Consider the following 103,810-nt stretch of genomic DNA (forward strand, 5'->3'; position numbering starts at 1 on the left):
TCATTAAAGATCTGTAGTTTTTTAATGTTTTTTGGCAAAACATATATAAGCAATATGATGATGATGACATCATAAACGTTGCTCAAAAGCATGCATGTGTATCATATTTGATACATATATTTTAATGTTTTTAAAAAAAAAAATTAAATTGTAAATGTAAAAAGAAAAAAAAAGTACACTATAAATCAGAGAGCAGAAGACATAGAGGGTTGTGTACAAGTCTTTTCAGGAAAGTTGACCGTGTTCATAATTTAGAGGCCTTAGAATTGCATGTATCATAGTAGGCTAGGCTTTATATGGTTAAATAGATTCAGTAAGAAACAATAATGCATAACCAGCTAAACTCTCGATTTTAAGTCTATTTTACGAGTTCTTAAAAAAAGTGCACACAAAAACTCAGGATCAACATATGAACACGCCCTTAAGCTATTATGTGCAGAGATATTTAGATGGCTTTGGATGACCTCTCCACCTTTCACCTGTCACAACCTCCAATCTATAAAGGTTAACCCTTCACACCCTTGTAAGAGAGTCAAAGCGCAAGACAGAAGTGTTATCATGGAAGCGTTAGATGCTGGATATAGTCTCACAAACTATGAATTCCAGAAAACAGAACATGCCTGACAAAAAACAAAAAATAAAAACTCTCACACAGCTCGCTGCTATGTTTGGATGACCTCCGAGCATTAAGGCTGGCTTAGCAAAACTCAGACTCAGAGGCCCAGTCTGGAATCAATTGGTTCAGAGAATATGTGGTTTAAGAATTGGCCAACAATGCTGAAAATATGAGCTTTGAGTTTGTAATTAAAGGATGCAACACAGTAAATACAAAAACAAAGCGTCCATATTACAAAACAAGATGGGTGCAAACAAATTGGTTTTTTAGGAATTTACCTCATAAATCGCTTGCTATCCGTGCCTGTTTGAACCATGGTTCGTGCTGGAAACGCGTCTTCTTTTTAATCCAAAATAGGCTACGTTTGATTTACTTGATTCGTGTATAATTGGGGAGTTCTTTCTGAAAGGGGGTTAAAGCTTCACATCAAAGTTTGTTTTTTTTTTTTAGCAAGGCCGATCGATCGCGTGCTTCACTACAGCCGCGTGAGCATGCATGCGCGCGCTTTTCTGAAGGACTACAGACAACAACCTCGTCTAAATCACAAAACGTGCTTACTTGGGTAAAGTTGATTTTATATTCGCACATTCGGACATCCGTATTCAATAGCCTTGTTAATCACACTACATTGGACATTCAGTGGACATTCACAAGTAATTTTGCCATTAAAACAATAGGCTACTTGCCTATTTTGTTCGACTGTGAAAAATGTTGACAATCGTTGGTTGTCAATATCGCTGCTTAAAATTCGCAAACATTAATCTATTGCACATTTATTGGAAAGTCTGAATTTATCAGAAGTCCGAATGTGCGAATATAAAACCAACTTTACCCAAGTAATGTGCTTCCATACTTGGCGGCTATAGTATAGACCTATACACCTGTGTATTTTAGCTTTACTGTGTACATGGTTTAATTCATTAGTAGATGTATTTAGGGCACAGAATACGTAGGCCTATAACAAAGAATTCATTATTGGCTCCATTCATAATTCAGAGGTAGGCGGCTATGCTATAATTAGCCTAGATGTGTAAAACATTTTAAGTTTTTCCGCTGTAACAGAGCATATAAGGATGACACATAGTCTTGTGACCCAATAATTAATATTTCATTATTTCAACTGATACAAACTGAATGCAGTTTTTACCTTAATGATCTATTTCTATGTAATCTGACCAATTATCTGTAGCCTAATATATTGTCTCCAGGTTGACTTGAATAAAACCAATAAATGTATTACTTACCACATGTCATAAAGCACATTTCGTACCTGACAAAAAATATTTTACAGCGTGTTTACCTCTCTGTATTTGCAAAGAAATCACTAGTGAACAGATTCATAGATGTCAGCTATCCAGCTGTGCACCTAAGAGGCTACTGCAGAGAGTTTATTCACTCATTCATTTAATAAACTGAATCAACAAACTTCTCATGGTCAGGATTTTGAAGAGACCATGGCGATGGGGGATGTAGGTGATTTAGGCGCATGAATGTCTCACACGTTGAAAATGAGGCAATGAGTTAATCTAATGAAAATATTGTTGCAGGGCTAATTTCCTATGTGGAGCCAGGGCAGCTGAAAAGAGAATGTGTGAAAAGTCGACTAGTTAAACTGCTGCTGTCTGTGTCAATGTGTGTGTCTTTGCTCATATTACAGGGGAGATGTTTGTCTACTTGCACCAGCCCATTTGTCCTATCTCAAGTATTCTGAAGAGTGGTATGGATCACTCTCTGGTCAGTCAGTTAGACCCGTATTCACCTCAGTTCACTCTCTGTTTGGACACAATTAGCTACACTCTAATTTCTGACATATGAGCTGAGTGGTACAGAGGTTTTGTGTTTCTGATTAGAGGGTGGCCCACGATCCCTAGCCTTACCTGTGACAATGCAGGTCTTTGTTAGATTCAAACAACATGATGTGATATGCAAATAGAAATATGAGATATAGAAATATGAGGTCAGATAAGACGTCACATTTTGCATTATAGCATCCATCCTACAATTTAAAAGGTTTGTTCACCAAAAAATGAAATTCGTCATCAGTTTCTCACCCTCATGTCATTCCAAACCCATACAACTTTTATTAAACTTCTGAACACATATTAAGATATTTTTTAATGAAATCAAAGAGATTTCTGTCCCTCTGTTGAACGTCTACTCACCCAAAATTCTGATGCTTCAAAACATTTCATAAAGAGATCAAAAAAGAAGTCTTCTGAAGAGCTCATGGTTGTTTTATATGATGAACAAATTTAATTTAGGCCTTTATGCACATATAAACATTGATCAGCAAAAATGTACATAGAGCACTCAAATTTGAAAACTGAAGCTCAAACATGCATAAGAACAAACTTCCTTGGTTTTTCAGGCTTCTACAAGAACCAATGAGGTTTGTCCCTGTGCGTCAAGAAAGTACGGCTGAGCTTCCCTTTACCATATTTGAGTGCTCAATGTATATTTAATTTACTCTCTTTATGGACATTTGGAAGCATCATAGTTTTAAGTAAATAAACATTCAGTAGAGGGACAAAAATCTCTCAGATTTCATTTAATTATTTTCATTTATATAATATAATTTGTTTGTTTTGAAGATTAACATCATTTAACAGTATTATAGGTTTGAAACAACATAAGAAATTTATGACAGAATTTTCATTTTTGGGTGAACTAACCCTTTAGTATATTTAAGCAATTTATAATATAATATAATATAATATAATATAATATAATATAATATAATATAATATAATATAATATAATATATTATAATATAATATAATACAATATAATATAATATAATATAATATAATATAATATAATAAACTATTGAACATGATATGGCACTACCACATGCACCAATGCATGCAAAATAGTAAAAAGCGAAAGAGAAAGTGACACACCGCTTGGAAACTATATGACTTCATTGTAGTCTACTGGATTTGGAAAGTTCTGTTATAATAATAAAGTCCAAACCTGTTTTGATTAATTATTAATAAATGATCCCTCCTCCTACAGGTTTACTGTAAACACAGTCCCACCTGAACATGATGTGTCACTCGTTCAGACCACTCACACCTACTGTTCACCTTCACTCAGATGCTCTGCTTTTCTTTTTTAACCAGTAAATTATTGGTAGATGAGGAATGAATCACAAATGAATCATTAACCTTTAAACGCATACCTCGGGTCTTTAGTGACCAGGGATGTCATTCACTACCCTCCTCCTCGTTCATTTTTAAAGTTAGACATCAACCTTCTTAGTATTCCACAATCAATTCATTATAAACAATATATGAAAAAAATATGAAAGAATTGCTGTTTTCCAATTCATTTTTGTAAAAATTGTATAGGGTCACTAACGACCCAAGGTGTGTAACAGTGTAAGTATATTTTTTTCTGCAGAACAATAATTGAATCTTTGATGACTGAATGAGTGCAATTCACCTTTATTCCACAAAGTGGCAATGTCTGGTACGCAATGGTGAAGTGACGTTTCACTCATAGTTACCGCAGGCAGAAAACAAAAGAATAGGAAATATCATGAGCAAAACTTTAAATGGCTCAGCGATTTACTGCAGAGCAAGTACTGAAGGCAATCAAATATTAGTGTCACTGTCACTTGATGATGGATCTGGTGAAGAAGCTGTCAGTGATCAAAATATTGATTTTGAAGATGTTAAATATGATAGTTTTGAGAATATGTTTGAGATATGTTTGAGCCAGATGCTGAATGTACTGGGAAATGAGCTCTGACGAGGACCGAGATGATGGTAAAAAACATCTGCTCAAACTGAACCCCTTCCAAGCTCCAAAAGGTAACCAAAATGTGCTTTATTTTATTCTTTTGTAATTATTAATTGTAATATCAGGAGAATTTTATATTATCAAGAAAGGTAGAGATTCATCCATGTTAGATATAAATCTGGGTTGCTAAAAACCAGAATATCTAGCCTAATAATAATCGGTGAAACATTCATGCATTTAAGAGTTAATGTGCCCTTTGAATGTTTTACACTGAACTGATGTACCAGAAGCATTTTACTGAGGGAGATGAATCACTCTTGAAAAATGAATGTGAGAAATCGTGGAAATATGGGAGGAATGAATGTCTCACCTTTCAGTCACCTTAAAGTTGGCATGAAACCGAAATTCACATTATTATTTTCTAAATGCATGTTATTGATCATATTGTGAAAAATTATTTCATGCATATGTTTCATTTCTTTTTTTTGACCTTGTAATTTGTAATAAAAAAAATATGTAATAACTCTGTCTTCCTGTGAAATTTGTCTTCCTGTGATTTTTCTAATCATTTAGTTTGCATAAATCCCGCCCTTAAACAATTGACTGCACGCTCGCATTCAGATCTGCCTCCATCCAATCAAGAACCGATGGATTGAACCCAATTTTTTTTTTTTTTTTAAGTAATCTGTTTCACTCAGATGTACATCACAATACTATTTCCAACTTTAAAACAGCCAGTTGTATTTTTGATAATGTTTGTTTACTCTAAAATACATGTAAAATAGTCTAGACCAGCCTGAACAGTTTCACACATCATCAACCTTTTTGTCTTCAGCAGATGCTTGTTTGTATGCTTGTGTAAGAAAAATGCTACTGGTGGAGCTTGTTCGATTCCTTGAGGAAGCTGGTCATTACGATGCATTTGTGAGACTGACTGAAAGAGACAGGTAAAAATCTTTGTTCTTCCTTGATTCTCTCCCGAGGGATAGTAGTCAGCATTTGCACACCTCTCAGCAGAGTTGAAAGCACTCATAATGGTGCATTCATGGTAGCAGACTATTCTCCTTTGATTTTCAAATGAATTATAAGAATCTAGCATTGAACGGAGCTAGTTCGGCTCTGGGGGAGTTGAGTGCATGCTTTGTGATGTGGTCACGGTGAGAAGCTCCATCCTTACTCTCTTTTAAGGGATGAGTGTTGAGTGGACCCCGCGGTTTGGGTCCCGTGGCCGCCATAGCAGCAAGACGGGATCAGACACATGGATTGTAGGCAGAGCATGGGATGAGTCTGAAGGGAAGTTCTTTCCCTTTCAGGACTCCTCATGCTAGCACTAATACTTTCATGATGGTGTTTAATCTAAAAAAAGAAGGAAAGAATCTGATTAATATGGAATGTCTATGTGATAGGCACAGAGTATGGACTAATGTAAAGAGTGTGTCACACACACACACACACACACACACACACACACACAAAAGTTACATTCCCCTATCTTTTCTAGTCCAGAGCAATGCTTTGGTTCAGTATACTCCTCTAAGGACATCCTGCCCCCTTCACATGCCCCCCAAAGTGAGAGTGGCATGGGTCAGTGGCTGTGGGAGAAGGGTGATTGTGTCTGACATCTCTCTTGATCCGCTCTGATACCTTGTTTAACTCTGAAACATGAAATGTGCAGTTATCTGCTTTTGCCAAAATGACTGTTGGCGTAAACAAACTTTTAATATATATAAAAACATACTTTCAATGAACTTTAATTTTGTAAGTTACCTGTATTTTTTGGAGTTATTATTACTTAATCAAATCAACTCAACTGCAGTTTGATTGATATTACTTGGAATGCACAATAAAAAAACATGATTTGTGAGAATGAATAAAAACGGAGTTATCTCTTTTTGATAATGAACTCTTCAATTGTACGCTCCCCTGCAGACGGTTGCTTGTGAGGTACCCCCTTAGGGTTGATGCAGGGTGCCTCAATGGAATATGTAGGGCAGTTACTTCCCTCTACTTCATTTACCTCCCTCCCCAACCACTGTCTTGAAGTAGGGATATATACTCCCCTTTGGGTGAGTGTTGTATAGGTCTCGCTAGTTTGACCCATGTTAAAGCACTAGCTACAGTGGGTCCTAGAGAAGTGCCTTTATTTATGTCAGGGTTGAACTGCTAGATGGGCAAAATTTTCCCTCTACCTTATTCACTTCCCTCCCCAACTATTGTTGGGTCTTGAAGTAGGTACAACTGACCAAGGATGATCCCTTTAAGACAGGATCATCCTTGGTCAGCACAGAGATGAACCAAATGCCCCTAAACTTGGGGGGATGCCGGATGGACTGAATCGCATAGCCCAGTCTGATGGTCCCAATGAGTCAGCGAGATGGGCTGGGGAGCGCTAGCCAGGCCTACAGCGACCATACAAGTGAGATCAGAGGGACCACAGATGTAACCGCAGTGGGGCAGCAAAGTGGGTCACAGGGACCCAACTCGAAAGTCATGATGTCCAGAAGTGGGGTCTGAGTGTGTGTTGCAACACTTACCTGGCTCCACAGTTGGGCAGGGAGTGCATGAGGAGGCATAATGTCCTCGAACCGCACACGGCTGCTCACTGGCGATAAGAGACGGGGATGAAAGGGAGATGGCAAGGCATAGCATCGCACACTACTGTCCGCACCCTCTTGGGACTCCGAGATAGAGAAAACTGCACTTTTAACATGAATTTTGATACTGCTAGCCATGGGGTCAGTGGCGGAACAGAAATTTTAATTAAAGATTCTTACTCAGCCCTCTTCTGGGGGAAGAGCAGCTCCTTCCCTCTCCAGGTTGCCCAGGGGTTGTGCCGTACGCTTGGAGAATTTAACGGTAGCTGAGACGGGTGGCGTCATCTTCCTGTGGGGCTCGACATCACGGTTGAGCTGGCCGTGCCGGACCTTTTTTGTTGCTGTTGTTTTTGCAGGGGATGGATGCCCTTGACGACGAGCAGACTGAGGGGCAGCCCACGAAAGTCTGGAAGCATGTCAGGTCTTGCTCTTGACAGCCACAGCCTACATCTGGACTGTAGAGAAGCACTGGGCACAGTCCTCGACAGCGTCGCCCAAACAGGCCACCTTGTTTGATGGGAGCATCGAGAAAGCGCACTTTGACGACACCTTGCACCTCTGCAAGGTTTAGCCAGGGGGTGCTTCCGAGGTGGACATCATCTGGCCGAGGGGCTGCGCTGTGACTTTCATCATGGTCAGTCACCGTGCGCATTTCCTACATCAACCCCCAGCTCAGAACTACTCTTGTGCATTGTGAGTGCTTTGGCCTGGTTGAGTTGCAGGTGGCCATTGCATGCAGGCAGAGGCGGCATGTCCAGCAGCACTGTAAGCCTTAGGGCTTTTCACACCACGCTTTACCCTGAGTTGTCATCGTTCTTTAACCCCAGATAGAAGAAAGTTGTACCCTTGTAATTTAGAAGCAGGGTTAACACTGCTTTTTCCCAGGGGTTATGAATCCCTGGGGAAAAAATGTTTCTTCCCAATTGTGACACAAAATTTACTGTGGGACTTGGTTTAGTCCATTGGGTATTGATTGGATTATTGAATTGTTTGCCATTGCTGTGATCTCATGTGAGCAAAGGGTTGTCCTATCATCAGAGAAGTGGGAAGTTATTTTGACTAAAGATTATGAGAGCACAGCCAATTACGTTCCTCATATTAACATGCTTTGAAGAGTCACATGAAAACTGTTTTATTACTTAATCAAATCAACTCAACTGCAGTTTGATTGATATTACTTGGAATGCACAATAAAAAAACATGATTTGTGAGAATGAATAAAAACGGAGTTATCTCTTTTTGATAATGAACTCTTCAATTGCTGTGATCTCATGTGAGCGGGGAGGGAAGAGAAGTTATTTTGACTAAAGATTATGAGAACACAGCCAATTACGTTCCTCATATTAACATGCTTTGAAGAGTCACATGAAAACTGCATGTTGTATAAACAGTAGTTTCAGCTAAAATGAAGGAAAAATGTCAAATAGTATTAAAAATGAGTCAATTGCAGTGAAGAGACTGTTTCATTCTTACCTTTATAGTTAAAAAATTCCATCCAAGAAAAAGTGATAAAGCAGTTGGAAATATATAATACGAAGTTTGTCCAATCAGTGACAGGGTTTAGGAATATACTATACCGTGTGAAACATCATCTTAAGAATCCCCAGTATTAATTGTTAACTTCGGGTAAATTGTGAGCGGTGTGAAGCATGATCCAGGGTTAAATTCAAATATGAAAAGCCCTTTGTGTCCTGGCACCACTGAATTTTCAAATAATTGATTCCTCATTACAGCCACACATGTAAGTGGCAGTCCTTATTGAAATTCTGAGTAAAAAGAGGGTCATCAGTTTTGGAAAGAATGACAGAAATGCATTTCCAGAGGAAGCCACGCAAAGGTCAGTGGGTCGAACAGAATGCCACCCACTTCCCACTTCTTTGAATGTGAGGAGCTGCTGTGTCACTGTAGATCCAGGCTTGGCAGAGTTCCTGTGGTGGATCTACTGATAAGACCTGCTCTGACAGAGACTAGATGAACAACCACACCTACTAACACCTGTGATGGCAGATGAAAGCGAGATAAGACAAGATATACCACCACTTCATCATCAGAGAGAGCCGGCTTGCGATGCTAGTACCAGATCTGGCCTTCAGGCCTCTGTCTGCTGAGGAATCTAAAACTGCGCTGGATTAATTTACGGCCTGTGTGACTTGGAAAGCAAGAGCTCCAATTGCTGTACCAACACGCATGCATGAGCTCAGTGTGTGGCATGTGATGCGTGATCGTGTGACACCAGAGAACACGTGTGACTCATGCTCGCAAAGCTTTGTTCCCATCTCCAGTAATTCAAAACCTATTGTTGTAAAAAGACATTAACTTCATAGAAAACGTCCACTCAGGCTATAATGATGCATGTGTGACAGATGGAATATGCATTAAATGTACACACCATTATCCTTTTTTTGTTTTGTTTAGTCAGAGTATGTTATTAATATTTTAGTTGTATATTGTTTTTTAAAATTATTATTGTTTTTAAAATTTTTTATTTGAAGGGTGTTTCAAACGTAACTTTTAAGCTATTTTTAGTTTCTAGTTTATTAAGTTTTTATCCCATGTGTTCAAAATCATCATGTAAATATTAAAACGAAAAGAAAAGAAAGCATAACAAAAATAGAAGGAAAAGAAACAAATGCATTATGTATATAAAGATGACACTATAAAATCAAGGAGAAAAGGACTTTATTCATTCTACCAACAGACTTTGGCAAATTAGCGATCTTTGCATTTGGAAATGCATTTTTCGGCAATGTCAGGGCTGAAACAAATAAATAGCACATTTTTTTTTTGTACATTGCTGGAATAAAGATACATTGTATTTCCTAATTAAAAGACATACAAGTATGGTGTGAAATTAATGCCTCAGCTACTTAAACATGATTTTCTCCTTTTTAAATAAAGCTTTTCAGTTTCTTAAGTACCTTCAAAAGCATGTTTTAGTTAAATAAATAGAATGATCTCCATTTTTAACATGCACAACTGATTTGTTTGGGAAAAGTATATATACACATGGTTCGAGCTTTCAATGACAGTACCTTACCATCGCACAGACACACACACGCACTCGCACAACCACACAGGCCGAAGAGACCGGAACACACATACACACACTCACTCACTCACACACACTAACATACTTACAAATGCAGATACACTATACATATCACCCCTCAAAGCTTTCCTACATTGTCTTTCAGAGGGCTAACCTATTAAAGTGATAAAAATGCAATGCTGAACATAATGAAAAAGAGGAAATTATGAGTCCGAACATCACATTTCAACATCTGAACAACACAAGATTTTTTTCTCCATTTTTTTTTAACGTAACAATCACAAGGATATGGATTCATGCATTATGAGCTTTGTGTCTTGATCTTCTGCCTCTCCTGGCAGGAAATCATGAGTCGAGGCTTGATGCTTCAGTGACGTCAAACTGTACATCAATACTCTTTTCCACAAGTCAATGAGGATAAAGTGAAATGCTACTTCTGAGAAAGTCATGTACAAACAATCTACAAGTAACTAGAAAAAAAATCTCAGCCTCAGGCACCTGGGCCATCCGGAGCTGGCGCTTCACTGCAGAGCAATAAGGACCGTAAGTCTTCAAGTTCACTTGTCTTTTCTGTTTTTGCCTGTATGTCTATCTGAGATGTCTCGTCTTTAAGCTTTGTTGACGATTCCGTTGTATTTCCTTGATAGGCGGCGTCTGACTAGTAAGCTGCAGCGAGTGACCCACTCTTGCATTTCCTTGGCAGTTTAGGTTTTCATGAAGCAAAGTAGGAGCTCTGCATGGAATAGAGTCGGTCGATGGGGTTCCCCACTCTCGCTTGCATTGAGCCTGCCTCGGACGAGGCCAAGAAGCAGTCACTAAGGCTGGTCAATGAAGTGTCGCTGTCAATGTCGTGGAATATCGAGTCATTTCCTGTGGGAAGAGAAAAGAGAAAACAGGTCAACAATAGGAAAAAGCGTACATACAATAACCTGAATACACCTCTTCTATGATGAGCATGTTTTTAATTTCCATATTAAATTGAATTTTTATTATTATTATTATTATTATGAAATATTTATGGTATATGTGGTGCAACCAACACTGCAGATCCTCATGAGCATGTCAATATGTTTCGTAAAATTACAGATATTTTAGTGTTTCTAATTTCGACTTTCCAAAAACAATGATATATATATATATATATATAGCCTATATTTTTCAAGGCAAATTTGAAATTAGTTGGAAAGTTAATGATCATTGACCCTTATATTAAAAGTCACTTTTCAAATAAACAACATTAAATTTATGACTGTTCAATTATGTATTTGTGGGATCCCACATTCCAGACAATCGGATATTGTTAAACTGAATGGTTTCTCACTAACAACCGAACTAATAGCAAATGTTTACTTCTGAGCTAATCTTCCCGCTCTATCATTTTCCTTGTGGGCACAGTTAGCTGTAATACGCTTTGCAGTACTTAATGACACCATTCCACAAGACAGTGACAGGTTGATGGGCTATGGTTTTTTAATGAGCTGGCAATGTTGTCTGTCCCTGCTGTTCTTCCATAAAACCCAAGCTGGAGTCTGATGAGACCGGGGATTTGGGTCTTGCCATTCAGGAGAATGAATGACAAGACACTTGGGACCTGTTTTTAGGCTGGCTGTGACCGATGTCTCCAGATTTATGTGGTTAATGCTTGAAGTTAATGTCAATAATACTGAGAACAATTGTAGTTGTGCAGAAACTGCCTCACTCTGAGGAATTATCGCTTCTTACGAATGTTCGCTTCTTACCCAAACGTTATACCCAATTTTGACGAATGCGCATGTGACTAGCTCTCAATGGTTTTGCTCATTGTGTTGTTTTGCTAGCAGACGCATGGATGCTTTCCCATGGTACATTGATATAACTGTCCTGAAAACATAATGAAGTAAAAAACAACGCCTCATTAAACTGAATGAAAAATGAAATGACTGAAAAGAAAACTTAATCAGACTTAATCAAAATTTAAGTTTTTTGGCTTTTAGTATGAATATGTTAGCCTTACTGATAAGCTAGTGTGCTCCAAAACAATGACAAAATTTGCATTCAGAAGATATATTCAAAACTTACAGTCTCTCACTTCTGCCAATACGGATCAATGATTTTGATGATATCACTCTGCACTTCAGCTTCTCATCAGATTTTCTGTCCAATCAAATGCTCTCTAGAATTAAAGCGTCTTCCCCACATTACAATTAGACACTGAAGCTATGGCTAAAATCAGTCATGTGTTCACACATTTACTATTTTCTACATAACGAACTGCACATAGTGCACTATACAGTGGATAGGGAATGATTCAGACAGCGTAAATATGTCTGGTTTCACGTTAGGAAATGTATTGAATTCTACACAGAATGCTATATTTTAAAGTGATACGAAGGAGATTAGGAGGAGAAACGGTTAGAGATTAGGAGGAAAATGAGGCTTTACCAAGCTCAATGGCTCTGGCCGAGCTTTGATATAAACAAAACACTATTAGCTTTTTTTTTAGCTGCTTGACATGTCCTGCCTTGTCTTCCTGTTTCAGTGGAAATTACGTCAACACATTGAATAATGCTGAGAGTTTCAGTGGGCCTTTAAAATGGTGCAACCAAAATGCAAAAAAATACTGTAAAAAGTAAAACAGGAAGAGATAACTTAGAGAAGACCCTTGCAGTCCCTCAAAAGCTCATATCAAGGTACATAAGTTTATTAAAATTTTAGATTATTTAATGTTTTTAGGAAAGGTTAGTTTAGGTTGTAAAATGTCATAGCATGCAATTCTACAAAAACAATGACATTTATGAATTAATAATGGATGCTATTTGTTTTTTGACAAATGCGCATGCGGCTAGTTAGCTCTCAATGGTTTCGCTCATTGCGTTGTTTTGCTAGCAGACCCATGCTTTCCCATGGTACTTTGAGCATCAGTCATCATGGTTAACCATTGTTGTTTTTACATGCCACACCACAGATCATCGTTCGGCTCTTTACCAAACATCCAATAGACGGTGTCACACAGCATAACAGACTACACCATTAATCCCTATGAGACCCGGAGCGAATAAACCAAATGGGTAGCTCTGGGAATAGTGGATTGGGCGAGTATGGTTTTAAAACACGCTGAATTCATTTGGAAGGAATACTTCAAAATAGAATGGGGTGCTTGCGTAATCTCATGAGGAAAGAAGGGTGGTGTGGTCGCATTCTGTGAACCTTGTGGTCCAAACACATGCCCCAGCTTCAGGGAGCAAACATGACAGAACTCATGGGTTGATGCTCACCATATGGGTTCATGTGGTCACCGGGCATTTGAGGAGGGGTGAGGCCCTGTTGGAAGGGATCGGTGCTGTAACCGTTCTCCATGGCAACCATCTGTTGCTGGGCTGGAGCCAGTGGTGTGTAGGAGTTCATCATTCCCTCCATCCGATTGGACATCACCTCTGGAGGGGAAAAAAAAAAAAAGATGTTGATCAGCCCTTGCAACATTCTCACGGTAGAGATGACTGACATCATCTCTGCAAACTGGAGACCGTAGTTAGTTTAACAACTGTACATAATGCAAAACATTAATGCTTCATTTAGTAAGAATTGTTCTTTCTGTGGATTGGGTTTCTTCAAAAATCAAGGCTGGGTCTGGTATCTGGCCTCAAAATCAAGTTGAATTTCAAGAAAACCAACAAACAAGAAACACTCTCGTTCTGTACTGGGAGAAGACGCTGTGACACCAGCCCTATAGGGCAGTACTCTATGAGTCACACACAATGCTGAGGGCTAGGAATGACTCTTGTGGCTTCCAGTCTGGAGCCCACCATCTCAGCCCTCTGCTTTTGAGTGGTGAGCTCTCACAAGAAAGATGTCTGCAATTCATTTCTACAGGCTTCCACAAGTTTCCATTACATCTTCTGCTCTGATGCAAAGACATCTGATGTTGAGTTTCACCACACTGACACTTTGCTTACCCATAATCCAGGATTTTTCAAGAAAAAGAGTAAAAAAAAAAAAAGATAGCATGCTTATTTTGTTGGTCCTATCTATAAATTCATTTTTTTTTTTAAATTAAAAACTGCTTTAAAAAAAAGCCCACCAAATCAAACATGGTCCAACCAACATGCAGGAGGAAAAACATAAAACAGGAAATGATGCCAAAGAGAGGAGCCCTGCAGATCCGCATGGCTATCAATAAGGTCAATAAGTTTCTTAAAATGTAAAGATAATTTGACCCTTTTATGACAAAACAAGGGCAGTTCAGAATGTAAAATGTCATGTGTGCAATTTTCCCAAAAAATGTAAACTTGTATAAATTAATAATCCATGATTTTTGTAACATATAATTTTCCCCTTACAAACATTTTTATTTTATTTTTTAAATGGTATACACATTTTCATGACCATCCAAAAGTAAGTCTATAAGCTTTTTTTGTTTTAAATGTAAGACTTTTTTCTTTTCTTTTTGTCTGTGACCCACATACCTAAAGTTGTAAGATGTCAGGACATCTGTTAAATGCCCATGAACCACAACATGACGCAGCAAAGTCTTTTCTAGAAAGTGTTCACACCAATCACTAGCCCCATAGCCGAAGCTATTGGAAAGCTGACACTTATAACCAAGACAGATAGGATTTACGATAACAAATATAACGATGTATTAACCGTGGGGCTCCTTCGGATGACATATTCCAGCCCAATTCCATGATTCATGACATCATGGACTCGCCTTGGTATTTCCCAAAGGGGAGTCTGACTTCACAAGACTTCTCAGTATCTCAGACCACCAGAATGGTTCATCTACACCTAGCTGTCTCTCTCGAGCGTCCCCATCACCCTATCATTTTCTTTCATTTCTCTGAGAAAACATTTCTATTGGTTCATGAGGGTAGGGTTCATGACCAAAGATGGATTACTATCTGACTTGAATTATCCCGTTAAATGGGACACAGCTAAAGGCCAAAGAAGTGCTGAAGCAAACACAGTGAAACTAGTGTCAATGTGATGACTTTACACTTCTGATGTTCGGCGCTGATCTTTTTGCTCTACACAGCAGAGTCAAAGCTCCATAAATGAATGCATCGTGAGAATAGTCCAACATAGGTCTATAAAATAAAAGTATTATTGCTCGTGGTTTATCACTGAAGATGATTCAATGATCGTCTGGATTATGGCTTTGCAGGAGAGCGGGCACAAGAGGGTCTGTTCAGCAATAAAATGTCAATATAAACCCTCAGTTTGCCACAAAATAAAGACAGGAAGACTAGCTCTTATCTCAAAGAACAAAACATGTGTCTCTTTAAGGATGTAAAATGTGAATAAAACATGCTAACAGGTCTCAAGCAATATTATTAGCCACATGCAATCAATAGAAGAGGGAAATGTGCTCTCTTTACTTTATCTCTAGAATAAAACTGCATTACAATGATTTCCACAGTCTCTAAAGAGAAACGCAGAGAGTGAAGAAATAAATATGACTGATGGAGGAATGGACTCCACTGCCTTACAACAAATATTTGTACAGGAATTAAGACTCTTGAGCTGTAGAGGAAACATTTGTCCTCCTCCGTAGTGCTTGGAATAATATTCTTCACATTTCTATTTTCCAGACAGTCTCATCCAAACTCATCTGTTACAGAAGCTCAGTTGGATCGTCTCAACAACATATTAACTGTCGAAAAGACACTTCTTGATGGATTAGATCTTTAACACTCGAAAATGGAAAATTAGCCTTGTTGCATTGCTAAAAAATGGTCATCAAGCTTGACCAGCAGCAGTTTGTCTTAAAAACATAAGGCCGTGAACTACATGAGTGTGAAGATCACAGCTCATCCTTTGTGCCCAGCTGCATGGCAACATGAGACAGCCACTTTACTGAAACTGGGATGCTGGGTCACTTCCAGCAGAGGAGGGAACGGGAAAGTGGAGGCAACTTCAATGCGTTTAGGTTGTAAATGAATTCATCCACCTCCACACTCCTCCCTCACACAAGGGCTGCTCTCGTTTTTCGACCTAATCTACAGCAACCAGGGGTCAGTGTCTTTCGCTCGCCCTGTTTTCGGGAGGGTGGACGCGACCTACACTGTAAGGGATAATGTGGAAGGAGGTCAGTTGGGATACCTCACTTTCTACCCTTAGATATTCTTTCTAACATTGAACTTTAACAGCTAGATGGAGTAAAACTTCCTATAAGAAGCCTGCACGGAATCTGCGCCCACTGAAATCAGTAGAAAACTTTTTTATGATTTAAGTAAAGTAAAAGTTTGCAAGTTCTACAAATGTGTTCTTTTAATAAATGTTTTGGCTAATCTGACTGTAGTATTTTCATATGCGTTTAATTCCACACGATTACAAAAGCGCAACAAAACTTCTGGAGATTGGAGATAAATGCCATTTATATTTGTTGATTTCCAGCGAAATCTTACTTCGGACTGATCTGGTTGCCTTCAGGTTTATATTAGGACATTTTACCTTGGCCCAGCCTTTGGGAGTTCTGCTGCTCCTGTTGCTGCTGCTGTCTCCGCGCCAACTTCTTCATCTGAAAAAATAATGATAAAAGCACAATCAGAAAACTTTGTGACTCCCCAGACCAACTCTGGGCTATCTAAAGAGAGATGCTCCTTGTTGTTCACCTCTGCTTGAACTACGCCAAGCTTGATCTGGCTGCATTATATTATCCAAAGCCTTTTGAAGATAAAATCAGTGCTCTGAGGTGGGTTTCAGACGCTAACGTAAGAGCAGGATGGATGTGAATACATCTCTCTCGAACTCTTGGGGAGTTTTTTGTGGAATGCGTCGAGAGGTTAAGCTTCAGGCAGATAGCGACTGAGATTTGCTGTCTCTAGCCTCACTCGCTCTTTCCCTTTTGGCAGCGGTTGCAAGGAGTTTAGTGCGTTGTTGGAGGATTACTTGCAAATTGTTGTGTTATCTGTTCCTTGGATGTACATTATCAGGTTTGTGTGGGTAATACTGGATGATTAATAAGGTAGTGTACAGGGTCTAGACTCACCTTAGCTCTTTGGTTCTGGAACCACACTTGAACCACGCGCACGCTCAGGCCCGTCTCTGCAGCCAGCGTCTCTCTTACCTGGATTACACAACAAAAATCATTTATGTCTTTAATGAAGAGTCTTTGGACTATGTTTGGAATCCCATCTAGTTTTTTTTTTATTTTTTAAATTGTGACTATCTCAATCAATGTGACTTTATATCTCACTGCATATCTTGCAATTGCGACTTTTTATGTTTGTGAACTTGATTGCAAATTCATATCTCACAATTGCATCTTGATATTTTACAATTGCTACTTTTTTTGTTAATTTAACTATTTATCGCAATGTGACTTGACATCTTACAATTGCAACTTCATTGTTACGTTACTATATATTACAATTGCGACTTCAAATCTCAATTCAACTTCATGTCTCACAATTGCCACATTAATTAAAACTTTATTTCACGCTATTCCTCACAATGTGACTGTTGCAATTACTATGCGACTTTATATATCACAATTGCAATTGTTACTTTTTCTCCTAAGTGTGACTTCAAATCTCACAATTACAATTTTATTTCACGTAATTGTGACTTGATATCTCATAATTTCGACTTCATATCCCACAACTGTGATTTTATTTCTTGAAATTTTGAGATGGTCCTCACTGCAGAACACGAGATTCAGGGGGCGGGGGCGGATCTAGATCCAACTTCTCTCACTTTACATATCCCGAAACCTACCCTAACCTACCCCGTGGATCTAAATCTACCCATCTAGACCCCCTGGATCTGGATCCAACTCCTCCCAATTTACATATCCCTTAACCTACCTGACTCCACCCCCTGGATCTCGTGTGTTCTGTAGTGAGGGACTACTGGAAATTTTACTATTTCTCACAATTACAACTTCATTTCTTGTAATTGTGACTATATCTCAAAATGTGTTACAGAGTGACAATGTATAACAACTGCGACTAAAAAATTTATCACACTTTAGTTAAGGGTCCAATTCTCACTATTTCAACAATTACTGCTTATTAATAGTTAGTAAGGTAGTTGTTAAGTTTAGGTATTGGGTCGGATTAATATGGTCATGCAGATTAAGGTATTAATATGTGCTTTATAAGTACTAGTTGCAGCCAATATCCTAGTAATATGCAAGCTAATAAGCAACTAGTTATTAATAGTGAGAATTGGACCCTAAACTAATGTGTCACGAAAACATTTTAATCACAACTTCTTATCTCACAATTGCAACTTCATATATTATTGAAACTTTATTTCACTTAATTGTGACTATCACAACCGCAACTATATATCTCACAATGGGACCGTTTCTTATTTTAAACTTTATCTTATAAAGTTGGAATTGATTTCCATAGAACGAGAAAGGAAAGTGATATCTAGAGGAACTCACCTTCCGGCAGGGTTTGGAAGACACCTCAAACGATGCCTTGAAGGCGCGTCTCTGCTGCGTGGTGAGGATGGTACGTGGTCGTTTGGGTCTTCTCGGGTCTTTCCCATCATCTCCCTTCCCAGTGCCTCCTGAGCCCTTTTCCGGCTTGATATCCAGCTCCTCATCTTCGCTTTTCTCTGGAAAGAAATCCATCATTCACAACAATCAGTATTTACTTTTAAAACTCTGCAACTTTTTGACAACCTACTGATAAATAGATGTTTTTGTTCTTTTCAATTTTAGGAGATTCAGTCACAGTGCATCCATAATGAAAGGAGACACATGTGGTTTTAATACTTTTGTTATCAATTTATTAGTGCACGAGTGGGCCACATCTACTGCAAGACTGCAACTCTGACTGTGAAGTATGTGAATTTGTCATTGGACTGGACGTTGTGTCATTTAAAATTAATAGCGCACGGCTTTGGCTGTTTTACACTATATAAATCTTTGATAAGAATCCAACACACAGCGGATACAACGTTTTGGGGAAGGTATGAAAGTGGAGTACATATGGGAAATGAGGTCTAATATTCAGGGGAAGTGAAACAGATAGCAAAACCGCAAATTCAAACAGTGAACATGCTCACAGAAGGAACATGGGGCAAAAAAAAAAAAAAAAAAGTCAAATCAAATGTCTATGTGAGCATAATTTAAGCTCAGCCATCCATAAAGTTCAATTCAATATCTCGCCTCATATCACAAAATGTACACCGCCTGTTCATATGAACTAATCAAAGTGTCTCAATTAGTCTAAGGTGATCCTCAGGCGGGTTAATCAAGCCTGCCCTGTGTCGTGGTAATCTCTCTCAGTAGGTCCAGCTAATGTGCCATATTCACAAAATGGCTCCTGGCTTTCCTACTGTAATTATTATAGTCAAACGGGGGATTGGCTTTATTGTTCAGTGGGTGGAGGTTTCATCCAATAAGCCACATCAGCTTGTGTTTAATAGAATAATAATAGTAATTAAAAAAAAGGTGCCAAACTCCATAACGTGGCCCAGTTCAAAAGTTAAAAACCCAAATGGGCACGTTCCCAGCGTGACTGTTTTTCGAGATTAAGGGCTTCTGCAATTTGGCACTAGTGGCTTTTGTGGCATCAGCAGTGAACATCTCTGGCGATTAGGCCTGCAAATGGTTTGGCCTTTTTAAGTAATCAGCGGGAGATACAAACATGATGGGCCGATTCAGTCCTCTCTCGCATCTGTTTCTGATCTCTTTTTCTGCCAGTAGTGTGGTGTGCTGAAAACCAAATGAATTCACTTCTTCTGTTCAGGTCAACTTAAACCCCAAACAAACATACAAAACAACAACAGCAACAAAAAAACATTCAAACATTATGAATGAAGAATAGAAAAGACACAAACGTCCTAGAAAGTTCACGCAGTCTTGCTCAAGCATCTGACAAATTTCTCTGCGTTTGAGAGAGTCTGCTGCGTGCTTGTGCGCTTTTAAATTAAATCCACATGGGGATGTTAAAAGTGAGGCTTGGTGAGATGCATCATTATGGTGAAGTGAGGGAAAGGGCATCCGATAAGGAGTGAGGGGATTCTGGTGAGAAGGGTCTGAAATCCTTCTTGTCACTCAAAGATTCATCTTTTTCTTAACTTGCCAACATCAGACAGCACAGTGTGGCTTCTCTCTGTCTGTCAGAACTGCTCTTCCTCCACTGATTGTTGTTTAAAGGGGCCATACTGTATCTAACACTTTTTGTACATATTTTTCCGTTCAGTTTTTAATGCCAAGTGTTGACTTGAACCCCATTGGCTTTCGTTGTATGAACAAAAACAGTTGAAACACTCTTCAGAATATCATCTTCTGTATTTTGCAGAAGAAAGAAAGGCTTCAGATGAGAATGATATCTCCCCTAATAATATGTTCATGAATACATTGACATCACGGTCTATGGTGTATAGAATAGTCTTTATTTATACCTGAATCTGAGTCATCAGGGCTGACGGACCCGAGCAGGTCTTTCTCCCTCTCATAGTCGCTCTTGCAGAGCAGCTGTCCGTCTTTCAGTACAAACTCATCCCCTTTCCGTAGTTGCCGGTCACACACACAGCAGCAGAAGCAGTTGAGGTGGTACACGCACTCAAGCGCCCGCATCACAAACTCTGTGGGGGCGATCTTCTCCAGACACCCGCTGCATTTGGTCGCAAATAACCTGAGAAAGTGACAAAGAGAAAGAGACAAATGTATAAATACTCAAAAAAACAATTATGTTTATAAAGACATATACATGATTAAAACTTTGTTCTGGGGTCAGTAATCGAGGCTGCATTTATTTGATCAAAAATACAGTAAAAACAGTGATATTGTGAAATATTATTACTATTTAAAATAACGGTTTGCTATTTTAATGATATTCAAATGTAATCAATTCTTGTAATGGCAAAGCTGAATTTTGAGCAGTCGTTACTCCAGTCTTTTCAGCGTCACATGATCCTTCAGAAATCATTCTAATATGCTGATTTGGTGCTCAAGAAACATTTCTTATTATTATGATCAATGTTGAAAACAAAATATTTTTGTAGAAAGTACGATACATTTAGTTTTTCAAGATTATTTGATGAATGAATTAGAGGTAACACTTTACAATAAGGTTTCATTTGTTAACATTAGTTAATGTTAATCTCAGCATTTAATAATAATAATAAGTTTCATTTATATAACGCCTTTTCAGGGCTCAAGGATGCTTTACGTTTTACGAAAAAGGTACACTGTAAAAAATGACCGTGATTTTAACAGTAAAAGACTGTAAAAATGCTGCGGTGAAAAACTGTTGATTGGTTTACAGAAAGTTTCCGTACTATATACGGTGAATAACTGTAATAGATCTAACGGTACATTTAATGTAATTTTACGGTAAAATACCGTTAAATTCACAGTTTTTGGAAGTGAAAAATAACAATTCATTGTAAAATTTACAGTGAAAAACCGTATATTGACATTCCCACAATTCCCTGCGTGACACTTCACATTTGATATATTTTCGTTGAAATAACTCTGTTTCTTCTTAGTTTTTCTCATTTTTTTCTAATCAGTTATGTACATTAGGGTTTTATGTTACATCTAATGTTGTTAAATTAATGTTTATTGCATTTTTAAAATTTCATGCATGTTACCATGATGGTGTTTAGTGTGTGTGTGAATGACACTGTGTGCTCCTTCTATATATTAGTATTGTGCTTCTCAGCTTGTGGAAAAGCTGCTTGTGATGAACTTTGATTCATCATGTGACTCTCATCACCACTGTGTTTGGTGACTGTCAGTGTATTATAAAGGTACAAAACAGATATTAGTACTTCATTAGGTTAGTAAATTAACATTATATCAGTTAATGAAATACGTTATTTTACCGTAAATTTAACAGATTTAAAATGTAAAATTCACATGTAACTCCGTAAGTATGTTTACGGTTTGATGTCATTTTTACAGTATTGTTCTGGTAACCACAGCTGCCGGTATTTTTCCGTAGAAACAACGGGATTTTTTTTACAGTGTATCTTTGTACCTTATTTACCCCTAAATGGTGCATATTAGGGTTGCACTTGATTTTACAGTGTGTGCACTTACATGTACTTACAGTTTACTTACCTAAGAAAGTACTGAGTAATATAAGGTAAGCACATGGGTTAAGGTTAGGTTTAGGGGTAGGTAGTACCTAGTTATTACAATTTCTATCATAAGTACATTGTAAGTACATGGGAAACAGGACTGTAAAATAAAGTGCTACCCATATTAGTACCTTAAAGGTACATATTAGTACTGTAAAAGTACATATTAGTACCTTTTTACCTTTGTACCCTAGGGTACTGCCCCAGTCACAAGCACCACACATTTTTTCTGATAGCATAATACATTTTTAAAATCAAATGTTGTATCTGTTAACATTAGTTAATTATGGAAGCTTGTTTCCTCCACAGAATAAAACAATTTACAAGATTACGACTTTTTATCTCACAATTATGACTTTTTTCCTCACAATTGCAAGTTTATATCTCACAATTATGACTTTTTTCCTCACAATTGCAAGTTTATATCTCACAATTATGACTTTTTTCCTCACAATTGCAAGTTTATATCTCACAATTCTGACTTTTCTTCTTGCAATTGCGTGTTATAAAGTCAGAATTGTGAGATAAAATGTCACAATTACCTTTTTAATGTTTTGTTCAGTGGCGGAAACAAGCTTCCATAGTTAATGCACTGTGAACTAACATGAACATGTTAGATCATGAACATGTTAGATCATGAACATGTTAGATCACATTACTTTACACAAAGATTAATATATGCTGTAAGAATAGTTATTATAGTTATAGTTCATAGTTAGTTCATGTTAACTAATGCATTAACTCATGTTAACAAATGATTCCTTATTGTAAAGTGTTACCGAAATTTCATAAATGTCTTAACTGATCTATTACATGGATTTTTGCTGAATAAAATCATATATATATATATTCATATTTCACTAACCCTAAACATTTGGCAGTACTGTACCTGCACAAACAAACAAATTTTAAAATATTTAGACTACTTTTATGGTGAAAAAATTACCGCATACAGGTTTGAAGTGACATGACGGTGAGTAAATAATGACATTTAACTTTTAGGCGAACTAGCCCTTTAGAGATTTAGAAACACCGTAAGAGTAAAGAGTCAGAACTCATCACAGCACAGTGAATGTCTTTACATATGCTTGTCCATCATAGTTTGGTGATTAAGGGGGCAGGGGGCATGAGGCTGAGCCCCTGAGCGATCTGCTTTGACACTGGCTCATCTGTTAATGCAGCCAGGATAACCCCTCAACGCTTCAGCAGAACCCAATGGGAGGAAATGCGGGATCACCTCTCGACCCAACGCACCAGCAAACCTCAATCAGCGGCGTGGGCCCTCAGCTCCACTGACTTTACCCCACTCACTGCAGTGATTAGACAGGCTCCACCGCCACTCACAATGCTACTGAAACGGGAAGTTATTTCTTAGGGAAGATGGCTTAAAAAGTGTAAGGTTTGCATTTTATTTCATTAGATATCGGTTAATGTTGCTCATGAAATAAAAAGAAAAATTGACATAATGGATTTCTACATTTTTGTAATCAAACAACAACCTATTGATCTGAATACATGAAAACATCATAAATAATACAATAACAAAATACACACACACAAAAAAAAATGACTATGTTACTGTGAATTGGCATCTTCATCTCCAGTCAGATATACTCTAAAATCATACGCCATTCCACAATACATGTCTGTTTACATAACAGACCGCGGCCGCCCCCGCAGCCTTCATTTCCTCCTAAGGGTGTCGATAAAATCATTTTGCTTTCATTACAGGCAGAGATATTGCCATCTCGCTCTCATCTACTGAGGTTCAGCGGGAGCCCACCTCTACAGGAAGCGGGTGTGTGACAGTGTCCAGCCCATAAAAGCTGATTTATTAGCCTTGGTTCTTTTGTTTGATCTGGCTGGTTAGGACAGCTGCCCCGGCGCTTGTGCGTATCTCTACGTTTCATCTGTGGCATTGTTCATTGGGAGGGAGAGACAGGGAGAATGCCCATCATCATATTCTGCTGATGGTGGACAGGGTTGGTTGACAGTGATGAATATGTGTTAATATGAGTTCAGATGAAAATGTGTAAATATGGTGGGTTTTGTGATGGTAATTTCATTGTGAGATGGTGATGGGGGACTGATAATGACAGCCCGCTGGACACACGACCAGCTGCATCGCTGTTTGTTGGAGTTTGTATAGCTGGGTATTTTTTTGTCGCGACTGTTGTTGTGCACGTCAGAGTTTCTATGGGCGTCCTTTGAGCTGTCATGAGAATAATCCGACGTAGCTTACAGTGGAAATGCCTTGTCATTTATGGAGCTGCATCTTTATTAATGCTGGAAAATGCTCATTGGTGGATACTGTAGTGTAATGTACTTGCAACTGTTGATCATTTCCATTTCTGTTAAACTTGTATTTTATAGATATGAGATTTTCAAACTGGTGTCCATCAAATTTCAATTAAAACATAAAAAACCCCCCCACTTAAATCCCACAGATGCATTTACATTATAGATTTAGATACTATTAATTTTATGGAGTGTCTATTTACACTATTATGGAGTGTCTTTTTTATAGTGCAAATAGCGCCCCTTGTTGGCAAACACTATTTACGCTAGCTCCACCCTCCAATGTCTGGTTGGGTAACTCAAGTTTAAAGAAAGACACACAGAATTCAACATCTTCAGTGGCGTAGCAGAAGAGAGTAAGCTTCACAGATATGGCTTTTAATGCGATCGACGTGGGTTCGAATACGCCTTTTGCCGAGCTTGCATTTATTTTCAATAAAAATGAAAACAATGTACTAAAGGTGGAAATAAACTGTGAACGAGTGTTTAATAATATTAAAAGTATTTATTGGGCAGGGTTAGGGGAAACTCTGGAAATTCTGAGGTGCAAATAGTATCTGCCAATATAAAGTATAGATAGCATCTAATTACTATTTACTCTTATTGCAAAGAACTGATACTTTTACATGGTGTAAATATAATCTGTTGCTATTTTCACCTAGTGTAAATAGCATATCACTAAGACAATGCTGCTATTATCACTTAGTGTAAATAGCATCTATTATAAATAGCATCTGGCTATTAATGTGTGTTGGCAGTGTGTGTGCACAACCACCCTATAATGATAAAAATCCAACCACTCCTTTTTTTTTAATCCCCATAAATCACAAGCAATGTCTCAGAACAAGCCGTTTCCAGATCCCTGGCAGTGTGACATCACATTAGCCACAGGCCCCTCCCACGAATATTGACAGACACTGCCGTTTTAACATAGAAACGCCCTAAGTGAGTTCACAGCAAGTTTACACAGTCCACCATTGCTACACTGATGAGAACGTCTCCCAAGAGTTTTAGGTGTTCTGTAGCTGGATGGATTATTCCACATTGCTCTCTCTATTTACTCCCTAAATCTGAGCTGCTGAAGATGAGGTGGATTAATTTTGTTTTAGAAGAAAATGCTCCCTCGACTCTACCGAAATTCATTTATGACTGCGTGAATCAATTCACAACGGACTGCTTTGTGAACCAATGTCAATACAAAGAGACAATACAAAACAGAGGTTGTGCTAAAAAGTTGTTACTCGAGGATAGATCAGTAAACTGCTCCTGATCCAGCATACAGTCTCCAGAGTGATACTGGATACGTCAGTAATGAAGGTGAGAGCACTTTATTACAGTTCATTGGAGTTGATTTACGGATATTAAGTTTACCAGTTAATTAAGCACAACCCGAAAAAGCATAAGGTCTTTATATATTTGTTTACTGTTAGTTGTGACGAGTGTTTCTGTGTACTTCGCTGTGTATGTTGATGATAATGCACGGGAAAGAGAAAGAGTTTATGGATAATATTTTAATGCACACTTGCACTGTGTTTTATTAAGCTCTTACAGTGATTTTCTAGAGTAAAAACGGACGCTTCATCTTTTGTGTGAAGTACAATAAACCTCATAAAACTTATGCTAAAGTCGCACGGGGTCCGGAACAACAGGCTTGTACTAATTTAGTGGATAAAAACAAGAAGACAATATAAGTTATAACCGTAGTTAAACTAAACTATACCTGTTCTATCTCCATGCAGCATATTTTCGCAGTTTCTGACATTATAGTGTGTCCTGACAGACTCCTGACACAGGAGAATCAGCTCTTGAAGCTCCGCCCTCTTTGGCCAAGCACAGCTGCTCATTTGCATTTAAAGGGCACACACTGAAATGGTGCGTTTTTGCTCAACCACAAAAAGTGGCAATTTTAACATGCTATAAAAAATTATCTGTGGGGTATTTTGAGCTAAAACTTCACATACACACTCTTGGGATATCAGAGACTTATTTTACATCTTGTAAAATGGGGCATAATAGGTCCCCTTTAATTTTAACTAACTTAAGTTAGTATCTTTTTTCCAGATTTTGGAAATTACATTACAAAATACAGTTATATAATTTTGCCGTTTACAAATTATTTAAAATTTAACACCATATTCTCTGAATTATGTTTTGCTTTCCACCATAAATGGGTCTTTATACATCAACATATACAGTTTCCTTGATATTTTAGCTTCCTCACAAGGGGGCCATCATATTTGGGGGTCTATGGCATCAAAAAGTTTTAAAAATATATAACAATATGGAGCAGGCTGTACATAAGCTTATAATCTTTTATTTATTGTTGGACAATAAGAAGATTAGAAGATTTTGCCAGTGGAAAACTATTAATTCTAACTAAACTGTTGGCATGTCGACAATTCTCTTGTGCTTATGGGATATTCGTCTACCTGGCTCATATTCTCCAATCTGTGCGAAGGAAGCATAGGAATATTTCTAAGGAACACACCTTCATCATTTTGTGTTTAGACACAGTATGATCTGTTGTTGGTTACTCCCTATTGTTCAAGCAATTATGTCCATACAGATTTCATTAATCACATGTAAATAGAATGATTTTTTTCCAACAAATCAAGCATTGAAGATTAGCATGATTGTAATTTTTGGCATGAAGACCACAGCGCTGTGATATGATCTTCTGAAACATCTGTAAAGAACATTACAAAAAGATGAGTGGGTAACAATAACAAGATGATTTTGCACATTCCATCATATTCATGGAATCTTTGCTGTCTAAACACATCCAAACATTCACGACTTTCATATTAAACTATGGCTGACGCAGTATTTTGATTAGATTAACCAGTTACATGCCGGATCTGTCAAACAAGTCAAACAGAATAATGAATCTGTCATGACTCAGTCCAAGTCAAATGCTTATTCAACAATGTGAATGCTCGTCAAAGATTCCAGGGCGAAAAAAGTCGGAAAGCACAGGAAATGAACCCTATTGAGCAGTGGTGACACTTTCTAGTTTCGCCCGCTCACCTCGACGCCGCCCCGCTCTCAGGATCCTTCTCATCCAAATGAAAACATTCTCTTTCATCCGCCTCTTTTCTTCTCACCTCCTTTTCCCCCACCCGTTCTAATCTTGTAAGCCATTATTTTTCTATTTCCCCTCTCTGTCACTTTGCATTATTTTTGCTGCTGTAATTCCCATTTGTTCCTTCTGGAATCTTCCTGTCCTGGCTTTGTCCCGGCATCTAATCCGGACTTTTTGGCTGTTGTCAGCCCCCCTGACCCGTTCCCCATTCTCAGCGGGACCTCTGATGGAATAGCCACGCATGACGCCCCTGCTATAGCAACCACACCTCCGCAGGAAGGCGACGGCTAACTTTTCGGATGGGCAGAGAAAGCCTTTCACAAGCTGGCAGCAGAAGTAAATCCTTCTTGGAGGAACAAGGGGAATTAGCAGGGAGCAGTGGAGTAGGGATTTAACCCTACCCCTTTTTTTTCCTTTTGAAAGGCACAGTCACTTCAACTCCCACTGATCGCCACAATCAAACAGGGCAGAGGCGGGGGGTAACAGAAAGAGAGAGGGGGGGAAAGAGAGCAGCCCAGTGAATGACACAAGCGCTGGATTGTGGAGGAGCCCCTAATCCCACTTTAATACCTTTCCAAGTTCAGCGCCGAAAGAATGCGCTTTAAAACAACACCGCAGTGTGAGCAGGCGAAGGCCAACTGGGTTTGGGGGCGTTGCTTTCAATCCCCCGTAACATTACCTGATTAGCCTGGGCAAGCAACGGAGTATGGCTGCAGAGGAGAAGACCGGACCAGACCGTTAGGATGGACATGAACAACAGAAGCACATACTGGGATGTTGCACATCCTCTGGAGGGGATTTCTGTCCTGCTGTCTGAGATGAAAGCACAAGACAGACTAGAGTGTAGAATCCTTCAGTCGAGACACATCTGGGCCTTTTTAAATGATCTGCCTCTACAAACTCAATAAGGAAAAGTACTACCACCAGACACAAAACACAAGATTGTGTTTGTCTGTAGGGCTACAGATCCAACCTTTCCTACTCTTGGTCTGAAGAGCCATTTACATTATGCATTAGTGGACACAGTTGTGGCCTAATGGTTAGAGAGTCGGACTTGTAACCCGAAGGTCATATATTCGATTCTCAGTACTGGCAGAAAATGTAGGTGGGGGAGTGAATGAACAGTACTCTCTTCCACTTTCATTACCCACAACTGAGGTGCACCTAACCCCCCTAAGCGCTCCCTGGGTGCCGCAGCAAAATGACTGTTCCCAAATCTTTATTAAGCTGCCTTCTAAAATACCTCAATAATACTAATAATTTTGTATAGCACCTTCTAACAAATCAATTTGAAATCAATTGGGAATCAAGTCACCAGTGTAGAGCACTAGTTGCTGCCTATGCAAAGCAAATCAGTTTTCTAACTGGAAGGCATAGTAGGCAATAGAAAGCAAGGTGGCTGACTAGGTTGTGAAACAGAGTTTCAGAGTTGTGGATACTATGATGAGAGTGAATGATGTGTGTATAATGAATTATAAAGGTGAAAGTACAGTGCCAAGACTATGTCAAGTCTATTGAGTTATTAATACAAATTACAACGAAGAAAGACACAAACTAAACAGGATAGGGGAGGGGGAATTTTTGAAGTCCTTTAGACACCCAATTTGTTTGTCTTGAGGATGTACACTCTCCACCAAACACCTGAGCGCACAGATTAGCAGATAAGACCCTCACATTTGGATCAACAGGCACAATTCAGGCAGTGCGGTGCCAATATTGATTCAGACCCTCACAGACCCAGACCCCACAAGTCAAATCTGAGATAATCCACACAGATAACTTCGGGAAAGATCATTATCTGCTTCCGGACTCTCATAGTTCAGTGTAGTCGCTAGATGATCATGCATTAAGACAATTCGGCCAGAAGAAATGTCCACCATTGGAATCTCAGTGCAGCAGGTGCTCTATTACCAGAAATAACAATGAAGTAAAAAATAAGTAATTAATATAAAATAAAATAACATAAATAAGAAGAATAAATATTATTATTTTATATTATATTTGGTTTGATTCTGGCTTGTGTTATGTCCCGACCTCATTCCCAAAAAATACTGCATACTGATCTTTACATTCCCTGTTTTCTGGCATGATATTTTCCCTGCAGGCTTTCTGCGTCTTGCACGGACAGAGCGTTTGACAGCTCATCTGAGGAAGAAATTTCTGTGAGAAAAAAAAAAGAGTCTAGGCCCTCATCTTCCAATTCCTCACAGAGCGGTTGCCGTCGGAGTATGCATATTCTCTTTGAACAGCTTATGAGCAACTTAAAGTGTGACAACATCTTAAGGCTTTCACCACATGTTGCCAATGATTTCCCGACCACTAAAGACCTTTCCCTCAATGCCTCTAACTCGCTGATAAGGATCACATACCCAGAGGAGATTAAAGATGAGTCTAGAGAGGGGAGAGAGGTGTGGGGGAGTGTGCGTCTCGATAATCGTCGTACATTTAGCAACACATGCTTTCATCCCCACCTATCCTCACGTCTGTACTGAACATGCATTGAAACGAGAGAAAAAAAAAAAGAAGCTTGTAACAATTTCAGAATAGATTCTTATGTCACCACATTTCCATCAAAGTCTCTGACTAACAGCTGTAAACAATCACTTTGAAGACAGTGAGTCCCCCCCAGGCTTCTCCAACCAAGCCCCCCAGGCCTGCGATGTGTTCTGGTCGTGTCAATCATGAAAACACAAACGCTGAGGTGTTTGAAAAGGGGCACGGTTGAAAGAGATTTGTCAGACTCTGCGTCAGGGAGCTACCTGGTTACAGGCTATGTGACTTTTATGAGCTTTTTTTTTTTCTTTTTTTTTTTTTTAATGTGACATGGATCCCAGGCTATCTTGTCTCCTGGATACCAACACAGAAAGAGAGACAAAGACAAAGAGTTAAAGAGAACATATTAGGGCAGCTTTACAGTTACAGATTCAATTTGAAAGACTAAAAATCCTCTGGGAAAGATTATTCTGATACTGTATCTTATAATTTTGAAAATTAAAGAATTAAACCCCGTTTCTATAGCAGGAACTTTCCATAGGAACTAGGGAATTTGGGGTGGAACTTGGTGTGTTTCGACCACAGGGACCAGGGTCTAAATGAAGTTCTGGGTAAAAATTCCAGAAAGTCCATGCTCGTGAGGTAGTACTTTTTCAAAGTTCAGGAACTTTCAGGGGTGGGACTTGGGTGCTGAACATGCTGATTGGTTGACTCCATGCAGCATTTTCTTTCAACCACAATTTTTAAAGGTGCCCTAGAACCAGTTTTTACAAGATGTAATATAAGTCTAAGGTGTCCCCTGAATGTGTCTGTGAAGTTTCAGCTCAAAATACCCCATAGATTTTTTAAAATAAATTTTTTAATTGTCTATTTTGGGGCATCATTAACTATGCACCAATTCAGGCTGCGTCCCCTTTAAATCGCGCGCTCCATTTTTATTTGGATGATTACATTTGATTCTGAATGAGTTTGAGGCTATGCTCAGTGGCTTAAGCTAACATTACACACTGTTGGAGAGATTTATAAAGATTGAAGTTGTGTTTATGAATTATACAGACTGCAAGTGTTTAAAAATGAAAATAGCGATGGCTCTTTTGTCTCCGTGAATACAGTAAGAATCGATGGTAACTTTAACCACATTTAACAGTGCATTAGCAACATGCTAACGAAACATTTAGAAAGACAATTCACAAATATCACTAAAAATATCATGTTATCATGGATCATGTCAGTTATTATCGCTCCATATGCCATTTTTCACTATTTTCCTTGCTTGCTTACCTAGTCTGATGATTCAGCTGTGCACAGATCCAGACGTTAATACTGACGGCCCTTGTCTAATGCCTTGAACATGAGCTGGCACATGCAAATATTGGAGGCGTACATATTAATGATCCCGACTGTTACGTAACAGTTGGTGTTATGTTGAGATTCACCTGTTCTTCGGAGGTCTTTTAAACAAATGAGATTTACACAAGAAGGAGGAAACAGTGGAGTTTGAGACTCACTGTATGTCATTTCCATGTACTGAACTCTTGTTATTCAACTATGCCAAGGTAAATTAAATTTTTGATTCTAGGGCATCTTTAAAAGTCTGTTGCGGTGGATGCAATTGTTTGCCATTGAATCAACAATGGAGTTTAAAAAGTACATCCGATGGACAGATGACAAGGTTCAGGCTTTATTAGGCTTATATGCGGATGACGAAATCCAGCGGGAACTGGAAAGTCGTGCGCAGTCTTACGTCACCACCTAATCTTCACGGTACTTTAGACTGCGAAGAAACGCAGACAGCAACAGGACCGGGGGAAAAAAGTTCCTGGGACAAATTGTTTTGGGTAATTTTGGTGGAAACATGGCTTTAGGTGAAGCAATGATATGTAACAATATTATAGACTGTTGTTGTGTCTATGTTGTACATTCTGGGAAATGTAATCTATCTATCTATCCATCCATCTACATACAGTATCAGAACAGATATTTTTCTGCATATTTGCACTGGTTACTGAACTAGGGAGCTGATTAAAACACTAGCTGTGACATTTTCTATGCGTCCAAATGCTGGTTATACTGCACATTTTTGCAGTTTATAATCTAAAAGACCATAAAATTAAAATACATTTATATTACTTAAGTAATATGAGCACTAAAAAATCAGCATGTGAAACAGAGTACAACTCCAAGCCAAAATCATGACTTGGTTGTGAACGACCAACATAGATAAAGTTTCTACTGGTTTAGAGTGCCATAAAATCATTGCTCTTTAATATTCTTTAAGAAAAACTGCAACACTTCTACCATTTTGGGGGGTGAGATTAAATGCAATTGATCATAACTCAAGTCCTTAAACTTTAAACACAGACTAAAAAATGCTGTTTCATTAGACAAATACCATAATCATTAAAGTAAAACTTCTCTTTAATAATCCATGAGGAAATGGGCCTCTATTACTGCTTGGTATCAGCGTTTCTTTTCGTCGTGGAGAGATTACAGTGTGAACTAATGAAGGCAAATAAAGAGTGTCTTCTCCATGCTCCCCTGGGCAAGCTCAAGTCAACGCTAAGAGCTGCTTAATCACCTCCCTCTCTATACTAAATTAGCATAGTAATGGGCTTTAAATTGAGGCTCTTTGTTTTTTAATTAAACTCCCAGCAGGTAAAAGTAAAACACATTAGACGAGAATGTGCACCTTCATTACTGGCCCAGAGGTGTTTTCCTCCATCAAACAATCTTTGGGCTCTCTCTCTCTTGAAGAACACTGAGGGAAGATCTCAGAAGACACGTTTCATCTCTCATTTTGTCCCCTGTTCGTTTAAAATATCTATCAAATTAGAAGCGAACCGTTTTTGAAGCTTGTGGGGTGTTGATGATATGCCTTGTGGCTAACAAATGGCTCGTAAGCCGCGGTATGAGTCACCATATCGGCGAAGAACGTTCTGTGATCGTCAACCTCGTCGTGATGGATAAGCGGATTTGCCTAGACAGGTTCTGCTTTGGTCTATGACACCATTGTCTTATGCATCTAAGAATGCTGGGAGGTTTTTAGCGCGGGTAGGTGGCTGGCTGCAGGGACTGTTATTCATATTTGTTTTGCAACAGCTGATTTATTACCCCTCAGAATTCAACACCTGAATTTCTATGCCGTACAAGTGAGCTCTCATGAATTCCCACAATCATGAATCTGCCATATATGACTATTGAAACAATCAATGAGGTTCACAAAACATCTAATCACCACAATCGATGTAAAAAGTATGCAGATCGATGTCGCTTTACACATGCCAGAAGCAGCCTTACGGCCATTAGCATTTGACTGAAAACTCTTAGTATATAACATATTTCATGTTCAATCTGTGTTTTTGAGTGTGCTTTAGATCCCAAAACCCATTTGATGTTTGAGGACTTAGTGAATTTAGTGCCTCAGGGTTCTGTCCTAGATTTTTGGAAAGTGGTTATGTGACATGTTAAATTTTCTCTTTCTGTTCACAGAAACACATGTTTCGTGCAGCTCCTGTTATACATCTGACAGGAAAATATTCCACGCATGGCTGAAACCCCTTTATTGATCTGACAAACTGAGCGGTATCACACAACATGAGGAGATATATTCAAATATACGACGCATTTTCTACCTGGTTGAGCAGTTAAATTATTCTCAGGCGTGATCATCAAAAATGTCTTTGATTAATGTTATGCTTTCTGCTCCAGTGAACTGAAAGACGAAGAAACTTGAGGGGGTCATTCGCAAAGGTGGGAGGCACGGCTGAGGGAGAGTATCAGTGTCCAAACATGTCTACACACTTACCTCAATGCCTCTCAGCGAAACACTGGGCCAAGTGCAACATTCATAGACTGAGTTAACACACATCAAGCTGTCTTAACATATTTTTGTCAGAAAATTGCTGCTGAAAAGTCCATCTATTACTCCATCTATAAATTCCTGTAGACACAGTAGCTGTTTCAAGACCTTGAGAGCCACCTTGTTGCCAAACAAACAAAAAAACAGCTGACTTCTAAGGTGGCAACAAAAACATCATGGAACACAAAGGACTGATTTGGAATGCTCTATATGCAGAGTATGTATACAATTAGAATGACTCCTAATTAAATCCAATAGTTTAGTGTTATGTCGCTTAGATACTAATAAGCAAAAAAATACAAAGTCGCACATATTTCCATTTTAACTGCATGAACATTAAATACATAATCTTGTCCACCATCTTGGATTTATTTTTATTTTTGTTTTTCCACAAAGCTTGCCACAATGCAAATTGCTTCATATTTCATAAAAAAATGTTGGGGTCGGTAAGATTTTTGAATTTTTTTTTCTTTTATGTTCACCAAGGCTGCAATTATTCAATCAAAAATACAGTACAAACTATAATATTGTGAAATGTTAGTACAATTCAAAATAACCGTTTTCAAATTTTGATATATTTTTAAATGTAATTTATTCCTGTGATGGCAAAGCTGAATTTTCAGTATCATTACTCCAGTCTTCAGTGTCACATGATCCTTCAGAAATCATTTTAATATGATGATTTGGTTCTTTGAAAACAATTCTTATTATTAATTATCAATGTTGAAAACAGTTGTGCTGCTTAACATTTTTGTGGAAACTGTAATACAGTATTTTCAGGATTATTTGATGAATAAAAAGCTCAAAAGAACAGCATTTATTTTAAATAATCTTTTGTAACTTTAAAAATGTCTTTAGTGTCAATTTTGTTCAATGTTTCCACCACGGAATAAAAAAAAAGAAAAAGAAAAGGTGATTACACTTTATTTTACAGTAGCGTATACAGTTTAAAAATGAAATTGTGTCTTTTTATAAGCAATTGCAAGTTTATATGTCAGAGTTTGGACTTTTTTTATTGCAGTTCCGAGTTTATATTCCAGAATTCTGAGTATAAAAGTCAGAATTATAAATTTGGTCAATATAAATATAAATATAAACGAGTTATAAACTTTCAAACAATTCTGAGAAAAAAAATAGCTTTTTTTCTCAGAAATGTGAGATATAATGTCCAGACAAAAAGTTGCAATTACCTTTTTATTTTTTTATTTCATGGCAGAAACAAGCTTCCATAACTGAATGTGTTCTTGTATTCACTTCATATAGGGGTAAAAATCAAAGAGAAGGATGAGTGTGGAAAGATGGCCACACTGATATGAAAAGGACAGCAGGACTGTGAGCGGTGCAGGTTGAGTACACTAAGCCTAGGCATCAGGCAGACAGGTACACAGTGTGTGTTTGGACAGCTGTAGATCTCAAGTGAGCATGCTCAATGCAGAACCACATCTCCTGTGTACAAAGAGACAGGGCTGCCTCACACAAAACATGAAAGAAAAAGGGGATTGAGTGGGCGTAAGCATGACGAACCGTATGCAAGAACTGACCCATCTGAGTCAGATTTACAAACAAACACAAAATGATGAGTCAAAAGAGTTTTGAAACTTGTCACTGGCTTTGTGATAGTGCTGATTACAATATTAGATAATGAATGAACAGCATCATATCCTTTCTAATAGATTAAACAAGCCAAAGGTGGTTAACTAGTCATTTTTGATTGTTTTAGAGGGGAGTTTGAGCAATAATAATTATAATACACATATATAAAAAATTCAACCTGGTCTCATGACGAAAACGTACCCATAGGCCAAAAGCGTGTTCCTTTTTTTTTTTTTTTGCTGGAGCAGATAATAGGGTGAATGCGTTTTTATGACATTGCTTTTTAGACGAATCACCGCGGTTCTCGATTTGACATTTTACATCTCTCCCAGGAGACCAGGTTGAAAAAATTACACCTGCTGGTCTTAAATGGTATAAGCTGAACTTCAAACCTGGCTAAGCTGATGTTTAGCTAATTTAACTGGTTGTCCAGCTGGAAATGTGCTCAAACTCCTGTAAACACCATCAGTATAGAGCTTGGCTAAGCTGGGAGACCATCCTAAACAACTTAAGGGGTTAGTTCACCCAAAAATGCTGTCATTAATTACTCCCTCATGTCGTTCCAAACCCGTAAGTCTTTCGTTCAACTTTAGAACACAAATGAAGATCTGAGAGCTTTCTGTCCCTCAGATAGCCTACGCAACTACCACTTTGATGCTTCAGAATATTCATAAAGATATTGTAAAACTAATCCACATGAATTGAACGGTTTAGTCCAAATTTTCTGAAGAGACTCAATCTATTTACATAATAAACAGATTTAATTTAGGCTTTTATTCACATATAAAAATTTAACTGAACCTGCTTGATGCGCGAAAACAAATCTCGAGATCTCAAAAACCTTATTGGTTCTCGCACGTGTCAAGCAAACAGGCTTGAGCTTCCGTTTACCATAACTGATGTGTGAGTTGATGAATGTTTCTATGTGAAAAAAAGCCTAAATTCAGTTATTTTTATGAACTTTTTGAAGCATCACAATATCAGTCACATAGCTGTCTATGGAGGGCCAGAAAGCGCTCAGATTTCATCAAAAAGATCTTCATTTGTGTTCTGAAGATGAATGAAAATCTTATGGGTTTGACAAGAGGGTGAGTAATTAATGACAGAATTTTCATTTTTGAGTGAATTATCCCTTTGAGATCAGCAAACCAGCTTTAAAGATGCCCTAGAACTTTTTTTTAAAAGATGTAATATAAGTCTAAGGTGTCCCCTGAATGTGTCTGTGAAGGTTCAGCTCAAAATACCCCATAGATTTTTTTAAATAAATTTTTTTAACTGCCTATTTTGGGGCATAATTAGAAATGAGCCGATTCAGGGTGTGTGGCCCTTTAAATCTGATGCTCCACGCCCCAAGAGCTCGCGCTTGCCTTAAACAACATAAAAAAAAGTTCAAACAGCTAATATAACCCTCAAAATGGATCTTTACAAAGTGTTCGTCATGCAGCATGTCTAATCGCATAAGTACAGTGTTTATTTGGATGTTTACATTGATTCTGAATGAGTTTGAGGCTATGCTCCGTGGCTAACGGCTAATGCTACACTGTTGGAGAGATTTATAAAGAATGAAGTTGTGTTTATGAATTGTACAGACTGCAAGTGTTTAAAAATGAAAATAGTGACGGCTCTCTTGTCTCCGTGAATACAGTAAGAAACGATGGTAACTTTAACTACATTTAACAGTACATTAGCAACATGCTAACGAAACATTTAGAAAGACAATTTACAAATATCACTGAAAATATCATGTTATCATGAATCATGTCAGTTATTATTGCTCCATCTGCCATTTTTCGCTATTGTCCTTGCTTGCTTACCTAGTCTGATGATTCAGCTGTGCTCATCCAGACGTGTAATCCCTTTCATAATGTTGGGAACATGGGCTGGCATATGCAAATATTGACTGTTACGTAACAGTCGGTGTTATGTTGAGATTCGACTGTTCTTCTGAGGTCTTTTAAACGAATGAGATTTATATAAGAAGGAGGAAACAATGGAGTTTGAGACTCACTGTATGTCTTTTCCATGTACTGAACTCTTGTTATTTAACTATGCTGAGGTAAATTCAATTTTTGAATCTAGGGCACCTTTAAGAGTTCTCTTTCAGCATAGAAAAGAAGAGATTCATAGATATAAAGATCAGTGAATTTCCCCCTTTTAGCATCTCCCAAATCCTTTGTCACTGTGCTACAGCGTGTTCCCTTGTAAAGGAGGCAGAAGGGCGTGAGTTACGGGCAGTGCTCTGTAGACTGCTCTGCTTCTCATCACAGCGTTCTGCTCTGTAACTCTAGCCTGCAGTAATGCTCATCTCCTCTCTGGCCCCGTTGGAGACCTGACATCTTTACAGCACATGCACTGCAAATGAGAGAGCATCTGAAAGAGAGAGAAAGAGGGGAAGCAAGGACTCTTGATTCAACTCTATTTTTGAAAAAGTATACTGGTAAAAAAAATGCACTCAAATGAGAGGGAAAAAATGGAAGGAACAAAAGAAAAATGACAGAGGAAAGAGATTTTGTAAAGCAAACAGACAAAGGACTCCCTGTAAAGTTTTCTGTACCTATTTAATAATACTAATAACTCAGTGGTTCACCCTTCGAAGCCACTTTAAATGAGGTCTAACAGGCCTTCTTGCTGTGCAGACCACTGCAGACAATCTGCTTACAGTGGGACTAATAACTCTCAGATGGCATAACGTATGCTATGAGCCATAACTTCCCATAGATAGCCTAATGAAAGGAATACTGGTCAGACAAAATCCTTAACATTAGCGTCAGTCCCTGGTGGATGACGTGCCTTTAGATGTAGAGCATGGTCAATGTTAGACTACCATATAATTATGACACTTAGACACTTGACATATGGTGAAATATTATTAAAAATATTACTAATAATATTATTAAATATTATATAATCAAAAGTCAAATAGAAATATAATAATATAATAATGTGTATATATATATATTGGTTTATATTGGTATATATATATATATATATATATATATATATATATATATATATATATATATATATATATTGGTTCATCTTAAAAAAGTAAGTTACCTGGTTGCCTTAACATTTTGAGTTCATTTAAATTAAAATTTTGAGTTAATACAACAAATGCATTTAAATACATCCGACATCTAACAAAATTCTGGCATTGATATATTTTTGAAACATGTGTCATGAGTTCTATCAAAGTACCATTTTATATCATCAATGGTATGGTGCACAGATCTAAAACACCGATCTAGCGTACTGTTCCCATCCGTTCCTGAGACGCACTTGAGAAGGAAAACAAAGAGCGGAATTCTTCAGCGCTGAAGTGGTTAAAAAGCAACATTTGGAGTAGAGGGCTTCATAATTACTATTGACCCTGGAGGGCCTTCTTCTGAGAAATAAAACAAACAGTAATATAAGGTGTTCTGAAGCGAGGGCTCTGCAAATATGCAAAGGCGGGATTCGGTGGAGAACGTCACGCGTTGGCTCCTTTTCAGGGCAGCCTAATCTGTGGGCCTACACAATATTAAGATGGCTTTGGAGCCACTTGTGACCCAGCTGTTCACTAATGAAAAATTCCTTAGCTCCATACAGAACCTGGAGAAGCTTGTCTGCTAACTCACCCCAACCCCCTACTCTTCCATGGAGAACCATGCCCTGTCCATCTTGTGGAGTTTACCCGGAATGAATAAATAGTGGATTACCGAAAGCAGAGTCTGGAAAGATGCTTGTGCGCGAATGTGTGTTCTCCCCTCCCTTCCCTCCGACTCCCTAACTCCTGAAAAAGTGAAAAAGAAGGAGTGTTTACCTTCGTTTTAATTAGCAGGAATGACCCTGTCATTATTTGGATGCTAGCACGCTGAGGTGGGGGGTCTGTTTACGCGACAGAGACTTAGTTTAAGCTGGAAATCAAGAGAATGCGGGGTGACAAGGGCTTAGTCGACGTGGAGATGAACCCGGACTCGTTTGTTTGCACTGTCACTTATTTCTTTATTCCTATAGATTCCTTCTCCTGTTTCAAATGAGGGAAATTCTCCACACCCATTAAGTCAACTGTGACTGTGAAAAAGAATATCACTGTTTATTTCTTTATTATGCCCACTTTTTAATTAAAAACACTTTAAATTGGTAAATTGGTCATGCTGATGGAATCTTATTCACGGTTTTAAAGAAACAGTTCAGCGAAAATGAGAATTTTCACATTTCTTTGAACCCTGTATGATATTCTTTCTTCTGTAAAACACAAAGGAAGACACTTTGAAGAAAGTTTTGTTCGTTTTTTGTCCATACAATAAAAGTACAAAGTTTTTTGACTCCACTGACTTTCATTGTAGGGACAAAAACCCACATCATTTCTCAAAATGTGTGTTCCACAGAAGAAAGAAAGTCATACAGGTTCAGAACCACATGATGGTGAGTAAATTATGACAGAATTTTAATTTTTAGGTGAACTATCCCTTTGAAACATTGAAATCAAGCTTCCTACGGTTTCTTCTGTGATTTAAGATTGCACTTATCCAATGTGACAAGGCAAAATCATTGATAGGCTTATCTTCAGTTTTGTCTTTTACAACTGACGTTCAATAGGAATAAAACAATCTTAATGTAACTGTAATATTACATGTGCTTTTACAATCTTGACATAGTATAGGACTATAAGGAAAAAGAATAAAAAGAGAAAGAATATGTGACCATAAAAGTCAATTTAGTCCCTCTCCCCCATTTTTCACCTATATAATGACACTTCTTAGCAAGATATATTTCAGCGGACTTGACAAGAGCATTCCAAACTTGTGTACCCCCTTCCCTGGCTGTCTTGTCACTGTCTGGCTGAGATGTGGCGAATGCACATTTAATAGACCTGTTTAAAGTCGGTAGCTAGCTGTGAAACGGCAGGCTCTGCAGAGTTATAAAGTCAACAGCTGCTCTCTTGACCCCATGAAAAGCTGCTGAAGAGGCCCATGTCAGTTCACGGGGCAGTGGAAGAGATAGGAGCCGTGGAGGAACGTACGATTAACTGACAGATCGCCACTGGACGATTTTGTAAGGATAATCTCTATGCGTTCTGTAGGTGCACTAGCAAGATTTTCAAGATTTTAATCATTTTGGCATAAGCCCTGCTAAAAAAGCTAATGTTCTTATGAACCCTCTATTAATCAAAGTATCCTGAAATGTTTCTCAAAGGATTAGTTCACTTTAAAATTAAAATGACCCTAAGATTTATTGTGATGAGCAAGGGGGGCGAGAGCCGTGAGGGAACGGCGCGAGGCCGGTGACGCCAGTGATAATGAGCGTCAGCTGCGCGTTGCACCGGTCTCGAGTCTCTCACGGAGGAACTTCGGAAGCATAAAAGTGGAGCGACGACAGCAAAGGACTCGAGACCGGTGCAACGCGCAGCTGACACTCATTATTACTTGCGTCACCGGCCTTGCACCATTCCCTCATGGCTCTCGCCTGCCCTGCTCGTCACATTTATTCACCCTCAAGCCATCCTAGGTGTATATGACTTTCTTCTTTCTGATGAACACAAACAAAAAGTTATATTAACAAATATCCCAATGCATCCGAGCTTTATAATGGCAGGGAATGGGACCAATGAGTATGAAGCTCAAAAAAGTACATCTATCCATCATTAACATACTCTACATGGCTCCAGGGGGTTATTAAAAGCCTTCTGAAGTGAAGCGATGCGTTTGTGTAAGTATTTAACGGGTTATAAAGTAAAATATCTAGCTTCCGCCAGACCGCCTTCCGTATTCAACGTATGAAGAAAGTGTAATGCCTCTCGCAGTTCAAAACACTTACACTATGTCCTACACCTTCCGTATGAAAAAAAGTAACTCCTTTAAGAACCAAATCAGCATATTAGAATGATTTCTGAAGGATCATGTGACACTGAAGACTGGAGTAATGATGCTGAAAATTCAGCTTTACCATCACAGGAATAAATTACATTTTTAAATATATTAAAATTGTAAACTTGTAAAATTGTTATTTTAATTTGTAATAATATTTCAAGGCTGGGAAAAGATGTTGTATTGTGGCCATTTAGGTTTGGGTTGTTAGCAGTATATTATTGTCACATCCATATTGTACATTCATATTGTACTCTGCCATTTACAGCTCCGTAGCTGATACAATGACTTTGTGAATGTTGCTCTGCTTCTACAACTCAACAAAAGAGGCCAAAATGCCTCAAGAACTTAACCTGAGAGTAACACTCTTAAAAGAACCTGGTTAGAGATTGTTTTGTTCAGAGCCTTGTTGCCATGGCATCACTGGCAGGCTCGCTAGCATTAAAGCCACCGGTGATGAATGAGGAAAAGAAGCTCTGTGCGCGAGAAAGAGCCGGGAGGGTATGCTAGTCAGCGCGGGGAGAGCACACATCCTCCATGATGGATATGTTAGCAGTTGTGGGCACATATTAACCAAGGCTGTGTCTGGGCGGCTGATGGCTACAAGTACATGCTAAGACCAGCTGCTACAGGGGAGAAGAGGGCAAAGTTCATGAAAGGATCCTAGTCTTGGTGCATTGCTGGGTTTCGCTATGGGAACACGGTGCTGATGGAAATTCGGTGGTGGAAGGGGGGAAAAAAAAGGCTCTTGGTTATCGGTTTCTGCTGGTAAAGAATGCTACATTTGAGGGGGAAGTGCTGGAGAAAATGAAAAACAAACAAGTTTTTTTTTTTTTTTTTTTGACAGGATGTTTCGGGACCCAAAGGCTGGAGGATTACCAGCCAGATTAGCATAGAGAAACTATATTTGAATTTGTGCTCAGCAGGCCCCTTCAAAAAGCTCAATTCCAGATTAGGAGGTGTTATGCTGAAAAGCGTCTTTCATTGTGGGGCCGAGTTACACTAGCCAAACAAATATGTCTGCAGTGTGTGGGGCTGGCATGAAATGTGTAGATGTCACCATAGCAACGATGGCAAAAGTGAGAGCGCAGCGGAGTGAAGAGCGATGGTGGAATGCGGGAAAAAGACACACAAACACACACAAGAGACCTTCCGAGACCACCAATGAACAAAGGATGTTTTCCTCTCTTGCTTTTGTTGCATTTTGATGATTTTCTTTGCTGTTCTGCTTACTTATGTTAAAAACATATTCTTGAATATATTGTAGAGACGACCCTGGCTAGTTGCCACATGGAGATGATGTCACAAGTGCTATATAACAGTAAATATAAGGTTGAACTGTACAAGGACAAAAAGGTTGAACTATAAAAAATTATAAGGCAATGTATGTGGCATTTATAAAAAGAAATGAGAACAGTGTTTTAATGACAATAGTGTTTTTTTCAGCTTGATAAATGGTTTACTAAATTTACCTGGAAAGATTATAATAGGCAGCTTACCCCATTTACCCCACATAGTGTAACAACCGGGGTTGCCAGATTTGCGTAACAAAACCAGCCCATTTGCTATTCAAAACCAGCCTAATCACAGCCAAAACTAGCACAATCGCGTTCCGGGGAGTAAAAAACGCGTTCCATGGTCGTTTTAACCCACGGAAACTGTGTAAAAGTAGCCCAATTCTGCTGGAAAACAGCAGACTTGGCAACACTTGCAACATTCCTTGTGATTGTGTTCCTTTTTTGTGATAATGGTGGAAATGTATGGATAATGGTTATTTTGTAGCCATGACTGACTTTAAGGGATATGTCTATTATATATATTATAATAATGAATATAATAATATTATAAAATAACTTTCAAACCTAATAATACCGTGAGCAAAAGCATTCAGACTCTGAGATCTCCCAAAAAATATCTGCCTAAAATCTGTTGTTGCTTCAAAATGTGGCTCTATAACATATGAAAATGTAAGAATTAAAAATGTATAGCTACTTCAGTCGTATTTATTATTTTCACAATAATACTTTTGAGTTTTAATGTACAACGCTGCATTACAGACAGTGCATGTTTTTAAAAGTGAGAGAAACGCTTTCAGGGTCTGGATACTTTTGCGAAGGGCTGTATCTGTAAAACAGCAGGTGTGTGTGATAGAAGGCATCCAACAATTGTTTCGACTGGCCAGAATAATGTCCAGAAAGGAGGAGTCAGTCTCTTCTCTGCTCTCTTTGCCCTGAGTCTGGGCCAGTTGGTGAGGCTCCAGGCGTGACGGGGAGCTGGCTGGGTTTGAAAGCCCATCCTCGAGCTGCAGAGGACAGGGTCAGATGTGGAGATGCCCCTGAACTCCTCTGGTATGTGAGGGAGAAAGCAGGAAGAGCACAGTGGTAAAGGATCCACTATGGATGCAGAGCAGGGCAAGAGGCGGCGGCAGGTCTTCACGCTGAAAGATCAGTATGCATTAACCCTGCCATAATATTTTGATGCACCAGATTATGATATAGATACCGTAGCACCTATAGTAAATGTTTATGTAAAGCTCTTTCCTCTCAAACAGAAAAAAAAAACAGTAATGTCACCATACTCCATTCATCTGAAATCAAGCAGAACAATACTTCTGAAGGCCGTCATGCATGACCTTTTGTTTGAAAAGAGCCAGGCCTTCAGATCTTTGTTAAAGAAATTCCACATGGCTGGCACAGGCAAGACGAAATGAAATCCCCTGCTGGCACAGACTGGCGCTGGTGCGTGGGCACCGGGCTATCACATGTCCCATGGGACAAGGCACGTGCCAAACCGACAGACTTCCCCTCCAATCAGCCACTTACCAAAGGCTCTCCATTTCAGCCCACAAAGCCACTCTGAACACACACATACACACACACAAATTCGCATACACAGATGGAGTTGGCCGCAGTTGACTGAATTACAGTTACAAATGCAATTGGAGAAGACTTTCCAGTTTGATTCAGAAAGAATTTCCCTGGTACTAAACTCGTTCCTCATGATCTTATATATGTTCAGATGCAGTTAAAATGCTGTGTGTTAAGGTATGTAAACATACCATACCGGAAATTTACTTTTTTAATGACACCAAAGGTTTTAGAAATTAACATTAATGATATAATTTTGATAATAAAAATCATTTTTATATAAATAAAATACCTTAAACGGCAAACAAGTTGCTTAGCCGAAATAATATGAGATTAAATGATGCACTGATATTGAAATTCAGGCCAATACCAAAAAGCCGATGATTATTTTTAACCATAAAACTTGTTAAATTCCAAGAAATAAGTTGAGATAAAATGTTGAGAATAAACTCGTTAAATTACGAGAAAAAACTTGTTAGATTATGAGAACAAATTAGTTAAATTATGAGAAAAAAACTTGTTCAATTTCGAGAAAAAAAGTTGAGATAAAATGTTAAGAATAAACTCATTAAATTACAAGAAAAAACTTGTTAAATTACAAGAAAAAAGTTGTTAGATTATGAGAACAAATTCGTTAAATTATGAGAAAAAAAGTTGAGATAAAATGTTGAGAATAAACTCATTAAATTACGAGAAAAAACTTGTTAAATTTCAAGAAAAAAGTTGAGATAAAATGTTGAGAATAAACTCATTAAATTATGAGAAAAAACTTGTTAAATTTCAAGAAAAAAGTCGAGATAAAATGTTGAGAATAAACTCATTAAATTACAAGAAAAAAGTCGTTAGATTATGAGAATAAATTCATTAAATTATGAGAAAAAAAGTTGTTCAATTTCGAGAAAAAAAATTGAGATAAAATGTTGAGAATAAAGTCGAGAAAAAAGTTGTTAAATTATAAGAACAAATTCGTAATTTAACGACTTATGTTCTCGAATTCTGAAGTGAAGTGAAGCGATGCGTTTGTGTAAAAAAACAATATCCATATTTAACAAGTTATGAAGTAAAATATCTAGCTTCCACCATGAACGCCTTCCGTATTCAGTGTACGAAGAAAGTGTATAACTCTTGCAGTTCAAAAAGCTTACGCTATGTCCTACGCCCTCCCTATTCAACTTACGGAAAAAGTGTAACTGACGCAATGCCAATTTACACTTTCTTCGTAACTTGAATACGGAAGCCAGTTTGGCGGAAGCTATATATTTTACTTTATAACTTGTTAAATATGGATATTTTTTTACAAAACGCATCGCTTTGCTTCAGAAAGCCTTTATTAACCCCCCGGAGCCGTGTGGAGTATGATGGATGTGAATGGAAGCACTTTCTTCAGCTCATACTTGTTGGTCCCGTTCACTGCCATTATAAAGCTCAGATGCGTCAGGATATTTATTAATATAACTCAGATTGTATTCATCAGAAAGAAGAAAGTCATATACACCTAGGATGGCTTGAGGGTGAGTAAAAGCTTGGGTCCTTTAAATATCCAATATCGACTAATAACTACCGCTACAAACAACAACTCTAATATCAGACAATATGGAATCGATATATTGTGCAACCCTAATTTGAACAAAATAAATGATAACAAAAGAAACATTGTGATTGCCTTTTTTTCACCACTAATAAACTGTTGACCACAATTTAATCAAAGTAAACTTCAATAAAAGATTATTTTAAACCCAGTCAAATTCTTCAGCACCTTGTTCCGATGCGAGATCATTGCGGCATTGCGGCAACAAAACAACAACATACATGATTATCGGTTCAGATGAGTTCATACAAAAACTCCTTTTCATCTTAGAGGTAGAGCAACGAACCCAACACATCGTAATGTCTAGACATTACACCATAAATAATAAAGCAGAAAAACAACAGGCCAAAAAGAACAATAAATTAATTGTATAAAATTTTGCTTGCTTAAACACGTCCAGTGTATCTGATCTGGAGGGATGTTTTATCTCTATCATCGCAATGGGGATTTTTTTTTCACCCGTACCATCTAACGTTACTACTATTCTAGTGTTCTCTCTAGTCGCTGTGTGTTCAACTATGTATTTTGCCTCAAGTGATCTGGCAGTGAAGGTGACAGGAAACCCTCCATCTCCAAAGTGCACTGTTCAACTAAATGTGGGAATTTCTATTTCAGCCTTCATATAATAGTGCTGAGATTCATTACAAATATATTTCTGATCTGAAATAACAATTACAGCTCCAAATGCATCTACGCAGACCTGACAATGTATGGCGGACACATGTTGATCGGTGCACAGCTGAGTTCTGTCCCACCAGCTGTCTGAAGCACAGCTCATGTAAGCTCGCAGGAGGGGCGGCTCCGTCAACTCCCTACACGGTGTGAATCCTCGTGTTGATCAGATATGCCGTCTCTTTATATTGTTACACGCAGACAACACACTCCCTTTAACAAACGCCTGGTCTCCCTTTGGTGGAGGGAATGCGTATTCATGAGCCAATTGGACACCCTTTGACTTTGGGAGTGTGCGTGGTGTATTCATGGGCTGATTTTACACAGTCTTGGCCTGTTTTGTCCATATCGGCGTGGGCCATTGTTTACTCGCGCAGCCTGTCGAAAAGCAGCTGCTTCTATAATGCAGAGGCAGCAGTTTATGCCACATAGTGACTAATGACTGGCAGTGAAAATGATTGGCACACACAAACACACAGCAAGGATTCAGGCATACAATAGTCAATTACATAAGTGTGTCCATGATAAGTAAAAGGAAAAACTATTTGAAATCCTAAAAAATATAATTTTTTTTGTATTCATATTTGTTTAATTTACAGTACTTCAACAGTTAAAATGTCATGCGTTTATCTTTTAAGTAAAAACTAACAACGCATTTTCCTTTCCTTACACTGAATGCACACAATAAACATTATTTTCCAAAAGGCTTTAAAAAAAAAGTAAAGTTAAAAAGTATATTATAAAATATAATAATTAATATAATATTAATTCATAAATATCAGAAAATTACACTGACATTGACACATTCATAAGTATGGAAGCTTGTTTCCACAATAGAACAAAATAATAATAATAATAATAATAAAATAACGTAATTGCAACTTTTTATCTCTCAATTCTAACTTCCTCACAATTTTGAGTTTATATCTTGCAATTCTGACTTTATAACTCACAATTATGAGTTTATATCTCACAATATGTTAATATATACACAAAGTATCTCACAACAGAAAAAAATGTCAGAATTGCAGGATATTAACTCACAATTGCAAGAAGAAAAGTCAGAAAAGCAACTTTTTAATTTTATTTATTTATTTATTTATTTATTTATTTATTTTATTATATTATATTATTATATTATATTTTATTTTATTTTATTTTATTTTATTTTATTTTATTTTATTTTATTTTATTTTATTTTATTTTATTTTATTTTATTTTATTTTATTTTATTTTATTTTATTTTATTTTATTTCCTGGCAGAAACAAGGGGCTACAGGGATCCTTTCTATGACAAATTTTGTGTTTTATGATTTTTTTAGTGCATTAATTGGGGTTTGCATGGGTTTTTTGAAAGAAAAAAAAAGATTAATAAAAAATAAAATCAAATGAAACAAATAAAAACAAAAATAAAAATGAATGAAACAAATTAATCATACAAGACATGTATTCAAACAATTATATATATATATATATATATATATATATATATATATATATATATATATATATATATATATATATATATATATATATATATATATATATATATATATATATATTTATATATATATATATTACTGGTAGTCCCATTTTTGGGTGTAGTATTTCACAGATTACTTTATTTTGCTATCTTCACTTACATAAGTGCATTATAGTGTCCTGCACCCACTAGTAAAAATATATCACAAATGTCTGAATAATTTTTGGTTTGACCGTATATATATATATATATATATATATATATATATATATATATATATATATTATATTTGTATAAATTAACACTAGGATAAAAAAATTATCATCAGTGACTCACAAACAAAAACAGAGAATGCCAAATCAAAATCAAACAAATGAATACAGCAGCATGCATAGTGTTTGATTGAAACTACCGAACACCAGCAAGTCAAGACGTCAGACGTGTGATTGATTCTACTAACACATCCCACCAACCCTGGGCTGGTTTCTGGTGTTCCTCGACCCCACCGTGGCTCTTCGGTACCAAATGACCCGAGGGCTGTCATCAACCTCCAACCCTTGTCGAATGACAGCGCCTCCGGGCCCCGTCCAAACCCCCGACCCCTCTCCCCTTCCTCCAGGTGTCTGTCAGTGGGGTCCCCTGCTCCGTGACAGTGCCGTCACCCGTCCTCTGAAAGCCCTCCCCCTGTGCAGTGTCTCCCCGGCCCTCAGGCCAGCCTTTGATATGACCTGCCTCTGTGTCATTGTGTGAGGGCCGCTTGAATAAGCCTATTATTTCAACTCAATTTAGTGTGAGTAAACTCTGAATGATGAGGCTATCCCTCACACGCTCATTCCTACCCTCCACCCCTCCTCTCTCGCTCTCACAGGCTGACCGTAGCTCTATAATACACACAGACGACAAATCGCCTCTCTTATACTCGTTCTCTATCATTCTCTCCACAGTCTCACTCTCGGATTCAAGCACAAAGTGGAGGACAAGTGCCATTTGTGGACACAAAAGTGTGTAACCAAATGCTTGTTTTGAGGAGACTATAATTACCTGTAAACAATAAAAAATATAGATACACTGAAAAAAAAAATTGTGTAGAAACAGTGAATTTCACAACAAATTGCAAGTAATACATTGAATTAAACATATCATTTTGAAGTAGAAAATCTAAATAGTATTTTATGGTTGCTCCAATAATCTTTGTTTTATTTACAACTTATAAAATTCCTTTTTTTTTGGTAGAAAAACAAAGCAAAGTAAGTATAATTGGTCATTCAAGGGATAATTCACCCCAAAAATAAAACATCTGTCGTTATTAATCACCCTCATGTTGTTTTAAAAAAAATAAAAAAAATCTTTCTTTCTTCTGTGGAACACAAAAGACATTGTCATGAATGTTTCAACAGTTTTTTGTCCGTACAAAAAAAAAAAATCAGTGGGGTTCAAAACAACATTGAACCCTGTTGACTTTCATTGGACAAAAACAACATTTTTCAAAATATCTTCTTTTGTGTTTCACAAAAGAAAGACAGACATGCATGTTTTGAAACAACATGATGACAGCAATTTCATCAATTTTACAGGATAGATTGTTTATAGATGAGAAAGTCCAAAATCTTGATAGTAAAATTCTGTTTCAACCTGTTTAGTTTGCCGCTTGACCCTTCAAAATTTATGTCAGCATAAAAATACAAACCCCTGAACTGTGACAAACATGAGGCACAAATCCTAAAAGCATAAATGTGCTGTCTGATTCATTTTATAAGGAAAAGTTTCCATTTAAAGAGTGTTAAAGAGCCTTTATTTGCAAAAGGCTGCAGTAGTATGTCTTAATTATAGTGAATTAGAGGCTTGCTTTAAGTGGCGGCCGTTTGTACTGTAAGTCTATATGGAGTGTGTGTGTGTGTGTGTGTGTGTGTAGTAACGTGATTACCGGCTATGTGCTTTATCTTGGGCCGAAAGAGGCTGACACAGTGCTAGAAACTAATGTGATAAACGCCAACGCTATCAGGGCTCCACTCACGGATCTTAAAGCTAACTGTTTATGACAAGCTAATAACGTGGCATGCAAAAGTCAGGCCCGTAAATTGGTTAGTTAGGAGCATGATGGATGAGGGCTAGCCTAACCTTATTTCCAATAGTGCCGCTTGATTTCCAGACCTGCGGATAATGAATTTGATTTAATTAGCCTGTCCCTCATCTAATTAAGAAGGTAAAAAATCTGACCCCGATTGTAGTCGCAGCACACTCTGCAAAACCAACACAACACGTACTCTCTCTGGCAAGAGAAAGTTTTGAATGACTGTACTGGCCAGACATATTTCTTTCTGATGATTGGCAGTATCTGAACTCTTGGGCAAAAAAATCTCTCTTTTGCTTGACTGCACTGTTTATTTCATTAGGCACACATAATGGCAGGGACTTTTCTTTGGTGGTTCTCATGCTATGTGGTAAAAGTGAGCTATTTTTTAAGACATTTCTTAAGAAGATCTGACACAATATCCAGTACAGGCTATTTTTTTTCTTTCAAGCTTCCATTCTGATGCTGTGTTTTGCAGATGTATGTAGTTAAGACAACACAGATGATCAAAACTAGCATTAAATCAGGGTTATGCCCTATTAGTATAATAGTAGCCTGTGAAAAGTATCAATACAGTAGTGCCAAATACAAACTCAGCAGCATGAGCAATTAAGTGAAGTCAATTTTTCCTGAAAGTTCAGGATTCAGACCAAAGAAAAGTGACTTAAAATCATTTAAAATTATCACTCTATTAGCTACAATTTTTATTTTCTTATGAACAGGTTCTTTTCAATTAATAATAAAATATATATATATGGGTCATTGACGAAAAAAACAACTAATGGAGATATAATTGATTTTGAAGTTTTATTAAGTGTTAAGTATTAAAAGTGCCCTAGAACTTTTTTTTAAAAAAAAAGATGTAATATAAGTCTAAGGTGTCCCCTGAATGTGTCTGTGAAGTTTCAGCTCAAAATACCCTGTAGATTTTTTTTATTTCATTTTTTTTAACTGCCTATTTTGGGGCATCATTATAAATGAGCCGATTCAGGGCTACTGGCCCTTTAATTCTTGTGATCCACGCCCATGGAGCTCGCGCTTGCCTTGAACAGTGCATAAACAAAGTTTACACAGCTAATATAACCCTCAAAATGGATCTTTACAAAGTGTTTGTCATGCATGCGTTGGATTATGTGAGTATTGTATACTGTTATATTGTTTACATTGATTCTGAATGAGTTTGAGGCTATGCTCCGTGGCTAACGGCTAATGCTACAATGTTGGAGAGATTTATAAAGAATGAAGTTGTGTTTATGAATTATACAGACTGCAAGTGTTTAAAAATGAAAATAGCGACGGTTCTTGTCTCCGTGAATACAGTAAGAAACGATGGTAACTTTAACCACATTTAACAGTACATTAGCAACATGCTAACGAAACATTTAGAAAGACAATTTACAAATATCACTAAAAATATCATGTAATCATGGATCATGTCAGTTATTATTGCTCCATCTGCCATTTTTTGCTATTGTTCTTGCTTGCTTACCTAGTCTGATTATTCACCTGTGCAGATCCAGACGTTACTGGCTGCCCTTGTCTAATGCCTTTCATAATGTTGGGAACATGAGCTGGCATATGCAAATATTGACTGTTACGTAACAATCGGTGTTATGTTGAGATTCGCCTGTTCTTCTGAGGTCTTTTAAACAAATGAGATTTATATAAGAAGGAGGAAACAATGGAGTTTGAGACTCACTGTATGTCATTTCCATGTACTGAACTTATTTGACTATGCCAAGATAAATTAAATTTTTCATTCGAGGGCACCTTTAAGGGTATGAGATTGTGTGGTTTATATAATCAATTAACACTGCTTTTGTCATTTTTTTATAAGATGGACAAAATTTGTCATCAAAAAAGTCATTCGGTTTAACCAAAATTTCAGTTTTACCGAATGACACTTTTGGTTATACTGAATGACGATATTTTCAAACAATAACTAACAGGCTGATATCTAGCCAGCTAGGTAGTTAGATTGCTAGCTAGCTAGCAAAAGGACAATCAAACATATTACATTTTGTACAAATTTTTAAATATTACTTGTTTTATAGCGGTTGTACCAAATTACCTGATGTTTCAGGACATGCATATTAGCAAGTGAAAACATGAATTTTTCAAATAGTTAAGAGAGAGTTAGTAACTTTGCTTCACAACCATGTGGTCATTTGCAGGCACTGAATGATGTCACATCCTGTCACATGATATTGAACACATGACTTGATCCAAAATGCTTCCTTTATTTTGGTTACTCTGAATTCTTTCTCATAACAAAGCAACGACTTCTACACATAATTGTAATACCATTTTTCACTATGTTGATATATGATGTTATAAAATCATGCCAGAATAAAAAATATATACATTTATTACATTTTAAGATATTTTAATCACAAATGAAATGGCTGTATTGGCCTTTGGACAGTTAAACCGAATGACCTTTTGACACTTCAAAATCTTTAAAATACCTTTATATGTAGCAAAATATAATTAAAACCTTTTGGATTCAATAAAAGACCTTACATACTTTGGATGTCATATCTTTGTTTTTTATTATTATTAAGACCTTTGGACAAAAAAAAAAAAAAAAAGACCCGTCACATCATTGATCTTGATCATTGATCTTCATCTGGTCATCTTTTGATCTGAAATAAGTACTTTATTTCAACAAACAACTAGTAGTAGCTAAACGAACAATCAATCAATCTCCAATTCTATGACAAACACTTAAACTGACAACAATTGATGGGTTTCATGACTATGGCAACTGTGGAGACCTGCCGTTTTACCTGGGTGTTTTTTTTTTTCTTCTTCTTCTTCTTCTTCTTCTTGTGAAATTATTTATTTTCGGAGTTCATTGACTTGGAGTCATGCTGAACCCCTAAAATTGTCTTTGCATTCTCCACCATTGTACAAGAATTCATAGTGGAAGTCCAAATAACCCTCATCAAATGTCATGACATTCTGACACTGGAGGACCACAGAAGAAAAAAAACACATGGTGCATTGGTCTTTACCTGAAGTTAGCTCTGCAGCTTTACAAATCTAATTACCTCCAATGCACACTTCAGTTTATCTCTTTGCAGGTCATTATCTAAATTGACGACATATCATTAGAGTACTCGGTTGTGAAGTGCCCCTTTGTGTCAGTGAACGTGTGAATGTTGCATGCGTGTTGATGTGTACTTGTAAGTGTGTTTACGTTTGCTTTATCTTCTAATAGGGCCCAAAGGGAGGGTGTAGTTTGGTAATTAATCCTCTGTAGGCCATACAGGAATGGCTTCGCAACTGTTTTAAAGACTGCAAGCATAGAGCTGAACACGGCCTTTATGCAGTGAACGCAAACGCGGCTATCAGGAGACACAGAATGGCCTCTTGTTGCCTGGCTTGTGAGAAGCATTCATTAAGCAGTATTCTGTGGGAAAGCAGCTCAGACTTTAGTCTGTACACTCATTACATTAGAGAATGTTTAAGAGAAAGACACGATTGATGCTCAGGGGTTTTGAAATAGTAATAATAGAAGATAAAGCAGCTGAATGACTTCTGATTTAGCCATTTCAATCAAATTAGCATAAAATATTGAAATCTTTGCTAATTAAAAAAGTTTTACACATAAAGAAAAAAATATCATTAAAATGAGATGAAGACCCCAGCTGTTTAATTCTACATGAGCTGTGTCCCAATATAGAGGCTGCCTCCTTTGAAGGCTGAATTTGAAGACTGAATGCGTCATAACGGCGTGACAAAGGCTGTCCCAATTCGAAGGCTCCTTCAAATGCGTCCTTCTTTCCCAGTCCATGAAGGGTGGGTCCTTCTCAGACCAGATTATCCCAAGATTCATTGTGCGCTGGTGATGATAGGATTTTTTTTAAAGAAAATGCCGGATTACATTTTTAAATGTAAGTAAATACTTCAACTCAATATTGGGTTTTAACATAGTGGAATATCTAACGATATTTAAAATTAAAGTCGTTTAAATGTTGACATATCTTACTAAGATGCACTTTTATAAATAGTTTACTTTTTATTATGTACATAAATGGACCAAGGTGAACATATTTAGACAGGTTGTAAACCCTTTTTTTGTTTTCAAACAGTTGAATATAACTTTTAAAAAAGTCCAGTAAAAAAAATACTGCCACTCGTCAATGGCAGCTGTCACAGTTGCTAGGCGACAAGAGCAATCCTCCGTAGGCTATACCATTGCATTTACCAAGGCTCGGGCTGATCTTCCAAGGCATGGCCTTGCAGTCTCTGAATTGGGACACACCTTTGGAGTGGGTCGCCTCGTCATGGGTGCCACCATTTTGGCATCACATGATCAGCCATGTCATGCGGTCGACAACTACAAGATACGACCACTACTATTGCTCCTCCTCCTACTCATACTAAATTTAACATAAACCATAAAAACAGAGCTTAAGATTAGGAATAAATGCGGGGCATTAAAGGGTTAGTTCACCCAAAAATGAGAATTCTGTCATTAATTATTCACCTTCATGTCGTTCTACACCCGTAAGACCTTCAATCATCTTCGGAACACAAATTACGATATTTTTGATGAAATTCAATGGCTCAGTGAGGCCTCTTTTGAGAGCAAAGCCATTGAAACTCTCAAGGTCCATAAAGGTACTAAAAACATATTCGAAACGTGAGTTCAGTGGTTCTATCTCAATATTATAAAGCAATAAGAATACTTTTTGTTCGCCAAAAAAAAAAAAAATTCAACAATATCTATTTTGAAATCGGCCCATATAGATATTGTTGAAAAGTCGTTATTTAGTTTTTTTGGCACACAAAAAGAATATCTTAATTTGTATTCCGAAGATGAATGAAAGTCTTACGGGTGTAGAATGACATCAGGGTGAGTAATTAATGACATTATTTTCATTTTTGGGTGAACTAACCCTTTAAATGCTGAGCATTAACACACAATGTTCACAGCTGTTGCACCACAAAACAAGTGGAAAATGTCCAGTAAACTTCATACATCCAAACCAGTAGTCAGTATGAAGTACAAAACCACTGCTACTTTTGGGAACGAATACAACTCAGCTTAACACAAGCAAAAACTTTAGTGCATCATTAAGCTGTGCAAAAAATTACAAATTGTATAATAAGCGAACTTTATAAATGGTACATAAATCAATATATTTTGTACAGTTTACAGTTCAATAATGATAATGTTAATACAGGAGTCCATTGATATATATATATATATATATATATATATATATATATATATATATATATATATATATCTATATATATATATATATATATATATATATATATATATACAGTACAGTCCAAAAGTTTGGAACCACTAAGATTTTTTATGTTTTTAAAAGAAGTTTCGTCTGCTCACCAAGGCTACATTTATTTAATTAAAAATACAGTAAAAACATTAATATTGTGAAATATTATTACAATTTAAAATAACGGTTTTCTATTTGAATATATTTGACAAAGTCATTTATTCCTGTGATGCAAAGCTGAATTTTCAGCATCATTACTCCAGTCTTCAGTGTCACATGATCCTTCAGAAATCATTCTAATATGCTGATCTGCTGCTCAAGAAACATTTAATGTGTACAATTGTACAATATATTTGTGTACAATATTTTTTTTCAGGATTATTTGATGAATAGAAAGTTCAAAAGAACAGTGTTTATCTGAAATCTAATCTTTTGTAACATTATAAATGTCTTTACTGCCACTTTTGATTGATTTAACGCATCCTTGCTGAATAAAAGTATTCATTTCTTTAATTTCTTTTCAAAAAAATAAAAATAAAAATTCTTACTGACCCCAAACTTTTGAACGGTAGTGTATAATGCTACAGAAGCTTTGTATTTCAGATAAATGCTGTTCTTTTGAACTTTCTATTCATCAAGGAATCCTGAAAAAAAGTACACAACTGTTTTCAACATTGAAAATAATCATAAATGTTTATTGAGCAGCAGATCAGCATATTAGAATGATTTCTGAAGGATCATGTGACACTGAAGACTGGAGTAACGATGCTGAAAATTCAGCTTTGCATCACAGGAATAAATTACTTTGTCAAATATATTTAAATAGTACACATTTATTTTAAATTGTAATAATATTTCACAATATTACTGTTTTTTACTGTATTTTTAATTAAATAAATGTAGCCTTGGTGAGCAGACGAAACTTCTTTTAAAAACATAAAAAATCTTAGTGGTTCCAAACTTTTGGACTGTACTGTATATATATAAACTATAGACATATTAAAAAAACTATAACTACTAAAACATTTAAATATTAAATAAAAAACTATTGTAGTATCTCAATGATACTAAAATAACACTGCATTGATCACCGTTTATCTGATCTTATTATGACAGTTTCATATTGCCATTTGAATAAAATCTGTCACTAGGTGATGAAATAATAAATTTGAAAATAAAATGCTTAGCCTCGTTTAAAAAAAGAACGACATTAACCCTGAAACCCAACATATCTATGGATGAAAATACACCATAAACAGTGCAACACAACTGTAATATCACAAATCAGATCTGAAATGGATAAAATACCAGTAATCCCATACATATAATAATTCAGAGAGAAAAAAATAAAAAAAACCCTGAAACATCTGATCGCTACCCAGCCTAATTTTTTTTATAAACCCTGGATATGGGAGTGAAATTATTGCTGTCCTCTGAGCCAACTGGCCCAAATGACTCAGTATATCATGTAGAGAGATAAAGGCCTCATGTCAGTCCCACTCTTAAAAACAAAACCATGGTGTTGGCGCTCTGCAGCATTCCCACTTTGAGGTTGTTTTCGCTCTTTGCCTTATGTAACCCCATGCCAAGCAACCCTACGGGAACTACAGCATGAACTACAGCTACTGCTGTTACAATACAGTCAGGCCTGGCTGGGATTTGTACACGTCATTCAGGAATTTGGAGTGATCCTTGTCCTGAGCCATTAGATTAAATTTCACTGAAAGAATGCTTGCAAAAGGGCCTCGTGTACCGTTTTTTTGAGGGACGTGCACTGACGGTCGTCACCACCGGTGTGTTTATTGGTAACATAATCACAAGGGCGAAGCGTGGAAGAGGAGCAGCCTCGTGTCCACAGAGAGGTCCGTGGGCAATAACACTCTCGTCTGACAGATAGACAGCTAGATTAGAAGGAGTGACAGGCAAACAGACAGAGATCAAGCCGTATTCCCCTTGCCCGTCATCTGGCTGTGCTTTTCTCAGGTCAGTAAAGCTAATTTAATTCCCTCGGTCCTCCACCAAAAGGCAAGTGCCACTCAGGAGAAGCGATGGAGGTGAGACTGGGAAGGATGAAGAGAGAGAAAGAGAGAGGGAGAGGGCACTGAATAATTATGAATCAAGGGAGCTTAACCTTCTGGGGAGTTAATTTGAAGAGTGGCAGTGATGGGTAGTTTGAGTGTGTGTGTGTGTGAAAGAGAGAGAGAGGGAGGCAGAGAAAGAGACAGCTTATTTCCCAGGGGTGTCCCTATAGCCTTTTGTGTGAGTATGAAGAGATCAGAGCACAGAGCAATATTATGTCTGTTAGCAACCATATGACGAGCTGACCCCGGCAACCTGCCCTGGCGACCGCACCTGCCATCATCATGGCTAATTTGTTAAACAAATCAATAGCGCTCTATTGGCCCGTTCACACCCGCCCCTGTCTCTTCCCCCGGCTGATTTCATCCCTCTGTTCCGGCGAGTATCGAGTGCCAGTCAGTCTGTCAAGAGCAATCCACAGGTTCAGTTTCATGCAAATACAAAACCACATTTTGGCTCACGGTAAGTTATTTAAAGCAAATCATTCTAGCATTTTCAAATATCATATTTACACACAACAGAAGCTGAAGGCACAAAATATGCCTCTAGAAAGTTCTCTCATAAACAGGACAGAGCAAATCAGATAAAAAAAAAAAGATCAAATATTTATAATTACAGACGACTGAACTGGTGCTGATTGAAGCAGGTAAATAATATTTACAGGATATATCTGGATACTAATTGCAGTACTTTCCCTGTAATCTGACTGATCATGAATCAACCCTAACCCTCACTTCGAACAAAACTATTTACACTACAATTTGTTTATTAACAGTAGTTAATCTTCACAGAAAATGACCATGGGAGACATTGATTTCACAGAAAACATATAATATATCATTATTATTTATTTCAATTACTGTTTAATGTTTTTCAATTGGCTACTAATGCTGTCATCAAGGTTTTCAAACACCAATTTGTTTTCAGTAATTCACACTTTTATTGCAGTAATGAAAACTTTGTAAGAAAAGAGATTCAAATATTGCGGTAACACTTAACTACATTAGTGAACATGAACTAATAATGAACCGCACTTCTACAGCATTTATTAATATTTGTTCATGTTAATTTCAACACTTACTAATACATTCAGATCTTGTTAACGTTAGTTAATGCACTGTAAACTAACATGAACAAACAATGAACAACTGTATTTTCATTAGCTAACATTAACGCAGATCAGTAAATACAGTAACAAATGCATTGCTCATGGTTAGTTCATGTTAGTTAACTAATGTTTAACTAATGAACCTTATTGTAAAGTGTTATTGCCTACATCCACCACTGGTTCTGAGTTTGTGATTATTTTGTGAGAAATGTTCTAAATGTTAAGAAGGATAATCCTTTTGCAGGCTGGCTTTTCATAACCTAATAATAATAAAGTCAAAATTAATTTATTTTCCTCATTTTCATCAAAAAATCATGACTACAGCCCCTTCAGCCCAGGTCCAGCGACACATCTGGTGCTACACCTCAGTCAGAGCGGATAAATCAGAATGTATTTCTTTTCTCTTTTTTTCCACCACACTCTCTCCCGCAAATTCAATCACATTCCTCTGATCTGCCACAAAGATCAAATTAGGGCAGAAAGTCGCTTTGGGGAGAGAAGGAGGCATAGAGCTGAACAGAAAGGCAGCGATGAGGAGAAAAGAGGGGGAGAAGGATGAGACGAGACAGATGGGAAAGCAGAAAGAGAGAAAGAAAGTACTAGAGCTGAAAAGGAACATATAGAGGAACAAAGTGATAAAACAAGGCAACTTCAGCACTGGTTAGCCCACCTTATGACTCGACCACAGCTCTGGGCTTTGTCATTACTGAAACGAGTCGGAGAGTTTTTCTCATTTATTGTGGCGACTTGGCTCGGCAGCACCGCTGGGCTCCAGCACGTCTCATGGTGGTGTGTGGTGCTGTGCGGGCTGAGAGAGGGGGACGTGTGCATGGCAGGAGGGAGCGGAGGCCCTGCTGAGACACTCTAGCAGTCTGGTCAGGGCCCTGTGGCAGCCCACATCTGCTTCCAGTTTGGCACAAACCGGCTAAAAAGAGGGCCCGCTCTGCCAAGGGGAATCACAGGCCTTTGATTGTGCAGCTCTTTTGACTTGGTCTAATTGTCATCTCTCATTATACAGTCAAAAGGTGCAAAGATAGAGCAGAACGACGGGGAGACAGCAATGTTTTCTTAGTCTAGATAGATAGAGAGAGAGAACTCTTCACTGGGTTATTTGTTCTAAATCATAGTCATCAAAAGCAAAACATTCAGTGAATTAACAAGGGCGTGAGAATTAGTCGAAGAGCCACATAAATTGTGGAAACCATCACTGAATAAATTATATTGGGAGTTGTGAAGCTTCGTAACAGTAGCAATTGCTGGAATGACTGAGAATCAAAACAATATGTTTACAGTATTTGAATGACACACTGGCCCATCATAAAGACTTATTTGGACAGGATGTGTTTTCTCATGCGTAAATGATGCAGTATGTGCGATTACATTGGTTTTTAACACCCAAGTATGCAAGAATCATTTCCCAACAACCAAAAGAAAAATAAACTCATGCAGCTACCCGCTGCTTAATGTCTGAACAGACGTTGTCTATTAGTCCAGAGCTTCTCATCTTTTTTATGCTGTTCCCCCAAACCATTTAGAACCGTTACCGTATTCCTTCACAGTCAATTTTAACCATATTCCCAAGAGCATCATACTACAATGAATCACTGTCACCTACATCTGATATCCTTTTTGAATTATTTGCCATTGGAAGAGACAACGGTATGAAGATATAAGCGTCGAAACTGGATAAGAAAGGAAGAATCTCTGGCTCCATATGAGACCTCCTTTGTTTTGGCCCCCATGGCTCTGCGGTTTCTCCTTACTCTTCTTAAACTCTTAATTTATTATGCTGTAATTGCAATACAAAGAAGCCACATTAAGTGGAGCACTTCTGAAAAGCCTTCTCAGGTGTTTGCAAAGACTACGTGCTCAGTGCTTAATGAGTCCAAAGGTTGGCTCTTACCTCAAGGTGTTAAAATAACCATCAACACAGAAGCCTTCAATTACAGCTGGGTAATCCCTCCAGCGATGGCAGGTATGTATCAGGTGAGAACAGGTTAAGTTGCACACACACACACACACACACACACACACACACACGGCTGACAGGCTAGGGTGTTGCCTTTCTTTGATGTGTAGCCAGTTTGTTTGAGAAACACACTTGAGCTGCTGTGACGTGCCCGAAAGATCACCCCACACATGATATGTCCCCTGTCTGCACCACCTTGACATCCTGGGAATCTTGCACACAAACACAAACACACACAGTTGTTTGACTGCCAGCCTTGACCTGTATTACCAATATTTTTGACTGTTTACAAAAAACAAAATGCATGTACTGTTTTTGTGCCTGATGCTATCACTATAGAATTAGAGACCGTTTCTTCAACTACGCGCACTTTTGGACCTGTGGATTTTCAGAAAATAAACTCACTTGAAACACATCTTAGGACTCTATGGAACAAAACTGCCAATTTTGTGCTAGGCTAATTAAGGCTAATATAATAGCTAGCAATTCATGTACCCTAAAGCATAATACAATTAGATACCATTTTCCTGGTCGTTTCAAATCAAGCTGTAATTTTCTTTCCACATCACATCTTATATTTAATTATAAGCACGTCGCTGACACTGTTGGTTACCATGTTGTAGTGACATGATCACTGAGAGAAAATCTAGGCCTATGTTTTTTTTTTTTTTTTTTTGGTATACTGCACATACATTATGTGTGTATGTATGTATAAATATCTATATTTTTATTAAGTGTTAACAATGAGATTATGTGGGTTTTTTTTATAATCAATTAACACTGCTTTTGTCATTTTTTACAGGATGAACAAAATTTTTCATCAAAAAATTCATTCAGTTTAACCAAAATTTCGATTTTACCGAATGACACTTTTGGTTATACTGAATGATGATATTTTCAAACAATGCTAACAGACTGATATAGAGCTAGCTAGATATTTTATATTTTATATAGTACAAGTTTTTAAAATATTACAACATTTTCCATGTTGGAAAATGCAGTTGTACCGAATGACCTGATGTTTCGGGACATGCGAATGAGCAAGTGAAAACATACATTTTTTAAATAGTTAAGAGAGAGTTAGTTACTTTGCTTCATGACCATGTGGTCCTTTGCAGGTGTCTGAATGATCCTGTCACATGATCACGATACTCAAAATGCTCCCTTTATATTGGTTACTCCGAATGATATCAATGAAATTCATTTTAATCACAAATGAAATGGCTGTATTGGCCTTTGGACTGTTAAAACGAATGACCTTCTGACACCTTTTGGATTCAATAAAAGAGATCTAGTTGTACTACCTTACATACTTTGGATGTCATATCTTTATTTTTTATTATTATTAAGGCCTTTGGACAAAAAATGACCCGTCATGTCATTGATCCACATATATATATATATATATATATATATATATATATATATATATATATATATATATATATATATATATATAATCTATTAGTTTAAATAAAAATCAACCCCACAAACAGCCTCCAGTGCCCGCAGTTGAAGAAACACCCAATTATGCTTATCCATCCCTGGCATTCTCAGTCATAGTTGACAGGAACTATTGCTCTAATCTCTTTTCAGGTTGGTTGCAAAGAGCACATTTCTTTTTTCCCCTCTCTCTGCCTCTCTGTTTGTCAAGCGTGCCATCAGATTAGCCTACGCTCTGGTTTCAGTGCTAATTGTGCTCGTCCACTTAAAAAGCTGACAGACTCTTGAGTGTGGAAAATCGCAGGCCTTGGGTGGCTTACCGCTCATCCATCATCAGCAAATAGATCCCTCACTAGAGCTGCACACCATCACCATTAGCAGGCGGCACACCATCACTATTAACCTGCCGCGTGCTCCCCATCAGCTAGCGCTCAAACACGTCTAGTGTGGCTTGCGTAGGAGACATAGATGTGAAGATTTATGTATGTTTAAGAATAAAAACGAACAAATGAATTGCTAAAAATGTTAACTTTGAGAATGTTTGGAGATTTGAAGCTGAAGTAACCTTGTTTTGATGCAAACACTGTAGACATGGATAATTCCCTCCTTTATTTTAACAATATCTTTAGAAAAGAAAAAAAATCTAGCATCATTTATTTATTTATTTTCCTTATGTGATGTTTTTCCCATTTTGTCTGTCTGCGAGACGTGTTGCTATACATCCTAGTGGAGGCTTAGCTTCCCGTTTCTTACTCTGAAATACAATACAACTGTAATTTCATATTTCACAATGACAGAAAACCAAGGCAAGGATTTTTAATTAAAAACCGAATGAGTGAAATGAAAGTGGGAGGAGAGACAATAAAAGCAGGAATGTGCGCATCCGCGGACAGATTCCCAACATTTTTTTGTTTTTTATTTAAGACCCACGCCTGTGCGCTAACAGCATTAATGACATTATAAAGAATTATGAGCAGAAATCGAATTTGCTTCGCCACTTGAGCGCCACTAAAATGCCAAACAATAAACTACCAGATTGCAAATTAGATCAGTAAAAATATCAAACACATTGCGGTGGTGGGGGAGAGAGAGAAAAGGGAGAGGGAGGGGAAAAAAAATCCATAATTGTGTTTAGCGTCTGGACCCCAGGGAGCGCAGACACTAAAGATCATCAGGGCCCGGCGTGCGAGCCTGCTATTGACAGTGTGCTAAAAATCGACAGGCTAACTAAATAAACACTGCAGGCTCCATTAAATATTCAACAGCTGAGATTTGACTAAATCGGTTGTTTCGCTTCTGTGCGTCCCCCTTGGAATCGCTACTCTCTCCTGTTTTGCCTCCCCTTCTCGCTCTCTCTCCCCGTCTCTCGCACTCTCTACTCATCACCCCATCTTTTTTCCTTCCCTGACTCTTGACAGCAATAAATGATGTGGAGCCTGAGGGCCTGACTCTGAGGGGAGAGAGCCGAGGCCTCAGCCTGCTCAGAAAAAGCAATAGAGGAGAAACAGCCAATGACCAATGCTCATCACGCCAGCACTGAGGCGAAGATCAGTGACATTAAATAAAGGCTCTGAACACCTCCCGCTACCAAGATGGAGGACCTGTCATGGGTGCACACATCCACAAAATCTACCCAGCATGCACTCTGTGCAGGCAAGTCTGGATGGATGCACACCGTCAAAGAAACTGGGAACCATTTTGGCAAAGCAGATGTTTATGATGGCTGCTATACAAGGTGTTAGATTCAGGGTTAAACAAACAGATTTGTTAACCATATGCGAAAACGTGTTTGATCATACCAGCAGTAACTGGTTGGGTTCAGAGTATGTGAACGGAATGGAGTGATGGCATTTTTTTCCCCACTCAAACTTTCTATGATCGCTCGATCCAGGGTTGCCAGTTTTTCACAACAAAACCCGCCCAATTGCTACTCAAAATGAGCCCAAACGCGTTTCAGGAAAAAAAATCACGTTCCGAGGGGTAAAATCCCAATTTTTGTCGAGGTTTCCCTGGTAAAATTCACATTCCAGGGGCTAAATATCATGTTATTTGGGGTTGATTCAACCCACGTTCATGAAAAACAACCCGCGGCAACAGTGTTAAAGTAGCCCAATTCCGCGGGAAAACTGCGGACTTGGCAACACTGACTCCAGCTCCACTCCAGGTTTTCTTACTCACTGAATAGAGAAATACTGCTTTGAGTTCACTCAAACTTACTCAAAATTGCTCCGTTACAGCTATATATATATATATATATATATATATATATATATATATATATATATATAGAGCCATATTTGGATTTTGTCCATTTGTAAAAAGAAAATGTCATCATTTTTTCTCACAAAAACGTCATTTTTAAAAGACTGAAATAGTATTTTCTAGTAATCTTTATTTACAACTTAAACATTTTGACAACAGAAAAAAAAAAAAAAAAATATTATATATATATATATATATATATATATATATATATATATATATATATATATATATATATATATATATATATATATATATTAGTAAAATAATCCACTATTTTCATCTTTCTTTTATGCAAAGCGCTAAAAACAACATTGGTTAGGTTTAGGTTGTGGATGTACGTTTTGGAAAAACCCAACGACAACACACAAATTAAGGGCTTTCATGCGACGAGGTTGACTAATATTCTAACACTTACAACATTTAACACTGTGACATAGTGAATTCTTGTGTAAATGTTGTTGAATTATGGGCTGTTAACCTGTTATGCTCAGGATAGAGTGGTATAGAGCGAGAGAGTACACAGACAGTCACATACTCCGGTTGAGTTTTCTGAACTAATACATCAGAATTTAAATGAAGCCATGTGATCTTAATTGCCATTCAAGGGCAGTTGCATTGCACCAAGACAGACCACTCAAAAACCATCACATTGCATATGTTAAAATCATATCAGCATCCTGACACTGATGATCCAGCTCGAGGGACAATCTCCTGTCCCTCTCCTACTCTCCTAGCATTCAACTGCTGCCCACACCATTATATCTCAGTATATTTCTAGAGGGATAGATCAGGAGAGATGACGGCGTGAGCCGAACCCGTTAATCTGAACTGAAAACCAAACTCCTCCAGGTTTCTCCTCCTCTGTCTGTGCTCATCTGCTCCCGCGAGAGTGGAGAAGCACTTATGCAAATGAGCAGTGACAGCATTATTGTGGAAGGAATATCAATGGAGTAATTACAGCACAGCCAGCACTCTTTCCCCACCACCCCTGCCCGACTTCATCTCGCAGCCCAGCTTTGGCTCTCCCCGAGGGGGGAGGAGGAGACAACAGCCACACTCTCTGGATCCAGAGCTAATAATCGAGGCACAGGTACAGGCAATGAGGGAGTCAGCCCGGGGGTCCTGAGACACAGACGTGGCTAAACGTGGCCCGCGGTCCCAAAGAGTGATCACAACACCGATCTAATGATTAATGTGCAGTGAGCTGTGTTTAAAGGCTCTAAATAGGAAACTGTGCATGTGTTTTTTCTCCATGTGTATGTACATCTGTGTATCCTTGAGTGGATTGAGGTGGTGAGTTTTGAAGACACTTGAACTACTGAAGGATGTCAAGTCACAATTTTAAACAACTGTTAACTTTGTAATTGTAAACATTAGCGAATTGTAAGGCATTTTATATCTGTTGAGGTTATCTATATTAGGGATTTATGATGATTTTTTTTTTTTTTTTACAGATTACTAATGCTTACTAAAAGGTCATATTTAAAAACAGTAATCATTTAACACAACTGTTAAGTTTAATCTTTAGAAAATATCAGGTCCCACTTTATATTTAGTGGCCTTAACTACTATGTACTTACATTTAAATTAATCATTTGATACAATGCATACATGTTTTTGCATTGTACTTATATTTTAAAAACACCTTAATGTAATTGCATCTGTAATTAATTTCTGTTAATACATTTATAATTACACTGTTGACCCATCCCTTAAACCTTACCACCAAACCTGTCCCTAACCTTACCCGTATCCCACCTCAATAGCAGCAAAAGTGTTTTGCAATTCAATATGAACCCAATAAGTACATTGTACTTATTATTTGATGTAAGTACATTGTAGTTAAGGCCACTTAATATAAAGTGGGCCGAAATCTCAAAATGAATGTCTTCAGTATAAATTTTTTATACTGAAAATTATAATGCAGTGATGCCTTTTTAAAGACTTTTCTTTTTTAAAGTTATCAGCTCATCTTATTGGCCAATTTTAATATCAGTACATCCCTACAATACCTGAAAATGTAACTTTTAGCAGATATCCACATTAATAATGTACATTGGCCCGGTTTCACAGACAAAGCTTAGACTAAACCAGGATTAGGCCTTAGTTCAATTAAAACACTTAAGTAGCTTTTATAAATGTTAAAAACATTACTGGTGTGCATCTTGAGACAAAACAATGGCAGTTACATATTTTAAGATATACATATAAGATTTACATATTTAAGATATTTTAAGAAGTCTGGGGCTAGCTTAAACCTTGTCTGTGAAATCGGGGAATAATTTCTCTTCAATATAAAAAGAGACCAAAAATATTGATGACTCATCTTGCTCTCACCAACGTTTACAAGGTTTTGTGCAATAAAATGTTGTAGAATATGAATCTGTCGCACTAATGCCAATTAGTAAATAATGTTCAACTACTGACATATACACTATTTTAAGGCTAAAAAAGAAGGGGCAAGCCTTTCAATATGTGCTTTGTCCCATCCTAACTTCCTGTTTCAATACATCAGTACAATAAAACCGCTCACAAAGCCATTTCACAGGCTTCTCAAAAGAGTGTTGATAGTGACATGAGTAATCTGCAACCGCACGCGTCACAAATAATCAGAACTTCACGTTGGGGTAAGTGAAATACATCCAACATTAAGCTTCTACAGTGAACTCCAAGGGATAGAAAAAAAGTCTTTGTATCTATCCATGAAACGTCAAAGCATTCCTGCAGTCTGAAAATATACAGCTCAAAGCAAGATTTACTTTAGACTAAAAGAGAATATAACGGGGTCTAGATCTTAGCATACTTATGCTTGCTTACAGGATTAGTGTTCATCAGTGAATCTAAGGTGATTTACTCTGACGGGCTCTGGAAACAAGTTGGCCATTGTCCAATGAGCAAACACTTTTGGCATGTAAGAGTTGTCTAATTTAATGCTCAAATTTGTCTCTTTGTGCTTAGGGAAAGCACTCCTAGCCCCATTAATCCATGTGAAACAACAGTCATGCACGCCTGAAGAGCAGTAATCTTTCATCCTCACCATCTATTCACAGGTGAAGGATGGGTATGGCTATAAATAACGAGGGGGAGAAGAAAAGAGGAGGAAGGACGGATCAGACGAAAGCTGGGAAACGAGACCAGAAAAAGCAAGAAAACTAAGGGGAAAGAGGCGATAGCTTCAAAGCTGCCACATTCCATAATACCCCCCTTAGGCTGAGCATTAACACGGCTACAGCTAGAATGCTCCTGGCGTTGTATGCGCACCATCACTGGCATGAGCGATTCCCCTAAAAACAAACGCTTGATTGCAGCAGGTAACGCTTAACGAAAGTGTTCCAAGTCAAAAGTTACCAGGAGTTTCACACATCTGTTCAATAAATACTAGAAGGGATGCGGAATTAATAAATGTGCAAGAGATCAGGAGAAGCCTTCAGAGGGCAAGAGGAGTGGAATAGGGGTCACGCCCAAGACCCCGAACACATTCTGTTACTGCACGGCACTGGCTATGTCCAAGCACCTCATAGATCAGAGCAAGCTTATCCACACACTTATCTCACCAGCAATAACTCCCAATTAAAACGCAGAGAGCGTAAAACAGATGAAGTGTGAGACAGGAACCAGAGGTTTCTGAGGCCGTTCGCCCTTTCCGTCCGCGCCAGCCTCTTCATTCACATGTTTGCACTCCAACGGACAGCCAAAACAAATCGCTTACGACCCTACTGGCATATAAATTCTGATTATAGGGGTGAAATGTGCTTGCGGATTCCCTACCACACATTTCTGAGGTCTGTGTGGCCTTCATAAATCAGAGAATCCTACCTATTTGTTTTGCCCGTCCACAAAAAAAATGCATTCTAGCATAAAACAATGTTTTGCTTCAAATGGGAATTGGTTTACTAACCTAGTGGTAAATGTATTGGGATATGCCATGGAGGTATAAAAAACAGCTGTGTTTTCATAACGATAATGGTTAGAGAACAGATATGCGTGGCAATCAGGTCAATTAAGACTGGAGATTGGCGTTTATTGCGAAAACTGGCCTGACACACATCATGTCATTTATACAGCAGATTGATGAATGTTTCCATGCAAAGCTAACCTGAAAAATAAACAAATGGGATGGGGAACGCAGAAAAGAAATAAGCAACTGTCAAGTATGATCTTCATTCGCTCACTGGCCTTTCAGAGAACAAACTGTTACAGCACAATAAAAAATATGCAGAAATAGGATATAGGCCTGTGGTGTGAAGTTTCATGTTTCTTTTTTCATGTTCATTTTTAACTGCCATTGTTCTTATGTTTAAGAGGTCTGTTTTGTGTTTTCTCAGTTTTATTTTTCTTCAGGGCAATAAAAATAACGAATTAAAATAACGGGCAACGCTCCACAGCATGAGCCCCCGCCGTGGGAGGAGCTGTAAAGCCGATGCTAACATGATTAACAGTGTTGACAACGAAAAAAATAAAGAGTAAGAAAAAACATACCCTCTCTATTTATTTTTCCTGTTCCCTTCTATGGCGTTCTTTCCTGCTTTTCTTTGATCCTGCAGGTCTTATGAACCTTCCACATAAACTGCTACGTGCGAAGGACACTTTAAGTGCATCCTGGGTTTGATGCAATGCATCTGCATGGATGTCGCCAGAATCACAAATCTCAAGGATGAAACGGACATCTAAACTCATGCAACCACTGGAAAATGACATCTCTTTCTATCTGAAATATCTTAAGAATAGGTTACACGCTCCCAGTCTAGCACCTAAACGCATTTGGAGGACAGCGAGTGAGCGCAGGCTTTGAAATATCAACCACTTGTGCAATTACCTACAGGCCTCTGGTGGTTTGCCGCCACAGGGCGAGTGTCCATCTCGAGGAGGACAGCCTAGACACGAAAACCGAGATAAAGAATGTGCACCTTGCAGAAATCACTCTCTGATGTGCACATCCCACAATACAGTACCCTGGAATATAATCAAAATACAGCATAGTCATTAAAGCACAAGGGACTAATAATGACATGCTACTGATTTATAGGAAATGCACATTTAGGACATTTTCAAATCAAGTAAAAGTACTTTAAATCCCATGAGGGTTGATATCTGTTCATAAACACTTTTCCTCTGTGGAATGAGAATCTAGCGTTAAAAATGTGTTCCAGTGTTTACAAAGACAATTCTTAAATTTTAAAATTATTCTTTTTTTTTTTTTTTTTAAAAAGAATGTCAAAGAATGTTTCAACTGTTTTTGTCTATACAATGAAATTCAAAACGATCCAAAACAACATTGACTTCCATTGTATAGTATGAACAAAATACCTTCAAATTATCTTTTGTGTGCCACAGAAGAAAGAAAGTCAAACAGGTTTGAAATGATTTTAGTGATTGAATGGGTTTGTTCTTATAGCATTAATGCATGTTAATTGGACTACAGTTGGGCTTGGCGTTGTGCGTGTGCACCAAATGTCTATGTAATGCAAAACTATTCCATTTAACCTGTTTAACACATTACACACAAACACACACATAAAAAAAAAAAAAAATCCCCTGCAAATACTACGACTTTCCACTTATACTACTGTCAAAAGAAACCTATGGAGAAGCTATTACTCCTACAAGCACCCCTGTGAGTAGACGTAACTTTCTCCATCAAATTTCCATGTCTTTGTCCTGTGAATTGGAAAAAGGTGCAACACTGAAAAGAGGTACAACACTCACTCTTAAAGAACTACAACTTTATTGGTTAAAAAACAAAAACAAAAAAAAGACGTTTCGTCCATTGTAAAGGCCTTCATCAGACATCTGATGAAAGCCTTGACAATGGCTGAAACGTCACGTTTTTTTAAGCAATAAAGTTGGAGTTCTTTAAGAGTGAGTGTTGCACCTTTTTCCAATTCACATGCATTTTTGATTTTTTGGTTGCACCTCCTCTTTTGTTGGTAGAGCACCTCTTTTTAACATTTGTTGTATACCATGTCTTCATTCTGCACAGATATCAAAGACTCAAGGTTAAATAACTAATTAAACAATAACGACGAAAACAGGGAAACAAATTCACCCAGAGAAGAAATAACCACTGATTGCAGAGGCCAAATAAGAGTTTCCATTTGGCGTTGCCAAAGCACCGTTAAATGTTATGGGCACATCAGGGTGCAAAGAGAGCCTGTTGGTCAGTCCAGAGGGGAGTTTGACATCTGACAGAGAGCAGAAGCGTTCTGGACCACGCAGAGCCCATGCTTCAAAAGAACTCCATGGGAAACAGACAACACTGCTACATTTGAGTCACAAATGGGCCTCCAGCACAAAAAGTGAAGAACAGGTATCATGAGGAGCATAATCACAAGTTATACAATCCTAGTCTTCGCTGAACTCAAGCAAAAACATCTCCTAACGAAGTTACATGAAACCTCAGAGCAAGCATATACTTATTTATCTTGCTTTGACTTTCAACAACTGCGGTTGAACTCAAACCCAAGGGCCCCAAGAGTTGTCGGGTCTTAGATGCAATATGGCTTGAGGGCCGATCTTCAATGCTGTGTCAGGGCTTTTGCTCCAGTTGTCGGTTCACTTTTATAGCTTCCTTGAAATATCTGTAAAAGAGGAGCTGGTGAGCTAAAGAAAACTGCTTTAAAACATTAGGGTGTAAATCTCTTTTAATACTACAGAACCCTGTGTTAATGCTGCCTTCAGAAACCACTCATCGTATTTCTCTCTCCCTTTCCCTGATTCCTCTTTGCGCTCTGCTCATTACATATGACGTGGAACTCAAAGACCACATCTTCAAATTCCGCACAACTAAAATTGTTTTTCAGATATACTACATGAGCTCGGGCCAAGAGTCCAAAAAGTCTTCCTGTTCGGCTCTCAAGCTGCTCGTTTGTCTTTCTCTCAATGGTCAGACGTAACATTTCAATTATGAAAAACAGAAAAACTTCCCTCATAATCCTTGACGAATGTCCACTGGGGTTCATCCGATGGCTGGCAAAAGAGTTTCTTCGCAGCTGCTCACATGTCTCCCACGGAGGGGAAAAAAACCCCACATGGGTGGGAGATACTTGGAGTACTCAAAAAATAATGACGTTTGAGCCTTTTGATTGATCATACATCTCTCCCTGGAGTTTGATATGGTTTTTGGGAGACTTAAAAACCTGACAGAGAGAAGTACAGATTCATGAGACAGCAGAGAGCAGTCTCGTGGTAATACAAGGCCTGTCGGAACAACAGACTGTTTGTGAAAAGACATAAAACTTCATGTTGTACCTGCACTGATGACATCACTACGAAATAACAATCGAGCAGAAAGGAACGTTGGGACGTAGCGAGCAAAAACCTGGTGGAAAATCAAGGCCAGTTTTTCCTTCTCTTAAACTCTCAGGGCTGCGGTGAGCTTCAACCCTATAATAAAATAATGCACAGCAATGTGTGTAGTAGATCTCTGTTTGAAAAATACTTGTGGAGCAAAAGAAAAACACATGGTGCGTAGTGTGGCACAAAACATATTTCATGCATGACTTTGGAGAATGTTAATAAGGATTAGAAACATACTTCAACTAATGTTCGGGTTCCCTCATGGGGCCATGACTGATTTTTACTCATGTTTCTCAAATGGGGAGACATAACATCTGAGGTAAAAGTTAACATTTTTAAAAACAAAAAAGGTAGAAAACACTTTTAGGGGTATAATTTGTGAGCACAGTACTGAGAAAAGGAATCATTCTTCTCTCTTAATAGTTAATTCTGAGCGGTTCTCTTGCGTTCGCTCTCTTTCTGCAGTCTTTATTTCATTAGGATGTCATGTCAGGGGCCCTCAAGTCTCCCTCTGACCCCACACTCCGAGCACGGCTTCTGGTTAATGTTACATCGATACGGCTCTTGTAAAAAAAAAAATGCTTTAACGTACAATGTATGTTGGGTTTCCAAGGAAAGATGGACCAATTAATCTGATTATAGTCTCAAATCCGACAACATGTGTACGCGTGTATCTAAGCATGTGGGATGCAGATGTGCGGTGCGTATGTGCGTGCCTGCAACCGTGTAACCGGCTGATCAGGCCAAAATGTTGAAAGGATACAGCAGCTGCCCTTCCATTGCGAATAAACCGAATGTCAGCTCTTCAAAAAACTCTGCAGCCTGTCAGATATAGAAACGCGGGCACTACTTGAAAACCGCGAAACAAATACGCCACCAGGCGCAGCCACTTTGTTAAAAAGGCAAACACCCACACCACAATGACACAGAGAGGTTTTTACAGAGCATGTGTCCGTGTTCGAGCATCGCATGGTTTACCGATTTTTTGTTTTCAAAATTAGGTTGTAGATTTGCTGCGGACAAAACAATGAACAATAAATGGGAGGAGGAAACTTTTCCCAAAGGATATACGTGCAATCAAAGTAATATTTGGATAAATTCATCAGTTTAATTTGGGGAACTGTTGAGCCTGCACAGTTCAATATCAATCCATTTTTTTAAAATAACTTATTTTTGTTTAATTTCGTACAATAAAGAATTTCAAGTACTGGTTTACTGTGAACGTATCCACTCCTGTTCGTCACATGGCGTTACGTAGTCACATACAAAGACAACTAAGCAACTGTATGCAAATACAGCCCACGTGTGAGTGACAGACAGCTGCTCTGAGAATGGGAAATAACGACAGGAAAGAGCCATGAAAGGGATACAGAAGTGAAATCATAAACCTCTGTCCAAGCCTTCATGCTCCATTTGATATCATAACACTAAAGCACTTAACACTTCAGAGCAGATCATTTGTTCTTCTCCGCTTACATCACTGGGTCTAACGTTATGGTGGATGTGTTTGCAGGGCTCTCTTTGAAAACTCAGACACATCACTGACCTTGCTTTGATTGTGCTTTGCTAATAGTATGTAAATTGGTTGGGAGACCAGTCATTCTCAAGTGATGTTTTGTGACCCAAATGTGTTGCAAGTCTATTCTGATATATTTGAATGCAGGGAAACAAACGGTGCGAAAATGCAAATAAAAAAAGAAAATGCAACATTTTTGTTAACTTTTAAACTATTAGCAATTGTGCAGTGTTGACTCAGTGTCAAATGTGAAATCTGAGCCCTGAAGCAAAAGCACTGATCTAGACTGTTGCTTCTGCTGATAGGTAAAACATAGCACACAGATTAAAAGAAAGAGAGGGAAAGTGAGAAATTACAAAATTTGAGAACAGAACAGAAAATAGCAAAATAAGAAGTTGTTTCATTGGCGCACACACTCTCTAAAGCTTTTCTAAAAGACACATTCACATGACACTGCACTAAATTCAAAATTGCCTTTAAAAAAACATAGCCAGCTGTAGCAGTATCACGGTACAATGATGGAATCAAATGGTAAATGTGACGTCGCCGACCTAGAACGCCATCATCATTTACTCATGTTGTTCCAAACCTGTATGAGTTTCTTTCTTCTGTTGAACTAAAATGAAGATATTTTGAAGAATGTTGGTAACCAGACAGTTGACGGTAGCCACTGGCTTCAATTGTATTTTTTTCCTACGGAAGTCAATGGCTAACTTCAACTGCCTGGTTCCCAACATTCTTCAAAATATCTTCTTTTTAGTTCTTTAAAGGTGCCATCAAACGTATTTATTTGGATGTTTACATTTGATTCTGAATGAGTTTGATAGTGCTACGTGGCTAACGGCTAATGCTACCCTGTTGGAGATATTTATAAAGAATGAAGTTGTGTTTATGAATTATACAGAATGCAAGTGTTTAAAAATGAAATAGCTACGGCTCTTGTCTCCGTGAATACAGTAAGAAACGATGGTAACTTAACAGTACATTAGCAACATGCTAATGAAACATTTAGAAAGACAATTTACAAATATCACTAAAAATATCATGATATCATGGATCATGACAGCTATTATCGCTCCATCTGCCATTTTTCGCTGTTGTTCTTGCTTGCTTACCTAGTCTGATGATTCAGCTGTGCACAGATCCAGACGTTTTGCCCTTGTGTAATGCATTGAACATGGGCTGGCATATGCAAATATTGGGGGCGTACACCCCGACTGTTATGTAACAGTCGGTGTTATGTTGAGATTCGCCTGTTCTTCGGAGGTCTTTTAAACAAATGAGATTTATTTAAGAAGGAAGAAAAAATAATGTTTGAGACTCACTGTATGTCTTTTCCATGTACTGAACTCTTGTTATTCAACTATGCCGAGGTAAATTCAATTTTCAATTCGATGCACCTTTAAATAACTTCTTTTCATCAGAAGAAAGAAATTGATACAGGTTTGGAACAACTTGAGGGCGAATAAGTGATGTCTATCCCTTTAAGCAGAAACAACTAAAGCCAATTTTAGGATTTGTTAAACAACTTGCGCATTGCACGGTTTTAGCACAAGCCCATAAAAAAGGTACTAATACATCCTTGTCTTGTGGTGATTTACACTGACATGAAAAACATTTCCCCTGTCAAGTCAAGTCATGTCACCTTTATTTATATAGCGCTTTTTACAATGCAGATTGTGTCAAAGCAGCTTTACAGTGATAACTGGTAAATAATTTTGGCTACACAGCAGCTCTTAAAGAAAATGGTGTCATTGACCAGCTTCAGTATTGATTCATTCCGTTGTAAAAATCAATAGTTATTAATTTAGTTAATTTATCTATATATCAGCACTGACATGACTGTCTGTCATGCATCCTGTTTTCTGTTGGCGGTATAGAATCAAAGCGATTCATTCAAAAGAAGCAACTCGAAGTTATTCACAAATGAATCAATTCTTTCAGTCGGTTCTTTCAAATGAACTGTTCAAACAGTGGCAATGATTCAGACTGAATCATTCAGACAGCTCATTCACGTACTGAATCACTTGGAGTGGTTTTCATTTAGTAAAACAACACTATTCTCAGAACATGGAGAATGGAGAAAAAAGCGCTGGACTGAGTGGAATATTTATCTGCAATCCACTGGAAATCCTCTCATCTGACAGCGATGAAGAAGGACTTTAGTAAGTTCAACACCTGCATGTGAAACATGTGAATGACCAAAACAGTATCAAAACAGTGCACAAAATGTAGAGTTATTGAAGTACTTTGGAGCACTTTGAAGTATTAAATACTTTGGTATTAATGGATTGAACGGCCCTGGACATGATATTTGAGAAAGAAATCATTGAGATGTTTTATAAATGTTTTGTCACAGAGACCAAAACCTCTGTACACTAATAAAACCATCAACCCAGAGCTTCAGAAATAATAAGAACTCACTTTAAAATGACACCAGTCAAATAAAGAGTCTCGTTTCTGTATTTGAATACAGTCTGCTTTTATTCCATTAATATTTGAATGTGTATTATTTTAGATATTAGATATTGTATAACACTATTTAATCCTTTAACTCTTGTAAAGAGTACTCCTGCAAATGAGGATGAATGTGACAGCAAATTGTTTGGATTGTGGCAGACTGTTTATCTCCCAGATGGAGATGTTTTTGGGCGCGTGGGGTGTTCAGGCTTTGCCCTCAGGTGGTTTGGCACCGTGTCCCACCACTACAGAGCTAAAGAAGGAGGGCAGAGAGGAGTCTGGCGCACGGTGTGATGTGGAGCTGGAGGTCAGGGCTCTGCCGCCTCTCCAGCTGAGCACCAAGCGCCACACACCGGCTCTGGTTTCATGTTCTGGGCCGGGGGTCAGGATCGCTTTCCCCCTGCTAACTGCAGGGGCAGGGGCCGCTCCTCATGCCTGACAACAGACAGACGCCCACCTCGGGAGGGGGGAATGGACTTATTCACTCACTCCCGAGAAAAAACAACAGAAGCAGGGAAGCCAGGAGAAGAGATGGATTGGTCTGAGACGGAGAACATGTTTGAGGCCATAACAGAAATGTTTGACTCCAAAGCCAATCTTTTTAGGGATAAAAAATGCAAAAGTCAGGTCTATCTATTCTCCATATGTGACTCAAGTGAGTTTAGCTATGTTTCTCATCCTGCTGAATAAGCAATTCTAATGTTCAGTGTTTCTTCGAAACTCTATTATGTCTGAACAGCATGTTTGTGTTTGTGGTTATGAATCCTGCCAAAAAGGATGGGCAACGGGAGGACTGGTAAAAAGTGTACTATCAAAACAACAGTGTTCACAAGGTAATACAGAATAAAGAGGATGCATTGTTTGACACAAAAACAAAGAACACGTAATATCTCAATATTAATCAGCCAATATTTTAGGTTTTTGGTCTCGCTCGTATGTAAACAAAGACACATGAGTCTTCATTAAAATGGCACTATGGAATAAATCATTTTCCTTTATTCGATTTTCAGAAATCTTCAATATTTCATTCCCTCATCCACCTTTTTTTAGACTGGGAGATCATTTTGCTGCACTTGCGAGTTGTGGAAATTCCCAGGAAGATGTATTGTGGCTCTTTTCGGAGAAATATTAGCATCCAGCCAGGAGAGACATGGAAGGATAGCGGAGAGGGGGGAAAGAGAGGAGGTAAAACGGCACAGACGATCAGTATCATACTTTCAGGAATTGTTTTTTTTTTTTTTTTTTTTGGCTCACAAAGGTTGCATCTCTGCATAAAAAAAGCAAGATGGGACCTGACCTAAAGATGACATCACAAAGTACTCAGCAGAAACCTTTTCTAAAATAAAACTGTTAAAATTATAAAAAGAAAACTTTTTTTTTTATCTGTTCTGCTTCTATTCAGATCAATTGAGAGCATAATATTCATTGCCACAAAAATGATTTTCCTTTTCTTTAATAAAAAAAAAAGAAAAGAAAAGAAAAGAAAGGCAAAGGCTACAATGAGACATTTACTTTGGAAGTGAATGTGGCCAATTCTTAAAGTATTTAAAATAAAAAATGCAAAGCCTATAATTTTATAAAAGCACTTACATTAATTGTTCTGTTTATACTTCTGTTTTATTTTAGCTGTAAAGTTGTTCTTGTCATTATTAAGGTTTACTGGCTATTGAAACAGTGAGTACTTTTACGACGTTTACACACTGGACCTATTTACTTCCATTGTAAGTAATTTTTTTTTTTTTAAAGAAAAGGAGAGACAAACAGCTTTGTAGTAATCAACACTATGCCTCAAATGCTGTTGATTGATCTTAAAAGGTTAGTTCACACAAAAATGAAATTTCTGTCGCATAAGTACTCATCCTCATGTCATTCAACACCTGTAAGACCTTCATTCATCTTCAATAAACACATTTCTGAGTTGGCGTTCGATGTAGAAAACAGAAGCCTGCATTGTCTACGCAATGTAAACAGTGTAGTAGACTTACAGGGGGGAGACGAAATTGTTAAATAAAGTCGTTATTTTTGTTTTGTTTTTGCCCACAAAAAGTATTCTTGTCACTTCATAGCATTAAGGTTGAACCACTGTAGACATGTTGACTATTTTAACAATATCTTTACTACTTCTCTTGTCCTTGAATGACGTAATTATGTTGCTTTCTATGGGTGATTAAAAATATTATCTTAATTTGAGTTCCGAAGATGAACAAAGGCCTTACGGGTTTGGAACGACATGAGGGTGAGTCATTAATGACAGAACTAACCCTTTAACTTGCACTGAACCCAGAATATTCCTTTAATTCCCTTGATTATTAAATTAAAACCAATTGTGTTTACATTGCTGTGGCTGTGTGTTTAACTCCTCTGAATCTTCTGACAGAAGATTATTAAAATTTTGAAACATCTGCAATCCAGTTAGCTGCTTATTCAACTCTCTGTTTCCTGTCATTCCATTCTCCATCACTGTGCCTCTCATTGACTCCGCCTAACATCCAAATATTTCCCCTCTCCACTTTTTGAAGCCACCATGGGTCTTTTGACCTCCAGCACAAATCATTTTAGCTGCTTGCGGGGGGCTCGCAGTCCCATGGAGGTATGGAAATACGATCCCCACCATCTCCTGCTCACGTTTGTTTTCCTTGGTCCAGTCAACGATGGGCCGATCAGCAGTGATCCCCATAGCGACAGAAGATCAGGACTGTGGGTGGGGAAACAGGAGGTCTTGCTGGTCAGAACGCTGTTTTTTTCAGTTTACTTGTCTCCTACTTCAGCTTCCCTTCAACCCTGGGAGGGAGATTAGGAATACTTAGACCGCTACATTTGGGATTCAGGATTTCGTCCCGGATGCACACACACACACTGAGCAATGACACTCCTGCTCTCATGCAGAGCTTATTTCTTTTACTTCAAGCTAACTTTTAGAACAGTTTAGACATTGCAGTACAATTCAGACTTATTCTCTAAAATCATCAGTGATCAGTCAGCGATTATAAAAGATCAGTGATCTTAAATTAATGGGGAAAAAAACAATCATAATGTCTTGATAAATCTGAAGTTATGAACTGAAATATAGCCTTACACAGAAAAATGATACAATGTTTTTTATAAAGAGCATTTTGTCACGTAACTTAAAAATGTCCTTCATCTTCATTTACAAACAGAGGTCCCAAAAAATATTTAATAGACTGAATTAACTTGACTACATTAGTACAACAAGGAAAGTCATTTTTAAGTGTCAAATCAGTTAGAAAAAGCTTCTTACAGTAACAATAGCAATTTTTATAGTGTAGATAGATAAGATAATGTTTGTTCTTTTGTTCAATTGCTGGGGAAAACAACCTTCAACAGGATAAAGCCATTTAATTTTCATATATCAATGAAGAACACACATTTACCACAACTCATATTTTCATATACAAGAGGTCAATGAGGTTTTAGCAATCAGCTTTTGTTTTAATGGTTTTGAGAATGAGGCATTTACAATTTAACGAGGGCCAATTTTTGAAATGTGAAGCTTATAATTTCATAAAAGCACTTACATTTAGCATTTTTTACATTTTAGCTGTCAAGTTGAAAAAAATAAAAAATAAATATTCCAGCAATAATGTTTAAAGTTTCAACCACACAAAATATTTTAGCCAACCAAAATGCAAACTGTCATGTTCACTGCAAACATCAGTATGTGCTAAATTGTAGGAATTCAATTGCATGCCAAAGTAACTTTTCCAATATTTCTGTTTAATTTTCCTGAAAGGTCCGTACAAGTACCTTGGTGGTATATGGCAACATTCAAGATCGTTCTAACTGCATCTCTTCTCTTTCCCTTTGTAATGAAAATGAAGAAATATCACAATCTGGAATGCGGAGCTTTAGAACTGTGGTCGCGAGGAGAAAGGTAATTGGCTGGCTGAGGTAATCAGATTGGTTTCAGAGCATCTGATCTGCAGTCTAACAGACTTCCAACTAGTTGAATGAGTAAATAAAGAACTGTGGGAGCTCCAGCTGAAGACAGATTACCTCTAGCTCCAGGAGGGTCTGACCCGGAGAAAGCTTATTCCACGTGAAGGAAAACTGAAGCATCCAGCAAGAACCAGCAAAAGTCATTCTTTCAAATGACCCCTAAAACACCCTGATATGGGGCCCATATATAGTAAGTTTTGACATTTAAAGCGATAATTCACCCAACAAATTAAAAATCTGTCATCATTTACTCACCCTCATGTCGTTCCAAAACTGTATGACTTTCTTTTGTCTGTGGAATACAAAAGAAGATATTTTGAAGAATGTTAGTGTCCAAACAAAGTTCTTCAAAGAACACTTAGACATTTTTCAAAATCTCTTTTGCGTTCCACAGAAGAAAGGTTTGTATCCACATGAGGGCAAGTAAACGACAGAATTCTCTATTTTTGGTGGAGTATCCACCAATGGTTCATGAACACCTGCCAGAATTCTTCAATTTGTGCCGAAATGCTACTCAGATATTTTCTATTTATGAAGAGCTTTGTATTTTATGAAAATGCATTCCGAACAAGGGTTAAATGGAGGGAGCAAACTGTTTAATGCATGTGTGACTGTGCCTGTCTGCGAGCCTGAGCCCCATAAGATCTCTCTCATGCTCACTTGGCTGTGAGAGAGGGCTCAGAGGGAGGAAGTGGCAGTGGTGCCATTCCAAAGCACTGTCCCATTCCACCTCATTCTTCCCTCTGACACAAATAAGAGGATTAGGGCACACAGCTTCCGTCAGTCCCTCCATTCAAGACAATGCGGCGAAGAGCTTAGTAAGATAGCCTTGGATAGCGGAGCAGACCTGTCATTCAAATCAGCTAGTACTATGGCTGTTGGGAGGCTAATCTCATTAGGATATGAAAAAAGAAAGAGAGGGAGAGACAGAGTCTGAAAGTCCAAGATGAGATTTGATTATCATCCTCATAACTCGCATCTAAGACATGCGCCAAGCTTAAATCTTCTTGTCTATGACAAGACAGTTGAAACACTCTTGCAAGACAACTTAATAGTCCAGGATTATTTTAGAGGATGCTGAGACTTTGAAAGAGACCAGTAATCGTGATATAACTGTTGTTTTTGCATTTACGAATTCTATTTTTCCCTGCTTTGTTTTATTGATGTATAGGTTAATTCAAGATCCTTGTTGAGACAAACCCATAATGCATAATGTCTTCATATATAGTGATGCCATATGGCACCACTTGCCACCCCAGTGTCAGTGTTTTCTACCTTTTCGTACCTGTGAAAAGCCTGTTTGTAGGAATAACACTGTGGAGACACTGAGCTTCAACACTATGTTGAGATCACTGTGAAACAGAAACAGGAAAAGAGCCTACAACAACACTAAAGAAGAATAATGAAAAGATGTCATGCTTATGGATACTTAGTATTATGCTAAAATAGAATCTTTTTATTTGCATAGTGGATTATATCTGTTTATGTGTGCAACTATAAGTAAACCATATGTTAGTTGATTCCCCTGAGAATGAAAAACACTAACTGTGGCTCAGCATCCCAACCAGACCAACACAAACACATCGCAAAGGTTCCCAAAAATGAAAATTCTGTCATTATTTTATTCCCGCTCAAGTTGTTCCAAACCTGTATGAATTTCTTCTTCTTTCTGCTGAACACAAAGGACGATATTTGGAAGAATGTCAGTAACCAAACATCCATAACAAGATCTCGCCCCCCCATTGACTACCATAGTATTTATTTTCCTATGGAAGTAAATGAGGGGCGAGATCTGTTTAGTTACTGACATTCTTCCAAATATCTGCCTTCCTTCCTTCCAAATGATGACACAATTTTTATTTTTGGGTGAACTATCCCTTTAAATTGGCATTTAGGGGCGGCCTTATCTGTTTGTCCAACCAATGGTTGACGAGGGGAGTGTTTCTGTCATGATTTCTACCATTTTGTTTGGCGATGTTATAGTGGTGAAGAAATTATTGATTATGCATATCCTATTCTGGATAATTAACCAATGTCTAAAATTATAGATTAGAAATGTCTTAAATTATTTTAAAATATTTAATTCAGCTTTAAGTTTTCGTAGATAAATCCTCATCAAAATTATTTGAATATGTATATATTGATATGTATATAGAAATATAAATATTAATATACAAGTTCAAGTATTAACCATAACTAGGATAAAACTAATTAATAATTTGATCAAATGGATTAATAATTCAGTTGAGGTAAAAACACCAATTTTCAAAATCAATCAAGTCAAGCTATAAAGTGTTTTTCGAGGTCAGTTCAAATAAAAGAAAACTAGTGTTCGTGACAACGTTTTCATAATATCACATTCATAATGTATAGAATGGCTCAAGAAATATTAGCTTCTGCATGTACAGTGTTTATAATAGCAAAATAAATATCCTTTAAAGTTGTCTCTGGCGGACACATTAAACATATAGACATAGCACACTATGGTTAAATACCATCACAGCTGTGGAGTTACATGTCAAGGTAACACATAAGAGGAGAGACCTGTAGAGAAAACTAAATAATCTATTCCATGAATGAATTTAAAAGCAAAACCCAGCCATCTAACGCTCCCCTCTACACCAGAATAACATCCCGTTAGGTCAAAGCGTTAAACGTCTGGTGGTGGGGGGTGTGTGGCACTAGTCATGAGATGACAGATGATTGCATCATTTTAATGCTGCCAGGAGAGGCTGGGCTAATGTTGACACAAAACCCAATACTTCCTTGCAGAGGAACAGGCTGGCTCAGGCTCGGCCTCATCCCAGAGCAGAGCGCTACGAGGGCCTTCAACACTGCAAGCAAAAACCCATGAACGCTGCAGGATTAGTACACTCCTCACTTCTCGAAATGTACTACCTTCTCATACTTTCATAAAAACAGCTTTCATTTTTAAACAACAAACATTCAAGAACATTACAAATCATATGCATGCTGAGTTACAGAATTTTTTTTTTTAAACAATGATAATATGGGACAGTAAAGGCATTCTGAGTAACACACAATCTCAGGGTGTATTGGGAGGGAATATGACTCCAGTCATGTAGAAAACACACTGCCAGGACCAAAATCCACTCATGTCAGCGGGAATATGGCATCCCGCTCGCAAAGCAGAGCTAATTAAAAAACAACACAACGCAGGAGGACGCCCCCACGGTGCTAAAATAGAACTATCAGCACACCAGGGGATCATCCACAACTTCCTACTTTGAGCAAATTATCCCTGGACCAAGACTAACAACAGACTTGAGCCAGGTTGCACTGACAGTAAGGGCCAGAGGGGAACATTCAAACACCGCATTCAAATAATGCAGTATATACACTTCTTTTAAATAACACCGTAAAGTTGCACTGCAGAAGTTGTGTCATCTATCTATTTATCTATACAGAAATCCTGATGTCTATTTGAGAATAATTCAAGTTATACATATACTCTCTCATACACACACAAACAAACCATCTTCTTGGATGTGCAGTAATCACACTTTCATAACATTAAAGCATCGTTCATTTGCTTTTCAGAAAATCTATTCTAATAAATGAAAACATTAAAAAATATTAAAAACAAATATTTCATGTATATTGAACAAAATGAATATAAAACTATTAGGCCTATTATGCCCAATTTAAAAAAAAAAAAGTATTTCCAGCTTTTCTGAATTTCATAGTTAATTTTATGATAATAAAAGCTGTATGTCCAAAATAGCTACTTTGTAATTTTTTTTTTTTTTTTAATTAAGAGATTTAGTAGTCTATATAATAGTCTAATTCAAAGACAGAAAATGTAGTGGCGTTGCAATTGTAGTGTAGTGTAAACACAATTATATTTCCATAACCTGTGTCTTTAATTGGCACTAACGCAAAGGTCTGCTTAGCCATTTAAAAAAAATATTATATGCAGATCGTAATTCCAAAGCTAATCCTCTAATAACGAAAGGTTGTTATTTCAAGTTTCTCTTGAGCTACAGCGGGGTGAACTTTACGCGCCAAAACAAGCTATAAATTCCCGCCGGTAAGCTCGTGCTGTAAATAGCTGACAGAGAGGTGTGAATATGAACGTTTGCCCAATGTCGTGATTTACGGTTCTAATGATTATAGGGCATGAATCAATTGATGCTAGCATGTCATTAGGCGGAGTTCCATCAGAAACGGCTAAAGGCTTCAACTTGGAGCCACGGGCACTTTGCGGGGTTGACAAGTACAACCTAAATGAACGTCATAAAACTCAAAAAGGTGCCAATTACATCTACTAAGTGGCCCGTCATTTAGAAATATATAAACAAATATTACTGCTAGCTACCTGTGTAGCGCGGGGGTGTGAAAGGACCTACATTGCAGGTGAATATGCTGAGACGAAACTGCTGTTTATGAAATGGCAGGTTTTGTAATGCGAGCAAAAATGTGATTTACACTAACCTTATATCTGATTGACATCCATTCTTAGAAATCATAACCTAAAAAGGACCTAAAAATCAAAAACCCCTTTCACATGTTTGGCCTGTCTCGGCTCTAGCTGCCGTCTCCAGGGTAATGGAATATAAGACCAGAGCTATGAAATTAATTTTGTTAACACTAACTCTTCACGGTCGAGCTGAAAGAATCGGCGACTATTAAAGTCAGGCGGTAGATATGGCCCTTTAATTGTTGCTTGGTGTCCGATAGGGACCTCCCAGTTATCGCCAAGAGAGAGGGAGCGATATTTCAAAACCCCTGACACAAAAGCTAGCTAAAGTAGTGACAAACACGGGGAGAAGACATGCAACATAAGGCGACCTGCGGTCCACACACAGCTTCAGGACCGGGTGAATATCAACACAACACCCACCCACTGAGTACATTCAAACTATCCCATACCATGGTTAGGACTTCATCATTTTATAGAAAAGAGGAATACGAAGTTCGAGCAGATTTTAATTGTTGTATACGGTGTTAAAATATAGGCTATATAGCATTAATGTGCACCGCAGCTTTTGGACATTCACGATGGTTACAGCTAAATTATTTTAAAGGCATTCTGCAATAGAACAATAGAAACGATTACGAGTGCACAACAACAACAACAATAATAGCCTAATTATTAGTATTGATGGACATAATCATAATAATAAATTAGCTAAATAAATTAGGCCTAATGGAAACACGTTGATGAATTAATTAAAATAAAATAACAATAGTGGGTTTATTATCTGCGAGCAAACAAGAAATGAAAGAAAATATATAGGCCCATTTCCAAAAATAACACCGACTGTCTCATATTAATAGCTATATATATATATATATATATATATTTTTTTTTTTTTTTTTTTTTTTTTTTTTAGATTTACCATTGGTATGTAAATAAAGGTCAAATTAAGATAAGTTAATAATTTGCGCTGACCGTCAACATCAATCTGCGTTAATTAAACTTATGCCTACTGTATGACAGGTGAACAAATAATTATGTCGACCTGGACTCTGGACAAAATAATCGAATAAACGACACAATTAAATGAAATCGCTTAATTTTCATTCCCATTGCACAATATCACAGCCCAAATGTTCCTTCAAAATCACAGGAGTGACGTAGCCTATCTCAGTTTAGAAACAAGAAAAAAGAACAAGACAACGCAGGACATACAATCTATAATAGGTCTAAAAATATAAGGACTAATCTTCGACAGTGCCACAGTGCACTTGGTTGCTCAATTGTAAAAATAACAGCATTTTAGGATGTTGACAAGTTCAACAAAATCATACCACCAACGCCACATACAACTTTACGAGGGGAAATGCTGCGTAAAAGCGAAAATTGTGTCACTTTCTTTGCTTGATTACAGTTGGGGGAAAAAAACGTAGTAACTCAATGAACCTGCGCGCGTCTTACACCAATAATATCATTCAAATAATCCATGCCCTTACTGTTGGTAGTCATGTTTGCAGTAAAGTTTCCTCTCCCGGAAGTAGCAGCTGGTGGTGAGCGGTTGTTGACACACGGCGCATTGCAAACACTCCTCGTGCCATGAAGACTCGTTGACGCGCATCAGAAAGCGGTCAGATATCGGCCGCTGGCACCCCTCACACACCGCCTGGTGATGGCACTCCGTCCCTGGAGGGCAAATGCATCATTTTAATAACACTGACTGCATCTGAAATTTTAAAATAATGATTATTCATATAAATGGGTTATGAACAAGTGGCTATGATATCATTGTTTTCTCAATATTATAGCCTATTAAATAAATATGACACGGTGAAAAAACAAAACAAATGCTGTGTGAATAACTGTCAATTCACAACCATACTGTATGTACGATAGGATTTATTATCATTATTATTTTAAATATAGGTACGCTCAAAAATTAAAATAAAGCAAAAACTTTCAGCTAAAACTAAATATCAAAAAGTTTACATAATTGCGATGCTTATTGTCTATGTGATGCTTAAATTATTGATAATATAATAATTTTACTTTTTGTTTATAAAGCCTACCGTACAAAAACATTTGTAATAAAAAAAAAAAATAATAATTAGAATTATGCATTTGTTGTTGTTTGTTTGCTTGCTTGTTTTCATGTGTGTGTGTGTGTGTGTGTGTTTATTACGGTAGGCCTATTTTTTATACGTCAGGATTTAGACGTTACAATCTTTAGTTAGAATGAAGAAGCCATAGATATGTGTGAATAAGAAATAAGTAACCGTTTGTATCATGAAAACGACAATATTAGAGCATCGAACTAAATACAGTACGTTGCGCATAAAATAGGAGAAATGAGTTTATACACCAGTTGTGTATTGGGCTTATTTTCTCTGGGAAATAACTATGATTATTCGACAGATATGCGGCCGGCCGGTGAAAATGCCTGACACATGAGGAGGATGCATCCCAGCCGCCTGTATAGCTCGACTGCCACAGTTCCAGCTGTAGTTCTCTTAAACATCTTGATAAAAACAGCATTATAAAATTCTCAGGAATAATATTTTCGTATTCCCCGAATATGTGTTCGCAATGCTGAAGACAACGAATCACTTACCCAGCATAACTCCAAGCGTAGCTTGTCCCGACCGCAGCGGATGGTCTTCGATTTTTATACCGTCCAACATCTTTAAATATTCCCACTGTTACCTGCAAGCAAACTCCGTCCTAGTGACTCTGGACCTGTTGTAATATCCACAACAACACATTTGTCAGAGTTGTCCACGCTTTAAATCCCAAAACTACAGCACACAACATCAGTTGATATTACAGAAATCTCAAAGATGGCCAGCTCAAGAAAACTTTTCATTGTAACTGACACTTGCAAGATTACTATTTGCTCTTGATCAAACCTTGGCATAGAAGCACAACAAGACACAACTATAAAACTTAAAACACGCACTAAATCACCTGTTAATTAACGTCCGAGTCAGTCTAGACGTTTTCTGCACGAAGCGCAAAGTTTGTATCCCGACTGTGCTATCTCGAGCTGCAAGGGAAGATCCTCCCTTTCCTACACCGTGCACAAGTCGTCTCGACCCGCAAAAGTTTTCAGGAAATTAGTAAAAAATCCACGAAAATGTAAAGGAGATGTCTAAACGTTAACTCTTAAATTAGTGCGCCATTCGGCTCCCTGCAGCTTGAGAAATCTCAAAACTGAGATAGGCTTGAGAGAAAGCACCCTCCCCTTTTGGTCGCGTCACTTTGCAGACTATTGACTGACATAGGGATGCTATTGGTGCGCCAGTGTTCGTGCACTCTGCCGAGTGGAACTAAATGCGTTCCGCCTCCAAAATCGCATTGCCTCCCAAACTAGAGGCGCACAAGGTTGGTAAACAACGTTACGAAAATTGCGGTGAAACAAACGAGTCTGAAAACACAGTCTAATTCAGATAAAAGAAAGAAAGAAAGAAAGAAAGAAAGAAAGAAAGAAAGAAAGAAAGAAAGAAAGAAAGAAAGAAAGAAAGAAAGAAAGGTGTTATAGGGTCAATATAGTCTGTATTCATAAAATGTTATATAGCCTATAAATATATATTCATGTATTTATCACTTCAAACATAGATTTTGATGGTCCACATATATGTTTGCATTTTGAGCAATTTTTTTAAACCAGTGATACAGTCGCACCCATTTCACAACATTTTTGGACAATATACAGTATACATATATACATTTTTGGACAAAATAACTCCAGTTTAACGAATACGACGCAAAAATTAAAACAGAACAAAAAAGCAAATGTATTTTATCTGTTAACAAAACAACAATAATTGTTATAATAACTGTTATTTTTATTGTTCATTTTTTAGCTAGTAGTATCCCTCACTTTGCATCATTATGTTACAAAGTGATTACGATGAATACAGAAGAAAACATGTCATTTTTTAATTAATCCGTGGCTCTGTTTGCAATTACGTGTTGTTTCTTTTGTAATTAATCACAATAACGTCAAATTTGTAACATGCGTATTCACTGTAAAAAAAAAAAAAACAACAACAAAAAAAAAAACACTTAAAAACTTGAAAAAGTAAATTACCTGGTTGCCGCCTTAAAATTTTGAGTTCGTTGAAATTAAAAAAATGAGTTAATACAATGAAGGCGATTGGTTTAATCAACAGAAACTCAAAATATTATGTTATCTGAACTACATTAGCCTAATTATTGAAGTTGATTTGACAAAAGAAAAAATGTTGTGATAACAAACCATAAAAATAATTTTTACAGTGTTGTAATGTAAAATGTTACTGTTATTGTTGTTGTTGTAAATAGATGGTGTCACTTTAAGCGCGTGTTATTCTTTGCTTTTTCTCCGGCTGCTCCGAGGCCCTCTCTTCTCATGCAGAGGCTGCTGGCTTTGATATCAGGTAGCGGAGCATCACGCCTGCCCCGTCCGCATGCTTTGTGCTTTTGTGTCCATTATGAAGCCTCGAACCTTCTGACCCTCGTCTACGATGCACCTGGAGATCAGGGCCGATAACCACAGACAGGGGATGACAGAGTCAGATGAAATAAAATGCAAACCGTTGCGCGGTCCTGTTGGATGGGTGGGATATAGTAATAATATTACCGATTAAACAGAAAAGATAAAAGTCGAGCTCATTTTATTTAGTGCGCTTTGTGGTTTTGTTCCGGCGGGACCGCTTTGGTTAGATCTATTCTCATCCAAAAACCAATAAACCAATAAAAGAGGACGCATCAGAACAAATGAAATGAAGCAACAGATAAGTGATGAATCTTTTAGCTATACATTATTAAAATGTGTAGATTCTTTTTAATTGTATTATTCTGTTACCTTGGTTATTATTTAGGAGAGTAAATAATTCCTTCCATTAGACATTTCGTTCTTATTAAAAACAGCAAAGAATCGTTTAACTAAATGAAAAATACATTTTGCACAGGATAATTTATAGCGGTATTGTAAGGAAACATTTTTGCTCACCGTTTTGATCATGAGGGAAAATAATAAATCAGCTGTATTTATGGCAGCTCACTGCTTCACAAATGTTTGAGACAGGCTAACGATAGCCATGACTACCAATGATATACATTGACTACCTATTGAGAGCAATTGTTAGGATCCCAGTGCTGGATATTTTGGTTGAGACCCACTAATGGTTGCGCCTTTCATCTTCAGGTCTTTATTAATTGCACGTGTCCTCAGTTGTTGCTGAGATTAACTACATAGTCAAGTTCTCATTCTCTCTCTCTATTTATTTGAAAAAAAAAAAAAAACACTCTCGAGAGATTCGTCAAAAATTCGTCAAAAAAATAAATAAATAAAGGAAAATGACCGCGCAATATTGATTTAGCTTATTGCTTTTTTCATAATAATATATAATGGGATTTGAACGTCAGTTTTTAATATAACTGAAAACAACGACTTGCCTTCAACGCCTCAAGTCACGTAGCTACTCAAGCATGGGAGTTAACACGCTCTTTTCCAAACATCATACAGCTACACTGAGAGGGAGGAATGCACGCGCTTAACTCCTCGCGCTATACGTAATTCGTCACGCTCCCCTGTTACCGCCTCACTCCCGGGATTCCGTGCTACCTCCGAGCCATTTAGGAGACTTCAAGCAGTCGCCAAGTGAGATACCTATGACGACCCTTCATTACAGATTAACCCCCACCAGCACAACACCTTTACAAATAAATATCTTCAGTTGACTCTCAGAAAACCATATAAGGTCACGGCGGACAGTTCATTACAGTCTCCTAAACGGTTTATTCGCGGTCGAACTCAACTGATGATGTATTTTTAGTACTTTCTCCATTACACTGCAGCATTATGATCAAATATTCCATCAATCTAAAGACAGGAGGTGAGTCAAAGGACGAACTGTAAATTTCGATAATAACAATGATAAACTGTGGGCAGAGATTAAAGGGAAACGATGGAGGTATAGCATTAGCAGGAAGGTGGACCATAGCCTACAACAACAACAACTTACTTAAAATAAATAATAACGCAACATATATAAAACAAAAGCAATAATATCAACAACAACAAAAATAGGCTAATTTTCTTCAACGGTATGTTGTTAATAAGGCTAGCCTACTGTACAAAAGATAGGCTGCTGCTTTTGTATAAAAACAAAACAAAAACAGAAACAAACAAAAACAAACTTTTACAACCAAATAAACGAATAATATTTCTGAAAATTTGTTGAAAAGGATAAAGTGGAAGATTTCGTTCTACATTGGGCAGGTCGCCTGTCACGGTTGCTGCCATATTGAGATCACATGACCAGCAAAAACATCTTTATATTATCCAACATTTCACGTTTCAGAATAAAGTAATTTGCTTTTCTGCAGTGTCGTAGGAAATTTGAAAATGTTCAGCTGTGGGTATAGGTCTAATTCGAAGTGTAGACCAGGAAAGAAAAACATTTCTGAGTGCTTCTTTAATTTTAAAAATAAATAAATAAATAAACAAAAAGGGGGGCACTATTTGCAAATTTAATGTATACCATATTTAAAACCTTGTGACTCCCTATCATTAGAAAAGATCAATGGATCGTTTACCTTGATTGAGGTTCACTGAACATCCTTTGTAGTGAAACTAGAGCCCGAGGGTCGTTTTTGTGCCTAAACAAGATTTGTGCAAGGCTCCCCCTTGTGTTTCAATAATGATCTGCAGAGAAACGGCTAGGCCTAATTGCTGAGAAAATGTTGAGAAAAATCACACTCATACAAGCTTGTTATTAAAAAACGACGATTGTATAAAGATGTCTGGACTGAGAGTAATTAATATATAGATTGCATAACATGTTTGATGCACTTGAGGTAGGCTGGAAATTCACAAGTATCACAGTTTAAACGAAAGACATGTCTGTTAAAATCAGCTTGCGAACCAGCTAAGTCCAGGAAACTAGCTTAGGCTTGGTTAAGATTTTTTTTCCCCCAGCAGGGTTGTCCCATGAAGAAAGTAATTGCTACAGAGAGGAATGAACTGTGTCCAAGGCCGTGAGCAATATGCTGGTGGCGTGACTTGTGTTTTAGGGACTTGGCCTTTTGTTTGGAACTCTGGTTTACGAAGTGTTTCATAAAGACGGATCTCATTGGACAAGCATGAAAGGCAATCAGAGCGAACGCCTTACATGTTTAGAGTCCCTTAAAAGTCGTTTGACTTCCGTCACTGGTGGCGCAAAGGCCCAAATGTTGTGCCCACAAAAGTTAAAAGGGTTTCAGTGAACGCACGACATAGGTTCTGAACTTTGGTCTCTGAAGAATTTTGACAAGGAGGCCCAAACCAAGAAACGCAAATACACGTGATTTATGCAATGTTGCTTGAGAAACTCTCTTTAATTGTTTTCTCTCAGACAGCCCTCCCTCTCTCAGCAGCAGCAGGTGTGTGGCACGTGCACCATAGTGAGCGAGAGAGAGGGTGAAAAAGCCAATCTAAACTCAATAAAGGTTTGCAAGCTTTGCTACACTGTTTTAGTTAAACAACTCGGATAATTCGACCACAAGGTAAGAACAACGCAACATGCATTAAGAGGACTTAAACTGCTTGTTTATAAAGAAACAAAAAGAATGAATTAATGAAAAAAAGAAAGAAAAAAAAAGAATGATAATATTGCGGTTTCCTATATATCTGGCTAAATATGTACAAGGGCAATGCAAATATTTAATTTCAGACATTATTTATTTAGATTTTTTTAAAAAATAAATATTCACAGGACACTTAATAAACATATCAAGATTTGATTATTGTGTCCGGTCGCAATAATGCGTTATTCCGTGTTTAACCAGTATGAAAAACGGGTAAAACGCTCGTAAAACCAGCCAATGACTAACTAGCTAACTGACAGATTAAAAAAAATAATTTATACGCTCAGCAAACTAAAATATAAAATACAAAGGAAGGGTATTTTGTTAATTGCAGTGTTTCCATTTCAAAATAAATAAAATCAAATTGAGATAAATTAGCCTAATAATTTCGTTTCCTGAGGGGAGGTTTCCCTTCAAGTATAGTGCGAGATATTGAATTAGCGGTGAGTTTACATTTATTTACATCGTTTAATTTGCTCAGACTTGTTGTATTAATATTAATCATATAGGAAGTTTTACAATAATTATAATAATAATAAAATAATAATGGTCATAATGCAACGACAACAATAGCTATATTACAATTCTGACACCAGCAGCAACAACAACAATAATAATAACCCTAAAAATAATGGATAAGGAGAGACCCCTGATATGATTGTAAAGCGCTTTGGGTGTACAGTAGTACATATGAAAGCGCTATATAAATGCCTCATTCATTCATAATAATTAAAATACACTGAATAATGCGCACAATACTATAGTGTCAATTATAACTGTAAAGGAAGTATGAAGTGAAGTATGGAATCTGTTTAAGCTAGAAACACTTCAGATGTCATCGATCTCATTTCGATGATAGCGGTGTGTTCACAGCTCTGAGAGCATCACTGCCATCTGACGATGCTCACGTCGCTTTTGATCGCAACGAAACAACGTCATCGAAATAGATTTACATATTTACTTTATTAATATAGCAACGACAAATTTAGCAAAATGCTTGGACACTTCAGCGTTCTTTCGCGATGAAAATATAATAATAATAACCATTCGTTAAATATAGGAAATCTACATATTAGAGAGGCTATTTTTGAAGAGAAAGAAAGAAAAAGCCGTCGTTAACTCACAAGAAATGCCATTAATTATTTATCGATTACCGTATTATAGCATATAATATGTTATAGTCTTCTTTTTTCTCCTATTTTTTCTTTTTCTTGAAGTCTCATATTTTGCACATAAGGCTACTGCACTTTAAATTTGTCAATAAAAATACATATACATGTTAAGCTGCACATAATATTTGTGTTTCGTGTCGGGTAAATCTTGGAGCTGTTTGGAGCATACGGGTTAATCCTTCACTTATCTTAACAAATCCTGAAAAAGAAGGCAACCCCTGCTAATGGCAGTGAGAAGCAGACACATACAGTAAATTGCAGGCCTTCGTGTCAGTGAACTTTCATGTTTGGTTCCTCTTTGATCTTTTAATGACTGCTTGCTATAATGAACCTTTTCACTTTTCAGACACTTGAACACAAGATAAAAGACAACTTTAAGTTATTTTTTTACACAATTGAAAATATGCATTACAAAAGCCACTGAATAAGTATTAAATAAGATTTAATAATTTAAAAATAATTAATTCTTAAATTATTTAACGTAGGCTACCCATTCGGCGTAGAATGTAATAACTTATAGTATGACTTTAATAGCGTCATCTTTATAAAGTTATTTTCCGGTGTAAGATTATTTTAGGCTGACAATAAATAATAAAATAAAATTATATTAACAAACAATTTTGCGTTAAACGTCATGCAGTGATGAACAGCTCATTTACAAGCAGGCTACTTGTCGTCATGAAACTTTGATTAATATATTTTACTATATTTCAAGTTTAGAATTTAGATTAACTACTAATTTGCATTAAACACGTTAATATTGATGAATGACTTGTATACTGGTTAATTCTTCAGCACCGAGAGCAGTACAGCTTAACTTGATGGACTTGCTGTCTCAATTCTCAGTGTTAGGCCTATATAGAGGGTCAATATCGCCCTCCAGTGGCCAATCAACATTTTACTTCTTCAGTTTCACTGACGTACTTTTGATGAAACAAGCATTTTTTTTTTTTTGAGCCGTCTTCAAATTTATTAATCACGGCACTAAACACGTTTAACGTACTGTTAGCTCTAACTTACCTTTAATAGTCACGTGGTTGTCTACATCAGAGTTTGCGAAGGTTTTTTGTTGTTGTTGTTGTTGTTGCTTCAAAATTAGTATGCACTATTACTGCACGCGATTAGAGCGCAATGAATCACATTATACTGTGACTCATTGTTTTAAACAGAAAACAACTAACAGGTAACAACATTTTTATATTTAGGGGGAAAAAATGTTCACAGATGTGGGCATTCTCTCTTATGCCAAGACCTTTTTGAAGGAAAATGACCAACTTGTTTGTAATATAAAAAAAGGATAAATAAAGAAACAAATATTAAACCCATGAAACTTACAATTTACATTTAATTTATAATAACATAGACGTTACTGTAAAGTTATTATAGAGACATTGGGCCAGAGCATTTGCTTTGGTCAAATTGACATGCTAATATTAAAATATGGAAATGAAAAAAACAAAAAAACATAGGAGTAAATATAAGAGGACAATTCATTTGGATGTGTTTGATTCTGGCATACTGGAATTAACTTTAAAAAATAGTAAGTATGGCTTAATATGTCAGTTCTAATTGTCTAAAATTCACTGAACAATTCAGGACAATGCCTTTAAAAGTTGATGAACATTCTTTAAGTGCACAAGAAACGAGGTAAAAATGATGAGATAACATTTTAATGACACAACATACTAGGAAAAGTTTTGAGCCAAACGAATTTGACTTCATCCAGAGTCCTCTTATCAAAGGTCAGGATCTGAAGCAGATCAAAGTTAGCTTAAGATGAAACAGACTATTTTTGGTAAAGCTAACAAAGGCACTGTGTTTGAGAGAAGATGTGTTTGATTTCTCCATTGAATCGGGAAAATGTCACATGAAAACATTTGCAGATTTTGGCAAATTTGTATCCTTTTAATGCTAGAGAAATACTAGCACACACCCAAGCTACAAATGATCCTTTACAGCAGAGAGGTAATGGTAATGCACTCAGAATCACGATAACAACACAAATAATCTATTAACATTTTTGCGTTGTTGTTACGGAAAAGAGTGAGGCCTGCGAATCCTTATAGAACAACTGAAGGGATGGTAACGTTTCCCAAACCAGAGATTTACAATGCTTTTCAGCAGATGGTTGTCTTGTTCATTTGGTTCTTCTCCAGACTGATTTATTCATCCCATGGCAAAGCAGGCTCAGTGGCGGCTCCGAGTCTGATTTTAGGATACGTGCCATTTACAACATACATCCCCTGTTTCTCTTTTGTGGGAGGAATAACTTCAGTCAGAGCTCTTGAAATGAAATGTGTAACCAGGCTTGCGGCCTGGAAATTGAGATGTTCTAAATAGATTTAGAGTCGCACACTGAGGGGAGCTGATGTCTGAAAATTTGTCACTGGTTTGTAATTATGGCAAACCAACAGTGTGCCGTGAAGATTAAAGGGGAAACGTAGGGATCAAGGTAATGGCTTAATGTTTCACATCAAAACTTCAACTAAAATTTCAGGTGCTTTGATAATTGACGGTCCTTTGGTCTCTCTCTTTCTATTTTCAACCTATAGTTATTATAACTCTTACACAGATAATAATAATAATAATAAAGACAGTTGATGCATGTCCATGAACCATGATGAACCATACTAATGTATATGGGTATATCTTATATTATTATTATCTTGCGTTAGATACTGTGGATGGTGCCTTTTTTATTTTTTTTATTTTTTAGTTCGTATTGCTTTTTGCCAATAGCTAATTTTAGATTTTGGTCTTTTGGTGTGACATTAATTTTTAAAAATACTAATATATATAGTATATATATAAACATGAGGTTATTAAATCTCTGAATAACTTTAATATTCTCTATGAATATTTTTTTTTTTAAAAAAAGCAAAATGCTATTTAAAAAAGTTTTAAATGGACTATTGTATGTCACACCTCAGGATATGTCTACATTCTTAAAGGGTTAGTTCATTCAAAAATGAAATTTCTATCATTTATGTCGTTCCAAACCCGTAAGACCTTCGTTCATCTACAGAACACAATATTTTTGATGAAATCCGAGAGCTCTCTGACTCCTCCAGCTGTTTAACCACCAATTTCAAGGTCCAGAAAGGTAGTAAAAACATTGTTAAAATAGTCCTGCAGTGGTTCAACCTTAATTTTATGAAGCAATGAGAATACTTTTTGTGCGCAAAAAGAAAAAAAAAAGTAGAACCTGAAAGCGCTGAATGTAAACAGCGTAAGAGAATGACACAGAAGAGAAGACATTATTGAATAAAGTCTATATTTGAGCACAAAAAGTATTCTCGTCGCTTTATAAAATTAAGGTTGAACCACTGCAGTCTTTAGCACCTTTCTGGACCTTGAAATTGGTGGGTAAATAGCTGGACGAATCATAAACCTCTCAGATTTCATCAAAAATACCTTAATTTGTGTTTCAAAGATGAACAACGGTCTTACGGGTTTGGAACCATTTAAGTATTTAATGTGAAATACAAAATAGTATTTCTTCTTCTTCTTCTAATAATAATAACAATAAAAAATATTATTATTATTATTTAGTGCTGTCAAATCAATTAATCATGATTAATCGCAACATCGATTCGACAGCACTATTTTTATTATATAATTGTGACAAATTCATAGACCGTATCCGTCATTGCCGTGCTACAAGTCCAACTCAGATCACAGCTCTCAAGGTCTGCGTGGGGATCCCTCCAGATGTTCCTCAGCTGGCTGGATCTGGAGATGAAGATCTGTGCAGCGTCTGTCAAAAGCTAGCATTTCGAATCTATCCAGCACCCCCTCATCTCTATCAACACATTCAATGCTCCCTGCATGTGCTGACCCGGGGGTCTCCAAAAATGACTTTCAGAGCACTGAAGCCGGTCCAACCACTGATCCTTTTCCCGTGTGTTTAAGATCACGGATAAATAATGACCCGGAGTGAAACTGTTTGTCTCTGTTTTATGTTGGAACACAAAATGTTACAGAAAATATATAAGAGGCCTTTGTAAGTTTTGAAAATACTCTTAGTATGTAAAAAAATAAAGCATAAGCAAATAATAGCAACCCAAATTTCACATCAGAAGTGTAAGGGCAGAAAAAGCCTTTCCAGCCAGCTATGTTTTATCTCATGAGCACTTAAACTCTTCAGATTTGTAGCCGTGTCTTGGCCATCATTTATTGGTCCATCTGCTCGGCTATTAGAGCCTGCAGTTTTGAACCCTCTGAATGGTCAAATGTAGTTACCGGGCTGAAACATGAAGGTGTGAGTGGATTCTGCACAGGATTTATTGCTGTGGTCTCCCTCATCAAAGGTCAGCGTGGAAGATGGGTTACAGCCTAGGAAAGAACAGACCTGCGGCATTAGAGCTGTGAAGTTCTCAGTCTTATGTAGTTACCAGGTGTCTAATTAACTATAAGAAATAGTGTAGCTCTGTCAGAATCAAGACTTTGGCTAACAGAGGTTTTATATTTTTATATATATATATTACATTGTGTATATAACTTATGTAAGTTAAACTCACAAATAAATAAGTTTTATATATTATACTACATAATTTAGGGGGAATTCAGGTTGATTGGGACACGTTTTGCCATTGAGATGACTCAAGAAAAAAGTGTCCCATGCAATCAACCTGAATAAGTATTTATCTGGAATTATTTAATAACATATATTATTATATATTATATAATAATATATTATATGTTATTAAATAATTCCAGATAAATACTTATTCAGGTTGATTGCATGGGACACTTTTATATATAAAATATAAACACTTTTATTATATAAAATAATATATAACCTTGATTTTCCAAAGTCTATTCTGACAGAGCTACACTATTATAATATTACATAAAATTGTATATATATATATATATATATATATATATATATATATATATATATATATATATATATATATATATATATATATATATATATATATATATATAAACTATTGAATTTGAATGCTTTTAAACTGAAAATTGAATGAAATAACATTATATTATATATATATCAATTTCATTCAATTTTCAGTTTAAAAGCATTCAAATTCAATAGTTTTTATAATTTACATGTGGACTAATATAAAAACAATTATCCACATCTAAAATATTACTTTAACAGTTTTAATATTATATTTTATCACCAAGTTTTATTGTTTACTTTAGTTTTTTTATATTAAATATAAATGTACACAATAAAAATTAAGAGAAAAAAAGTGTCTAATGTCTAAGATGTACATTTGGTTTATTTATTTCAGTGCAAAACTATTATGTAATTTAAATGTTAATATTTGTCTTTGCCATTAAATTTATGATTTAAGCTACAAGGTCTGACCACAGACCTATATATCAATGAACAGGAAGTATGTCAATACTAATGAAGTTATTAGAGCACCCCCACCTGGATCTGGACACAAGGGGCTTTGACCCGCTTTAATTTACAAACTTTTAATGGCATTTAGCTGATTCATTTCTTCTAAGCAAAAAGGAACTAGATCTCCCAAATATGATTCCTGTATAAGAAATTAAACCTAAAACCAACTGACCGGTCAGCAAAAATGTAATTAAGCACAGTTTAAAAAACATCTAAATCAGCCCTGTTCTCCGCGCGGGTTTACTCAGGGAAAGAGGAGGGAAAACAGCTCTCTGGGGTAGTGTTGGGAGTAACAAGAAAACAAGCTCCCTCTACAAAATCCCTCTCTGTAGTTGTCAGTGTTTTCCCCCTGGACCACTTTCTGAATCATAAACATCTTAACAGGGCCTGCCTCCCCCGGGAGCCCCTGAGAGTTTCCTACAAGCAGGCTCAGGAGCTGCGCTCTTATTGCATCCAGGTGGCCATGGTAAAAAGCGCTGGTCTACCATAAATGTCCCATAAAATGCAAGTGGCACCTCCAGAGGTGGATAGGGTCACTGCACCTGTCTGTGGACTGAGACTCGATGTTTCCTCTTCCGACTCACTCTCACGATCCCTCACTCCTGTTCTGACACTTTGTTTCTCGCTTTTATTGCCTCGCATTGGCTATCATAATTCCATTATAAAAGTATACATCAAAGTATTTACCTGAAATAATAATAATAGGTCATAACATATAACCTATTATATAACATATATCACCCTGAAATATATAACATATAACCTCTGTTACACAAAGTTTTGATTCTAAAAGAGCTAAACTATTATAATTGCATAATATTAATATAATAACATTATTTAAATTGAATTTCAGGTTAAGAACATTCAAATTCAATAGATGTGGACGAATATAAAATTTATTTTGGTAATTCTTTACTTGTTACACATTACATGTTACTAACAGTGTTTAATAAGTAACTGATTACTGGCTACTAATTACATCTTCAACGGTGTAATTAGATACAAATTATTGCATTACTTATTACTCTATAAATCCCATATCAACCTTGACCAGTTGAACAATAAAAGGATAGATATAAAACTGCTCTTTTAAAATAAATGATATAAAAATGGGTAATGTCCTTGTTACACATTACATTTACTTACTGTAGTAATAACAGTAAATTGTGCATAATTATATGCAACTTATCCCAAACAAATTCTATTTCTAACCCTTAATATTGTCAGTGCTTAAATGAATAATTACACTGTAACAACAACACCTAAAATAAATTGTAACCAAAAACTGCATAAATTATTCTTGAACTGACTAAAGTATTTAAAGGGAGAGGTTACATTAAAAACATACATTTTAACATTAGACATTAAACCCATTGTTTATACAGTATTGTTCAATAGTCTGTACATTATTTTATGCAATTATATCAGAAGTAACTAAAAACATCACAGATTTATGCTTTACTTTTTTTTTACTTAGTAATGCATTACACCCAACACTGCTTACTATAATAATAACTATAAATTATGCATAATTACATGCAAATAACCCCAAACCAACCCTAATCCTAACCCTATAGTATATTAATATTATGGACACCTTAAAATAGCATGGCGTAACCTTAATTTCACCCACATCTACAATATTTTATTAAATAACATAATAATAATAATAATAATAATTTGCTTTTAAAAAAAAAAAAAGTATTTTTATATTAAAATATATGAAAAACTGCAATTCTCATGATATAACCACTATGATATAACTTCTATAATAAGTAAGGAATGGCAAGTTTTAAATTGCTGGCCTCCAAAATAACACAATTTATATTGCATAACAAATGATAAGTATACAAATTTGCAGCGTTTTTATAGCATATTGCTAAATCCGCAGCATGTGTCCAGTGGTGATTGGCCCGATTGGTCCCCAGCATCCTTCTGGTCAGGTTTAATTGGCCGTCATGCCTGGACATGGGGCCACGTTGCTTTGATCTCACTTAAAAGGAGCTAATTGATCTCTATGTTCAAACCACTTTGTGGTGTCCCAAGGGGGAGAGAGAACGAACAAAAGAAACAAAGATTTTCTTTTAAGGAAATGAAAATTCAGACAAGGCTAAGAGAAAATGATTGGACTTTTTCAAGAAGAGAATGATGAAAAAGAATGGGTAAAAACATCAAATAACATGTCTTGAAAGTTAAACTTCCAGACTCAGACAAAGGTGGGATGGTAAGTGTGTGGGACAGCACAGGGGAGTGAAAAAAAGAGAGAGAGATCACCTCACGCCCGGGCCCATTGCTCCTCAATTACTCTAATGTGACTCATATGGCTGAGGTATTCTGACAGAGAGAGAGAAAGAACCCTTGCACTTGCCTTGCTCTTTGATATCACTCTTTGCTCTGTGCCAGATCCAGACGTGATGGTTTACGTTCCCCCCTTGAGTCCAGTTTGAGCTTGTTAAGGGAGAAGTGCAGCGAAGACCACACGTTTCAATCTCCCTCCATGCTTCTCCTGCAACGGCATGCTCTCTTAACCTTAGATGATGTCATCAACACAGAAAAGCATGAAAATAAATGTACAGATGCTTTATGGCTTGTCACAATAACCCTTGTTAAAGGTGATTGGTATATGAGGAGTCTACGGATGTGTGTGTTGAGCAACGAAGTCCACGGCAATCATTCAGTGCTCCATCCTTACATATCTAACTTTCTGTCCAATCTTAGCCATTCAATGTTATTATAAACACTTTTTTTATTCCGAGAAGAAATGATGTGGGGAAAGAGAATTGGAGAACTGTTCAAACTTTACATCATAGCCCTCAAACGCAATACTCTACAAGAAGAGCTCTTTCCACAAGAGTTTGTCATATCAATGTCTAATGCAGATGCTAGTGCACTGCATGGAGAGTTCAGCCTGTGTTTTATCAAAGGTTTAAACTCTGTAAATTTCATTATGCGTAGGTTCCTCCTCAGAGACCCTGTCCATCCAAAGGCATGAAAGACCCATCACGGGATTCCAGCTTATTCTCATGGACAAGTTTTCATGTATTCGCCTATGTCTTACTTCGTGTATGAGTGTCTGTGAAAAGAAAAGAGAGACTAACAAGGTTGAGTCCACGTGCCCAGCGATGGATGGCTCCCTCTGCTCTTCTCTACATTGGAAGCAGATGACTATATCAGCGGCCTACAAAAACACAGTCCTGTCCGTTCATGCACACCGAGTCATGGTCTGACAAACCTCTCATCTCTTTCCCTCTCCATCTTCTATAAAATAGAGAAATACAGAATGATACAGAGAGAGCAAGAAACAGAAACTAATTTCTCATCCTGAATATGTTCATTGATCAATAGACTTACACAAAAAGGAGTTTGCTTCCTAATTACAAGCATAAAGATAAATACACTAGTCGAGAATAGTTTCCCTCTATATTTCATGCCAAACCATTCCCTTCAAACACATATGGATTAATCACACTAAAGGCTCTGACCAATGAGAGAGCCAGTCCTTTTCATTTTACAGTGCGGTCTCAGGATATTATTATTATTTTCCCTATCATAAAGCCATAGCATGGCTGAAAGTAAAACCATGTGAGGTGGTTGTTTGAAGAGGCAGTGATGCTGTGGGTGGGAGTTGTGGTTCTGAGAGAGACCCCATATTCAGCAGCCCCATCTGGAGGTGAGGTCCATGGTGAGGTGACTGTTGGCTGGATTTTCACTGCAGTAAGAGTGTTACATTTTCACCATAGAATAAGAAAAATCAGTTGTTATGGGACCATTGACATCATTAACTTATGACCACCCAATACTTATCATCACTAGTACTTTGCAACAGTGTGAACAACACTAGCCGAGTTTCCATTACAGATTTGCGGAAAACATTTGCGATATTTTCTAAATGTCGATAAAAAACTATTGCGAAATGACAGCTTTTCCATTAACTGATGTTATGTGACTAATACTTGTTTTTTTTCCTCTCGTGATAAGTAAAAAATCATGGCAACGGATATTAGTAGGTTTAAGTATATCAAAGCCACTGCACTTGCCATTATCGAAGGACACTTAGGCGTGTTATCCAAGCATTAACGGCAAGGAAAGCCCCTTATGCTTGGGAGCGGCCACATATGAGGTGTTTCTCCCTCCTATCTGAGGTCTTCATAAATTGCGGCATTTCTTTCTTGCTTAGAATCCAGTATTACTGTAATTCTTTTGACTTTTGAGTTTCATAAAGAACTCTTTTCTTCTGTCCAAATGTACCGCGCCATCTTTAAAGAATGATTGACTTTTACGTATGCCAGGTGACCTGTAAATGCAATAAAAACTGCAGTTTTGCAAAATATTCCTTTTTCGAATTGCCCGAAAAACCACCTCATGCGAGCGTAAAAACTTTTTTGCAATATATGGGAGTTTTTGTGAAATTGACATGTTTCCAACTGTTGGGTTAAATGTTTGCCCAACCTGCTGGGTAGTTTTATTTAACCCAACTATTGTTTGAAAATGACTATATGGCTGGCTTAAAATGAATCTAAAATTAAATTAAAATGTTCATTTATTAAACATATTAATAAATGTTAATTTTCAAGATATTTTGGGTTCATTTTAAGTAAGCAATGCTGTCATTTTTAAACAATAGTTGAGTTAAGTAAAACTACCCAGCAGGTTGGGCAAACATTTAACCCAACTGCTGGGTTTGTCCATTTTCAACCCAACTTGGGTTGTTTTTAACCCAGCATTTTTTAGAGTGTAGTTAGCCAAACATAATAGAGAAAATGTATGATTCTTAAAGTCCCCCGTAGTCAATAATTGTATCCCTTAAAACTCATCTTTGATCACCAAAATGACATATTTAAATGTTTTTTTCCAGTGAAAAAAAAAAATCTTCATGCCTTAAAATAGCTTGGATTCAACTCTACACCCTTGCTTCATTTAATATACACTCATACATCAATGAATATGCAAATTATGCTGCACCTGTCCCTCATCAGCATGCCAATCAGGACCTGAATAAAAGCACACACCTCACAGTCACTCTTTTTTTTTTATCTGGTCTCCAATATGGATTACTTACCCACTCTACCTACCATTGAAATCTCCGTGTGATATTCCAGTTATCTTTTTTGTGAAACTCCAACAATCTTGTGATATTCCAGAGATCTTCTTGTGAAACACCAATGATCTCCTTGTGATACTCCAGCAAAATCCTGTAAGATATTGTTTGGAACATTATACTTACCTGTTTATTCACCCTACTCTGCCAAAAGGTGTTTGCTTTCTCTACTTTTCACGGTCCAGTCACCACCATTCCCCTGTTAGGCTGGTAAAAAGGAAAGAGACTCTGTTAGTAAGTATTCATCTGCTTGTTATCTTGACCGTTTCATTACTCGCCTGCTTAACTGTGCATACCATCTGTCAATAAATACCTATTTGGATTGAACAAACTCTCTGTCTCCGAATCTGGTATTCCCTAACAGCAGTGAGATGACTATATATACAGGGGTTGGCCAATGAAACTGAAACACCTAGGGCCTCATTTATAAAGCATGCGTACGCACAGATTTGATCTCAGAGTGAGGGCCTCCTTTTGCAGCCAATATAGCATCAATTCGTCTTGGGAATGACAGATACAAGTCCTGCAGAGTGACCAGAGGGATTTCAAGCCAATCCTCTTCCAGAACAGTGGCCAGGTCACTATGTGATGAAGGAAAACATTTCCTGACTTGCTCGTGACTGTGCAGGCCATGGGATATGTTCAACTTTTTATGTCCATTTTTGGTGCATTATCATCCTGATACACAGCCCCACCTTCAGGGTACAATGTTTGAATCATTAGGTGCACATGGTCCTCCAGAATGATTGTGTAGTCCTTGGCAGTGACCATTAAAACAAAGTAGGGAATGCTGTGATACTGCAGCCAAAACCACCACTGATCCACCCCCATGCTTCACACTACCATTGTTTGCATGCAGCAGTCTGGGTGTT

General features: G+C 37.3%; 1 protein-coding gene across 1 annotated transcript; it reads right to left on the bottom strand.

Moving 5' to 3' along the window:
• Nucleotides 1-10,297: 10,297 nt before the first annotated feature.
• On the bottom strand, nucleotides 10,298-86,831 carry lmx1bb (LIM homeobox transcription factor 1, beta b). Its single transcript, XM_067393909.1, has 9 exons — nucleotides 86,642-86,831; nucleotides 86,289-86,413; nucleotides 85,177-85,363; nucleotides 20,348-20,580; nucleotides 18,375-18,550; nucleotides 16,971-17,048; nucleotides 16,433-16,499; nucleotides 13,258-13,416; nucleotides 10,298-10,873 (listed from the first exon to the last, which is right to left on the bottom strand). The coding sequence occupies exons 2-9, from the start codon at nucleotides 86,356-86,358 to the stop codon at nucleotides 10,716-10,718; spliced, it is 1,128 nt and encodes a 375-aa protein (XP_067250010.1). The 5' UTR covers nucleotides 86,359-86,413; nucleotides 86,642-86,831; the 3' UTR covers nucleotides 10,298-10,715.
• Between the last annotated feature and the right edge of the window lie 16,979 nt (nucleotides 86,832-103,810).

Source organism: Chanodichthys erythropterus, chromosome 9, assembly GCF_024489055.1.
Source record: "Chanodichthys erythropterus isolate Z2021 chromosome 9, ASM2448905v1, whole genome shotgun sequence".
Classification (NCBI taxonomy): domain Eukaryota; kingdom Metazoa; phylum Chordata; class Actinopteri; order Cypriniformes; family Xenocyprididae; genus Chanodichthys; species Chanodichthys erythropterus.

Bases quoted from the DNA above. Each gene is read 5' to 3' on its own strand.
- lmx1bb (XM_067393909.1), bottom strand. From the start codon at position 86,358: ATGTTGGACGGTATAAAAATCGAAGACCATCCGCTGCGGTCGGGACAA. The intron at 85,364-86,288 runs GTAAGTGATTCG...TTTGCCCTCCAG, and splicing joins TACGCTTGGAGTTATGCTGG to GGACGGAGTGCCATCACCAG. The intron at 13,417-16,432 runs GTAAAATGTCCT...TTTCCCCTCCAG, and splicing joins CTCCCAAAGGCTGGGCCAAG to AGGTGATGTCCAATCGGATG.